The sequence below is a fragment of the Erinaceus europaeus genome, chromosome 14 (genome assembly GCF_950295315.1).
Source record: "Erinaceus europaeus chromosome 14, mEriEur2.1, whole genome shotgun sequence".
Lineage (NCBI taxonomy): Eukaryota > Metazoa > Chordata > Mammalia > Eulipotyphla > Erinaceidae > Erinaceus > Erinaceus europaeus.
Genome location: NC_080175.1, coordinates 29,855,337 through 29,964,786, shown reverse-complemented (window position 1 = coordinate 29,964,786; position 109,450 = coordinate 29,855,337). Strand labels below are relative to the sequence as shown.

The 109,450-nt window shown below is 48.3% G+C and overlaps 3 protein-coding genes, 1 long non-coding RNA gene and 1 pseudogene across 4 annotated transcripts; 3 read left to right on the top strand and 2 right to left on the bottom strand.

Annotated features, from left to right (window-relative positions):
- Nucleotides 1–21,849: 21,849 nt before the first annotated feature.
- LOC132532654 (palmitoleoyl-protein carboxylesterase NOTUM-like) lies at nucleotides 21,850–27,557 on the bottom strand. Its single transcript, XM_060170967.1, has 11 exons — nucleotides 27,238–27,557; nucleotides 26,240–26,292; nucleotides 26,031–26,126; nucleotides 25,574–25,634; nucleotides 25,368–25,426; nucleotides 24,955–25,057; nucleotides 24,249–24,440; nucleotides 23,968–24,068; nucleotides 23,486–23,633; nucleotides 22,634–22,681; nucleotides 21,850–22,436 (listed from the first exon to the last, which is right to left on the bottom strand). The coding sequence occupies exons 1-11, from the start codon at nucleotides 27,555–27,557 to the stop codon at nucleotides 22,181–22,183; spliced, it is 1,437 nt and encodes a 478-aa protein (XP_060026950.1). The 3' UTR covers nucleotides 21,850–22,180.
- A 9,580-nt stretch (nucleotides 27,558–37,137) lies between these two features.
- Nucleotides 37,138–39,768, top strand: LOC132532653 (palmitoleoyl-protein carboxylesterase NOTUM-like; annotated as a pseudogene).
- Nucleotides 39,769–54,419: 14,651 nt separating this feature from the next.
- LOC132532652 (uncharacterized) lies at nucleotides 54,420–55,540 on the top strand. Its single transcript, XR_009544563.1, has 3 exons — nucleotides 54,420–54,470; nucleotides 54,694–54,831; nucleotides 55,353–55,540. It is a non-coding gene; the product is annotated as an uncharacterized LOC132532652 (long non-coding RNA).
- A 1,661-nt stretch (nucleotides 55,541–57,201) lies between these two features.
- On the bottom strand, nucleotides 57,202–62,787 carry LOC132532651 (palmitoleoyl-protein carboxylesterase NOTUM-like). The gene is made up of 11 exons (XM_060170966.1): nucleotides 62,468–62,787; nucleotides 61,466–61,518; nucleotides 61,257–61,352; nucleotides 60,800–60,860; nucleotides 60,594–60,652; nucleotides 60,181–60,283; nucleotides 59,472–59,663; nucleotides 59,191–59,291; nucleotides 58,694–58,841; nucleotides 57,837–57,884; nucleotides 57,202–57,637 (listed from the first exon to the last, which is right to left on the bottom strand). Exons 1-11 carry the CDS (start codon nucleotides 62,785–62,787, stop codon nucleotides 57,382–57,384), a joined length of 1,437 nt encoding a protein of 478 aa, XP_060026949.1. The 3' UTR covers nucleotides 57,202–57,381.
- Nucleotides 62,788–69,677: 6,890 nt separating this feature from the next.
- On the top strand, nucleotides 69,678–75,074 carry LOC132532650 (palmitoleoyl-protein carboxylesterase NOTUM-like). The gene is made up of 11 exons (XM_060170965.1): nucleotides 69,678–69,997; nucleotides 70,938–70,990; nucleotides 71,104–71,199; nucleotides 71,596–71,656; nucleotides 71,804–71,862; nucleotides 72,173–72,275; nucleotides 72,793–72,984; nucleotides 73,165–73,265; nucleotides 73,615–73,762; nucleotides 74,572–74,619; nucleotides 74,819–75,074. Exons 1-11 carry the CDS (start codon nucleotides 69,678–69,680, stop codon nucleotides 75,072–75,074), a joined length of 1,437 nt encoding a protein of 478 aa, XP_060026948.1.
- Nucleotides 75,075–109,450: the final 34,376 nt, after the last annotated feature.

Sequence of the window (109,450 nt, the reverse complement as noted above, 5' to 3'; positions counted from 1 at the left end):
TTGGAATGTAAGTTCTAGTCTTAGAAGCACTTATACTGATGTCGTCCTCTGCATACTCCATCCACATAGTCCATGTTCTCACTGTAAATGTAGCTAATCAAGTCCACAGTGACCCAAAACAGAAGAATAGCTGTTAGCTTGTTATCAAATCAATTTATTTTTTGGCTGATTACTTCAGTATTTTCCACTACTTTTTCAAGATATCAACTTTTTAAGTATATATGCAAGATCTAATGAGAGAAACAGTATGCAAAGATATTTCTGGAAAATGGACAGATCCCAGAAAAAGAAAAAAATCTATGTTGTTGGGTCTCTGAGACCAGGGCTGCAGATCCCGTCCTCACAGCTTTCCTGCCTGGAGTCCAGGCCAGAATGTCACTGGGCTGTAGGGCTGGCAGGTGCATTTGCTTTGAGAACCACCCCATGGAGAAACCTGCCCTTAAGTCAGTGCAGTTTAACTCATGGTCCAGGGTGAGGTTAGCTCCCATCACAGCGTGGAGAGAAGGGGGACAAGAGGGAGGGGCATAGACTGCTAGGACTCTGCATTCTGAGAAGTTGAAGATTTGAAATACCATGGTCTGGGAGGTGTCACAATGGATAAAGCACTGGACTCTCAAGCATGAGGTCCTGACTTCAGTCCCCAGAAGCATATGTACCAGAATGATGTCTGGTTCTTTCTCTCCTCCTTTCTCATGAATAAAATAAACAAAATATGTTTTAAGAAATGATTTGAAGTATGTGAACTAATGACATACCTACAAAACTCCTTATACCATTGCTTCATCCTTTCAGCTGATCTGAAATCCAAGAGAATAGGAGAAAGAAAGTAAAATGCACAAAATTCACATAAACATATTGTGAGTGCCGGCCAGTGTAAGCATCATCATCGATTGTTATTGGTGGGACTGTGTGAGTCAGGAGGCCTGTCCTGCTCACTGCGTGTTGAGGGGCCCTGCTCTTTGACAGACAGTTTGCTAGGTTGGCAAGGAAATCTTCTAGAAGGATGAGAAATAGGGTTGGAGGTCGGTCATTGGTGCTGGTGCTTAACTGCACTTGTTACCGTGCACAAGGGTCCGGGTTCAAGCGCCTGGTTTCCACTTGCAGTGGGCTTAGAAGCTCCCTTTGTTTGCCTAAGTCAGAGCCTTTTGTGGACAGCTGAGAGCACACAGCTGTCCTTGTGGGAGTCAGAGCACATGTGGCCAATAGACCCCCAGATGGAGCTGTGCTCCCCCTGACAGTCATGAGGAGTCAGGGCCAGGCTGCAGTCTTACTAAAAAGAGACCATGAAGCTGCAGTCAGCCCAGCCCAAGACCAGCGATGTGCAGGCTCTCAAGACTTTCTTGGCTTTCCTTATGTTGAGTGTCACCCACATGTCCAGCAGAGACACTGAATACTTGATTCTGAAGTCACCCTTGAACCTGGAGATGGAACAGAGCACAGCACTGTTAGGTTGCATCTCCAGCATTCTGGGAGCAGTTGGGTTTCTCCTGGGGAGATGGTGGGTGTGTTTCAGTGGCTCCTTCCCCTCTGAGCTGAGCCCTGAGAGTACAGCAGAGGGAGGGCTGCGGCCTGAGTGCTGTGTGCTGAATGGACCCAACCCAGGATGTCCCTGAACAATCCTTACCAGTGGGAGAAAAGCAGCCACTTTCTTGAACATTGTAGAACAATTATATGCTACCCCCTTTCACTCATTTAGCATCTTTACTGTTGCTTAATTGTTAGTCATAATGATCCATGATCATATTTCACTTATTGGAATTTTCAATTAACTTTTTAGGTAATTACTGTCACCCTGAAAGTGCTTGAGGATTCTAATGAGTCATGGATTATAAGGTTAGTTTAAGGGGGTTGGGCATTAGTGCAGTGGGTTAGGCCCCCGTGGTGCAATGCACAAGGAACAGCATAGGGATCCTGGTTTGAGTTCAGGGCTCCCCACCTGCAGGGCAGTTGCTTCACAGGCAGTGAAGCTGGTATTCAGGTGTCTCTCTTTCACTCCTCTCCTCTGTCCTCCCCTCCTCTCTTGATTTCTCTCTGTCCTATCCAACAACGAATGACATCAACAATAATAACCACAACAAGGGCAAAAAAAAAAAAAGAGGGAGGAAATGGCCTCCAGGAGCAGTGGATTCATGGTGCAGGCACTGAGCCCCAGCAATAACCCTGGAGGCAAAAAAAATAATTATAAGGTTAGTTCAATATATTTTCCATGAGTCCCAAAGAATTAAGTTGTATTTTCCATATCACTTTGTTTTAATTGCCACTGGGGTTATCACTGTGGATTAGTGGCTGCATGATGAATCCACTGTTCTTACTGATCATTCACCTGTTTCTGTGTGTTTGTTTTTGATAGGACCAAGAGAAATTGAGAGGGTGGGAGACTGCGTTGAAGAGAGGAATGAAATCTGCAGCCCTGCTAACTGCTTATGAAGCTTCCCCCTGCAGATGGGGAGTGGGGTTGAGCCTGGAACCTTGGGCATGGTAATATGTATGCTCACTGAACCAGGTGTGCCACCAGCCAGCCACCCAGTCTCAGTTTCTAAGGGCTTTTCATACCTTTCCATAAGTTAAAGGGAAAATATATACCTCAAAGAAAAAGTGCACAAGTTTACAATGAGTCAATAAGTGCAACAAGCAAGTAGAAATAAAAAAAAGACACCCTAAAGTATTTAATCAAATAGTTTATACTTAGACCTAGATACCTCATTACCCACCTCCTATTTCACTTCCCTCAGTCATACTAAGGCTAATCTTATCAGACAAAGTAAGGACTACAAAAGATGGATGTGGGCAAGAGACCAGCATACTTCAATGATGGCTCTCTTGGTCACCACAGGCCACCCCATCATCTGGGGCCCAAGTCAGGGAATCCTGGGATTCCCACATAGATATGATGAGGCTAGATCTCTGACAGATCCCTCTCTGCACCATTGCTGGTCATCTCCATCAGGAACAACATCATAAACCCTCTTGTGGGCCTCTCAAGGACCTTGCCCTCAATGTGGAACAACAATGGTAGGGACTGCCCCACTCTCCGAAGGGAGGTTGGGTCAACATACACTGCCACTGGAGGAAGGCTGGTCCTGAAATGAGTGCAGCCTAGACACTTAAAAGAATCATGTGAGATAAGCCAAAAGGGGAAAGATGAGTAGAAATGATCTCACTTGTAGGCAGAACATATGATTCAACAACCGGAAGGGGAAACACATAGCAAGAAGTGGATTGGTTTGGTGTATTGAACCAAAGGAAAGGACTCTAGGGAAGGAGGACAGGGAGAGAGCTAGGTTGGGGAGGGTGTGTGGAGGGTGATTGTGGAGTCCAGGAGCATGATGGGAAAGGACCTAAGTTGGTGAAGAGTGTTTTGCAGACACCTATCAAGGTGCAATGAGAAATTACCTTTGTGTCAAGAACTATAAAAAGCACAAACCCTAATAAAATTATTTTCAAAGATAAAAAAAGGTAAGATTATTTAAAACTTGCTTTCCTAGAGTTTTATTCATAAAATTTCACTTAGAGTCTGGAAAAGAGAAATTTCCCACGAGTGGTCATCCCACTTCCGGTTATCTTGTCCATCTCCAAAACTCTCTCCCTTTACACTGTCTGAACTGGAAGATGCTTTGAAGAGTGTTAAACCGGAAACAGCTGCTGGCTATGATAACATCACCCAAGAACTCATTCTTAACCTGGGTCCCATGGCAAAGAAGTGGCTTGCTTCATTCCTGTCCCACATCTTGGAATCTGAATCTGAGCCCAAAGTTTGGCATCGTGCGAAGATAATAGCGGTTTTGAAACCAAAGAAAGACCCAAAACTGGCCGCCAGCTATAGACCAATTTCTCTCCTCTCCATGTGTTACCAACTCCTTGAGAGGCTGCTTCTGTCACGTATTTCTCCTCTTACAGAGAAATTCCTATCACCCGCCCAAGCTGGTTTCCACCCAGGAAGATCTACCTGCGAACAAGCCCTGGCCCTCTCAACTTACATTGAAAATGGATTCTAGAAGAATTTAAAGACGGGTGCTGTCTTTGGTGATCTCACAGCAGCCTATGACATGGTCTGGCACCGTGGTCTCCTAGTCAAGATCTCAAGATGCCTGCCTCCATGGGTGGCCAACACTATATCGTTTCTTCTCCAAAACAGAAGATTCCAGGTGCATCTGGGTGACAAGTCTAGCAGATGGAGACTTGTCTCAAGTGGCCGCCCCCAGGCTCTGTTCTGGCTCCTATGCTATTTAATATTTACATCAATGACCTCCCAGAAACTTCTTCAAGGAAGTTCATCTACGCCGATGACATCTGCTGTGCAACTCAGGCATCAAAGTTCGACATCCTTGAGGAAACACGAAAGACATGTCTCTGATATCTGATTACTGTAAAAATTGGCAACTAATCCATAGCACTAAAAAAAGGTATCATAAGTTTTCCATCTACACCATGCCTCGGCCTCGCATGAGCTTAATGTGCAGGTTGGCGATACGAGAATCCGGCATGAAGCCCAGCCAGTCTATCTTGGCGTTACTCTCGATCGCACTCTGTCATTTCACAAACATCTCATAAAAACTGCAGCAAAGGTGGGCGTGAGGAACAACATCATTGCAAGTCTGGCCAGCTCCTCATGGGGCGCGAGCGCTTCCACACTACGATCATCATCTCTGGCATTATGCTATTCCACTGCAGAATACTGTCCCCCAGTATGGTTCCGTAGCCCCCATGTCCACTTGGTCGATTCCAAATTATATTCCTCTATGAGGATAATTTCTGGAACCATCCATTCCACCCCGGTTCCATGGCTGCCAGTTCTTAGCAACATCGCCCCGCCACATATTCGTCGGGATGCGGCATCATCTAAGTTCATTTCCCACGTCTACGCTAGACCAGACCTGCCAATATACGCGGATATCTTCGCCCCCCCGTCCAACGCTTGACGTCTCGTCACCCAATCTGGTCCCCTACCCCTACAGTAAACTTTTCTGTTCCAGTCTCTTGGAAACAGAGTTGGCAGTCAGCTGAGGTAAAGAACAAACACCTCATCACAGACCCCTGCAAGTGTCAACCCGGCTTTGACCTAGCATGTTATGAATGGGCCCTCCTCAATCGCTATCGAACAGGCCATGGCCAGTGCGCCGCTATGTTCCATCGCTGGGGAGCCAGAGACGACCCGAACTGCCCCTGCGGCTACAGACAGACTATGATCCACATAGTCAACGACTGCCACCTCTCCAGATTCAAAGGAGGTCTCGAAACTTTACATCACGCTCTACCTGACGCTGTTGACTGACTATGGAAGAAGGGCAAACGCTAGAAGAAGAACTTAGAGTCTGGTAAAATGTAAAAAGCTACTTAAAAACTGTGCCCACCATAAAACCAGGCAGAGTTTCACAAGTACCATGAGAAGGACCATGGACACTAGCAAAGGGAACTGCATGGTGGGAGCTGTCACTGGGTGTCTATCCTCTCTGTTCCCTTCCCCATCTCCTTCTCTTGTCTCTCAGGTACTTTAAAAGAAATTTGAGGAGGACTTTGCTCAAAAGTGTTATCCACTCACTGAATTCATTGCTTCATGTCACACAGAATAAATTCACTTAATGAATCACTCATTCCCTCAGTCCCAGGTACCTGTCACCATGTGCAGGCTGTGAATGTAAACACTTTGCAGAAATTCAGTGTGAGTGTCTGTGAGTCCTGGGAAGCAGGGACTGGCTATGGCTTGTCCTGCCTCCCTCGGGCTGAGCTAGAAGGGGAGACACGTGATGGAAGAGCAGGCCATGAGAGGATCCTCCAGGGTGGGGACCTGCTGGCCTCTGTCTCTGCATCTGTCCTTCAGCCTCTCCACCCTGGCTGCCCTTCCCCAGGACTCAGGCAATCTCCATGCTTCCCCTCTGCTGCCCACCCAGGGCTGGAAAAAAAAACCTTGCAGAAAAGCCACCTCTTCTGTCCTCAGGGCAGCAGAGAAGAGGCAGCAGTGGGGGCAAGAGCAGGGGGAGCAGGTACATACTTTGTGTTGGAGATGAGCAGCACATTGAAATATAAGAACATTTGCCTTTTCTGCCACTTCTGCCCCTTCTGGAATTTGCCAGGGCCAAAGAGCAGGATGCAGCCAAAAGGCACCACAGGAATGTTCTCCTCTTCCAGGCTGCCCTCCTTCACAGAAGAGCTGGAACACAGCAGACCCACAGGGCAGCTTGTCACCAGGCAGGTGGACACAGGGACTCATGCTGATGCCAGCACTTACAAGCATTACAGAGGATCTCAGTCCCCCAGAAGGACTCAGCACCCTGATTCAGTAATCCTGAACTAGACAGAGCTCCTGTGAGACTTGAGGTCACTCAGGGCCAGAGGAGATGAAGAGCAGTTTGAAGGACAGGGCACAGGGGCTGTCACTTTAGTGCCAAGGGACAAGGAAACAGCAGAGTCTCAGGACATCTTAGAAAAGAGACACTAAGAGGGAGTGAGGGGGAGTGAGGGTATTGGGGTCCTGGTGCTTGGTGCTGGGAAAGGAGTTGAGTGGGGGGTGAAAGTGTTCTGTAGACACCTCTCACTGGGAGATCAGAAATCTTACCCTGTGTCAACCAACTGCACAGTAGTGAGTTAATACTGGCCCTCAATATAAGAATAAAAAATATATAAGGTGCTTTTAAGAGGTCAAAGGAGAGAGGATGAGAAGTGTTTCAGAGAACCAGCTCAGGGCCAACACCGAAAGGCACACAGTGTCTGGAGTGTTGTCAGAAAATCATCAACCCCAGGTATCATCTTCATTTTTTGCCTCCATGACTCTGTTGTCTCCCTGCCCATTCCTCTCCCCCTTTTCTTTCCTCTTCCATTCTTTTCTCTTTTATTTCTCTCTCTCTCTCTCTCTCTCTCTCTATATATATATATATATATATATATATATATATATATATATATCTTCCTCTCATAAAAATAATTTTAAACAGATCCATGTGTGAACTAGAGAGGTCAGATTGCATGGCATCCAAGAGTGTGAAGAGGTCATTCCATTGTGGTTTCAGGTTAACATACACCCTTAGATAACAGGATTCTGGAAAACTCAATCTAATCTTAAATCAGTCATCACTTTGGGGCTTGGGGGGGGCAGGAATCCCAAGATCAGTAGATAATAAATCAAACATCCAAATGTTTCTCAACTCAAGGAGGTACTAAGCTATTCCTTGGCTGTGCCCTGAGTTAAGTCCACAGGACCCTGATCCTAACAGGTCAAGCCTGCTCTCTGGCATCAGCAGAAGGGAATCTCATGAGCACACATAACTGTTCATGAGACCAGGGCTGAAGCTGAGGATTTCATCAGTGGGCATCACACACAGCACCTCCTGGAACTGCCCTCCTCCTCCGCCAGTTACACAGGGCATGTAAACAGACTGTACCTTTAGCAGGGGAGCCAGCCCAGACACCCTGAAAGTCTCGAAGACTTTCTGGTAGACGCAGACATCCCCTACTCTTCACTCCTTGACACTAAAGAAAGAGCTGGACACAGCACTGTTCACACTGTCATCTCAGTCTCAAGACTGGAGATTCCACTGTAGCCAAGGCCCCTGTGCTGTGATGTCAGAGGTCAAAGGTCAGCTTCCTAAGTGACCAGCTGACAGAGTGACTGACTTCGGGAAGCATGTTGCACCACCAGCTCTTGGTAATTAAATCGTTTTCTTTTGAGATGACTATAGACTTCCAGGCTTTTTCTAGAAATAATGGAAATGTCGACAAAGCGGGAGGTGGAGGCTATGGAGCAGCAGCAGCTGCGTTTCTCTCTTCCCCTCTCCAGGGACAACTAGGAATACCAAAGGACACCAACTGGGACCGCAAAAGGACAGGCCTGGAACAACTTCAGGAACCCAGGAAATCACCAGTGAGTGTGAACTCGTGTGGCTCCTGGACAGAGAGGAGCCTAGGGAGAGATTAAGTGGCTGGTAACAGTCTGGCAGTTTACCAGTAGAGACACCACCTGCAGTCTGTTTCACCAACAAAAAGATGGCTGAAGGGAGGAGAGGACTCCCCTGAGACTCACCAAATGCAGCTGTACTGAGTCTCCGCTGCTACTGCCCTCAGAATCTGGAGCAGCTGCAGGAAGGCCCTGTGCTGACACCAGGGGACAAAGAAATAATTAACGGGGAAACTCAGGAGAAGATCTATACCTCTGTGGCCTAGCTGTGGGGCTGTGAAAGTCTCTTTGCATAACCACTGGATTATCTCTGCCCCACTCTGCTTTATCTCTGGGTCAGGAGACAGTGATTAAGCTAAGAAGCCTACTTAGAGTATAAAAGCCCTCAAGCTCACATAGCCTAAAGGGAAGAAAAAGAACAAAAGAGGCTTTTAAGCCACTGAGCTCCAACTCAAGGATTAAAACAATATGGAAACAACTGTCAACTTCCACAACTGTGAACCCTTTAATTACCTTACTTAGACACAAGTCAATCCAGGCAAGAGTGATCAGTAATTTGAAAACTAGTGGGAGAGGGACCTAATAATATAACGTATAAAATGGTTAAACCAACAAGACTTATTGGAGAAATAAGCCAGGACAAGAGTCCAGCTAAAAGCCCCCCAAAGGGTGAGGCACAAAATAATGAGGTCAACATTCAAACATTAGTTAAAAAAAATAATCACAGGAGCGAGTAAAGAGTTTGAAAGAATTGTCATCAGAAATGCAGAAACAACAAATGAGACTCTGGAAGAAAATACTAATTATCTAAGGTTATTAGAGAGCTGAAAGTTGAAATAGCTGAGCTAAGAACACAACTAGCTGAACAAACTAAAACAGCATCAGAACAGGGTAACAAAATAGATGAACTGCAGAAAACATTAGAGGGGAGAGATTATAGAACAAATGAGGCTTAAGACAGAATTAGAAAGATTGAAGACAAATTAGAGACAACTAAAGGAAGAGATCTCAAAAAGAAATGAAGAGATACTGAAAACAACAACAGAGACCTATGGGATGACTTCGAAAGAAATAATATACACATTATTGGCTTACCAAAGGAAGAAAGGGGTGGGGGGAAGAAAACATTCTTCAGGCCATAATAGCTGAACATTTCTCTAGTCTAGACAACATCAAAGACATAAAGGTTCAAGAAGCCCAGAGGGTCACAAACAGAATTAACCCAGACTTAAAGACACCAAGACGCATCCTATTAGAATGGAAAGGAATAAGGATAAAGAAAGGATCCTGAAGGCTGCAAGAGAAAGAGTTACCTACAGAGGAAACCCCATAAGATTAGCAGCATACTTCTCCACACAAAGACTACAGGCCAGAAGAGAATGGCAAGATATCTATCAAGTGCTCAATGAGAAAGGCTTTCAACTAAGACTACTGTATCCTGCAAGACTGTCATTCAGACTAGATGGAGGCATAAAAAAACCTTCTCAGACAAGCAACAGTTGAATGAATCAACTATCACCAGGCCTTCCCCGAAAGAAGTTCTAAAAGTTCTCCTATAAACAGACCACCAGAAATAGGCCATATATCAGAACACTCTAAAACTCTACAAGAATAGCATTAAAATATCTTCAATCTTTGATATCAATAAATATCAGTGGCCTGAATTCACCTATTAAAAGGCATAAAGTAGGAAGATGGATCAGAAAACACAACCCCGGGGGTAGATAGCCTAATGGTTATGCAAAAGACTCTCATGCCTGAGGCTCCAAAGTCCCAAGTTCAATTCCCCTGCACTAACATAAGCCAAAGCTGGGGGAGTGCTCCGGTGTTCCCCCCCCCCTCCTTTCATCTCTCTCAAAAATAAAATAAACAAAAAGAAACCACAACCCAACAACATGCTGTCTACAGGAAACCCACCTAACTCAATAAGACAAACACAGACTCAAAGTGAAAGGATGGAAAACTATCATACAGGCTAATGGCCCACAGAAAAGGGCAGGAACAGCTAGTCTCATATCTGACATGATAGACTTTAAAATAAATAATATTTTAACATCTAGGGATGGAAACTACTTAATGCTCAGTGGATCAAGAGGACTTAACAATTATTAACATCTATGCACCCAATGAGAAGCCATCTAAATACATCAAACATCTACTGAAAGAGCTATAGCAATATACTAACAGCAATGCAGTCATAGTAGGGGACTTCAACACCCTACTCTCTCAACTCGACACATCTTCTAGGCAGAAAATCAATAAAGACACGAGGGAGCTAGATGAGGAGATAGATAAAGTAGAACTATTGGACATTTTCAGAGTCATTCATCCCAAGAAACTGGAATACACATTCTACTCAAGTTCACAGGGGTCATTCTCAAGGATAGACCATATGTTAGGCCACAAAGACAGCATCAGCAAATTCAAGAGCATTGAAATCATCCCAAGCATCTTCTCAGAGCACAGTGGAGTTAAACTAACACTTAACAATCAACAAAAGATTAGTAATAGTCCCAAAATGTGGGAGATCAACAGTACACTCCTTAACCACTACTGGGTCAAAGAGGACATAAAGGAAGAAATCAAAATGTTTTTAGAGTTCAATGAAAATGAAGACACAAGCCATCAAAATATTTGAGACACAGCTAAGGCCGTACTGAGAGGGAGGTTCATAGCCATACAAGCACACATTAGGAAACAAAAGAAAGCACTAATAAACAGCCTGATTGTACATCTTAAAGACCTAGAAGAAGAACAACAAAGGAACCCTAAAGCAACCAGAAGGACAGAAATCACTAAAGTTAGGGCAGAAACTCGTTATTCAGTCAAGTCATCTGATGATGGGCATCTAGGTGGCTTCCACTCTTTTTCGTTTTCTTTGTTTTTTTTAATATTTTATTTATTTATTTATTTATTCCCTTTTGTTGCCCTTTTGTTTTTTATTGTTGTTATTATTGTTATCACTATCATTGTATAGAATAGAGAGAAATGGAGAGAGAAGGGGAAGACAGAGAAGGGAAGAGAAATCTAGACACCCGCAGATCTGCTTCACCACCTGTGGAGCAATTACCCTGCAGGTGGGGGAGCCAGGGACTCGAACTGGGATCCTTACTCTGGTTCTTGCACTTCACACCACGTGCGCTTAAACCACTGTGTTGCTGCCCAACTCCCTTAGTGTTCTTTTTTAATGATCATTTTATTATAGTTCTCTGGACAGGGACAGAGATGTGAGAGTGAATGAGGAGATGGAAAGAGAGAAGGAGAGACACCTGCAGCACTGCTTCCCTGCTCATAAAGCTCTTCCTCTTCAGGCAGGATAGGTGGTAGTCCATCAGCTTAAACCCAGCAGCTTATAGCTAGTGCTCTCAACCGGGTGCCCCACCCTTCCTTTCCACCACTTCTTGTCTTAATCAGCTCTGGTAAGATGCACTCCATCTGATCACAGACAAGAAACATACAGATTAACATCAGTGAGAGACTCACTGGTTTGAAACATCAAGGTGTTGAGCACCAGACAGATGTGTTTGTGTCTGTGTCTGCTTGAGTGGGAGAGAGGTGGGGAGAAGCCTGTTCTCACTGTCCTGCTGCATCTTCTGAGTGCTTGACCAGGCTGAGGGGTTCCTCAGATTTCTCTTTCTTTCTTACCTTCCTTTAGTATCTTATAAACTATTTGAAAGAAAATACGACATTATTACTAATGACGTGATGCTTGAACAATGCTTTTCCTCATTCAGTCCAGGAAAAACAAGACAGATGTTTGTGTTGTGCCATAAAGAATGATTAAAAGATTAAGGAGGCAATGGATCACATATCCTATATTTCCCTCATGCTGCTGGCACACGGGTAAAGCACAGTCAGGTGCCCATGATTTCATTCAGTTCCCTGGGCTGTCAGACTCATAGGAACTTCACCTCTAAAAGGTTCAGGCAGATTTGCTTTAGCTACGGTTTTGGGATTCAGTCGCATGAAAGCACTCATCCCCTACACACGGCAGCAAAATGAACAAAAATCACCCAATTTTCTTCAAGTACTTAGAAACGAGATTCTTCTAATAGATTCATTCACATATTTTCATTGTGAATTATCATCTTATAACAAGTACATAATGTTGAATAAGAATCAGAAGTTGAATGTATATGTAGATTGATATTAACTGTTAGCTGGAGGCATTCAGCAATTTTTATTTTATTTACTTTTTATTGGACAGAGACAGAGAGAAATTGAGAGAAGAGGAGGAGATAAGAGGAGAGAGACAGAGAGACACCTGCAGTTCTACTTCACCACTTGTTAAGCTTTCCCCCTGTAGGTGGGGACCAGGGCCTTGAACCCTGGTCCTTGCACACTATAGTGTGTGTGCTTCACCAGGGGCACCACCACCTGGCCCCCCAGCAATATTCTGTAAAATGATTCTTCCCATGGTTTATGTTTTAAAAGAATTTAGAAATTGTCTCATACTTTAGAGATGTATTTGGATCTATTTCAGCACCAGAATCAGCCAGAGCTGATCAGGGAGTAAGCAGCTGAGAAAAAAAATCAAAGGACCCTGTAACCTCCAAGGTCATGCCACCTGGTGTCTTCTTGGCCCTTGACTTGGGCCAGTGCTGGTTCTCTCCTGCCCTGTCACCTTCTCTCACTCTACTTCTGTCTGTCTCTATCATAATGAAAAAAATAATAATGAAAGGGAAACTGGCCATTGGATGCAATAAACTCATCACACAGGCACCGACCCATAGAGAGAACCCCTGTGGTAAAAATAAATAAAAAAATGTTTTTAAAATTTTATAAAATCAAACTTCAAATGACAATTAAATATTTTCTATAGATGTGCTGTCAATACAGTGGGATAGTAGGGTTAACTCTATGTAGGAAATTATTTCTTCCACCAACTAGGTTGTTGAGCCTATGGATCAAAGACCTTGAGGCTGTTTCATTTTCTTCTTTTCTTTTCTTTTCTTTTCTTCTTCTTCTTTTTTTTTTTTTTTTTTTTTTTGCTCCTGTTCTTTTTGGTATCACTGGGGCTTCACTGTCTATGCCAATTTCTTCCACCCACACAAGGACAGAGAGAGGGGAAAGCTCTCAGCACTGCCATCTTCTACAGTGTGGTGAGGCCCAGGCCTGAGCCCAGTTGGTGCACAAAGCAAAGTGGGCAGCTCTCTGTCTCGGCCATCTTGTTGGTCCTGAAGGGTCTTTACTACCTCTATTCTAGCTTTTACCTCATTTTACAACATTTCAACATACAATCCATTCAGTATAAGACAGTTTTCAGATCTTTAAATATCTTTTATTTATTAATGAGAAAGATAGGAGGAGAGAGAGAGAAAGAACCACACATCACTCTGGTACATGTACTGCCAGGGACTGATCTCAGGACCTCATGCCTGAGAGTCCAATGCTTTATCCACTGCACCATCTCCTGGACCACTAGATTTTTTTTAAATGTATCATTCACTTAACTTTCACCACTACGAAAATCTTGTTACTTTATATCCACTTATTTAAAAATTATAGATGAGCATGTTTCCTGGTGCAGAACAGTATATGACAAGACCAGGACAAATGAAACAAAGTCTTTACATTTTTGGAATAAGATATTATTACTATTTATTATTATTATTACTATTATTATTATCTTTATTTACTGGATAGAGACAGCCAGAAATTGAGAGGGTTAGGGTTAACAGAGAGGGAGAGAGATGGAGAGACACCTGCAGCCCTGCTTCACTTGCAAAACTTTCTTCCTGCAGGTGAGGACTGGAGGCTCAAACCCTGGTCCATCAGAGCCATCACAGCCACCCATCCTGTAGCCCAGCCCCTCCCTGGACCATGTCCCCCATGACAGCAGGGCTGCGCTGCAGGTCTGTGGACTGAATGAAAAAGAGGATGCTGACGAACTCTGTTAATAATCAAGACAACTGAAGCCAAGGCAGGTGGAGGACTAAAGGAGCCTTTTATTCAAGCTTGGGCCAGGGGCTCAGATCTTTCTGATAAGTTTGGCACAGGTCCGGGCACAGGCTGGAGAGCAAAACGTGTCTACCTGGGATGTCAGGTGGTAGTACAGTGGGTTAAGCGCAGGTGGCACGAAGCTTAAGTGCCAGTGTAAGGATTCCAGTTCCAGTCCCCGGCTCCCCACCTGGAGGGGAGTCGCTTCACAAGTGATGAAGCAGGTCTGCAGGTGTCTCTCTTTCTCTCCTTTTGTTTTACCTTCCTCTTTCCATTTCTTTCTATACTATCCAACAACGACAACATCAATAACTACAACAATAAAACAACAAGGGCAACGAAAGGGAATAAGTAAATTTTTTTTTTTAAGGATCATCCCAGAAGAAGAGGCTGCAGGTTAAGGGGTGGGACTTGGACCCATTGCTCAGGGTCTGGTTGCTTTGGTTACTGTTATCTTTCCTTCAGAGGTGTGCCTGGGAAAACTTAGCCTCCACATAAGAGACCCAAGTGGGGGGACCCCTCTAGGAGGCAAGAGCTATCAGTGTTACTGAAGTGCTTTCTCAGTAAAGGTTCAGCTCGGCCTTCACCGTCTCCACCTGTCGTCCCTTGCTCACCCCATGAAGGCCAGCCTGCACTACACATCTGCACTGCCTCAGACCTTCCATACTTCTCAACCCTTTATTACAGTTTCAGTTTTTTAGTTTTTTTTTTCTTTTGCCTCGAAGGTTATCACTGGGGCTCGAATCCACTGTTGTTATCACTGTCGTTGAATAGGACAGAGAGAAATGGAGAGAGGAGGGGAAGACAGAGAGGGGAAGAGAAAGATAGACACCTTCAGATATGCTTCACTGCTGTGAAATGACTCCCCTGCAAGTGGGGAGCCCGGGGCTCAAACTGGGATCCTTACGCGGGTCCTTGCACTTTGCACCACCTGTGCTTAACCCGCTGTGCGACTGCCTGACTCCCTGTGTCTCTTCCTCTTGATCTGCTCCCTCCCTTCTTGATTTCTTTCTGTCTCTGTCCAATAAATAAAGATAATAAATTTGTTTAATAATCTTTTTTTGCCTCGAGGGTATTGCTGGGCTTGGGTGCCTGCCCTACAAATCCACTGTTCTGAGATGCTATTTTTTCCCTTTTGTTGTTGGGAAATTGTGAGGATGTGGTAGAGCTTGCCAGGGCTTGACTTGAGGGGACATATACTTAATCATTGTTTTGCCTGAAAGATCCCCACCCATTCCACTCCTTTGGTCTATCTTCTTTCTGCCCTCAAGACCCTCCATGCCCCGAGGGTATTATCATTAATCCTACCAATTAAAACCCTTGCAACAGTTGCTAAGGAAGTTCCTAGCTTTCCAGCCCCCTTTTTCCTTTCTCTGCCTCTTTCATAGCCATTTCCATTCCCGACTTGTCATTTAAGGGTCTACCTTTTAAAAGCCTTGGCTTTCTGATCAATAAAGATTTTGCATTGTCTCACCACCACGTGTCTGTTTTGAGTCATCTCCCTCGAATTGCTGAGTGAGTTGCAGCCCAGGCTGGCTCTGTTTGAGTTTTCTCTCCTCCTCTCTGTCTCCCGACCTCTCTCGATTTCTCTCTGTGTTATCCAACAACACTGACAACAATAACTACAATAATAAAACAATGGCAACAAAAGAGAATAAAATAAATATTTTTTAAAAGAAAAAGAAATAACTTATGTGGGGCAAGGTAGTGGTGCACCTAGTTGAGTGTATTGGTTACACCGAGCAAGGACCTGGGTTTGAGCCTCCAGTCCCCACCAGTGGGGGGAAGGCTTTGGTGAAGGAAGTGGTGAAGCAGTGTTGCAGGTGTCTGTCTGTCTGTATGTCTCTCTCCCTCTCCCTCTACCTCTCTATCACCTCCTTCCCTCCTGATTTCTGGCTGTCTCTATCCAATAAATAAATAAATAAAGATAATGAAAAAGAAATTAAAAAGAAATAATTTATGTGATACGTAATAGTGCTGATATGACTTTGAAATTAGGAGTGAAGTAGTATAAAGGTAATTGTTGTATAGCTTGCTACAACAATGACCTCTTTTTTTTTTTTTAGTAGGAAGCCCGGGGCTCAAACCAGGAACCTTATGCCAGTCTTGAGCTTTGTGCCACGTGGACTTAACCCACTATGCTACCGCCAACTCCCTACATAAGAATTATTTTTAAAAATTTTTAAATATTTACTTATTCCCTTTTGTTGTTCTTGTTGTATTATTGTTGTTGTTATTGATGTCTTTGTTGTCAGATAGGACAGAGAGAAATGGAGAGAGGAGGGGAAGACAGAGAGAGGGAGAGAAAGATAGACACCTGCAGACCTGCTTCACCACTCGTGAAGCGATTCCCTACAGGTGGGGAGCTGGGGACTCAAACTGGGATACTTCCACTGGTCCTTTTGCTTTGTCCCACATGCGCTTAACCCGCTGTGCTACCGCCCAACTCCCAACAGTGACCTCTTAAAGAACTATTGTTAAATTATTACTCACATTGTTACTATTTATTAACTAGAATATTTGATTGGTCAGAATCTCATTCACTCATGTTGATCAAATAGAATGAATAAAGTATTCAAAATGACTGCTATATTCCAAGTAATTAATCTTGATATAGTATATTATTCCTTATCCTTAATATCTGTAATGATAAGTAATATTATTTTATCCTTTATATCATGTCTGGTTACTAAGTAAGAAAACAATAACAAAACCTATTTGGAGAATGGGACATCTTGGTTCCAAGGCATATTTATAGGAATTCTACATCACAGTTTTATATCAAGGAATGACAAGATATTTGTTCTTGCGGATCTCAATTCAGTGGACAACAGCCAGTAGTCAAGATATAATTTGAGAGTTTCTCCACTCTCATATTGATTTTGAGAACTCTGCCAAGGTCATCTCTCTGTTAGGGCAATATCATGTGAATGGAAAGAATCATAGGCTCTCCTCCTTCTCAGGACCACATCACTGTGCAGAGGATGAGGTTTAAACCCAGTTTCCTGTCCTTGCTAACCCAAAGAACCATCAAGTGGCTATCTCAGTTCTACTGGCAGGTGCTGATTGTCTTCCTAGTGCTTTCTGACAGATGAGAGAAAGCTGTGAAGGTTGTGCTCCATCACTCCCCTCAGCCAATCTTTGACACAGCTGGGTCTCATTCCCTGCAAGTCAACGTTGTAATTACTACATTCTCTCTCTCTCTCTCTCTCTCTCTCTCTCTCTCTCTTTCTCTCTCTCCTCTCTCATAAGCTTTGTAACTTGTGCACACACACAGGTGCCCTAGGAGCATATTTCCACTTGAGCTCAGGAGTATTTTCATTTTTTCTGGGAAAGTATCACTTCAACTTGACTCTAGAAAGTGTTTGAGTGTAAAACACTGTATGTGTGGATGCCTGCTGTGGATTTGCCTCAAAATATGCAAGGATTATTGTGAAATTACTTTTCAATGTTCACTGTACAAGTTATACATGTGCTTAAAACTTATAGTGAGGAGCTGTGCAGTAGTGCAGCACATGGCACAAAGCACAAGGACCAGTGTAAGGATCCAGATTCAAGCCCCCAGCTCCCCACCTGCAGAGCGGTCACCTCGCAAGTAGAGAAGCAGGTCTGCAGGTGTCTATCTTTCTCATAACCCCTCTGACTTCCACTCCTCTCTCAATTTCTCTCAGTCCTATCCAACAACAACAACAGCTAGGACAATAATAACAACTACAACAAGCACAACAACAAGGGCAACACAATGGGAAAAATGGCCTCCAGTAGTGCAGGCACCGAGCTCCAGCAATAACCCTGGAGGCAAATATATATATATATTTATATAGTGTGTGTGTGTGTGTGTGTGTGTGTGTGTGTGTGTAAGTTGCTCTACTCTCCTGGGGATTTGAACCTCTTGCCTCTAGCTTGTCAGGAAACACCTCTCCCACCAGGCCACTCTGCTAGCACTGCAGGCAGCTGCTAACTCTCTATCAATTGCTCTCTAACAGATGAGAGAGAGAGCTGGGAAGCAGTGCCACCCTTAATCAAATACTGACTGAGAGGCTAGTCTATGTCTCCATTATGATTCTGTGTCAGGAGCTCCTGCTCTCATCACACAACATCCATCACAGTGACTACAAGCTGAGGCTACTCCGTGCTGTGTGCTTTGATTCCTTGAAAAATGCCATTTAGAGCTTCTGAAACAGACTTTTGATTATATTAAGAAGACATCTACCTTCAAAATGTAAAAAAAAAAAAGCACTGTGCATATACATATTTGACTAAGCCATTTTGAATTATTTATAAAGAATAGATCCTTTAAATTCTTCAATATTGGGGGTTCAGTTGGTGGTACACCTGGTTAAGTGCACACATTACAGTGTGTAGGGACCTGGGTTCGAGCCCCCATTCCCAACCTGCAGGGGGAAATCTTCATGAGTGGTGAAGCAGAGCTACAGGTGTCTCTCTGTCTCTTTCAAATTTTGTCTCCCGTTCTCTCTCGATTGCTCTATGTTCTATCACATGAAAATAAAGTTAAAAATAATAACTGTAAAATAATAATCATAAATACCTATGGAGCTGGGAAGATAGCATAATGGTTATGCAAACAACCTTCATGCCTGTAGCCCAAGGTCCCAGGTTCAATTCCCCACATCACTGTAAGCTGAGGAGTGCTCTGGTAAAATAGGTTTTTAAAATCCTTTCACAAGAAAAGGGGGAGGGGAGTTAACACAGCATAATGGTTTAACAAAGAGGCTCTCATGCCTGAGGCTCGAAAGTCCCAGGTTTAATCCAATCCACCACTGGTATTGAGGGTGGGGGAATGGAGATGGGGGAGGGAGCAAGAGAGAATGGAAAAGAGTGTGTGGGGATAAGATAGCATAATGGCTATGCAAACAGACAATCATTCCTGAGACTAACAAGGCCCTAGGTTCAATTCCCTGCATCACCATAAGCCAGAAGTGAGCAAGGTTCTGGAAGAAGATGAAAAAGAAGCTAGGGGGAAGAAAAGTTAAATACCTGTGGAAAGAAGCTAATGAACACTTGATCTGGACTATCTGGGGACACAGCCTTTTACTATGTCTGTGTGTAGGAATTCACTTCATGTGGAGGCTGGAATAGTGGTGGGCGTGCTTGAGGTTATTATATGAAGGGACTGACTCTTTGGAAAAGCAAATGAGTTCATCTCTTGGGGGACAGGGGCTGAGGTGGGTAAGATTGTTGGCATGTCTTGACCAAAGATGCTGAGCAGTCTCCTGAATCATTGACTGCATTCTGGCTCCATCATGTGGTTAAATAGTGAATAGCACCCTTTAAAGTTATTCGGGATTTTTTGTTTGTTTGTATTTAGGTGTTTTTTTTTTTCTTTGTTGTCGTTGTTTGTTTATTTTTTCCACTTGATTTTCTAGGACATTGGGAAATTAGGAGGGTAAGACAACAACAACAAGACAACAAATAACCCCATCCAAAAATGGGGGGAGGACTTGGACAGAATATTCACCACAGAAGAGATCCAAAAGGCTAAGAAACACATGAAAAAATGCTCCAAGTCTCTGATTGTCAGAGAAATGCAAATAAAGACAACAATGAGATGCCACTTCACTCCTGTGAGAATGGCATACATCAGAAAAGGTAACAGCAGCAAATGCTGGAGAGGGTGTAAGGTCAAAGGAACCCTCCTACACTGCTGGTGGGAATGTAAATTGGCCCAGCCTCTGTGGTGAATAGTCTGGAGAACTCTCATAAGGCTAGAAATGGACCTACCCTATGATCCTGCAATTCTTCTCCTGGGGATACATCCTAAGGAACCCAACATACCCATGCAAAAAGATCTGTGTACACATATGTTCTTGGCAGCTCAATTTGCAATAGCCAAAACCTGGAAGCAACCCAGGTGTCCAACAACAGATGAGTGGCTGAGCAAGTTGTGCTATATATATTACCCAGCTATAAAAAATGCTGACCTCACCATTTTCAGCCAATCTTGGATGGAGCATGAAAAATTCATGTTAAGTGAAATAAGTCAGAAAGAGTAGGATGAATATGGGATGATATCACTGTCACGCAGAAGTTGAAAAACAAGATCAGAAAAGAAAACACAAGTAGAACCTGAACCGGAATTGGCGTATTGCACCAAAGTAAAAGACTCTGGGTGGGTGGGGGGGAGAATACACATGCAAGAAGGATGACAGAGGACCTAGTGGGGGTTGTATTGTTATATGGAAAACTGGAAAATGTCATGCATGTACAAACTATAGTATTTACTAATGAATGTAAAACATTAATTCCCCAATAAGGAAATTTTAAAAAATAATAAAACGAGAAAGAAATAGATGTGAAAAAACAAAGAACAGAAGCCCTGGAAGCAAAAGAAAATAAGAGAAAGAAAAGAGGGAGTCGGGTGGTAGCACAGTGGGTGAAGCGCGGGTGTCTGTCTTTCTGTCCCTCCCCCGTCTTCCCCTCCTCTCTCCATTTCTCTCTGTCCTATCCAACAATGAGAACACCAATAACAACAACAATAACTACAACAATAAAACAAGGGCAACAATAGGGAAGAAATAAACATTAAGAAAAAAGAAAAAAGTAAAAAAGAAAAATTCTGCAGGAGCAGTGGAATCACTCAGGTATGAAACCCTACAGGCAATAAATAAATAAAGTAGTTCTTATATTAATAAAAATGGGTGGGTTCGAGGCCCCAAGCTCCCCACCTACAGGGGGGTCGCTTCACAAGTGGTCTGCAGGTGTCTACCTTTCTCTTCCCCCCTTTTTCTTCCCCTCCTCTCTCCATTTCTCTCTGTCCTATCTAACAACAATCGCATCAATTAACTACAACAATAAAACAGCAAGGGCAACAAAAGGGAATAAATAAATAAATATTTTAGAAAATGTGTGGGTCCTTCCACACTGTACCATGTGTGTTCTACTGGGTGTACCACCACCCTGTGTCCTTTGCCCTCTTTTCAGTATCAGACACAGAGAGAAAGTGAGACGCCAAGCACTGCTTTATCACTCATAGCCTGTGCGTGGTGCTCCTATGGGAGTCCTGGCACATGGTCAGGTGCAGGCTGAACCAGATGAGCTGTCTCCCAGCCCCTTGTGTCTCTTGAGGCTTCCTGGATCATTTCTCTGTTGTGTTGGATGTCACCTGGTTGTTTAGCTGGACTGCAATTTGTTTTGTTCAGTGACCCTGCCGAGCTCAGCAGGAACTTTATCCAGGTGCTCTGGCTTCCCTGGTGCCCACAGCACAGCACAGCACAGCACAGCACAGCACAGCACAGCACAGGAAAGGACAGCACAGCACAGCACAACACAGCACAACACAGCACAGCACCACACAGCATGCCAGCCAGGCCAGGTGAGTCATGCCCCTATCATCCCTTGTCACCAACACTGGGAGAAAGAGTTGATTTCATTCAGGGGATCCCACAGGGCCTAACCCGCAAATGTGATGCTCACTGGGCCTGGCAGGCAGGAGACACACAAAGCCACTCTCTGAAGAGCCTCTCTGAAGAGCAAGATATCAGTGTCACTGTGCTGATGTCACTGTCTGTGCCCTGCCCCCCAAGCCTGATTTGATTATATGGCGGCCCCTCCCTCTTAGCCAAGTCATCAGGAGTGGGGGTGGGCACATGTCACTAGGTCCTCTAGACTCCCTACCCCACAGGGGGCCCCATTGGAGAGGACTCTGCTCTGGTGGAGACACTGAGTGAGTGCTGTGACTGGATTTGCATGTTACACGGGACTCTAGTGATGAGCCCTAGTGATGTGTTGCATCCAGGTTCCTGCCTGCTTGACCACTGGCTCTTGTGGAAGGGTCTGGAATGGAGTGAGCAACAGTGAGTGTGAAAGGGGGGAGAGAGGGAGCATTCAGGAGAAATGACAAACTACCCATCAGATAAACACACCTGTAGAGGAGCCTCTTGTGTTGTCCTTTATTTTTCATTATTGAAAAAGCAAATATGTTACAAAACATTATCATTTGTTATGGAATTCATCATATATATGTTGTTTATTTTTTTAATTAATGTAATAAAAATTCACTTTATAAAATAATACAAAAGGGAAGGTGGGCGTAGGAATCCAGTGCTTCTGGCTCCCCAGGGAGGGTTGGCTGGCACCCCCCCCCCATCGTACTGGGGTCTCAGGGTCTCAGAATCTTGGGTTCTGCCTGAGGCCACAGTCTGGCTGGGCCTCTCTTAGGCAGTGAGTGAGCTGCAGCAAAGGCTGCTGGGAGAAGGAGTCTGGCTGCAGTGCTGGAGCGCTGGGCCTGGTGTCCTGGTATGGTCAGGGGCAGCTGGACTGGTGTCTTTCTCAGGGAGGCCCCTAGTTCCCACTGCTCAGCATCCCCAGTAGCTTGCTGGGCTCCAGGCCCTATTACTGGGCCACACTCGGCACATCAAAGCCCATGCGCCTCAGGAACTGGGCCATGTTCACCTCCTGCCCTGTGAACTGGTTGCGGATGGTGGGGCAGGTAGGGTTGCAGTGAGGCCAGGGGCAGCTATCCACCAGGTGGATGGGGCAGCCTTTCAGGGGGGCTTTGCTGGCATTATGGCTCCTATGCAGGCTCCTGTCCCAGCAGTGCAGCGCCTGGGGTAGGGACGTACCGTTCACCTGGACTTCTGTCCACTGGCTGCAGACAGAAAACCAGCAGGGGTCAAAGTTCAGGCAGGGTGCAGCCAGAGATGGCCTGAACTAAATGAGTAAATGGCTTCAGCAGCTTTAGAAAGGTCAAGTAGCTGGGCAGCCTGAGGTCTGGGGGAGGGGTGTTTGGGCATCTCATGTGAGGAATGATGAGGGATGATGCCCTAGAGACCCGGGAACACTGACCTTCGGATGATGACCTCATGTGAGAAGCAGGCAGGGGCAAAGCTGGCCCTGGAAGGAAGGAGAGGGATACCCATGAGTCAGTCCCAGTCCCACAGTCCACCTCGGCCTGCCCCCACTCCTCCCTTGGGGGCAAGGCCTCCACCTGACTCTCAGTCCCTTCCTGTCACCGGGTTTCATCCCTAGCAGCACACGTCTCTGCCACCCTCCTCCCTTCTGCCTCGAGACCTCATTTATTTATTTATTTAGAGAATCAGAACACCACTCAACCCTGGCATAAGGTGGTGCTGGGGATTGAACCAGTAGCTTTGGGGGCCTCAGACACACAAGGTCTGTGCTCTAAGAGGCTGAGCAGTCTCCTCAGTCCTGTAGTTTGCTTTATAGGGAAGTTTCAGGTTCTTAGAAAAATTGAAGTATAACCCCTGTCCCCACAGATGGGACACTGGTCACAGGGTGACCTGCACATGACACATGTTGTCCAGAGTGCACCAGGAACATGAGAGTCTCACTGTTTCCCCTTCTATCAGTTTGGACAAATAGCAATCAGAACAGTCCCGCGCCCCTAGGATCCCTGTTCATCCCTCCTCCCCAAATCCCTGGAATCCCCAGATCTGTTTCCACAGCTCTGTCTTTTGCAGAATGTCCTGTCGTTGGGACCATGCAGTGTGTGGCCTTCCCAGATGGGAATCCTCTTTATTCTGGCTGCTTTTCAGTGCTGCACAGTTTCCCTTGATGTGGGGGAGATCAGTGTACTCCCACCCATGGCAGGCTCCTGGCTGCTCCCCTTTCTAAGTCCCCTTTAGGCGAAGTGCTCCCCACCATGTTGAGAAGGGTGCGAGGTTCCCCACAACTCACGACACATTCTGGAGTGTGTGTCTCAGCTCTCCGGCTAGGTTCTGGACGTAGAGCCTCTGGTCCTCCTGCATTGGCTGGCCAGTGAGGTACGCGTTATCCACTATCAACTGGGCCTGGTCGAACAGCCACTGCACCACGAACAGCGGGCCTGGGGAGAGCAGGGGCTTGGTCCCTGAGGTGTCCACCCTTTCTGAGAGGTACTCTGCCCTCCACACCCCCCGAGCTGGCCTGGTCCCCACAAGCCACACTCTGGCCTAGATCACAGGGACCTGAAAGCTCCCTAGAGTTTGGGGCTTGGAGGGGTGGTGGTGGGCCCTAGGGTGCAGCTCCAGGGGGTGCAGTGCTCTCTAGCACCCCAGTGAGGCAAACAGAGCTAGTCACCCTGCTCTGGTGGACACGGACCTAAGCCGACCTCTGAGGTGCTGTCTTGGGTAATAGATGTTGGAGGGGTGGTAAAAGGCGGACCCCACAGCCCCACTCACTGCTCACTGTTGGGTAGACTTTGTAGCCAAAGAAACAGTTCCATTCCTCGCCTTCCTTGAACTGACGCTGGCAGGGCTCTGGGACCAGCCCTTTCCAGTACCTGGGTCACATGCTGCAGGTCAGGCGGCGCCCCAGGCCACACAGCAGAGCGGGCACGCCCACCCAACTCAGGTCCCGCCCACTCGGCGCAGATGCCAGCGCAGACCACGCCCAGTCCGCTTAAGCCCCGCCCAACCAACAACAAGTAGGGCTCAGTCCACAATGGGTCCCGCCCACGCACTTGATTCCCCGCTGGATGACCTCCTTGGGTGCGCAGGTGCGAGTGTTGAAGCAGTCGGTGTGGCGATACTGCTTGTTATCCAGGAACCAGCCCGAGTCGACCAAACCCCGCACCTGGATGGCCGGGTAGCCCAGCTCCTCCAGCTGCTTGGCCACCCGGTCCACATTCAGCAGCACACCAGTGCCTCCCGCGCTGTGGGGAGACAGGGTGTGAGGCTGGGGTGGGGACGCGAGGCGGGGTGACTGGGAGAGGAGAGCTCCCCACATCCACAGTCCTGTACAACGCAGAGAGGGGGCTGCAGAGCAGAGGCCCAGGACAACTGGTCTTTCCCTCCATACCTCCTTCTCTTCCTCTCTCTGGCTTTCTGCCTCAGTTTCCCTATAGACAGTTGATTTGAATGGGTGGCCCAGGTCTCTTGAGCTCCCCACTTGTTGGGTTCCCAGGCCTTGGAGAAGGAACCCTGGTCCCCATGCAACCCACAACCAACTTCCTGGGTCACAAATCAGGCCTTCCTTCTATCACATTATCTGGGGGGATCCTCTGAAGTGAAATCACCAGCTGCCCAGGAATGCCCATTCTCTTGCACCTACCCCAGCTAGGCAGTGTCACACCCCTGGGGCCTGTAGGGCCCCAGCTCCCCTTCCCTTCTACCCAGTGTCTACCCCCTAGCCTGCTTCTGTGTCCTCCCACCCCCTGCCAAGCTCACCTGCTTCCTGCCAGCAGCAGCACCTTGCCCCCTGCCAACCCCCTGTCCAGGAGCTCCCGAACCACCTCCTGGATGATGAGGGTACCCATGAAGGCATAATCATCTGTGGGGAGAAAGAAGGTGGCTGCCGGTGGACTGGGCAGGGCAGGCCCACAGCCAGCCCTGGAGCAGGGAGCCCTGGAGCCAGCTCTCACTGAGGGCATCTGGAGGTGGGGGGTGGTGGTGGTGGCACTAGCGACAGCCAAGAAGGAGGTGGCTGATGCATACCAGGCCACACTGAGACCCCACCCAGGGAGCTTGGAGGAGTGAGGGGGCCTCCCCCTCCCTCAGGGTCAGCCTGTCAAGGGATGGAGGGGGTGTAGAGACTGGAGGTCTTTATCTTCCCAGGAGCCCTGCCTGGCCCAGGCACTCACTCTTTTTAGTCTTGGGGGAAGCGCCACTCCATACATCACTGGAGCAGTAGGGGATGAAACTGCAGCAGAAGGACAGAGAGACACAGGTACAGTGTGAGCTGCTGCCCCCCTCCCTGGGAGGAAGGAAGCCCTCCCCAAGAACCTTCTCCCAGAAGTGACCCCCAAAAGGAAGAGCCTTTAAGAATATCCCCCCTGCTCATGCTTACACCATGTTGGCATTCCACCAGTGGGGGTTCTCCTCTGGAAGGGAGGACAGAATCCCGGTGCCTGTGGGGGGACACAGGTGATGGGGCTGCTTGCTGGGCGTGTGTGCGTGTGTGTCTGTGTGTGTGTGGGGGGTGGCCACCCGAGAGCACATGTGTCTCTGTGTGCAGGGATTTCTCTACAGCCCGGTGTGGCTCCAGCAATGGAGGCAGCCGAAAGCACGTAGGGATGGACACATGAAGTCACCATGCTCAAGATGCCCAAGCTGTGACAGCTAGGTGAACCCTGGGAGGTTGGGATAAGAGTGCCAGGGCCATGGATGGGTGGCCTCTGGGAAGTTCAAGAACTGGACTGGGGAGAAGGACACTGAGCAGCTTCCAGGATTGGGGATGTAGAGTCCCAAGAGTTGTGCCCCTGGCCCAGGTGGGTCTGTCTCCCCCGCCCACCCAGTCTGTTCACCTATGCGGGTGCGCGGCCAGTCCTTGGAGCTCATGAGGTGCGGCGTTGCGCTGTGTCTCAACTCGCAGGTGTCGCGGTTGAAGCAGTACCAGCCTCCTGTACAGACAGTCCTGTGCTTAGGCCTGGCGGCCTGCAGAGTCCGCCCTCCCGCGGTTCGGCCTGGGGAGGTGGTGGGCAGGGGCGGGGGCGGGGGCGGGGGTGGGACGAACCTTCCAAAAAGATCAGCCAACGTCCACTGCCTTTGGACTCCTTCAGGTAGTAGCTGCAAGGGCGCGAGGCGGCGCGGCGTCAGCGGGGTTCAGGGTCGCCCCCATCCCACCCAGAGCCTTCACTCGGGTGTGGAGGGGTAGGGGGCCCCCGGCAGAGAGGGGGCATCATTCCACCTGTCACCTCAAGCGTGTGGCCACACGAGGGCGCCAGCGGACAGGCAGCGCGTCTGTCCCAGCGAAAGGGCACAACCCCGGGTGGGGGCGCTGGAAGGGCGGGGAAGGGCGCGAGGGGCTGCGTGGTCCGTGGAAAATCTCCACGGGCCGCAAGGCCCGAACCCCCCATGACCTCCGCGCGGGCAGCCAGTCGGGGGTCCCAGGGTTCCTGGAAGGGGGGTTGGGGGGGGGCTTCGCGCTCAGAGAATAGCAGGACCCCGGTAAAGGTGGGGGCGTGCGGGGACACACAGAGCAGGGTTGGACCTGCCCATCGAGGTCTGAAGAGTGTCCGCAGGCTGTGCAGTCACCTAGGGCCTCAGCTACCCATCCTTCCCAGCCTGCGTCCCCAACAGATGGAGGGCACTGTGCCACCTGAGCCTCCTCTGCGCTCCACCCCTCTCTCCTGGTCAGGCAGCAGGGCAGTAGCGGCTACAGGGGACTGCAGTGTGTGTATATGGGAAGGGGGGTCCCACAAGACTCCACGCCCCCCTCGCCTCACCCCCTCCTGCTGGGGTCAGGGTCACTCACCCAGGGACCGAAGGCCATGAGCAGGCTGTGCATCAGTGACCTTGGGGTCAGTCCCGGGGTCAACTGGGGACCAGCTCTTCTAGCGCCGCCCCGTCTACCTTGGGGCGCCAGTATTCCCCGTCCCCCCCCCCCCCCCCAGACTGACTGGACTCCTTTCTGCTAAGGCGCGAGCCACCCGGGACAGTCAGAGAGGGTGCGGACGCCCCGCAGCCCGAGGGGCCGGCCGGGAGCCTGGAGGGGGCGCGCCAGGGCCTTACCCTGCCGGGCTGCCATCGTTACAGGTGACCGACTTGTTGAGCAGGAGATGCAGGTGCAGATCTTCGCTGGGCTGCTGTGAGGCGCAGGGGTACAGGGCTTGCGCCAGGCTCTGAATCTGCTCCATGAAGCTCTCCGTGTTGCCCTCCAAGGCTGTAAGGTCCAGAGGGAAGCTCTCCACCGCTTGCCTGTCGTCCGCCACCCGCTCTGCCCACGGCCGGTGCGGCTGCTGGCCTAGGCGCTGCCAGGTCATCTGGGCTTCGCAGTCCCCAGCCCAGTACAGCAAGCCCAGCAGCAGCAACGCATTCACTTCAGGACCCATGGCCGCAGTGCTTGCACCCGTGGCCACCTGAGGAGAGTGAGCAGCAGTGAGGTGGTGGCAGGCCCTGGGGAGCCTGAGTTCCGGGGCGGAGGTGGGGGTTGTGGGGGGAGGCGCTTGCCCGCTGTCGCCATGGAGCCTGCTGCGGGATGCGTGGGAGGTGGGACATCGAGGCTCTACCCAGGCGCCTTTGGCCTGCGCTGCTGAGCAGGGCGTGGGGGTAGCCCGGCTGGTGCGCTGCCTCCCGCCCTCGCCAGTGAATCGCGGGGACGAAGCCTCGGGGGTGCTCACGGGGGGCAGGGGCGCATGGGTGCCAGCACTTTACGTGTGCCACCGTCGCCGCTGCTTCCCAGGCTAGCAGAGGGGGAGGGGGCCGCGCTCGCTCTTTTCTTGGCCTAGGCATCGCCTTTTCTTCCCAAACCACATGCCTGACAGAGGGGCCTGGATTATTCCCCGTGGCCACTGGAGGCGCTACCAGCCTGGCTCCGTGGGGGGCAGCACAGCCCGAAGGCCCCCACCAGTTCATTCACAGTGGCCAGCTTGGCGCCGCCAACCCTGTCTCCCGAGCTGCTATCAGGGTCGCGGGGTGATGGGGGGCGTCTGGCCCCCCCTGTGTGTGGCCACCCCAGGGTGCGAGCGCTCACCTGAGCCCCCGGCCCGGTCGCCCAGCACACTGGCTGCCCCTAGCCCAGACCTCACCTTGGTTGGACTGGGATGCTGTCTCCGGAGTCTCTGCTCTGCGCGCTGGTCCACCCGGCTCGGGAGCGCTCCCTCTCTGGTGATGGCCAAGAGACTCTGGGACTTTTATTCAGTGAGGCCCTGGATCAAGAGATGGCGGACACAGGAATCTGTGCCCAGGAGGAGCTAACAGGTGTGGCGCAAGGCCCAGGCTCCCTGGGCGACATGGGGGAGGTACCGGGCGCCCCAGGCTCTAGACGGAGCCTTCCAGGACCGCTACAGGAGGAGGACCTGGGGCGACCAGTGGGCCTGCACCTCTGTGGGGTCTTGGACCCTCCCCAAGGGGGCCTGGAGGCGGTAGCTGGCGTGACCCATGCGGGCACACCCCTCACCCCCTACCCCCTGGGAATTCTCCCTGCCTCTGTGGTGGCTGGGACAGGGCCTGGATTTACCTCTCTGCATCTCCTTACTCTTCCAGGCAGCCTTCCCGGGGACGGAGCAAGACTTTCTGGTAGAAATCCAAGTGAGGAGAACAGGTGTTTGCCTAATTCTCTACCTGGGAGTCAGGGAGGCAAAAAAAGAAAAATGTTTGCTAACCCTCATCCCCAGAGCACAATCCAGACCTCTTCCTGCCAACCCTTCATGTGTGTCCATGGGCAGCGAGACACCCATTCCAAGTCAGAATGCATGCCTGGCCTTTGGGGACCAGTTCAGACCAAGGACAGGACTTCCAACTCCGTTTCCCTAATTCAGGCATCCAGGGAGCAATGTCCCCCAGGAAGCCATCTGCCTGGGCTCCTAAGTCCAGTCCTACCGACCTATGTGCAGGGCTGCAGGTTCCCTGCCTCTCTTTGTCCCCTTTGTCCCACTATCCACAGAAAGCCCACTGTCCTGCACACATAGCAGGTGACACAGTGGGGCACCCAACTGGGGCCATGGAGCACTGTGGTGCCAAGCATTTGAGGGTGCCAGGTGTTGCCAGTGTGTCAGTGGTCGAGATCCTCAGGTCCTCCCATTATCCTGATGAGGACAACTGAGGCATGGAGAAGCCAGAAGTAGAGCCAGGGATGACCTCCCAGCATGTGGAAATCCATACGGCAGCCCCCCACACACCTGTCCCATTGTTGAGTCAATTCAATGGTCATGGTTAGTGTGGGACTAAGGAAGTGTCATAGTGGACAAAGTGCTAGGTTTTCAAGTATGAGATCCTAAGTTTGATCCCTGATATCACATCTGTCAGAGTGATGCTCTGGTTCTTTGTCGCCCCACATTTCATTAATAAGTAAGCCTTGGGCCTGTGAAATAGCTCACTTGGATAGTGCACTGCTTTGTCATGTGCAATGAAGTTCAAACATATCTCTCTCTGTGCTAAAGGATGCTTTGGTGCTGTGGTCTCTCTCTCTCTCTCTCTGTGTCTGCTTCTCTCTCTCATTTTTTCTTTTTTCCTTTAAAAATTTTTATTTTTAAAAATGAAACATTGACAAAACCATAATATAAGAGGGGTACAACTTCGCATAGTTCTCACCACCAGACGTCTGTATCTCATCCCCTCCCCTGATAGCTTTCCTATTCTTTCACCCTCTGAGAGTTTGGGCCCAAGATCATTGTGTGTCTTTTCCTTTTTTGAAAGCACTGCTCAGCTCTGGCTTATGGTGGTGTAGGGGGATTGAAGCTGGGTCTCTGGTGCCTCGGCATGGAAATCTTTCCCATAACCATTATGCTATCTCTACTGGCCTCTGCCTCTACTAACAAACAAAAGAAAACACATTTTGGGGGCGCAGGAGGTGACACAGTGGATGAAGGAATGTTGTATGCTTTACATTGATTTGTTCTAGCCCTCCCCCGCCAAGAGAATTGGATCAGTCCTGGTAATTTCGCGGGCCGCTTGGCCCCGCCCCGATTAACCCCGCCAGGGTGCCAGAGTTTCAGAGTTCGAGAGTAAGAGAGAGTTCCAGAGTTCCAGAGTTCCAGAGTTGGAGAGTGGCAGAGTTAGACAGAGTGCTTGCGCTGCCGCAAAGAGACAGCAGAGTTCTGTTTGGTGATTAGTTTGTTTTAGTTTATGAATCATTGTTCCTGAATAAAGAAATACAGCTTCCCTGCCCAGCCGTATGTCTCTGGTAGTCTCTGTTACCTGCCCGTGAAGCTAGCCTGGCCAGCTAGAGCTTCCGAATTTTAACAACAGAGGAAGATGTCTTGGACTCTCAAATATGAGGTCCAAAGTTCAACCTCCGGTTTCCCATGTGCCTAAAGGATGCTCTAGTTCTCTTTCTTTTTTTTTTTTAAGATCTTTTTTTTTTTTTTTTAACCAGAGCACTGCTCAGCACTGGCTTATGGTGGTGTGGGGGATTGAACCTGGGACTTTGGAGCCTCAGGCATGAGCGTCTGTTTGACCGGTGTAAGGTGTTTGACTGGTTCAAGCCTCCGGCTCCCCACCTGCAGGGGAGTCACTTCTCAGGCAGTAAAGTAGGTCTGCAGGTGTCTTTCTCTCCCCATCTCTGTCTTACCCACTTCTCTCTATTTCTCTCTGTCCTATCCAACAATGACGACATCAATAACAACAACAATAATAACTACAACAATAAAAACAAGGGCAAGAAAAGGGAAAATAAAGATATTTTTAAAAATACATAATTTCTTTTTTTCTATTATCTTTATTTATTTATTGGATAGAGACAGCTAGAAATTGAGAAGGTAGGGGATGATAGAGAGGAAAACAGACAGAGAAACACCTGCAGCACTGCCTTATCACTCACAAAGCTTACCCCCTGCAGCTAGGGACCAGGGCTCATACCTGGGTCCTTGTGCATTGTAACATGTGCATTCAGCCAGGTGTGCCTCAACCCAGTCTCAGTTCTGTGTTTCAATAACAAATAAATAATTTTAAGATAATAATAATGGACACTCATGCCTGAGACTCCAAAGTCCCAGGTTCAGTCCCGCACACCACCATAAGCTAGAGCTGAGCAGTGTTTTGGTAAATATATAAATAAATTAATAATAATGATAATAGTCAGGCTTAGCTTCAAACACAGGTCCCATCTGGGGCTGTCCCCTGCCCTAGTCTGGTGGAAGGCTCTGGGGAAGCTAGCCAGCACTTTTGTTCCTCCTCCTGGAGTCCCTTGTCCAAGTCTAGGCAGGCCATGCTGGCTTACAGCTGGACAGTATGGTGGCCCTGCCTCCAAGTCACTTCCTGGCAGGGAGATCCTGGGAAAGGTCTGTGACCTCTTCCCAGGCCTCCACTTCCTCCCCTTTTAAGCAGGGCAGTGACCGTCCCTCCATCAGAGTGCAGCTGTGGGATTATAGGAGCCTATGCATGAGAGCACAAAAGGTTGTCAGCTAGCCCCCGCCTTTGCAGGGGTGGGGGGCTGTGGGGGGCGAGGGCCGGTTTGTTCTGAAACCTGGCTCTGAGCTTTGCTGGACTGTGATGGGTCCACACACACAACGAAAAAGAGTCTGTGGTTAGGTTTACTCCATGCTAGTGGCTGTGAGGAAGGCGCCTCTGTGGGATGCATAGTGCATGACTTCCATGCTTGAGACCTTGTTGTGGTTTATGGTAGAGCAGTGATCTGGCCTTTTCCCTTACTTCTCCCTCATTAAGTATATAAATAAATATTTATTTCTAATTATTTATTAATTATTATTATTTCATTTAGTTATTTTTATTTTTATTTATTGGGGAATTAATGTTTTACATTCAACAGTAAATACAATAGTTTGTACATGCATAATATTCCCCAGTTTCCCATATAACAATGCAACCCCCACTAGGTCCTTTGTCATCCTTCTTGGACCTGTATTCTCCCCACCCACCCTATTAATTATTATTTAAGATAGAGGCAGAGAATGAAATAGATCCACAGCACTGAAGTTTCCTTCAATGTAGTGGGGGCCTGGCTGGAACCTGGGTTGCCATTATGGCAAAGCTGCTCACTATCAAAGCTAGTGATTTTACTGGCCCTACTTTTATTTTCCATTTTAGATTTATTTACTTATGGGGGCGGGCTGGGGCTCATACCTGGGTCCTTGAGCATTGTAACGTGCATTCAACGAGGTGTGCCACCACCCAGTCTCAGTTCTCTCTTTCACTAACAAATAAATAATTTTAAGATAATAATCATAGACACTAATGCCTGAGACTCCAGAGTCCCAGGTTCAATCCCCCACACCACCATAAGCCAGAGCTGAGCAGTGCTTTGGTTAAAAAAAAAAGTGAAATAAACAATTGTCAGGTTTAGCTTCATCTGGGGCTGTCCCCTGCTCCAGGCTGGTGGAAGGCACTAGGGAAGCTAGAGAGAGGAGAATGATCCATGGCATCCTTCTGGCACATGTGATGCTGGAAATCGAACTTGGGACCTCATGTTTGAATGTCTAATGCTTAATCTACTGAGCCATCTTCTTCTGTATTGCAAAAATAAAAATTAAGAAAAAGTTAGGGCGATGATAGCATAATGGTTATACAAAAACACATTTATGCCTGAAACATGAAAGTTCCCAGGTTCAATCTCCAGCACCACCATAAATCAGAACTGGGCAGTTCTCCGGTCACACAAAAGAAGAAAACAAACACTAGCTGTAGAACTAAAGCAGAGACTCCAACTCATGAACTGATTAATCCTCTGAGTGACTCTCCCAACATCGGCAAAGAACCACTCAGATCAGATTCACCCTTGCACCGCTCACGCCTAGGGGCAGCTTCCCCCTCTCTCCTTAAGCCCTCCAAATCCAGTGTGACTCCCAGGTCTGACTGAAGTACTTGCAGTTGAACCTTTACTTCCTTGTGCAGTGGACAATGTGGCACCCAGGGGTAGGAGGAGCAGGGTTCAGGGGTAATCAGCCATAGCTCAGCTCCCACCTTCCTTCCATCAGAAGGGCTTTGATCAACACACGGGAAATAGCATGTGTAGGCAAAGATGTGGAGCATTTGGAACTGAAATGTTTCTGGCAGTCTTGAGAACAGGAGGACAGCCATTATGGAATAGAATTTGGTGAGTTGACAGCCTGGGACTTAGCACAATGGATAAACTGTTGGACTCTCAAACATGAAATTCTGAGTTCAATTCCCAGTTCCCCATGTGCCAGAATGATGGCTTGGTTCCTCCTTTTCCTCCCTCTCCCCCACTCTCCTCCTCCTCCACCTGTCTCTCAGAAAGAAAGAAAGATAGATAGAAATAAAGGAAGGAAAGGAAAGGAGGAAGAAAAAAAAGAAAAGAGAAAAGAAAAGAGAAGAGAAAAGAAGAGAAAAGAAAAGGAAAGAAAAGAAAAGAAGGGAGCTAATGGTAACGCAGTGGGTTAAGCTCATATGGCAAAAAGCTCAAGGACCAGCATAAGGATCCCGGTAAGAGCCCCCGGCTCCCAACCTGCAGGGTAGTTGCTTCACAGGCAGTGAAACAGGTCTGCAAGTGTCTATCTTTCTCTCCCATCTTTGTCTTTCCCTCCTCTCTGGATTTCTTTGTCCTATCCAACAACAACAGCAACAGCTATGACAACAATAACAACTAGAACAAGTGCAACAACAAGGGCAACAAAATGGGGAAAACAGCCTCCAAGAGCAGTGGATTCATAATTCTGGCATCGAGCCCCAGCAATACTCCTGTAGGCAAAAAAAAAAAAAAAAAAAGGAAAGAAAGAAAGAAAGGAAGGAAGGAAGGAAGGAAGGAAGAAAAGAAGGCTGGGGGGAGACAGCATAATGTTATGTAAAAGACTCTCATGATTAAAACTCCTAGGTCCCAGGTTCAACTCCCAATACCACCATAAGCCAGAGCTGAGTAGTGCTCCGGTCTCTCCTTCTCTGTATCTTTCTCTCATCCATTTAAATAAGTAAGCAAATAAATAAATAAATAATAGAACATTTAAAAATAGTAAAAGTAAATAAAAGTTAAAAAAAAAGTTTAGTGGTCCTCAGTCAGCTAAAAATAGAATTCTGGGGAGTCGGGCAGTAGTGCAGAGGGTTAAGCGCACATGGCGTGAAACGCAAGAATCGTCATAAGAATCCTGGTTCGAGCCCCCCGCTCCCCACCTGCAGGGGAGTCACTTCACAGGTGGTGAAGCAGATCTGCAGGTGTCTACCTTTCTCTCCCCCCCTGTCTTTCCATCCTCTCTCCAGTTCTTTCAGTCATATCCAAAGACAGCAACAACAACAACAATAATATCCACAACAATGATAAAACAACAAGTGTACAGAGTACAGTGCACAAGGACTGGAGTTCAAGTCCCTGGTCCCCACCTGCAGGGGGAAAGCTTCACGAGTGGTGAAGCTGTAGGTGTTTCTCTCTCACTGTCTCCCCCCATCTCTCAATTTCTCTCTGTCTCTATATAATTATAAAAATAACTCTATAAACAAAACTTAAAAAATAAAAATACTTAAAAGAGAGAGAGAGAGAGATAGACAAAGGGCAAGAGAGACACCTGAGCACTGCTCAGCTCTGGCATATGTGGTGCCACTGATCCTACCTGGAACCATATACAAGAAAGTCCTGTGCTCTATTAAGTTTTTTTCTAATTATTTATTGTTGTTGTTATTATTGTTGTTGTTATTGATGTCGGTCATTGTTGGATAGGACAGAGAGAAACAGAGAGAGGAGGGGAAGACAGAGAGAGGGAGAGAAAGATAGACACCTGCAGACCTGCTTCACTGGTGAAGGAGCCAGGGCTCAAACCGGGATCCTTAAGCCAGTCCTTGCACTTTGCGCCATGCGTGCTTAACTCATTGCGCTACTGCCCGACTCCCACAAAATATTTTTATATATTTATTTTATTTAAATGAGAAAGATTAGACAGAGGCAAAGATACTAAAAAGGAGAAAGAGGCCAGAACACTGCTCAGTTCTGGTTTATGGTGGTGCTGGGGGTTGAACCTGGGACCTCAGAGCCTCAGGCTTAAAAGGCTTTTGCAATACCATTATGCTGTCTCCCTAGCCCTGAACAAAATCTTAAAAAGACAAAAAAACAGGGAGTTGTGCGGTTGAGCATCACTCTGGCAGATTTGATATCAGGGATCAAACTCAGGACCTCATACTTGAAAACCTAGCACTTTGTCCACTATGCCACTTCCCTGGTCCCACACTAAGCCTGACCATTGAATTGACTCAACAATGGGACAGGTGTGGGGGGGCTGCCGTATGGATTTCCACATGCTGGGAGGTCATCCCTGGCTCTACTGCTGGCTTCTCCAAGCCTCAGTTGTCCTCATCAGGAAAATGGGAGAACCTGAGGATCTGGACCACTGACACACTGGCAGCACCTGGCACCCCTCAAATGCTTGGCACCACAGTGCTCCATGGCCCCAGTTGGGTGCCCCACTGTGTCACCTGCTATGTGTGCAGGACAGTGGGCTGTCTGTGGATAGTGGGACAAAGGGGACAAAGAGAGGCAGGGAACCTGCAGCCCTGCACATAGGTCGGTAGGACTGGGCTTAGGAGCCCAGGGAGATGGCTTCCTGGGGGACATTGCTCCCTGGCTGCCTGAACTAGGGAAACGGAGTTGGAAGTCCTGTCCTTGGTCTGAACTGGTCCCCAAAGGCCAGGCATGCATTCTGACTTGGAATGGGTGTCTCACTGCCCATGGACACACATGAAGGGTTGGCAGGAAGAGGTCTGGATTGTGCTCTGGGGATGAGGGTTAGCAAACATTTTTCTTTCTTTGCCTCCCTGACTCCCAGGTAGAGAATTAGGCAAACACCTGTTCTCCTCACTTGGATTTCTACCAGAAAGTCTTGCTGCGTCCCGGGGAGGCTGCCTGGGAAGGTAAGGAGATGCAGAGAGGTAAATCCAGGCCGTGTCCCAGCCACCACAGAGGCAGGGAGAATTCCCAGGGGGTAGGGGGTAGGGGGTGAGGGGTGTGCCCAGCATGGGTCACGCCAGCTACCGCCTCCTGGCCCCCTGTGGGGAGGGTCCAAGACCCCACAGAGGTGCAGGCCCACTGGTCGCCCCAGGTCCTCCTCCTGTAGCGGTCCTGGAAGGCTCCGTCTAGAGCCTGGGGCGCCCGGTACCTCCCCCATGTCGCCCAGGGAGCCAGGGCCTTGCGCCACACCTGTTAGCTCCTCCTGGAGGCCCCTGGGCACAGATTCCTGTATCCGCCATCTCTTTGATCTGGGGCCTCACTGAATAAAAGTCCCAGAGTCTCTTGGCCATCACCAGAGAGGGAGCGCTCCCGAGCCTGGTGGACCAGCGTGCAGAGCAGAGACTCCGGAGACAGCATCCCAGACCAACCAAGGTGAGTTCTGGGCTAGGGGCAGCCAGTGTGCTGGGCGACCGGGCCAGGAGCTCAGGTGAGCGCTCGCACCCCTGGGTGGCCACACACAAGGGGAGCCACCCGCCCCTCATCACCCCGCGACCCTGACAGCAGCTCGGGAGACAGGGTTGGCGGCGCCAAGCTGGCCACTGTGAATGAACTGGTGGGGGCCTTCGGGCTGTGCTGCCCCCCACGGAGCCAGGCTGGTAGCGCCTCCAGTGGCCACGGGGAATAATCCAGGCCCCTCTGTCAGGCATGTGGTTTGGGAGGAAAAGGCGATGCCTAGGCCAAGAAAAGAGCGAGCGCGTCCCCCTCCCCCTCTGCCAGCCTGGGCAGCAGTGGCGGCGGTGGCACATCTAAAGTGCTGGCACCCAGTCGCCCCTGGCCCCCGCGAGCACCGCCCAGGCTTCGTCCCCGCGATTCACTGGCGAGGGCGGGAGGCAGCGCACCAGCCGGGCCACCCCCATGCCCTGCTCAGCAGCGCAGGCCAAAGGCGCCCGGGTAAAGTCTCGACGTCCCACCGCCCACGCATCCCCCACCAGGCTTCATGGCCACAGCGGGCAGCGCCTCCCCCCGCAACCCCCACCTCCGCACCGGACCTTAGGATCCCCAGAGCCCGCCACCACCTCATTGCTGCTCACTCTCCACAGGTGGCCACGGGTGTAAGCACTGTGGCCATGGGTCCTGATGTGCATGCATTGCTGCTGCTGGGCTTGCTGTACTGGGCTGGGGACTGCGAAGCACAGATGACATGGAAGCGCCTAGGCCAGCAGAGCTGGTGGGCAGAGCTGGTGGCGGACGACAGGCAAGCGGTGGAGAGCTTCCCTCTGGACCTTACGGCCTTGGAGGGCAACTTGGAGAGCTTCATGGAGCAGATTCAGAGCCTGGCGCAAGCCCTGTACCCCCGCGCCTCACAGCAGCCCAGCGAAGATCTGCACCTGCATCTCCTGCTCAACAAGTCGGTCACCTGTAACGATGGCAGCCCGGCAGGGTAAGGCCCTGGCGCGCCCCCTCCAGGCTCCCGGCAAGCCCCTCGGTGTGCGGCGCGTCTGCACCCTCTCTGGCTGGACCGGGTGGCTCGCGCCCTAGCAGAAAGGAGTCCAGTCGGTCTGGGGGGGGGCGGGAAATACTGGCGCCCCAAGGTAGACGGGGCGGCGCAAGAAGAGCTGGTCCCCAGTTGACCCCGGTACTGACCCCAAGGTCAATGATGCACAGCCTGCTCATGGCCTTCGGTCCCTGGATGAGTGACCCTGACCCCAGCAGGAGGGGGTGAGGCAAGGGGGGCGTGGAGTCTTGTGGGACCCCCCTTCCCATATACACACACTGCAGTTCCCTGTAGCCGCTACTGCCCTGCTGCCTGACCAGGAGAGAGGGGTGGAGCGGAGAGGAGGTTCAGGTGGCACAGTGCCCTCCATCTGTCGGGGACGCAGGCTAGGAAGGATGGGTATCTGAGGCCCTAGATGACTGCACAGCCTGAGGACACTCTTCAGACCTCGATGGGCAGGTCCAACCCTGCTCTGTGTGTCCCGGCCCCCCCCACCATTATTGGGGTCCTGCTATTCTCTGAGCAAGAAGCCTCCCCCTCCCACGCCCCCCGGGAGCCTGGGACCCCCGACTGGCTGCCCGCGCGGAGGTCATGGGGGGTCTCGGGCCGTGCGGCCCGTGGGGATTTTCCACGGACCACGCAGCCCCTCGAGCCCTTCCTGGCCCTTTGAGCGCCCCCTCCCGGGGTTGTGCCCTCTCCCTGGGACAGACGCGCTACCCGTCCGCTGCCGCCCTCGTGTGGCCACATACGTGAGGTGACAGGTGGAATGATGCCCCATCCATGAGGCGGGGGGGGGGGGGGGGGGGGGGGGCTACGCACTCCACACCCGAGTGAAGGCTTTGGGTGGGATGGGGGCGACCCTGAACCCTGCTGACGCCGCTCCGCCCCGTGCCCTTGCAGCTACTACCTGAAGGAGTCCAAAGGCAGTGGACATTGGCTGATCTTTTTGGAAGGTTCGTCCCATCCCCGCCCCCACCCCCGCCCCTGCCCACCACCTCCCCAGGCCCAACCGCGGGAAGGCGGACTCTGCAGGCCACCAGGCCTAAGCACAGGACTGTCTGTACAGGGGGCTGGTACTGCTTCAACCTCGACACCTGCAGTTGAGACACAGTGAACGCCGCACCTCATGAGCTCCAAGGACTGGCCGCGCACCAGCATAGGTGAACAGACAGGGTGGGCAGGGTAGACAGACCCACCTGGGCCAGGGGCACACCTCTTGGGACTCTCCATCCCCAATCCTGGAAGCTGCTCAGCGTCCTTCTCCCCAGCCCAGATCTTGAACTTCCCAGAGGCCACCCATCCATGGCCCTGGCACTCTTATCCCAACCTCCCAGGGTTCACCTAGCTGTCACAGCTTGGGCATCTTGAGCATGGTGACTTCATGTGTCCATCCCTACGTGCTTTTGGCTGCCTCCATTGCTGGAGCCACACCTGGCTGTAGAGAAATCCCTGCACACAGAGATACACGTACTCTCGGGCAGCAACCCCCCCCCCCCGACACACACACACGCACACACGCCCAGCAAGCAGCCCCATCACCTGTGTCCCCCCACAGGCACCGGGATTCTGTCCTCCCTTCCAGAGGAGAACCCCCACTGGTGGAATGCCAATATGGTGTAAGCATGAGCAGGGGGGATATTCTTAAAGGCTCTTCCTTTTGGGGGATCACTTCTGGGAGAAGGTTCTTGGGGAGGGCTTCCTTCCTCCCAGGGAGGGGGGCAGCAGCTCACACTGTACCTGTGTCTCTCTGTCCTTCTGCTGCAGTTTCATCCCCTACTGCTCCAGTGATGTATGGAGTGGCGCTTCCCCCAAGACTAAAAAGAGTGAGTGCCTGGGCCAGGCAGGGCTCCTGGGAAGATAAAGACCTCCAGTCTCTACACCCCCTCCATCCCTTGACAGGCTGACCCTGAGGGAGGGGGAGGCCCCCTCACTCCTCCAAGCTCCCTGGGTGGGGTCTCAGTGTGGCCTGGTATGCATCAGCCACCTCCTTCTTGGCTGTCGCTAGTGCCACCACCACCACCCCCCACCTCCAGATGTCCTCAGTGAGAGCTGGCTCCAGGGCTCCCTGCTCCAGGGCTGGCTGTGGGCCTGCCCTGCCCAGTCCACCAGCATCTGCTTTCTTTCTCCCCACAGATGATTATGCCTTCATGGGTACCCTCATCATCCAGGAGGTGGTTCGGGAGCTCCTGGACAGGGGGTTGGCAGGGGGCAAGGTGCTGCTGCTGGCAGGAAGCAGGTGAGCTTGGCAGGGGGTGGGAGGACACAGAAGCAGGCTAGGGGGTAGACACTGGGTAGAAGGGAAGGGGAGCTGGGGCCCCACAGGCCCCAGGGGTGTGGCACTACCTAGGTGGGGTAGGTGCAAGAAGAATGGGCATTCCTGGGCAGCTGGTGATTTCACGTCAGAGGATCCCCCCAGATAATGTGATAGAAGGAAGGCCTGATTTGTGACCCAGGAAGTTGGTTGTGGGTTGCATGGGGACCAGGGTTCCTTCTCCAAGGCCTGTCTGTTCTTTGTTTTTTCACATCTATTTCTTTCTCTTTTTATTATTTTTTAAAATTTCCTTATTGGGGAATTAATGTTTTACATTCATTAGTAAATACTATAGTTTGTACATGCATGACATTTTCCAGTTTTCCATATAACAATACAACCCCCACTAGGTCCTCTGTCATCCTTCTTGCATGTGTATTCTCCCCCCCACCCACCCAGAGTCTTTTACTTTGGTGCAATACGCCAATTCCGGTTCAGGTTCTACTTGTGTTTTCTTTTCTGATCTTGTTTTTCAACTTCTGCGTGATAGTGAGATCATCTCATATTCATCCTTCTCGTTCTGACTTATTTCACTTAACATGAATTTTTCACGCTCCACCCAAGATCGGCTGAAAATGATGAAGTCAGCATTTTTTATAGCTGGGTAATATATATAGCACAACTTGCTCAGCCACTCATCTGTTGTTGGACACCTGGGTTGCTTCCAGGTTTTGGCTATTGAAAATTGAGCTGCCAAGAACATATGTGTACACAGATCTTTTTGCATGGGTATGTTGGGTTCCTTAGGATATATCCCCAGGAGAGGAATTGCAGGATCATAGGGTAGGTCCATTTCTAGCCTTCTGAGAGTTCTCCAGACTATTCACCACAGAGGCTGGGCCAATTTACATTCCCACCAGCTGTGTAGGAGGGTTCCTTTGACATTACACCCTCTCCAGCATTTGCTGCTGTTACCTTTTCTGATGTATGCCATTCTCACAGGAGTGAAGTGGCATCTCATTGTTGTCTTTATTTGCATTTCTCTGACAATCAGAGACTTGGAGCATTTTTTCATGTGTTTCTCAGCCTTTTGGATCTCTTCTGTGGTGAATATTCTGTCCAAGTCCTCCCCCCATTTTTGGATGAGGTTATTTGTTGTCTTGTTGTTGTTGTCTTCCCCTCCTAATTTCCCAATGTCCTAGAAAATCAAATGGAAAAATAAACAAACAACGACAACAAAGAAAAAAACCACCCAAATACAAACAAACAAAAAATCCCGAATAACTTTAAAGGGTGCTATTCACTATTTAACCACATGAAGGAGCCAGAATGCAGTCAATGATTCAGCAGACTGCTCAGCATCTTTGGTCAAGTCATGCCTACTATCTGACCCCCCTCAGCCCCTGTCCCCCAAGAGATGAATTCATTCGCTTTTCCAAAGAGTCAGTCCCTTCATATAATAACCTCAAGCATGCCCACCACTATTGCAGCCTCCACATGAAGTGAATTCCTACACACAGACATAGTAAAAGGCTGTGTCCCCAGATAGTCCAGATCAAGTGTTCATTAGCTTCTTTCCACAGGTTTTAACTTTTCTTCCCCCTAGCTTCTTTTTCATCTTCTTCCAGAACCTTGCTCACTTCTGGCTTATGGTGATGCAGGGAATTGAACCTAGGGCCTTGTTAGTCTCAGGAATGATTGTCTGTTTGCACAGTCATTATGCTATCTTATCCCCACACACTCTTTTCCATTCTCTCTCGCTCCCTCCACCCCTTCTCCATTCCCCCACCCTCAATACCAGTGGTGGATTGGATTAAACCTGGGACTTTGGAGCCTCAGGCATGAGAGCCTCTTTGTTAAACCATTATGCTGTGTTAACTCCCCTCCCCCTTTTCTTGTTAAAGGATTTTAAAAATCTATTTTACCAGAGCACTCCTCAGCTTATAGTGATGTGGGGAATTGAACCTGGGACCTTGGGCTTTAGGCATGAAAGTTGTTTGCATAACCATTATGCTATCTTACCAGATCCATGGGTATTTATGATTATTATTTTACAGTTATTGTTTTTAACATTATTTTCATTTGATAGAACACAGAGCAATTGAGAGAGAACGGGAGACAAAATTTGAAAGAGACAGAGAGACACCTGTAGCTCTGCTTCACCACTCATGAAGATTTCGCCCTGCAGGTGGGGACTGGGGGCTCGAACCCAGGTCCCTACACACTGTAATGTGTGCACTTAACCAAGTGTACCACCAACTGAACCCCCAATATTGAAGAATTTAAAGGATCTATTCTTTATAAATAATTCAAAATGGCATAGTCAAATATGTATATGCACAGTGCTTATTTTTTTTTTTACATTTCGAAGGTAGATGTCTTCTTAATATAATCAAAAGTCTGTTTCAGAAGCTCTAAATGGCATTTTTCAAGGAATCAAAGCACACAGCACGGAGTAGCCTCAGCTTGTAGTCACTGTGATGGATGTTGTGTGATGAGAGCAGGAGCTCCTGACACAGAATCATAATGGAGACATAGACTGGCCTCTCAGTCAGTATTTGATTAAGGGTGGCACTGCCTTCCCAGCTCTCTCTCTCATCTGTTAGAGAGCAACTGATAGAGAGTTAGCAGCTGCCTGCAGTGCTAGCAGAGTGGCCTGGTGGGAGAGGTGTTTCCTGACAAGCTAGAGGCAAGAGGTTCAAATCCCCAGGAGAGTAGAGCAACTTATACACACACACACACACACACACACACACTATATATATATATATATATATATATATATATATATTTGCCTCCAGGGTTATTGCTGGAGCTCGGTGCCTGCACTACTGGAGGCCATTTTTCCCATTGTGTTGCCCTTGTTGTTGTGCTTGTTGTAGTTGTTATTATTGTCATAGCTGTTGTTGTTGTTGTTGTTGTTGTTGGATAGGACTGAGAGAAATTGAGAGAGGAGTGGAAGTCAGAGGGGTTATGAGAAAGATAGACACCTGCAGACCTGCTTCTCTACTTGCGAGGTGACCGCTCTGCAGGTGGGGAGCTGGGGGCTTGAATCTGGATCCTTACACTGGTCCTTGTGCTTTGTGCCATGTGCTGCACTACTACACAGCTCCTCACTATAAGTTTTAAGCACATGTATAACTTGTACAGTGAACATTTAAAAGTAATTTCACAATAATCCTTGCATATTTTGAGGCAAATCCACAGCAGGCATCCACACATACAGTGTTTTACACTCAAACACTTTCTAGAGTCAAGTTGAAGTGCTACTTTCCCAGAAAAAGTGAAAATACTCCTGAGGTCAAGTGGAAATATGCTCCTAGGGCACCTGTGTGTGTGCACAAGTTACAAAGCTTATGAGAGAGAGAGAGAGAGAGAGAGAGAGAGAGAGAGAGAGAGAGAGAGAGATGGAGGAGGGATATGTAGGAATTACTGACAACGTTGACTTGCAGGGAATGAGACCCAGCTGTGTCAAAGATTGGCTGAGGGGAGTGATGGAGCACAACCTTCACAGCTTTCTCTCATCTGTCAGAAAGCACTAGGAATACAATCAGCACCTGCCAGTAGAACTGAGATAGCCACTTGATGGTTCTTTGGGTTAGCAAGGACAGGAAACTGGGTTTAAACCTCATCCTCTGCACAGTGATGTGGTCCTGAGAAGGAGGAGAGCCTGTGATTCTTTCCATTCACATGATATTGCCCTAACAGAGAGATGACCTTGGCAGAGCTCTCAAAATCAATATGACAGTGGAGAAACTCTCAAATTATATCTTGACTACTAGCTGTTGTCCACTGAATTGAGATCTGCAAGAACAAATGTCTTGTCATTCCTTGATATAAAACTGTGATGTAGAATTCCTATAAATATGCCTTGGAACCAAGATGTCCCATTCTCCAAATAGGTTTTGTTATTGTTTTCTTACTTAGTAACCAGACATGATATAAAGGATAAAATAATATTACTTATCATTACAGATATTAAGGATAAGGAATAATATACTATATCAAGATTAATTACTTGGAATATAGCAGTCATTTTGAATAACTGCTATATTCCATATATATATATATATATATATAGAGAGAGAGAGAGAGAGAGAGAATAAAAGAGAAAAGAATGTAAGACGAAATAAAAGGGGGAGAGGAATGGGCAGGGAGACAAGCAGAGTCAAGGAGGCAAAAACTGAAGATGATACCTGGGGTTGATGATTTTCTGACAACACTCCAGACACTGTGTGCCTTTCGGTGTTGGCCCTGAGCTGGTTCTCTGAAACACTTCTCATCCTCTCTCCTTTGACCTCTTAGCAGCACCTTATATATTTTTTATTCTTATATTGGGGGCCAGTTTTAACTCACTACAGTGCAGTTGGTTGACACAGGGTAAGATTTCTGATCTCCCAGTGAGAGGTGTCTACAGAACACTTTCACCCCCCACTCAACTCCTTTCCCAGCACCAAGCACCAGGACCCCAATACCCTCACTACCACTCACTCCCTCTTAGTGTCTCTTTTCTAAGAGGTCCTGAGACTCTGCTGTTTCCTTGTCCCTTGGCACTAAAGTGACAGCCCCTGTGCCCTGTCCTTCAAGATGCTCTTCATCTCCTCTGGCCCTGAGTGACCTCAACTCTCACAGGAGCTCTGTCTAGTTCAGGATTACTGAATCAGGGTGCTGAGTCCTTCTGGGGGACTGAGATCCTCTGTAATGCTTTTGAGTGTTGGCATCAGCATGAGTCCCTGTGTCCACCTGCCTTGTGACAAGCTTCCCTGTGGGTCTGCTGTGTTCCAGCTCTTCTGTGAAGGAGGGCAGCCTGGAAGAGGAGAACATTCCTGTGGTGCCTTTTGGCTGCATCCTGCTCTTTGGCCCTGGCAAATTCCAGAAGGGGCAGAAGTGGCAGAAAAGGCAAATGTTCTTATATTCCAATGTGCTGCTCATCTCCAACACAAAGTATGTACCTGCTCCACCTGCTCTTGCCCCCACTGCTGCCTCTTCTCTGCTGCCCTGAGGACAGAAGAGGTGGCTTTTCTGCAAGGATTTTTTTCCAGCCCTGTGTGGGCGGCAGAGGGGAAGCATGGAGACTGCCCGAGTCCTGGGGAAGGGCAGCCAGGGTGGAGAGGCTGAAGGACAGATGCAGAGACAGAGGCCAGCAGGTCCCCACCCTGGAGGACCCTCTCATGGCCTGCTCTTCCTTCACGTGTCTCCCCTTCTAGCTCAGCCCGAGGGAGGCAGGACAAGCCACAGCCAGTCCCTGCTTCCCAGGACACACAGACACTCACACTGAATTTCTGCAAAGTGTTTACATTCACAGCCTGCACATGGTGACAGGGACCTGGGACTGAAGGAATGGTGATTCATTAACTGAATTTATTCTGTGTGACATGAGGCAATGAATTCAGTGAGTGGATAACACTGTTGAGCAAAGTCCTCCTCAAATTTCTTTTAAAGTACCTGAGAGACAAGAGAAGGAAATGGGGAAGGGAACAGAGAGGAGAGAGAGACACCCAGTGACAGCTCCCACCATGCAGTTCCCTTTGCTAGTGCCCATGGTCCTTCTCATGGTACCTGTGAAACTCTGCCTGGTTTTATGGTGGGCACACTTTTTAAGTAGCTTTTTACATTTTACCAGACTCTAAGTTCTTCTTCTAGCATTTGCCCTTCTTCCATAGCCAGTCAACAGCGTCAGGTTGAGCCTGATGTAAAGTTTCGAGACCTCCTTTGAATCTGGAGAGGTGGCAGTCATTGACTATATCGGTCATAGTCTGTCTGTAGCCGCAGGGGCAGTTTGGGTCGTCTCTGGCTCCCCAGCGATGGAACATAGCGGCGCACCGTCCATAGCCGATTCGATAGCGATTGAGGAGGGGCTAATCATAACGTGCTAGGTCAAAGCCGGGTTGACGCTTGCAGGGGTCTGTGATGAGGAGTTTGTTCTTTACCTCAGCTGACTGCCAACTCTGTTTCCAAGAGTCTGGAACAGAGAAGTTCAGTGTAGGCATAGGGGACCAGATTGGGTGACGAGACGTCAAGCATTGGACAGGGTGGGTGAAGATATCCACGTATATTGGCAGGTCTGGTCATGCGTAGACGTGGGAAATGAACTTAGATGATGCTGCATCCCGACGAATATCTGGCGGGGCGATGTTGCTAAGAACTGGCAGCCATGGAACCGGGGTGGAACCAATGGTTCCAGAAATTATCCTCATGGAGGAATATAATTTGGAATCAACCAAGTGGACATGGGGGCTACGGAACCATACTGGGGCACAGTATTCTGCAGTGGAATAGCATAATGCCAGAGATGATGATCGTAGTGTGGAAGCGCTCACGCTCCATGAGGAGCTGGCCAGTCTTGCAATGATGTTGTTCCTCGCGCCCACCTTGGCTGCAGTTTTTATGAGATGTTTGTGAAATGACAGAGTGCGATCGAGAGTAACGCCAAGATAGACTGGCTGGGCTTCATGCCGGATTCTTGTATCGCCAAGCTGCACATTAAGCTCACGCGAGGCCGAGGCATGGTGTAGATGGAAAACTGATCATACCTTTTTTTAGTGCTAGGGATTAGTCGCCATTTTTTTTACAGTAATCAGATATCAGAGACAGGTCTTTTGTGAGTGTTTCCTCAAGGATGTCGAACTTTGATGCCTGAGTTGCACAGCAGATGTCATCGGCGTAGATGAACTTCCTTGAAGAAGTTTCTGGGAGGTCATTGATGTAAATATTAAATAGCATAGGAGCCAGAACAGAGCCCTAGGCGAGGCCACTTGAGACAAGTCTCCATCTGCTAGACTTGTCACCCAGATGCACCTGGAATCTTCTGTTTTGGAGAAGAAACGATATAGTGTTGGCCACCCATGGAGGCAGGCATCTTGAGATCTTGACTAGGAGACCACGGTGCCAGACTGTGTCATAGGCTGCTGTGAGATCAACAAAGACAGCACCCGTCTTTAAATTCTTCTAGAATCCATTTTCAATGTAAGTTGAGAGGGCCAGGGCTTGTTCGCAGGTAGATCTTCCTGGGTGGAAACCAGCTTGGGTGGGTGATAGGAATTTCTCTGTAAGAGGAGAAATACATGACAGAAGCAGCCTCTCAAGGAGTTGGTAACACATGGAGAGGAGAGAAATTGGTCTATAGCTGGCGGCCAGTGTTGGGTCTTTCTTTGGTTACAAAACCACCATTATCTTCACACGACGCCAAACTTTGGGCACAGATTCAGATTCCAAGATGTGGGACAGGAATGAAGCGAGCCACTTCTTTACCACGGGACCCAGGTTAAGAATGAGTTCTGGGGTGATGTGATCATAGCCAGCAGCTGTTTCCGGTTTAACACACTTCAAAGCATCTTCCAGTTCAGACTGTGTAAAGGGAGAGAGTTTTGGAGATGGACAAGATAACCAGAAGTGGGATGACCACTCGTGGGAAATTTCTCTTTTCCAGACTCTAAGTGAAATTTTATGAATAAAACTCTAGGAAAGCAAGTTTTAAATAATCTTACCTTTTTTTATCTTTGAAAATAATTTTATTAGGGTTTGTGCTTTTTATAGTTCTTGACACAAAGTTAATTTCTCATTGCACCTTGATAGGTGTCTGCAAAACACTCTCTTCACCAACTTAGGTCCTTTCCCATCATGCTCCTGGACTCCACAATCACCCTCCACACACCCTCCCCAACCTAGCCCTCTCCCTGCCCTCCTTCCCTAGAGTCCTTTCCTTTGGTTCAATACACCAAACCAATCCATGTCTTGCTATGTGTTTCCCCTTCCGGTTGTTGAATCATATGTTCTGCTTACAAGTGAGATCATTTCTACTCATCTTTCCCCTTTTGGCTTATCTCACATGATTCTTTTAAGTGTCTAGGCTGCACTCATTTCAGGACCAGCCTTCCTCCAGTGGCAGTGTATGTTGACCCAACCTCCCTTTGGAGAGTGGGGCAGTCCCTACCATTGTTGTTCCACATTGAGGGCAAGGTCCTGGAGAGGCCCACAAGAGGGTTTATGATGTTGTTCCTGATGGAGATGACCAGCATTGGTGCAGAGAGGGATCTGTCAGAGATATAGCCTCATCATATCTATGTGGGAATCCCAGGATTCCCTGACTTGGGCCCCAGAGGATGGGGTGGCCTGTGGTGACCAAGAGAGCCATCATTGAAGTATGCTGGTCTCTTGCCCACATCCATCTTTTGTAGTCCTTACTTTGTCTGATAAGATTAGCCTTAGTATGACTGAGGGAAGTGAAATAGGAGGTGGGTAATGAGGTATCTAGGTCTAAGTATAAACTATTTGATTAAATACTTTATGGTGTCTTTTTTTTTTCTTTCTACTTGCTTGTTGCACTTATTGACTCATTGTAAACTTGTGCACTTTTTCTTTGAGGTATATATTTTCCCTTTAACTTATGGAAAGGTATGAAAAGCCCTTAGAAACTGAGACTGGGTGGCTGGCTGGTGGCACACCTGGTTCAGTGAGCATACATATTACCATGCCCAAGGTTCCAGGCTCAACCCCCACTCCCCATCTGCAGGGGGAAGCTTCATAAGCAGTTAGCAGGGCTGCAGATTTCATTCCTCTCTTCAACGCAGTCTCCCACCCTCTCAATTTCTCTTGGTCCTATCAAAAACAAACACACAGAAACAGGTGAATGATCAGTAAGAACAGTGGATTCATCATGCAGCCACTAATCCACAGTGATAACCCCAGTGGCAATTAAAACAAAGTGATATGGAAAATACAACTTAATTCTTTGGGACTCATGGAAAATATATTGAACTAACCTTATAGTTATTTTTTTGCCTCCAGGGTTATTGCTGGGGCTCAGTGCCTGCACCATGAATCCACTGCTCCTGGAGGCCATTTCCTCCCTCTTTTTTTTTGCCCTTGTTGTGGTTATTATTGTTGATGTCGTTCGTTGTTGGATAGGACAGAGAGAAATCAAGGACAGAGGAGAGGAGTGAAAGAGAGACACCATCTCCAGGTTCAAGGGTGACTTCAGAATCAAGTATTCAGTGTCTCTGCTGGACATGTGGGTGACACTCAACATGAGGAAAGCCAAGAAAGTCTTGAGAGCCTGAACATCACTGGTCTTGGGCTGGGCTGACTGCAGCTTCATGGTCTCTTTTTAGTAAGACTGCAGCCTGGCCCTGACTCCTCATGACTGTCAGGGAGAGCACAGCTCCATCTGGGGGTCTTTTAGCCACATGTGCTCTCACTCCCACAAAGAACAGCTGTGTGCTCTCAGCTGTCCACAAAAGGCTCTGACTTAGGCAAACAAAGGGAGCTGCTAAGCCCACTGCAAGTGGAAACCAGGCGCTTGAACCCGGAGCCTTGTGCACGGTAACAAGTGCAGTTAAGCACCAGCACCAATGACCGACCTCCAACCCTATTTCTCATCCTTCTAGAAGATTTCCTTGCCAACCTAGCAAACTGTCTGTCAAAGAGCAGGGCCCCTCAACACGCAGTGAGCAGGACAGGCCTCCTGACTCACACAGTCCCACCAATAACAATTGATGATGATGTTTACACTGGCCGGCACTCACAATATGTTTATGTGAATTTTGTGCATTTTACTTTCTTTCTCCTATTCTCTTGGATTTCAGATCAGTTGAAAGGATGAAGCAATGGTATAAGGAGCGTTGTAGGTATGTCATTAGTTCACATACTTCAAATCATTTCTTAAAACATATTTTGTTTATTTTATTCATGAGAAAGGAGGAGAGAAAGAACCAGACATCATTCTGGTACATATGCTTCTGGGGACTGAAGTCAGGACCTCATGCTTGAGAGTCCAGTGCTTTATCCATTGTGACACCTCCCAGACCATGGTATTTCAAATCTTCAACTTCTCAGAATGCAGAGTCCTAGCAGTCTATGCCCCTCCCTCTTGTCCCCCTTCTCTCCATGCTGTGATGGGAGCTAACCTCACCCTGGACCATGAGTTTAACTGCACTGACTTAAGGGCAGGTTTCTCCATGGGGTGGTTCTCAAAGCAAATGCACCTGCCAGCCCTACAGCCCAGTGACATTCTGGCCTGGACTCCAGGCAGGAAAGCTGTGAGGACGGGATCTGCAGCCCTGGTCTCAGAGACCCAACAACATAGATTTTTTCTTTTTCTGGGATCTGTCCATTTTCCAGAAATATCTTTGCATACTGTTTCTCTCATTAGATCTTGCACATATACTTAAAAAGTTGATATCTTGAAAAAGTAGTGGAAAATACTGAAGTAATCAGCCAAAAAATAAATTGATTAGATAACAAGCTAACAGCTATTCTTCTGTTTTGGGTCACTGTGGACTTGATTAGCTACATTTACAGTGAGAACATGGACTATGTGGATGCCGTCATGGAGTATGCAGAGGACGACATCAGTATAAGTGCTTCTAAGACTAGAACTTACATTCCAAGCTCCTGCCTTGGACAGAAAGAGGTCTAGAGATGAGGGAAGAATCCAGAATATACCAGACAGAAAGGTATATTTTCCTACAGACATACAGGTCTGTGTATACACAGAAAAGGAATCTGGGACTATATGCAACAATAATTAATTTGACTTATCATGGAAAGAACATGGCACCTGAAATGTCACCATTTTTATTTATAGAATGCTTCTTGTGTCAATCCTTAATGCCTCTTGTACTGAACTGTTTTCAAGATACAGCTTTTCTATTAGCATGGATTTCCCCCCACCCACCCACCCAATTAACTCTTTTATATACAGAGTGGTTTACATTGTTTCCTGTAGACTATTTACCCCTGGAGAGGGAGACACTTTTAGTGAAGAGAATATATTGACCCCAGTTTTCTTTATTCTACTATAAAGAAAGCAAGAAGATGTGTGGAAGAGAGACTGTGGTGTACATGGTAGAGTGCACATGTTACCATGCAAGAGGACCTGGGTTCAAGTCCCTGGGTCTTAATTGCAGCAGGGTAGCTTCATGAGTAGTGAAGCAGTACTGCAGGTGTCTCTCTAGTTCTCTGCCCCTTTCTCCCCTTTCTGTTTCTTCTCTATGAAATAAAATGAAAAAAGAAGATGACATTGGCAGCCAGGACCAGTGGAGCCATGATGCAGCTGCCAAGCCCTGGTGGCAAAACAGTTATTTGTGTATCATTTGATTTCTGGAATTCCAGTGCTATAGCTACGATATTTACAATGAGGAACAAGGATTTTTTTTTTACCCTCTAGAGTTATAGCTAGGACTAGGATTATAGCTAGCACTAAAAATCCACTGCTCCTGGAAGCTGTATTTTCTTCCCCCATTTTATTGGATAGGACAGAGAGAAATTGAGAGCAGGGAGGCAAGAGACAACTGCAGACCTTCTTTGTTGCTTGTGAAGCGTTCCTCCTACAACTGGGGAGTTGGTGCCTTGCACTGGGCCTGGTGTTTAATACTACATGTGCTTACCTAGGTGAGACACTGCCTGGCCCTCCAAAGACATTCTCTTCCCCACATTTTCACTAGTGACTGAATAATGGTTAATAAGCATATACAAGTATAGGGGTAGAGTTCCATGCTCACCCCACTCCAAAGCCCTATGTCTCCCATACAAGATAACCCCATAGTTCTCACAAACTTTGAGATAACTTGGCACTTCCATTTGGGGGGAAGGGACTATAGGTGATTATGCTTAATGAAGTGAGGAGGTGAAAGCTATGAGGTGGTTTCACACATCTATGGGATATAGAGAAATGAGTCATGTGAACTTGAGCATAGAAATTTTGAGTATCTTTCTCAAATGTGTAGATTTACTTCTCTCACAAAGTTAGGAACCTTTAGTCATTATGAGCTCAGATAGTTTTTCTTCCCTGTTTTCTGTATTATTCTCATGAGATCTACTTACAGATATATTAGACCCTTTGATAGTGCATGCAGGTTCCTTGGGCACTGTGTGCTCTTTGTTCAATTCTCTATCATCTTTATGGTGGAATAATTTATATTCCTCCTTACACTATTGTCTCCTCTAGCAACTTAGTGTGTCAAGAATATGCCTTCCATGCACCTGTTTGAGTTCACATATTATAATGTGTAAGAATCTGCATTCCAGCCCTCGTCCCCACCTGCAGAGGGAAAGCTTTGTGAGTGGTGAGGCACAGCTGCAATTCTCTCTCTCTCTCTCTCTCTCTCTCTCTCTCTCTCTCTCTTTCTCCCTCTCTTTCACCCCACCCTCTCCATTTCTGCCTGTCTCTATCAAATAAATAAAATGAAATTAAAGAAAATAAGCCTTTCCAGCTGGGCGCTAACACAGCAGGTTGAACACACAAGTCCTCATGCACAGTGACACAGAGGGGAGACATCACAAGCCTGGGAGCAGTCATGCAGCTGTCTCTCTGTCTCTCTTCCTCTCTCAGTCCCCCTCCTCTCTAAATTGCTCTTTGTTCAGTCAAATAAAACACAAAGGAAAAATGGCCACTGGCAGTGGTGCCTGCCCAAAGCTCCTCTAATAATCCTGGTAGTATTACATAAATAAAGAATATATATGCCTTTCAGATATTTTTAAGCTACTAACTGACTAATTTTAAATTCTTTCAACTTCTTTGCTAATCCATTATGAACATATTTCTGTTTATATTGTGTCAATAGTTAGAGTAGAAGTTTTGGGTTTTTTCTTTTTTCTTTTGCATAATTTGAGCATCTGCTTCATGTCTGGGTTGGCCTTCACTCTGCAGCATTGATGACACTTTCCTGCTTCTTCATACTTCGGGCAATGCTTCTCCTCAAGTGGAGGGAAATGTGGTCTTTTTTTTTTTTCTTTCAAACCATTAGATTAGATAGTTGACATTTTAAATTACAAATTACTCATCTGGGAGTTACTTGTGTGTATATCCCATGACTAGAGGAAGAAATCCACATATCCTTGTCAACACACTTCTGAACATGCACTGAAAACCCAAGGATTCACTAAAATCTACAGTGTCAATTCTAAACCATAGTCAACCCCAGGGTCAAGTAGCTTTGATACTGGACATGGGGCTCTCTCTCTGGGGAAACAGAGCTGCTGGGAAATGTGCTCTTCCACTGCTCACTCCAAAGACTTACTGTGACCCTGACTTCTTTCTCTCCCAGGACTCTGAGGAAGCCTCTCAGGGGGCTGTGAGTTCCAGGATAGAAGAAACCACAGAGCCACCTGCAGGTGAGTGTCAGGGCAATCTGAGAAGAGGCTGATTGGAGTGAGACATTAACTGCAAAGCCTCAGAGAAAATGGTTTCCAGCTTAGCTTCAATACCTTCTGACAGGAAAAAGTCATTCAATAGACAGTGACTCACTGCTCTGTAACAGGCTCTAATGACAGTCCTTGTTTGTAAAAGTCTCAACTTCCTTCTCTATTAGAAATATACTAATAACAAGTTTTGTTTCATAGTAACTAAATTGCAGCCAGCTGCCTTTGGGACTCTAGGCCGTTCCCCACCACCATACAAATGTCTGTCGAGAAAGGTACGCCCCCCAGAGGCAAGAAATGTTTTTTTTAAGCTGATAAAGTTTAGCCCACAGAGGCTGATATGGCCCCCTCACGCCTTCCCTTACAGCACACTGGTTCTTGTTACTTGCTTTCATGTTTCTCCATGTCTGTGCCAGTTTTTTTTTTAAAATGCCTGTACGATATAGGTTTCTGTTCACCCCACACCCTTGATACTATAGTCATTTAGTTAAAAATAAAAGGGGGAATTGTTGTATGCTTTACATTGGGTTCTAGTTGTCCCCCACCGAGAGAATTACATCAGTCCAGTTAGTTTCGCGGGCCTGCTTGGCCGCGCCCCGAAGGAACCCCGCGAGAGTTTCTGGGTTCCTGAGTTCCAGAGTAAGAGAGAGTGCTTGCACCGCCGCAAAGAAACAGCAGAGTTCTGTTTGGTGATTAGTTGGTCTTAGTTTATGAATCGTTGTTCTGGAATAAAGAAATACAGCTTCCCTGGCCAGCCGTTGTCTCGGCGTCTCTGTTACCCACCCGTGAAGCTAGCCCGGCCGGCTAGAGCTTACGAATTTTAACAACACTTGCTTCTCTACTTCTTTCTCTGTGGCAGATTGGGCTGCTCTGTAGAGCTCTCCCTCATGAGGAATTCATTGCATTCCAGGCACAGGAATGTATAAGAGCATCTTCCTCTTTTTTTTATATTTAATTTATTTATTCCCTTTGGTTGACCTTGCTGTTTTATTGTTGTTGTTATTATTGTTATTGTTGTTGGATAGGACAGAGAGAAATGGAGAGAGGAGGGGAAGACAGAGAGGGGGAGAGAAAAACAAGACACCTGCAGACCTGCTTCATCGCTTGTGAAGCGACTCCCCTGAGGTGGGGAGCCAGGGCTTGAACCGGCACCCATACGCCAATCCTTGTGCTTTGCACCATGTGTGCTTAACCTGCTGTGCTACCCCCGACTCCCTGCATCTTCCTCCCTGCAACTTCCTCTTTAGTCAATGCTTTTCTTGGGCATATGGTAGGGCAGAGTCTCCTGTCAGATTCAGGCACAGAGACACAGAGACACAACCTTCTTTGCACAGAAGGTCCAGGAGAAGGCCTGTGTGTCATCATCTACAGTGAGATGAGTCTCTTCATGGTCAGCCTGGACCTAGACTGAGGTTTCTCTACATCTAGGTGGCAAACATCTGCATGAACATGAAATAGGCCAAATGGCAGACACTGAGGAGCTTCCACTAGAAGCAGATGACTCCCCCAGCCTCACATGTGGAGACCAACAGGGGAGAGGGGACCCCCTGGGCTCCTGGATATGCCTCAACCAGGTTATATCTTCCTTCCTGAAACAAGCTCATGACACTGAAAACCAATTCCATGGTGGTGGGGGTGTGTGCAGGATTGGCAGGAGCCTAATAGCCCCCAGAAACCATGCATGTCTGCCAAGAAAAACACAGCTCCCTTTCCATGCTGTGGGCACATTCTGTGGTCATGATGGGCTCATCACGGCCACCTCAGCTTGAACCTATGCTTGGATTTCTCTCCACACAGACTATGAATATCACCATTAAAATGGAATGGCTCCACTACCAGTGACTAAGGACCTGTCCCAGGAACAGGATGACTCCAGATCAGTTTCCAGCTGCCAGGAGTCCTTCATTTTGGAGCAGCTACTAGAGGACACCCCAGGTGAGCTCCTCCTCAAGCCTAGGTCCCCAGGTTGGGCCAGCAGGGGAGAGGGGAACTGCACCCTTTGCTGCAAGTGCGACCTCTCTGGCCATCTATCCCCTCCTGTAAACAAACTCAGGACACTGAAAACCAGCCTCACTGGGGAAATGGGACCAGAATATACACCAGAACTAATAGTGATCCAGCATGATAACTTCTAGTTCCAAGTTTATAGAAACCTCTTAAGTTCTCAATTAAAAAGCCAATGCCACTTCCACACCTTCAAATTCAGTAAGTAGTGGGGAGTCCAGGTCTCCTATCTCAACTCCTCATTAAACACTTTCCTGCTGATATGCAGGAATCGTCTTCTAGCTTTAAGACTGGGTTTGCTTTCCCCATTTGTCCCGCTACAGTGGTTTCTGTGGATAGGGTGTGGATGCTCAGCCTCTTGGTTCTCCAAGTCCTTCATCCTCTCACTGCCTCTGCTTTGCTCTCTGGGGCCCCTCCTTTGTCCATTGCTAAACCCACTGCTATGTTCACAGGTCTCTGCGCTGGGGGTGACTCTACCTGGACCCTGAACAACTCTGTTGATAGAGGCCACCAGAAGAGCATCTTGGTAGCTATGTACCAGAGCAGTGACACTCTCACCACCCTCCATGATGTGGAAAGCATCAGGCAGAGCTCCCTGTCCAACTGTCTGCACGGGGCCCTCTCATGGCTTTCAATTTTTGTCTCCCATTCTCTCTCAATTGCTCTCTGTTCTATCAAATAAAAATGAAGTTAAAACTAATAATTATAAAATGATAATAATAAATACCCATGGAGCTGGGAAGATAGCATAATGGTTTTGCAAACAACTTTCATGCCTGAAGCCCAAGGTCCCAGGTTCAATTCCCCACATCACTATAAGCTGAGGAGTGCTCTGGTAAAATAGATTTTTAAAATCCTTTAACAAGAAAAGGGGGAGGGGAGTTAACACAGCATAATGGTTTAACAAAGAGGCTCTCATGCCTGAGGCTCCAAAGTCCCAGGTTTAATCCAATCCACCACTGGTATTGAGGGTGGGGGAATGGAGAAGGGGGGAGGGAGCGAGAGAGAATGGAAAAGAGTGTGTGGGGATAAGATAGCATAATGGCTATGCAAACAGACAATCATTCCTGAGACTAACAAGGCCCTAGGTTCAATTCCCTGCATCACCATAAGCCAGAACTGAGCAAGGCTCTGGAAGAAGATGAAAAAGAAGCTAGGGGGAAGAAAAGTTAAATACCTGTGGAAAGAAGCTAATGAACACTTGATCTGGACTATCTGGGGACACAGTCTTTTACTATGTCTGTGTGTAGGAATTCACTTCATGTGGAGGCTGCAATAGTGGTGGGCATGCCAGAGGTTATTATATGAAGGGACTGACTCTTTGGAAAAGCAAGTGAGTTCATCTCTTGGGGGACAGGGGCTGAGGGGGGTCAGATTGTTGGCATGTCTTGACCAAAGATGCTGAGCAGTCTCCTGAATCATTGACTGCATTCTGGCTCCTTCATGTGGTTAAATAGTGAATAGCACCCTTTAAAGTTATTTGGGATTTTTTGTTTGTTTGTATTTGGGTGGTTTTTTTTATCTTTGTTGTTGTTGTTTGTTTTTTCCATTTGATTTTCTAGGACATTGGGAAATTAGGAGGGGAAGACAACAACAACAAGACAACAAATAACCTCATCCAAAAATGGGGGGAGGACTTGGACAGAATATTCACAACTGAAGAGATCCAAAAGGCTGAGAAACACATGAAAAAATGCTCCAAGTCTCTGATTGTCAGAGAAATGCAAATAAAGACAACAATGAGATGCCACTTCACTCCTGTGAGAATGGCATACATCAGAAAAAGTAACAGCAGCAAATGCTGGAGAGGGTGTAAGGTCAAAGGAACCCTCCTACACAGCTGGTGGGAATGTCAATTGGCCCAGCCTCTGTGGAGAACAGTCTGGAGAACTCTCGGAAGGCTAGAAATGGACCTACCCTATGATCCTGCAATTCCTCTCCTGGGGATATATCCTAAGGAACCCAACACACACATTAAATAAACACACCTGTAGAGGAGCCTCTTGTGTTGTCGTTTTTTCCCCCATTATTTAGAAAGCAAATATGTTACAAAACATTATCATTTGTTATGTAATTCATCATATATTTCTTGTTTATTTTTTTAATTAATGTAATAAAAATTCATTTTATAAAATAATACAAAAGGGAAGGTGGGCATAGGAATCCAGTGCTTCTGGCTCCCCTGGGAGGGTTAGGAGGCACCCCTCCCCCCACCCATCCCCCACCCCACCCCCGTCGTACTGGGGTCTCAGGGTCTCAGAATCTTGGGTTCTGCCTGAGGCTACAGTCTGGCTGGGCCTCTCTTAGGCAGTGAGTGAGCTGCAGCAAAGTCTGCTGGGAGAAGCAGTTTGATTGCAGTGCTGGAGCGCTGGGCCTGGTGTCCTGGTATGGTCAGGGGCAGCTGGACTGGTGTCTTTCTCAGGGAGGCCCCTAGTTCCCACTGCTCAGCATCCCCAGTAGCTTGCTGGGCTCCAGGCCCTATTACTGGGCCACACTCGGCACATCAAAGCCCATGCGCCTCAGGAACTGGGCCACGTTCACCTCCTGCCCTGTGAACTGGTTGCGGATGGTGGGGCAGGTAGGGTTGCAGTGAGGCCAGGGGCAGCTATCCACCAGGTGGATGGGGCAGCCTTTCACGGGGGCTTTGCTGGCATTATGGCTCTCATGCAGGCTCCTGTCCCAGCAGTGCAGCGCCTCGGGTAGGGACGTCCCGTTTACCTGGACTTCCGTCCACTGGCTGCAGACAGAAAACCAGCAGGGGTCAAAGTTCAGGCAGGGTGCAGCCAGAGATGGCCTGAGCTAACTGAGTAAATGGCTTCAGCAGCTTTAGAAAGGTCAAGTGGGTGGGCAGCCTGAGGTCTGGGGGGGGGGGTTGTTAGGGCATCTCGTGTGAGGAATGATGAGGGATGATGCCCTAGAGACCCGGGAACACTGACCTTCGGATGATGACCTCATGTGAGAAGCAGGCAGGGGCAAAGCTGGCCCTGGAAGGAAGGAGAGGGATACCCATGAGTCAGTCCCAGTCCCACAGTCCACCTCGGCCTGCCCCTACCCCTCCCTTGGGGGCCAGGCCTCTACCTGCCTCTCAGTCCCTTCCTGTCACCGGGTTTCATCCCCAGCAGCACACATGTCTCTGCCACCCTCCTCCCTTCTGCCTCTAGACCTCATTTATTTACTTATTTATTTATTTATTTATAGAATCAGAACACCACTCAACCCTGGCATAAGGTGGTGCTGGGGATTGAACCAGTAGCTTTGGGGGCCTCAGACACACAAGGTCTGTGCTCTAAGAGGCTGAGCAGTCTCCTCAGCCCTGTAGTTTGCTTTACAGGGATGTTTCAGGTTCTTAGGAAAATTGAAGTATAACCCCTGTCCCCACAGATGGGACACTGGTCACAGGGTGACCTGCACATGACACATGTTGTCCAGAGTGCACCAGGGACATGAGAGTCTCACTGTTTCCCCTTCTATCAGTTTGGACAAATAGCACTCAGAATAGTCCCGCGCCCCTAGGATCCCTGTTCATCCCTCCTCCCCAAATCCCTGGAATTCCCCAGATCTGTTTCCACAGCTCTGTCTTTTGCAGAATGTCCTGTCGTTGGGACCATGCAGTGTGTGGCCTTCCCAGATGGGAATCCTCTTTATTCTGGCTGCTTTTCAGTGCTGCACAGTTTCCCTTGATGTGGGGGAGATCAGTGTACTCCCACCCATGGCAGGCTCCTGGCTGCTCCCCTTTCTAAGTCCCCTTTAGGCGAAGTGCTCCCCACCATGTTGAGAAGGGGACACAACTCACGACACATTCTGGAGTGTGTGTCTCAGCTCTCCGGCTAGGTTCTGGACGTAGAGCCTCTGGTCCTCCTGCACTGGCTGGCCAGTGAGGTACGCGTTGTCCACTATCAACTGGGCCTGGTCGAACAGCCACTGCACCACGAACAGCGGGCCTGGGGAGAGCAGGGGCTTGGTCCCTGAGGTGTCCACCCTTTCTGAGAGGTACTCTGCCCTCCACAGCCCCCCGCAGCTGGCCTGGCCCCCACAAGCCACACTCTGTTCTAGATCACAGGGACCTGAAAGCTCCCTAGAGTTTGGGGCTTGGAGGGGTGGTGGGGTCCTACAACAGCGGGCCCTAGGGTGCAGCTCCAGGGGGTGCAGTGCTCTCTAGCGCCCCAGTGAGGCAAACAGAGCTAGTCACCCTACTCCGGTGGACACGGACCTAAGCCGACCTCTGAGGGACTGTCTTGGGTAATGGATGTTGGAGGGGTGCAAAACGGCGGACCCCACAGTCCCACTCACTGCTCACTGTTGGGTAGACTTTGTAGCCGAAGAAACAATTCCATTCCTCGCCTTCCTTGAACTGACGCCGGCAGGGCTCTGGGACCAGCCCGTTCCAGTACCTGGGTCACAGGCTGCAGGTCAGGCGGCGCCCCAGGCCACACAGCAGAGCGGGCACGCCCACCCAACTCAGGTCCCGCCCACTCGGCGCAGATGCCGGCGCAGACCACGCCCAGTCCGCTTAAGCCCCGCCCAACCAACAACAAGTAGGGCTCAGTCCACAATAGGTCCCGCCCACGCACTTGATTCCCCGGCGGATGACCTCCGTGGGCGCGCAGGTGAGAGTGTCGACGCAGTCTGTGTGCCGATACTGCTTGTTATCCAGGAACCAGCCCGAGTCGACCAAACCCCGCACCTGGATGGCCGGGTAGCCCAGCTCCTCCAGCTGCTTGGCCACCCGGTCCACATTGAGCAGCACGCCAGTGCCTCCCGCGCTGTGGGGAGACAGGGTGTGAGGCTGGGGTGGGGACGCGAGGCGGGGTGACTGGGATGTGGATGCTCCCCACATCCACAGTCCTGTACAACGCAGAGAGGGGGCTGCAGAGCAGGGGCCCAGGCCAACTGGTCTTTCCCTCCATACCTCCTTCTCTTCCTCTCTCTGGCTCTCTGCCTCAGTTTCCCTATAGACAGTTGAGATGAATGGGTGTCCCAGGTCTCTTGAGCTCCCCACTTGTTGGGTTCCCAGGCCTTGGAGAAGGAACCCTGGTCCCCATGCAACCCACAACCAACTTCCTGGGTCACAAATCAGGCCTTCCTTCTATCACATTATCTGGGGGGATCCTCTGAAGTGAAATCACCAGCTGCCCAGGAATGCCCATTCTTCTTGCACATTCTTCCCAGCTAGGCAGTGCCACACCCCTGAGGCCTGTGGGGCCCCCGCTCCCCTTCCCTTCTACCCAGTGTCTACCCCCTAGCCTGCATCTGTGTCCTCCCACCCCCTGCCAAGCTCACCTGCTTCCTGCCAGCAGCAGCACCTTGCCCCCTGCCAACCCCCTGTCCAGGAGCTCCCGAACCACCTCCTGGATGATGAGGGTACCCATGAAGGCATAATCATCTGTGGGGAGAAAGAAGGCGGCTGCCGGTGGACTGGGCAGGGCAGGCCCACAGCCAGCCCTGGAGCAGGGAGCCCTGGAGCCAGCTCTCACTGAGGGCATCTGGAGGTGGGGGGTGGTGGTGGTGGCACTAGCGACAGCCAAGAAGGAGGTGGCTGATGCATACCAGGCCACACTGAGACCCCACCCAGGGAGCTTGGAGGAGTGAGGGGGCCTCCCCCTCCCTCAGGGTCAGCCTGTCAAGGGATGGAGGGGGTGTAGAGACTGGAGGTCTTTATCTTCCCAGGAGCCCTGCCTGGCCCAGGCACTCACTCTTTTTAGTCTTGGGGGAAGCGCCACTCCATACATCACTGGAGCAGTAGGGGATGAAACTGCAGCAGAAGGACAGAGAGACACAGGTACAGTGTGAGCTGCTGCCCCCCTCCCTGGGAGGAAGGAAGCCCTCCCCAAGAACCTTCTCCCAGAAGTGACCCCCAAAAGGAAGAGCCTTTAAGAATATCCCCCCTGCTCATGCTTACACCATGTTGGCATTCCACCAGTGGGGGTTCTCCTCTGGAAGGGAGGACAGAATCCCGGTGCCTGTGGGGGGACACAGGTGATGGGGCTGCTTGCTGGGCGTGTGTGCGTGTGTGTCTGTGTGTGTGTGGGGGGTGGCCACCCGAGAGCACATGTGTCTCTGTGTGCAGGGATTTCTCTACAGCCCGGTGTGGCTCCAGCAATGGAGGCAGCCGAAAGCACGTAGGGATGGACACATGAAGTCACCATGCTCAAGATGCCCAAGCTGTGACAGCTAGGTGAACCCTGGGAGGTTGGGATAAGAGTGCCAGGGCCATGGATGGGTGGCCTCTGGGAAGTTCAAGAACTGGGCTGGGGAGAAGGACGCTGAGCAGCTTCCAGGATTGGGGATGGAGAGTCCCAAGAGGTGTGCCCCTGGCCCAGGTGGGTCTGTCTCCCCCGCCCACCCCGTCTGTTCACCTATGCGGGTGCGCGGCCAGTCCTTGGAGCTCATGAGGTGCGGCGTTGCGCTGTGTCTCAACTCGCAGGTGTCGCGGTTGAAGCAGTACCAGCCTCCTGTACAGACAGTCCTGTGCTTAGGCCTGGCGGCCTGGAGAGTCCGCCCTCCCGCGGTTCGGCCTGGGGAGGTGGTGGGCAGGGGCGGGGGCGGGGGCGGGGGTGGGACGAACCTTCCAAAAAGATCAGCCAACGTCCACTGCCTTTGGACTCCTTCAGGTAGTAGCTGCAAGGGCGCGAGGCGGCGCGGCGTCAGCGGGGTTCAGGGTCGCCCCCATCCCACCCAGAGCCTTCACTCGGGTGTGGAGGGGTAGGGGGCCCCCGGCAGGGAGGGGGCATCATTCCACCTGTCACCTCACGCGTGTGGCCACACGAGGGCGCCAGCGGACGGGCAGCGCGTCTGTCCCAGCGAGAGGGCACAACCCCAGGAGGGGGCGCTCGAAGGGCGGGGAAGGGCTCGAGGGGCTGCGTGGTCCGTGGAAAATCCCTCGGGCCGCACGGCCCGAGACCACCCATGACCTCCGCGCGGGCAGCCTTTCGGGGGTCCCAGGCTCGGGGGGGGGGGGGGGGGGGGCTTGGCGCTCAGAGAATAGCAGGACCCCGGTAAAAGTGGGGTCGTGCTGGGACGCACAGAGCAGGGTTGGACCTGCCACCGAGGTCTGAAGAGTGTCCTCAGGCTGTGCAGTCACCTAGGGCCTCAGCTACCCATCCTTCCCAGCCTGCGTCCCTGACAGATGGAGGGCACTGTGCCACCTGAACCTCCTCTCCATTCCACCCCTCTCTCCTGGTCAGGCAGCAGGGCAGTAGTGGCTACAGAGAACTGCAGTGTGTGTATATGGGAAGGGGGGGTCCCACAAGACTCCACGCCCCCCTCGCCTCACCCCCTCCTGCTGGGGTCAGGGTCACTCACCCAGGGACCGAAGGCCATGAGCAGGCTGCGCATCAGTGACCAGTGGGGTCATTCCCAGGGCCAACTGGGGACCAGCTCTTCTAGCGCCGCCCCGTTTACCTTGGGGCGCCAGTATTCCCCACCCTCCCGCCCCCCCGACCCACCCAGACCGACGGGACTCCTTTCTGCTAGGGCGTGAGCCACCCGGGCCAGCCAGAGAGGGTGCGGACGCCCCGCAGCCGGAGGGGCCGGCCGGGAGCCTGGAGGGGGCGCACCAGGGCCTTACCCTGCCGGGCTGCCATCGTTACAGGTGACCGACTTGTTGAGCAGGAGATGCAGGTGCAGATCTTCGCTGGGCTGCTGTGAGGCGCAGGGGTACAGGGCTTGCGCCAGGCTCTGAATCTGCTCCATGAAGCTCTCCATGTTGCCTTCCAAGGCCGTAAGGTCCAGAGGGAAGCTCTCCACCACTTGCCTGTCGTCCGCCACCCGCTCTGCCCACGACCGGTGCGGCTGCTGGCCTAGGCGCTGCCAGGTCATCTGAGCTTCGCAGTCCCCAGCCCAGTACAGCAAGCCCAGCAGCAGCAATGCACACACTTCAGGACCCATGGCCACAGCGCTTGCACCCGTGGCCACCTGCGGAGAGTGAGCAGCAGTGAGGTGGTGGCAGGCCCCTGGGAGCCCGAGGTCCAGGGCAGCGGTGGGGGGTGTGGGGGGGAGGCGCTTGCCCGCTGAGACCATGGAGCCTGCTGGGGGATGCGGGGGCGGTTGGACATCGAGGCTGTACCCCGATGCCTTTGGCCTGGGCTGCTGAGCAGGGCGCGGGGGCGGCCCGGATGGTGCGCTACCTCCCCCCCTCACAAGTGAGTCGCTGGGACCGAGCCTGGGCGGTGCTCTCGGGGGACCAGGGGCTCCTGGGTGCCCGCGCTTTAGATGTGCCACCACCGCCCCTGCTGCCCGGGCTGGCAGAGGGCGAGGGGGCCGCGCTTGCTCTTTTCTTGGCCTAGGCATCGCCTTTTCTTCCCAAACCATAGGCCTGACAGAGGGGCCTGGATTATTCTCCATGGCAGCAGGAGGTGCTCCCAGCCTGGCTCCATGGGGGGCAGCACGGCACGAAGGCCCTCACCAATTCATTCACAGTGGCCAGCTTGGCGCCGCCAACCCTCTCTCCCAAGCTGCTTCCAGGGTCATGGGGGGAGGGGGGGCGGGTGGCTCCCCTTGTGTGTGGCCACCCCCGGGTGCGAGCACTAACCAGAGCCCCAGGCCCGGTCGCCCAGCACACTGGCTGCCCCTAGCCCAGACCTCACCTTGGTTGGTCTGGGATGCTCTCTCCGGAGTCTCTGCTCTGCGCTCTGGTCCACCCGGCTCGGGAGCGCTCCCTCTCTGGTGATGGCCAAGAGACTCTGGGACTTTTATTCAGTGAGGCCCCAGATCAAAGAGATGGCGGACACAGGAATCTGTGCCCAGGGGCCTCCAGGAGGAGCTAACAGGTGTGGCGCAAGGCCCTGGTGCCCTGGGTGACATGCGGGAGGTACCGGGCGCCCCAGGCTCCTGAGGGAGCCTTCCAGGACCGCTACAGGAGGAGGACCTGGGGCGACCAGTGGGCCTGCACCTCTGTGGGGTCTTGGACCCTCCCCACAGGGGGCCAGGAGGCGGTAGCTGACGTGACCCATGCTGAGCACACCCCTCACCCCCTAACCCCCGGGAATTCTCCCTGCCTCTGTGGTGGCTGCGACATGGCCTGGATTTACCTCTCTGCATCTCCTTACCTTCCCAGGCAGCCTCCCCAGGATGGAGCAAGACTTTCTGGTAGAAATCCAAGTGAGGAGAACAGGTGTTTGACTAATTCTCTACCTGGGAGTCAGGGAGGCAAAGAAAGAAAAATGTTTGCTAACCCTCATCCCCAGAGCACAATCCAGACCTCTTCCTGCCAACCCTTCATGTGTGTCCATGGGCAGCGAGACACCCATTCCAAGTCAGAATGCATGCCTGGCCTTTGGGGACCAGTTCAGACCAAGGACAGGACTTCCAACTCCGTTTCCCTAATTCAGGCAGCCAGGGAGCAATGTCCCCCAGGAAGCCATCTGCCTGGGCTCCTAAGCCCAGTCCTACCGACCTATGTGCAGGGCTGCAGGTTCCCTGCCTCTCTTTGTCCCCTTTGTCCCACTATCCACAGACAGCCCACTGTCCTGCACACATATCAGGTGACACAGTGGGGCACCCATCTGGGGCCATGGAGCACTGTGGTGCCAAGTATTTGAGGGGTGCCAGGTGCTGCCAGTGTGTGCAGTGGTCCAGATCCTCCCCAATTCCTCCCATTTTCCCTATGAGGACAACTGAGGCTTGGAGGAGCCAGCAGTAGAGCCAGCGATGCGCTCCAAGCATGTGGAAATCCATACTGCAGCCCCCCACACACCTATCCCATTGTTGAGTCAATTCAATGGTCATGCTTAGTGTGGGACCAGGGAAGTGGCATAGTGGACAAAGTGCTAGGTTTTCAAGTATGAGATCCTGAGTTTGATCCCTGATATCACATCTGCCAGAGTGATGCTCTGGTTCTTTCTCTCCCCACATTTCATTAATAAGTAAGCCTTGGGCCTGTGAAATAGGTCACTTGGATAGTGCACTGCATTGTCATGTGGGCAACACATTTCAAACATGGCTCCCACTATGCTAAAGGAAGCTTTGGTGCTGTGGTCTCTCTCTCTCTCTCTGCGTCTCTCTCTCATTTTTCTGACTTTTTTCTTTTTCTTTTCCTTTAAAAATTTATTTTATTTATAAAAAGGAAACATTGACAAAACCATAAGGTAAGAGTGTACAACTTCGCACAGTTCTCACCACCAGACCTCCGTATCCCATCCCCTCCCCTGATAGCTTTCCTATTCTTTCACCCTCTGAGAGTCTGGACCCAAGATCATTGTGTGTCTTTTCCTTTTTTGAAAGCACTGCTCAGCTCTGGCTTATGGTGGTGTAGGGGGATTGAAGCTGGGTCTCTGGTGCCTCGGGCATGGAAATCTTTCCCATAACCACTATGCTATCTCTACTGGCCTCTGCCTCTACTAACAAACAAAAGAAAACACATTTTGGGGGTGCAGGAGGTGACACAGTGGATGAAGGAAGATGTCTTGGACTCTCAAATATGAGGTCCGAAGTTCAACCTCTAGTTTCCCATGTGCCAATATGATGCTCTAGTTCTCTTTCTTTTTTTTTAAGATCTTTTTTTTTTTTTAATTTTTTAACCAGAGCACTGCTCAGCACTGGCTTATGGTGGTGCAGGGGATTAAACCTGGGACTTTGGAGCCTCAGGCATGAGCATCTGTTTGACTGGTGTAAAAATACTGGTTCAAGCCTCCGGCTCCCCACCTGCAGGGGAGTCACTTCTCAGGCAGTAAAGCAGGTCTGCAGGTGTCTTTCTCTCCCCCTCTCTGTCTTACCCTCCTCTCTCTATTTCTCTCTGTCCTATCCAACAATGACATCAACAACAACAACAATAATAACTACAACAACAATAAAAACAAGGGCAAGAAAAGGGAAAATAAGTTAAAGATATTTTTAAAAATACATAATTTCTTTTTTGCTATTATCTTTATTTATTTATTGGATAGAGACAGCTATAAATTGAGAAGGTAGGGGATGATAGAGAGGAAAACAGACAGAGAGACACCTGCAGCACTGCCTTATCACTCACAAAGCTTACCCCCTGCAGCTAGGGACCGGGGCTCATACCTGGGTCCTTGTGCATTGTAACATGTGCATTCAGCCAGGTGCACCACCACCCAGTCTCAGTTCTGTGTTTCAATAACAAATAAATAATTTTAAGATAATAACAATGGACACTCATGCCTGAGACTCCAAAGTCCCAGGTTCAGTCCCGCACACCACCATAAGCTAGAGCTGAGCAGTGCTTTGGTAAATATATAGATAAATTAATAATAATAATAATAATAATAATAATAATAATAGTCAGGCTTAGCTTCAAACACAGGTCCCATCTGGGGCTGTCCCCTGCCCCAGTCTGGTGGAAGGCTCTGGGGAAGCTAGCCAGCACTTTTGTTCCTCCTCCTGGTGTCCCTTGTCCAAGTCTAGGCAGGCCATGCTGGCTTACAGCTGGACAGTATGGTGGCCCTGGCTCCAAGTCACTTCCTGGCAGGGAGATCCTGGGAAAGGTCTGTGACCTCTTCCCAGGCCTCCACTTCCTCCCCTTTTAAGCAGGGCAGTGACCGTCCCTCCATCAGAGTGCAGCTGTGGGATTATAGGAGCCTATGCATGAGAGCGCAAAAGGTTGTCAGCTAGCCCCCGCCTTTGCAGGAGTGGGGGGCTGTGGGGGGCGAGGGCTGGTTTGTTCTGAAACCTGGCCCTGGGCTTTGCTGGACTGTGATGGGTCCACACACACAACGAAAAAGAGTCTGTGGTTAGGTTTACTCCATGCTAGTGGCTGTGAGGAAGGCGCCTCTGTGGGATGCATAGTGCAGGACTTCCATGCTTGAGACCTTGTTGTGGTTTATGGTAGAGCAGTGATCTGGCCTTTTCCCTTACTTCTCCCTCATTAAGTATATAAATAAATATTTATTTCTAATTATTTATTAATTATTATTATTTCATTTAGTTATTTTATTTTTATTTTTAAATTTCCTTATTGGGGAATTAATGTTTTACATTCAACAGTAAATACAATAGTTTGTACATGCATAATATTCCCCAGTTTCCCATATAACAATGCAACCCCCACTATGTCCTTTGTCATCCTTCTTGGACCTGTATTCTCCCCACCCACCCTATTAATTATTATTTAAGATAGAGGCAGAGAATGAAATAGACCCACAGCACTGAAGTTTCCTTCAATGTAGTGGGGGCCTGGCTTGAACCTAGGTTGCAATTATGGCAAAGCTGCTCACTATCAAAGCTAGTGATTTTACTGGCCCTACTTTTATTTTCCATTTTAGATTTATTTACTTATGGGGGGGGGCTGGGGCTCATACCTGGGTCCTTGAGCATTGTAATGTGCATTCAACGAGGTGTGCCACCACCCAGTCTCAGTTCTCTCTTTCACTAACAAATAAATAATTTTAAGATAATAATCATAGACTTTCATGCCTGAGACTACAGAGTCCCAGGTTCAATCCCCCACACCACCATAAGCCAGAGCTGAGCAGTGCTTTGGTAAATAAATAAATAAATAAAATAATAATAATAATAAATGACAGGGGTAGATAACATAATGGTTATGCAAAGAGACTCTCATGCCTGAGGCTCCAAAGTCCCAGGTTCAATCCCCTGCACTACCATAAACCGGAGCTGAGCAGTGCTTTGGTTAAAAAAAAAAAAGGGAAATAAATAATAGGTTTAGCTTCATCTGGGGCTGTCCCCTGCTCCAGGCTGGTGGAAGTCACTAGGGAAGCTAGAGAGAGGAGAAAGATCCATGGCATCTCTCTGGCACATGTGATGCTGGAAATTGAACTTGGGACCTCATGTTTGAGTGTCTAATGCTTAATCCACTGAGCCATCTCCTGGATTGCAAAAATAAAAATTAAGAAAGTTAGGGCGATGATAGCATAATGGTTATACAAAAACACATTTATGCCTGAAACATGAAAGTTCCCAGGTTCAATCTCCAGCACCACCATAAATCAGAACTGGGCAGTTCTCCCGTCACACAAAAGAAGAAAACAAACACTAGCTGTAGAAGTAAAGCAGAGAATCCAGCTCATGAACTGATTAATCCTCTGAGTGACTCTCCCAACATCGGCAAAGAGCCACTCAGACCAGATCTACCCTTGCACCCCTCACGCCTAGGGGCAGCTTCCCCCACTCTCCTTAAGCCACCCAAATCAAGTGTGACTCCCAGGTCAAACTGAAGTCCTTGCTTGGCACCAAAGTGCTCCATGGCCCCAGTTGGGTGCCCCACATTGTCACCTGATATGTGTGCAGGACAGTGGGCTGTCTGTGGATAGTGGGACAAAGAGAGGCAGGGAAGCTGCAGCCCTGCACATAGGTCGGTAGGACTGGGCTTAGGAGCCCAGGCAGATGGCTTCCTGGGGGACATTGCTCCCTGGCTGCCTGAATTAGGGAAACGGAGTTGGAAGTCCTGTCCTTGGTCTGAACTGGTCCCCAAAGGCCAGGCATGCATTCTGACTTGGAATGGGTGTCTCGCTGCCCATGGACACACATGAAGGGTTGGCAGGAAGAGGTCTGGATTGTGCTCTGGGGATGAGGGTTAGCAAACATTTTTCTTTCTTTGCCTCCCTGACTCCCAGGTAGAGAATTAGTCAAACACCTGTTCTCCTCACTTGGATTTCTACCAGAAAGTCTTGCTCAATCCTGGGGAGGCTGCCTGGGAAGGTAAGGAGATGCAGAGAGGTAAATCCAGGCCGTGTGGCAGCCACCACAGAGGCAGGGAGAATTCCCGGGGGTTAGGGGGTGAGGGGTGTGCTCAGCATGGGTCACGTCAGCTACCGCCTCCTGGCCCCCTGTGGGGAGGGTCCAAGACCCCACAGAGGTGCAGGCCCACTGGTCACCCCAGGTCCTCCTCCTGTAGCGGTCCTGGAAGGCTCCCTCAGGAGCCTGGGGCGCCCGGTACCTCCCGCATGTCACCCAGGGCACCAGGGCCTTGCGCCACACCTGTTAGCTCCTCCTGGAGGCCCCTGGGCACAGATTCCTGTGTCCGCCATCTCTTTGATCTGGGGCCTCACTGAATAAAAGTCCCAGAGTCTCTTGGCCATCACCAGAGAGGGAGCGCTCCCGAGCCGGGTGGACCAGAGCGCAGAGCGGAGACTCCGGAGAGAGCATCCCAGACCAACCAATGTGAGGTCTGGGCTAGGGGCAGCCAGTGTGCTGGGCGACCGGGCCTGGGGCTCCGGTTAGTGCTCGCACCCGGGGGTGGCCACACACAAGGGGAGCCACCCGCCCCCCCTCCCCCCATGACCCTGGAAGCAGCTTGGGAGAGAGGGTTGGCGGCGCCAAGCTGGCCACTGTGAATGAATTGGTGAGGGCCTTCGTGCAGTGCTGCCCCCCATGGAGCCAGGCTGGGAGCACCTCCTGCTGCCATGGAGAATAATCCAGGCCCCTCTGTCAGGCCTATGGTTTGGGAAGAAAAGGCGATGCCTAGGCCAAGAAAAGAGCAAGCGCGGCCCCCTCCCCCTCTGCCAGCCCGGGCAGCAGGGGCGGTGGTGGCACATCTAAAGCGCGGGCACCCAGGAGCCCCTGGTCCCCCGAGAGCACCGCCCAGGCTCGGTCCCAGCGACTCACTTGTGAGGGGGGGAGGTAGCGCACCATCCGGGCCGCCCCCGCGCCCTGCTCAGCAGCCCAGGCCAAAGGCATCGGGGTACAGCCTCGATGTCCCACCGCCCCCGCATCCCCCAGCAGGCTCCATGGTCTCAGCGGGCAAGCGCCTCCCCCCCACACCCCCCACCGCTGCCCTGGACCTCGGGCTCCCAGGGGCCTGCCACCACCTCACTGCTGCTCACTCTCCGCAGGTGGCCACGGGTGCAAGCGCTGTGGCCATGGGTCCTGAAGTGTGTGCATTGCTGCTGCTGGGCTTGCTGTACTGGGCTGGGGACTGCGAAGCTCAGATGACCTGGCAGCGCCTAGGCCAGCAGCCGCACCGGTCGTGGGCAGAGCGGGTGGCGGACGACAGGCAAGTGGTGGAGAGCTTCCCTCTGGACCTTACGGCCTTGGAAGGCAACATGGAGAGCTTCATGGAGCAGATTCAGAGCCTGGCGCAAGCCCTGTACCCCTGCGCCTCACAGCAGCCCAGCGAAGATCTGCACCTGCATCTCCTGCTCAACAAGTCGGTCACCTGTAACGATGGCAGCCCGGCAGGGTAAGGCCCTGGTGCGCCCCCTCCAGGCTCCCGGCCGGCCCCTCCGGCTGCGGGGCGTCCGCACCCTCTCTGGCTGGCCCGGGTGGCTCACGCCCTAGCAGAAAGGAGTCCCGTCGGTCTGGGTGGGTCGGGGGGGCGGGAGGGTGGGGAATACTGGCGCCCCAAGGTAAACGGGGCGGCGCTAGAAGAGCTGGTCCCCAGTTGGCCCTGGGAATGACCCCACTGGTCACTGATGCGCAGCCTGCTCATGGCCTTCGGTCCCTGGGTGAGTGACCCTGACCCCAGCAGGAGGGGGTGAGGCGAGGGGGGCGTGGAGTCTTGTGGGACTCCCCCTTCCCATATACACACACTGCAGTTCTCTGTAGCCACTACTGCCCTGCTGCCTGACCAGGAGAGAGGGGTGGAACGGAGAGGAGGTTCAGGTGGCACAGTGCCCTCCATCTGTCAGGGACGCAGGCTGGGAAGGATGGGTAGCTGAGGCCCTAGGTGACTGCACAGCCTGAGGACACTCTTCAGACCTCGGTGGCAGGTCCAACCCTGCTCTGTGCGTCCCAGCACGACCCCACTTTTACCGGGGTCCTGCTATTCTCTGAGCGCCAAGCCCCCCCCCCCGAGCCTGGGACCCCCGAAAGGCTGCCCGCGCGGAGGTCATGGGTGGTCTCGGGCCGTGCGGCCCGAGGGATTTTCCACGGACCACGCAGCCCCTCGAGCCCTTCCCCGCCCTTCGAGCGCCCCCTCCTGGGGTTGTGCCCTCTCGCTGGGACAGACGCGCTGCCCGTCCGCTGGCGCCGTCGTGTGGCCACACGCGTGAGGTGACAGGTGGAATGATGCCCCCTCCCTGCCGGGGGCCCCCTACCCCTCCACACCCGAGTGAAGGCTCTGGGTGGGATGGGGGCAACCCTGAACCCCGCTGACGCCGCGCCGCCTCGCGCCCTTGCAGCTACTACCTGAAGGAGTCCAAAGGCAGTGGACGTTGGCTGATCTTTTTGGAAGGTTCGTCCCACCCCCGCCCCCGCCCCCGCCCCTGCCCACCACCTCCCCAGGCCGAACCGCGGGAGGGCGGACTCTCCAGGCCGCCAGGCCTAAGCACAGGACTGTCTGTACAGGAGGCTGGTACTGCTTCAACCGCGACACCTGCGAGTTGAGACACAGCGCAACGCCGCACCTCATGAGCTCCAAGGACTGGCCGCGCACCCGCATAGGTGAACAGACGGGGTGGGCGGGGGAGACAGACCCACCTGGGCCAGGGGCACACCTCTTGGGACTCTCCATCCCCAATCCTGGAAGCTGCTCAGCGTCCTTCTCCCCAGCCCAGTTCTTGAACTTCCCAGAGGCCACCCATCCATGGCCCTGGCACTCTTATCCCAACCTCCCAGGGTTCACCTAGCTGTCACAGCTTGGGCATCTTGAGCATGGTGACTTCATGTGTCCATCCCTACGTGCTTTCGGCTGCCTCCATTGCTGGAGCCACACCGGGCTGTAGAGAAATCCCTGCACACAGAGACACATGTGCTCTCGGGTGGCCACCCCCCACACACACAAAGACACACACGCACACACGCCCAGCAAGCAGCCCCATCACCTGTGTCCCCCCACAGGCACCGGGATTCTGTCCTCCCTTCCAGAGGAGAACCCCCACTGGTGGAATGCCAACATGGTGTAAGCATGAGCAGGGGGGATATTCTTAAAGGCTCTTCCTTTTGGGGGTCACTTCTGGGAGAAGGTTCTTGGGGAGGGCTTCCTTCCTCCCAGGGAGGGGGGCAGCAGCTCACACTGTACCTGTGTCTCTCTGTCCTTCTGCTGCAGTTTCATCCCCTACTGCTCCAGTGATGTATGGAGTGGCGCTTCCCCCAAGACTAAAAAGAGTGAGTGCCTGGGCCAGGCAGGGCTCCTGGGAAGATAAAGACCTCCAGTCTCTACACCCCCTCCATCCCTTGACAGGCTGACCCTGAGGGAGGGGGAGGCCCCCTCACTCCTCCAAGCTCCCTGGGTGGGGTCTCAGTGTGGCCTGGTATGCATCAGCCACCTCCTTCTTGGCTGTCGCTAGTGCCACCACCACCACCCCCCACCTCCAGATGCCCTCAGTGAGAGCTGGCTCCAGGGCTCCCTGCTCCAGGGCTGGCTGTGGGCCTGCCCTGCCCAGTCCACCGGCAGCCGCCTTCTTTCTCCCCACAGATGATTATGCCTTCATGGGTACCCTCATCATCCAGGAGGTGGTTCGGGAGCTCCTGGACAGGGGGTTGGCAGGGGGCAAGGTGCTGCTGCTGGCAGGAAGCAGGTGAGCTTGGCAGGGGGTGGGAGGACACAGATGCAGGCTAGGGGGTAGACACTGGGTAGAAGGGAAGGGGAGCGGGGGCCCCACAGGCCTCAGGGGTGTGGCACTGCCTAGCTGGGAAGAATGTGCAAGAAGAATGGGCATTCCTGGGCAGCTGGTGATTTCACTTCAGAGGATCCCCCCAGATAATGTGATAGAAGGAAGGCCTGATTTGTGACCCAGGAAGTTGGTTGTGGGTTGCATGGGGACCAGGGTTCCTTCTCCAAGGCCTGGGAACCCAACAAGTGGGGAGCTCAAGAGACCTGGGACACCCATTCATCTCAACTGTCTATAGGGAAACTGAGGCAGAGAGCCAGAGAGAGAAAGAGAAGGAGGTATGGAGGGAAAGACCAGTTGGCCTGGGCCCCTGCTCTGCAGCCCCCTCTCTGCGTTGTACAGGACTGTGGATGTGGGGAGCATCCACATCCCAGTCACCCCGCCTCGCGTCCCCACCCCAGCCTCACACCCTGTCTCCCCACAGCGCGGGAGGCACTGGCGTGCTGCTCAATGTGGACCGGGTGGCCAAGCAGCTGGAGGAGCTGGGCTACCCGGCCATCCAGGTGCGGGGTTTGGTCGACTCGGGCTGGTTCCTGGATAACAAGCAGTATCGGCACACAGACTGCGTCGACACTCTCACCTGCGCGCCCACGGAGGTCATCCGCCGGGGAATCAAGTGCGTGGGCGGGACCTATTGTGGACTGAGCCCTACTTGTTGTTGGTTGGGCGGGGCTTAAGCGGACTGGGCGTGGTCTGCGCCGGAATCTGCGCCGAGTGGGCGGGACCTGAGTTGGGTGGGCGTGCCCGCTCTGCTGTGTGGCCTGGGGCGCCGCCTGACCTGCAGCCTGTGACCCAGGTACTGGAACGGGCTGGTCCCAGAGCCCTGCCGGCGTCAGTTCAAGGAAGGCGAGGAATGGAATTGTTTCTTCGGCTACAAAGTCTACCCAACAGTGAGCAGTGAGTGGGACTGTGGGGTCCGCCGTTTTGCACCCCTCCAACATCCATTACCCAAGACAGTCCCTCAGAGGTCGGCTTAGGTCCGTGTCCACCGGAGTAGGGTGACTAGCTCTGTTTGCCTCACTGGGGCGCTAGAGAGCACTGCACCCTCTGGAGCTGCACCCTAGGGCCCGCTGTTGTAGGACCCCACCACCCCTCCAAGCCCCAAACTCTAGGGAGCTTTCAGGTCCCTGTGATCTAGAACAGAGTGTGGCTTGTGGGGGCCAGGCCAGCTGCGGGGGGCTGTGGAGGGCAGAGTACCTCTCAGAAAGGGTGGACACCTCAGGGACCAAGCCCCTGCTCTCCCCAGGCCCGCTGTTCGTGGTGCAGTGGCTGTTCGACCAGGCCCAGTTGATAGTGGACAACGCGTACCTCACTGGCCAGCCAGTGCAGGAGGACCAGAGGCTCTACGTCCAGAACCTAGCCGGAGAGCTGAGACACACACTCCAGAATGTGTCGTGAGTTGTGTCCCCTTCTCAACATGGTGGGGAGCACTTCGCCTAAAGGGGACTTAGAAAGGGGAGCAGCCAGGAGCCTGCCATGGGTGGGAGTACACTGATCTCCCCCACATCAAGGGAAACTGTGCAGCACTGAAAAGCAGCCAGAATAAAGAGGATTCCCATCTGGGAAGGCCACACACTGCATGGTCCCAACGACAGGACATTCTGCAAAAGACAGAGCTGTGGAAACAGATCTGGGGAATTCCAGGGATTTGGGGAGGAGGGATGAACAGGGATCCTAGGGGCGCGGGACTATTCTGAGTGCTATTTGTCCAAACTGATAGAAGGGGAAACAGTGAGACTCTCATGTCCCTGGTGCACTCTGGACAACATGTGTCATGTGCAGGTCACCCTGTGACCAGTGTCCCATCTGTGGGGACAGGGGTTATACTTCAATTTTCCTAAGAACCTGAAACATCCCTGTAAAGCAAACTACAGGGCTGAGGAGACTGCTCAGCCTCTTAGAGCACAGACCTTGTGTGTCTGAGGCCCCCAAAGCTACTGGTTCAATCCCCAGCACCACCTTATGCCAGGGTTGAGTGGTGTTCTGATTCTATAAATAAATAAATAAATAAGTAAATAAATGAGGTCTAGAGGCAGAAGGGAGGAGGGTGGCAGAGACATGTGTGCTGCTGGGGATGAAACCCGGTGACAGGAAGGGACTGAGAGGCAGGTGGAGGCCTGGCCCCCAAGGGAGGGGTAGGGGCAGGCCGAGGTGGACTGTGGGACTGGGACTGACTCATGGGTATCCCTCTCCTTCCTTCCAGGGCCAGCTTTGCCCCTGCCTGCTTCTCACATGAGGTCATCATCCGAAGGTCAGTGTTCCCGGGTCTCTAGGGCATCATCCCTCATCATTCCTCACACGAGATGCCCTAACAACCCCCCCCCCCAGACCTCAGGCTGCCCACCCACTTGACCTTTCTAAAGCTGCTGAAGCCATTTACTCAGTTAGCTCAGGCCATCTCTGGCTGCACCCTGCCTGAACTTTGACCCCTGCTGGTTTTCTGTCTGCAGCCAGTGGACGGAAGTCCAGGTAAACGGGACGTCCCTACCCGAGGCGCTGCACTGCTGGGACAGGAGCCTGCATAGGAGCCATAATGCCAGCAAAGCCCCCGTGAAAGGCTGCCCCATCCACCTGGTGGATAGCTGCCCCTGGCCTCACTGCAACCCTACCTGCCCCACCATCCGCAACCAGTTCACAGGGCAGGAGGTGAACGTGGCCCCGTTCCTGAGGCGCATGGGCTTTGATGTGCCGAGTGTGGCCCAGTAATAGGGCCTGGAGCCCAGCAAGCTACTGGGGATGCTGAGCAGTGGGAACTAGGGGCCTCCCTGAGAAAGACACCAGTCCAGCTGCCCCTGACCATACCAGGACACCAGGCCCAGCGCTCCAGCACTGCAATCAAACTGCTTCTCCCAGCAGACTTTGCTGCAGCTCACTCACTGCCTAAGAGAGGCCCAGCCAGTCTGTAGCCTCAGGCAGAACCCAAGATTCTGAGACCCTGAGACCCCAGTACGACGGGGGTGGGGTGGGGGATGGGTGGGGGGAGGGGTGCCTCCTAACCCTCCCTGGGGAGCCAGAAGCACTGGATTCCTATGCCCACCTTCCCTTTTGTATTATTTTATAAAATGAATTTTTATTACATTAATTAAAAAAATAAACAAGAAATATATGATGAATTACATAACAAATGATAATGTTTTGTAACATATTTGCTTTCTAAATAATGGGGGAAAAAAACAACAACACAAGAGGCTCCTCTACAGGTGTGTTTATTTGATGTGTGTGTTGCGTTCCTTAGGATATATCCCCAGGAGAGGAATTGCAGGATCATAGGGTAGGTCCATTTCTAGCCTTCTGAGAGTTCTCCAGACTGTTCTCCACAGAGGCTGGGCCAATTGACATTCCCACCAGCTGTGTAGGAGGGTTCCTTTGACCTTACACCCTCTCCAGCATTTGCTGCTGTTACTTTTTCTGATGTATGCCATTCTCACAGGAGTGAAGTGGCATCTCATTGTTGTCTTTATTTGCATTTCTCTGACAATCAGAGACTTGGAGCATTTTTTAATGTGTTTCTCAGCCTTTTGGATCTCTTCTGTGGTGATTATTCTGTCCAAGTCCTCCCCCCATTTTTGGATGAGGTTATTTGTTGTCTTGTTGTTGTTGTCTTCCCCTCCTAATTTCCCAATGTCCTAGAAAATCAAATGGAAAAAACAAACAACAACAACAAAGATAAAAAAACCACCCAAATACAAACAAACAAAAAATCCCAAATAACTTTAAAGGGTGCTGTTCACTATTTAACCACATGAAGGAGCCAGAATGCAGTCAATGATTCAGGAGACTGCTCAGCATCTTTGGTCAAGACATGCCAACAATCTGACCCCCCTCAGCCCCTGTCCCCCAAGAGATGAACTCACGTGCTTTTCCAAAGAGTCAGTCCCTTCATATAATAACCTCTGGCATGCCCACCACTATTGCAGCCTCCACATGAAGTGAATTCCTACACACAGACATAGTAAAAGACTGTGTCCCCAGATAGTCCAGATCAAGTGTTCATTAGCTTCTTTCCACAGGTATTTAACTTTTCTTCCCCCTAGCTTCTTTTTCATCTTCTTCCAGAGCCTTGCTCAGTTCTGGCTTATGGTGATGCAGGGAATTGAACCTAGGGCCTTGTTAGTCTCAGGAATGATTGTCTGTTTGCATAGCCATTATGCTATCTTATCCCCACACACTCTTTTCCATTCTCTCTCGCTCCCTCCCCCCTTCTCCATTCCCCCACCCTCAATACCAGTGGTGGATTGGATTAAACCTGGGACTTTGGAGCCTCAGGCATGAGAGCCTCTTTGTTAAACCATTATGCTGTGTTAACTCCCCTCCCCTTTTCTTGTTAAAGGATTTTAAAAATCTATTTTACCAGAGCACTCCTCAGCTTATAGTGATGTGGGGAATTGAACCTGGGACCTTGGGCTTCAGGCATGAAAGTTGTTTGCAAAACCATTATGCTATCTTCCCAGCTCCATGGGTATTTATTATTATCATTTTATAATTATTAGTTTTAACTTCATTTTTATTTGATAGAACAGAGAGCAATTGAGAGAGAATGGGAGACAAAAATTGAAAGCCATGAGAGGGCCCCGTGCAGACAGTTGGACAGGGAGCTCTGCCTGATACTTTCCACATCATGGAGGGTGGTGAGAGTGTCACTGCTCTGGTACATAGCTACCAAGATGCTCTTCTGGTGGCCTCTATCAACAGAGTTGTTCAGGGTCCAGGTAGAGTCACCCCCAGCGCAGAGACCTGTGAACATAGCAGTGGGTTTAGCAATGGACAAAGGAGGGGCCCCAGAGAGCAAAGCAGAGGCAGTGAGAGGATGAAGGACTTGGAGAACCAAGAGGCTGAGCATCCACACCCTATCCACAGAAACCACTGTAGCGGGACAAATGGGGAAAGCAAACCCAGTCTTAAAGCTAGAAGACGATTCCTGCATATCAGCAGGAAAGTGTTTAATGAGGAGTTGAGATAGGAGACCTGGACTCCCCACTACTTACTGAATTTGAAGGTGTAGAAATGGCGTTGGCTTTTTAATTGAGAACTTAAGAGGTTTCTATAAACTTGGAACTAGAAGTTATCATGCTGGATCACTATTAGTTCTGGTGTATATTCTGGTCCCATTTCCCCAGTGAGGCTGGTTTTCAGTGTCCTGAGTTTGTTTACAGGAGGGGATAGATGGCCAGAGAGGTCGCACTTGCAGCAAAGGGTGCAGTTCCCCTCTCCCCTGCTGGTCCAACCTGGGGACCTAGGCTTGAGGAGGAACTGACCTGGGGTGTCCTCTAGTAGCTGCTCCAAAATGAAGGACTCCTGGCAGCTGGAAACTGATCTGGAGTCATCCTGTTCCTGGAACAGGTCCTTAGTCACTGGTAGTAGAGCCATTCCATTTTTATGGTGATAGTCATAGTCTGTGTGGAGAGAAATCCAAGCATAGGTTCAAGCTGAGGTGGCCGTGATGAGCCCATCATGACCACAGAATGTGCCCACAGCATGGAAAGGGAGCTGTGTTTTTCTTGGCAGACATGCATGGTTTCTGGGGGCTATTAGGCTCCTGCCAATCCTGCACACACCCCCACCACCATGGAATTGGTTTTCAGTGTCATGAGCTTGTTTCAGGAAGGAAGATAACCTGGTTGAGGCATATCCAGGAGCCCAGGGGGTCCCCTCTCCCCTGTTGGTCTCCACATGTGAGGCTGGGGGAGTCATCTGCTTCTAGTGGAAGCTCCTCAGTGTCTGCCATTTGGCCCATTTCATGTTCATGCAGATGTTTGCCACCTAGATGTAGAGAAACCTCAGTCTAGGTCCAGGCTGACCACGAAGAGACTCATCTCACTGTAGATGATGACACACAGGCCTTCTCATGGACCTTCTGTGCAAAGAAGGTTGTGTCTCTGTGTCTCTGTGCCTGAATCTGACAGGAGACTCTGCCCTACCATATGCCCAAGAAAAGAGTTGACTAAAGAGGAAGATGCAGGGAGGAAGATGCACGGAGGAAGATGCACGGAGGAAGATGCAGGGAGTCGGGGGTAGCACAGCAGGTTAAGCACACATGGTGCAAATCGCAAGGATTGGCATAAGGGTGCCTGTTCAAGCCCTGGCTCCCCACCTAACGGGAGTCGCTTCACAAGCGATAAAGCAGGTCTGCAGGGGTCTGTTTTTCTCTCCCCCTCTCTGTCTTCCCCTCCTCTCTCCATTTCTCTCTGTCCTATCCAACAACAATAACAATAATAACAACAACAATAAAACAGCAAGGTCAACAAAAGGGAATAAATAAATTAAATATAAAAAAAGAGGAAGGTGCTCTTATACATTCCTGTGCCTGGAATGCAATGAATTCCTCATGAGGAAGAGCTCTACAGAGCAGCCCAATCTGCCACAGAGAATGAAGTAGAGAAGCAAGGACTGTCATTAGAGCCTGTTACAGAGCAGTGAGTCACTGTCTATTGAATGACTTTTCCCTGTCAGAAGGTATTGAAGCTAAGTTGGAAATCATTTTCTCTCAGGCTTTGCAGTTAATGTCTCACTCCAATCAGCCTCTTCTCAGATTGCCCTGACACTCACCTGCAGGTGGCTCTGTGGTTTCTTCTATCCTGGAACTCACAGCCCCCTGAGAGGCTTCCTCAGAGTCCTGGGAGAGAAAGAAGTCAGGGTCACAGTAAGTCTTTGGAGTGAGCAGTGGAAGAGCACATTTCCCAGCAGCTCTGTTTCCCCAGAGAGAGAGCCCCGTGTCCAGTATCAAAGCTACTTGACCCCTGGGGTTGACTATGGTTTAGAATTGACACTGTAGATTTTAGTGAATCCTTTGGTTTTCAGTGCATGTTCAGAAGTGTGTTGACAAGGATATGTGGATTTCTTCCTACTTGGTCTCTAGTCATGGGATATACACACAAGTAACTCCCAGATGAGTAATTTGTAATTTAAAATGTCAACTATCTAATCTAATGGTTTGAAAGAAAAAAAAAAAAGACCACATTCCCCTCCACTTGAGGAGAAGCATTGCCCGAAGTATGAAGAAGCAGGAAAGTGTCATCAATGCTGCAGAGTGAAGGCCAACCCAGACATGAAGCAGATGCTCAAATTATGCAAAAGAAAAAAGAAAAAACCCAAAACTTCTACTCTACCTATTGACACGATATAAACAGAAATATGTTCATGATGGATTAGCAAAGAAGTTGAAAGAATTTAAAATTAGTCATTTAGTAGCTTAAAAATATCTGCAAGGCATATATATTCTTTATTTATGTAATACTACCAGGATTATTAGAGGAGCTTTGGGCAGGCACCACTGCCAGTGGCCATTTTTCCTTTGTGTTTTATTTGACTGAACAAAGAGCAATTTAGAGAGGAGGGGGACTGAGAGAGGAAGAGAGACAGAGAGACAGCTGCATGACTGCTCCCAGGCTTGTGATGTCTCCCCTCTGTGTCACTGTGCATGAGGATTTGTGTGTTCAACCTGCTATGTTAGCGCCCAGCTGGAAAGGCTTATTTTCTTTAATTTCATTTTATTTATTTGATAGAGACAGGCAGAAATGGAGAGGGTGGGGTGAAAGAGAGGGAGAAAGAGAGAGAGAGAGAGAGAGACAATTGCAGCTGTGCCTCACCACTCACAAAGCTTTCCCTCTGCAGGTGGGGACGAGGGCTGGAATGCAGATTCTTACACATTATAATATGTGAACTCAAACAGGTGCATGGAAGGCATATTCTTGACACACTAAGTTGCTAGAGGAGACAATAGTGTAAGGAGGAATATAAATTATTCCACCATAAAGATGATAGAGAATTGAACAAAGAGCACACAGTGCCCAAGGAACCTGCATGCACTATCAAAGGGTCTAATATATCTGTAAGTAGATCTCATGAGAATAATACAGAAAACAGGGAAGAAAAACTATCTGAGCTCATAATGACTAAAGGTTCCTAACTTTGTGAGAGAAGTAAATCTACACATTTGAGAAAGATACTCAAAATTTCTATGCTCAAGTTCACATGACTCATTTCTCTATATCCCATAGATGTGTGAAACCACCTCGTAGCTTTCACCTCCTCACTTCATTAAGCATAATCACCTATAGTCCCTTCCCCCCAAATGGAAGTGCCAAGTTATCTCAAAGTTTGTGAGAACTATGGGGTTATCTTGTATGGGAGATATAGGGCTTTGGAGTGGGGTGAGCATGGAACTCCACCCCTATACTTGTATATGCTTATTAACCATTATTCAGTCACTAGTGAAAATGTGGGGAAGATAATGTCTTTGGAGGGCCAGGCAGTGTCTCACCTAGGTAAGCACATGTAGTATTAAACACCAGGCCCAGTGCAAGGCACCAACTCCCCAGTTGTAGGAGGAACGCTTCACAAGCAACAAAGAAGGTCTGCAGTTGTCTCTTGCCTCCCTGCTCTCAATTTCTCTCTGTCCTATCCAATAAAATGGGGGAAGAAAATACAGCTTCCAGGAGCAGTGGATTTTTAGTGCTAGCTATAATCCTAGTCCCAGCTATAACTCTAGAGCCTAAAAAAAAAATCTTTGTTCCTCATTGTAAATATCATAGCTATAGCACTGCAATTCCAGAAATCAAATGATACACAAAGAACTGTTTTGCCACCAGGGCTTGGCAGCTGCATCATGGCTCCACTGCTCCTAGCTGCCAATGTCGTCTTCTTTTTTCATTTTATTTCATAGAGAAGAAACAGAAGGGGGAGAAAGAGGCAGTGAACTAGAGAGACACCTGCAGTACTGCTTCACTACTCATGAAGCTACCCTGCTGCAAGTAAGACCCAGGGACTTGAACCCAGGTCCTCTTGCATGGTAACATGTGCACTCTACCATGTACACCACTGTCTCTCCCCCACACATCTTCTTGCTTTTTTTACAGTAGAATAAAGAAAACTGGGGTCAATATTTTCTCTTCACTAAAAGTGTCTCCCTCTCCAGGGGTAAATAGTCTACAGGAAACAATGTAAACCACTCTGTATATAAAAGAGTTAATTGGGTGGGCGGGTGGGGGGAAATCCATGCTAATAGAAAAGCTGTATCTTGAAAACAGTTCAGTACAAGAGGCATTAAGGATTGACACAAGAAGCATTCTGTAAATAAAAATGGTGACATTTCAGGTGCCATGTTCTTTCCATGCTTAAGTCAAATTAATTATTGTTGCATATAGTCCCAGATTCCTTTTCTGTGTATACACAGACCTGTATGTCTGTAGGAAAATATACTTTTCTTTCTTTCTTTCTTTCTTTCTTTCTTTCTTTCTTTCTTTCTTTTTAAATAATTTATTTCTTTATTGGGGAATTAATGCTTTACATTCAAAAGTAAATACAATAGTTTGTACATGCATAACATTCCCCAGATTCCCATTTAACAATACAACCCCCACTATTTCATTCATCATTTTTCATGGACCTGTATTCTCCCCACCCACCCACCCCAGAGTCTTTTACTTTGGTGTAATACTCCAGTTCCATTTCAGGTTCGACTTGTGTTTTCTTTTCTAATCTTGTTTTTCAAATTCGGCCTAAGAGTGAGATCATCCCATATTCATCCTTCTGTTTCTGACTTATTTCACTCAACATGATTTTTTTCAAGGTCCAGCCAAGATCGGCTGAAAACGGTGAAGTCACCATCTTTTACAGCTGAGTAGTATTCCATTGTGGATATATACCACAACTTGCTCAACCACTCATCTGTTGTTGGACACCTGGGTTGCTTCCAGGTTTTGGCTATTACAAATTGTGCTGCCAAGAACATATGTGTACACAGATCTTTTTGGATGGATGTGTTGGGTTCCTTAGGATATATCCCCAGGAGGGGAATTGCAGGGTCATAGGTAGGTCCATTTCTGAGAGTTCTCCAGACTGTTCTCCACAGAGGTTGGACCAATTGACATTCCCACCAGCAGTGCAGGAGGGTTCCTTTCACCCCACACCCTCTCCAGCATTTGCTGCTGTTACCTTTTCTGATGTATGACATTCTCACAGGAGTGAAGTGATATCTCATTGTTGTCTTGATTTGCATTTCTCTGACAATCAGAGACTTGGAGCATTTTTTCATGTGTTTCTCGGCCTTTTGGATGTCTTCTGTGGTGAATATTCTGTCCAAGTCCTACCCCATTTTTGGATGGGGTTATTTGTTGTCTTGTTGATTCTGGCAAGCTCTTTATATATATTGGTTATTAAACTCTTATCTGATGTATGGTATGTAAAGATCTTCTCCCATTCTGTGAGGGGTCTCTTGGTTTGGGTAGTGGTTTCCTTTGCTGTGAAGAAGCTTTTTAATTTGATGTAGTCCCATAGGTTTATACTTGCCTTAGTCTTCCTTGGAATTGGATTCGTTTCATTGAAGATGTCTTTAAAATTTATGCGGAAAAAAGTTCTGCCAATATTTTCCTCTAAGTATCTGATAGTTTCTGGTCTAACATCCAAGTCCTTGATCCACTTGGTATTTACTTTTGTATTTGGTGAAATACAGTGATTCAATTTCATTCTTCTGCATGTTTCAACCCATTGTTTCCAACACCATTTGTTGAAGAGACTCTGCTTTCCCCATGTAATAGTCTGGGCCCCTTTGTCAAAGATTAGATGTCCATAGGTGTGGGGGCTCATTTCTGGACTCTCAATTCTATTCCACTGGTCAGTGTGTCTGTTCATGTTCCAGTACCAAGCATTTTTGATGACAATGGCTCTATAATACAGTTTGAGATCTGGGAGTGTGATGCCTCCGGTTCTGTTCTTTTTTCTCAAGATTGTTTTGGCAATTCTAGGTCTTTTCTGGTTCCAGATAAACATTTGTAGCATTTTTTCTATTCTCCTAAAAAATGTGCTTGGGATCTTGATGGGGATAGCATTAAATCTGTAGATGGCTCTGGGTAATATATTCATTTTGATGATGTTAATTCTTCCAACCCATGAACATGGAATATCTTTCCACTTCTTTGTGTCTTTTTCAATTTCTTTGAGTAGTGACTCATAATTTTCAGTATACAAGTCTTTCACTTCTTTGGTTAGGTTTACTCCTAGATATTTTATTGTTTTTGTTGCTATAGAAAAAGGAACTGATTTCTGGATTTCAATTTCTTCTAACTTAGTGTTTGCATAGAGGAATGCCACTGACTTTTGAATGTTAATTTTATAGCCTGACACCTTACTGTATTGCCTGATGATTTCCAAAAGCTTCTTGCTGGATTCCTTAGGTTTTGCCATGTATACTATCATGTCATCTGCAAATAAGGAGAGTTTGACTTCTTCTCTTCCAATCTGTATGCCTTTAATTCCTTGCTCCTGCCTGATTGCTATGGCAAGAACTTCCAACACTATGTTGAATAGTAATGGTGATAGTGGGCAGCCCTGTCTAGTACCTGATCTGAGGGGAAATGCTTCCAGTTTTTCACCATTGAGTATGGTGTTGGCTGTAGATTTGCTATATATAGACTCCACTATCTTCAGGAATTTTCCATCTATTCCCATTTTTTGTAGTGTTTTGATCATAAAGGGATGTTGTATTTTGTCAAAGGCTTTCTCTGCATCTATTGATATGACCATGTGGTTTTTGGTCTTGCTTTTGTTGATGTGGTAGATCACATTGATTGATTTACATATATTAAACCAACCTTGCATGCCTGGGATAAACCCCACTTGGTCATGATGAACAATCTTTTTGATATACTGCTGTATCCGGTTGGCTAGAATTTTGTTCAATATTTTCGCATCTATGTTCATCAGAGATATTGGTCTGTAGTTTTCTTTTTTGGTTGTGTCCCTGTCTGCTTTTGGTATCAGGGAGATGTTGGCTTCATAGAAGCTGGCAGGGAGTATTCCAGTGTCTTCAATCTTCTGGAAGACTTTTAAAAGTAGAGGTATTAATTCTTCTTTGAAAGTTTTGTAGAATTCATTTGTAAAACCATCTGGTCCAGGACTTTTATTTTTGGGAAGATTTTTGATAACTGTTTCAATTTCATTAGCTGTGATGGGCCTGTTCATGTTATCCACTTCCTCTTTACTTAGTTTTGGAAGTTGGTAGGTATCTAGGAAATCATTCATTTCTTCCAGGTTCTCTAGCTTGGTGGCATATAGTTGTTCATAGTAGCCTCGCATGATATGTTGAATTTCTGCAGTGTCTGTTGTGATATCTCCTCTTTCATTTACTATCCGATTTATTTGGGTCTTCTCCCTTTTTTGTTTTGTGAGTCTGGCTAAAGGCTTGTCGATTTTGTTTACTCTTTCGAAGAACCAACATTTACTTTCGTTGATCTTTTGTATGGTTTTCCTATTCTCAATGTTATTTATTTCTGCCCTAACTTTAGTGATTTCTGTCCTTCTGTTTGCTTTAGGATTCCTTTGTTGTCCTTCTTCTAAGTCTTTAAGATGTGCAATCAGGCTGTTTATTTGTGTCTTTTCTTGTTTCCTAATGTGTGCTTGTATAGCTATGAACTTCCCTCTTAGGACTGCTTTAGCTGTGTCCCAAATATTTTGATAGCTTGTGTCTTCATTTTCATTGAACTCTCGAAACATTTTGATTTCTTCCTTGATTTCCTCTTTGACCCAGAAGTTGTTAAGAAGTGTACTGTTGAGCTTCCACATTTTGGGACTGTTACTAATCTTTTGTTGATTGTTAAGTGTTAGTTTAATTCCACTGTGGTCTGAGAAGATGCTTGGGATGATTTCAGTGCTCTTGAATTGGCTGATGCTGTCTTTGTGGCCTAACATATGGTCTATCCTTGAGAATGATCCATGTGGATTTGAGTAAAATGTGTATTCCAGTTTCTTGGGATGAATGACTCTGAAAATGTCCAATAGTTCTAGTTTATCTATCTCTTCATTTAGCTCCCTTATGTCTTTACTGATTTTCTTCCTGGATGATCTGTCAAGTTGAGATAGTGGGGTGTTGAAGTCCCCTACTATGATTGTGTTACTGTTAATATATTGCTGTAGCTCTTTCAGTAGATGTTTGATGTATTTAGATGGCTTCTCATTGGGTGCATAGATATTAATAATTGTTAAGTCCTTTTGATTGACTGATCCTCTGAGCATTAAGTAGTGTCCATTCCTATCTTTTTTAATCTTATCTATTTTAAAGTCTATCATGTCAGATATGAGAATAGCTGTTCCTGCCCTTTTTTGTGGGCCAGTGGCTTGTATGATAGTTTTCCATCCTTTCACTTTAAGTCTGTGTTTGTCTTGTTGAGTTAGGTGAGTTTCCTGTAGACAACATATTGTTGGGTTGTGTTTTCTGATCCATCTTCCTACTCTGTGTCTTTTAATAGGTGAATTCAGGCCATTGACATTTATTGATATCAAAGATTGAAGATATTTTAACGCCATTCTTGTAGAGTTTTAGAGTTTTAGAGTGTTTTGACATATGTCCTATTTGTGGTGGTCTGGTTGTTTATAGGAGACCTTTCAGAACTTCTTTCAGGGCAGGCTTGGTGATGGTTGCTTCCTTCAACTGTTGCTTGTCTGAGAAGGTTTTGATGCTTCCATCTAGTCTGAATGACAGTCTAGCAGGATATAGTATTCTTGGCTGAAAGCCTTTCTCATTGAGCACTCGATAGATATCTTGCCATTCTCTTCTGGCCTGTAGTGTTTGTACGGAGAAGTCTGCTGCTAATATTATGGGTTTTCCTTTGTAGGTGACTCTTCGTTTTTCTCTTGCAGCCTTGAGGATCCTTTCTTTATCCTTATTCCTTTCCAATCTAAGTATGACATGTATTGCTGTCTTTAGGTCTGGGTTAATTCTGTTTGGGACCCTCTGGGCTTCTTGAATCTTTATGTCTTTGGTGTTGTCTAGACTAGAGAAATTTTCAGCTATTATGGCCTGGAGAATGCTTTCTTCCTCCCCTTCTCTTTCTTCCTCTGGTAAGCCAATAATGAGTATATTGTTTCTTTTGAAGTCATCCGATAGGACTCTGTTGTTGTTTTCAGCATCTCTTAATCTCTTTTTGAGATCTCTTACTTCTTTTTTAGTTGTCTCTAATTCACCCTCAATCTTAGTAATTCTGTTTTCAGCCTCATAGATTCTATTCTCTCTGCCCTCTACTGCTTTCTGGAGTTCATCTATTTTGTTGCCCTGCTCTGATACTGTTTTAGCTTGTTCAGCTAGTTGCCTTCTTAGCTCAGCGATTTCAGCTTTCAGCTCTCTAATAACCATGAGATAATTAGAATTTTCTTCCATTTTCTCATTTGTTGTTCCTGCATTTCTGATTACAATTTTTTCAAATTCTTTACTCACTCCTATTATTATTTCCTTAGCTAATGTTTGGATGTTGAACGTGTTGTTTTGTGCTTCACCCTCTGGAGGACTTTTAGCTGGACTCTTGTCCTGGTTCGAGTCTCCAATATTTTTTCTTGTTGTTTTAACCATTTTATATATGTTAACAGTTTTTTCAATCCCTGAGTTGGAGCTCAGTGGTGTAAAAGCCTCTTTTTTTTTTCTTCCCTGTAGGCTATGGGAGCCTGGGGGCTTTTAAACTATCAATAGGCTTCTTAGCTTAATCACTGACTCCTGACCAAGAGATAAAGCAGAGTGTGGCAGAGATAATCTAGTCGTTATGCAAAGAGACTTTCACAGCCCCTCAGCTATGCCACCGAGGTATAGGTCTTCTCCTGAGTTTCCCAGTTAGATCTCTGTCCCCTGGTGTCCCTCCCTGTTGCTGCTCCAGATTCTGAGGGTAGTAGCAATGGAGACTCATAGATGCACAGTGAGTCTCTGGGGAGTCCTTTCCTCCCTTCAGCTGTCCCCTTGTTGTGGAGCAGACTGGAGGTGGTGTCTCCACTGATAAACTGTTGAACTGTTAGCAGCCACTTAATCTCTCCTTAGGCCCCTCTCTCCTCTCTGTCACCAGCCACGCGTGTTTGTACTCACGGGTGATTTACTGGGTTCCTGTGGTCATTCTAGTCCTGTCTTGTTTCGGTCCAGGTGGTCTCCTTTGGTATTCCTAGTTGATCCGGGAGAGGAGAGGAGAGGAGAGGAGAGGAAGAGATGTGTTGCTCATAGCTCCGCCTCCCACTTTTTGTCTTTCTTTGACTCACTGCAAAACAAGATTCCTGCATCTCTTTAAGCAGTCTCTTCATTAAACGCTTATTATTATACAAGGTATACCTTGTATGTGGTTGTTTCCTGTTGGGACAATCGGAAAATATACTTTTCTGTCTGGTATATTCTGGATTCTTCCCTCATCTCTAGACCTCTGTCTGTCCAAGGCAGGAGCTTGGAATGTAAGTTCTAGTCTTAGAAGCACTTATACTGATGTCGTCCTCTGCATACTCCATCCACATAGTCCATGTTCTCACTGTAAATGTAGCTAATCAAGTCCACAGTGACCCAAAACAGAAGAATAGCTGTTAGCTTGTTATCAAATCAATTTATTTTTTGGCTGATTACTTCAGTATTTTCCACTACTTTTTCAAGATATCAACTTTTTAAGTATATATGCAAGATCTAATGAGAGAAACAGTATGCAAAGATATTTCTGGAAAATGGACAGATCCCAGAAAAAGAAAAAAATCTATGTTGTTGGGTCTCTGAGACCAGGGCTGCAGATCCCGTCCTCACAGCTTTCCTGCCTGGAGTCCAGGCCAGAATGTCACTGGGCTGTAGGGCTGGCAGGTGCATTTGCTTTGAGAACCACCCCATGGAGAAACCTGCCCTTAAGTCAGTGCAGTTTAACTCATGGTCCAGGGTGAGGTTAGCTCCCATCACAGCGTGGAGAGAAGGGGGACAAGAGGGAGGGGCATAGACTGCTAGGACTCTGCATTCTGAGAAGTTGAAGATTTGAAATACCATGGTCTGGGAGGTGTCACAATGGATAAAGCACTGGACTCTCAAGCATGAGGTCCTGACTTCAGTCCCCAGAAGCATATGTACCAGAATGATGTCTGGTTCTTTCTCTCCTCCTTTCTCATGAATAAAATAAACAAAATATGTTTTAAGAAATGATTTGAAGTATGTGAACTAATGACATACCTACAAAACTCCTTATACCATTGCTTCATCCTTTCAGCTGATCTGAAATCCAAGAGAATAGGAGAAAGAAAGTAAAATGCACAAAATTCACATAAACATATTGTGAGTGCCGGCCAGTGTAAGCATCATCATCGATTGTTATTGGTGGGACTGTGTGAGTCAGGAGGCCTGTCCTGCTCACTGCGTGTTGAGGGGCCCTGCTCTTTGACAGACAGTTTGCTAGGTTGGCAAGGAAATCTTCTAGAAGGATGAGAAATAGGGTTGGAGGTCGGTCATTGGTGCTGGTGCTTAACTGCACTTGTTACCGTGCACAAGGGTCCGGGTTCAAGCGCCTGGTTTCCACTTGCAGTGGGCTTAGAAGCTCCCTTTGTTTGCCTAAGTCAGAGCCTTTTGTGGACAGCTGAGAGCACACAGCTGTCCTTGTGGGAGTCAGAGCACATGTGGCCAATAGACCCCCAGATGGAGCTGTGCTCCCCCTGACAGTCATGAGGAGTCAGGGCCAGGCTGCAGTCTTACTAAAAAGAGACCATGAAGCTGCAGTCAGCCCAGCCCAAGACCAGCGATGTGCAGGCTCTCAAGACTTTCTTGGCTTTCCTTATGTTGAGTGTCACCCACATGTCCAGCAGAGACACTGAATACTTGATTCTGAAGTCACCCTTGAACCTGGAGATGGAACAGAGCACAGCACTGTTAGGTTGCATCTCCAGCATTCTGGGAGCAGTTGGGTTTCTCCTGGGGAGATGGTGGGTGTGTTTCAGTGGCTCCTTCCCCTCTGAGCTGAGCCCTGAGAGTACAGCAGAGGGAGGGCTGCGGCCTGAGTGCTGTGTGCTGAATGGACCCAACCCAGGATGTCCCTGAACAATCCTTACCAGTGGGAGAAAAGCAGCCACTTTCTTGAACATTGTAGAACAATTATATGCTACCCCCTTTCACTCATTTAGCATCTTTACTGTTGCTTAATTGTTAGTCATAATGATCCATGATCATATTTCACTTATTGGAATTTTCAATTAACTTTTTAGGTAATTACTGTCACCCTGAAAGTGCTTGAGGATTCTAATGAGTCATGGATTATAAGGTTAGTTTAAGGGGGTTGGGCATTAGTGCAGTGGGTTAGGCCCCCGTGGTGCAATGCACAAGGAACAGCATAGGGATCCTGGTTTGAGTTCAGGGCTCCCCACCTGCAGGGCAGTTGCTTCACAGGCAGTGAAGCTGGTATTCAGGTGTCTCTCTTTCACTCCTCTCCTCTGTCCTCCCCTCCTCTCTTGATTTCTCTCTGTCCTATCCAACAACGAATGACATCAACAATAATAACCACAACAAGGGCAAAAAAAAAAAAAAGAGGGAGGAAATGGCCTCCAGGAGCAGTGGATTCATGGTGCAGGCACTGAGCCCCAGCAATAACCCTGGAGGCAAAAAAAATAATTATAAGGTTAGTTCAATATATTTTCCATGAGTCCCAAAGAATTAAGTTGTATTTTCCATATCACTTTGTTTTAATTGCCACTGGGGTTATCACTGTGGATTAGTGGCTGCATGATGAATCCACTGTTCTTACTGATCATTCACCTGTTTCTGTGTGTTTGTTTTTGATAGGACCAAGAGAAATTGAGAGGGTGGGAGACTGCGTTGAAGAGAGGAATGAAATCTGCAGCCCTGCTAACTGCTTATGAAGCTTCCCCCTGCAGATGGGGAGTGGGGTTGAGCCTGGAACCTTGGGCATGGTAATATGTATGCTCACTGAACCAGGTGTGCCACCAGCCAGCCACCCAGTCTCAGTTTCTAAGGGCTTTTCATACCTTTCCATAAGTTAAAGGGAAAATATATACCTCAAAGAAAAAGTGCACAAGTTTACAATGAGTCAATAAGTGCAACAAGCAAGTAGAAATAAAAAAAAGACACCCTAAAGTATTTAATCAAATAGTTTATACTTAGACCTAGATACCTCATTACCCACCTCCTATTTCACTTCCCTCAGTCATACTAAGGCTAATCTTATCAGACAAAGTAAGGACTACAAAAGATGGATGTGGGCAAGAGACCAGCATACTTCAATGATGGCTCTCTTGGTCACCACAGGCCACCCCATCATCTGGGGCCCAAGTCAGGGAATCCTGGGATTCCCACATAGATATGATGAGGCTAGATCTCTGACAGATCCCTCTCTGCACCATTGCTGGTCATCTCCATCAGGAACAACATCATAAACCCTCTTGTGGGCCTCTCAAGGACCTTGCCCTCAATGTGGAACAACAATGGTAGGGACTGCCCCACTCTCCGAAGGGAGGTTGGGTCAACATACACTGCCACTGGAGGAAGGCTGGTCCTGAAATGAGTGCAGCCTAGACACTTAAAAGAATCATGTGAGATAAGCCAAAAGGGGAAAGATGAGTAGAAATGATCTCACTTGTAGGCAGAACATATGATTCAACAACCGGAAGGGGAAACACATAGCAAGAAGTGGATTGGTTTGGTGTATTGAACCAAAGGAAAGGACTCTAGGGAAGGAGGACAGGGAGAGAGCTAGGTTGGGGAGGGTGTGTGGAGGGTGATTGTGGAGTCCAGGAGCATGATGGGAAAGGACCTAAGTTGGTGAAGAGTGTTTTGCAGACACCTATCAAGGTGCAATGAGAAATTACCTTTGTGTCAAGAACTATAAAAAGCACAAACCCTAATAAAATTATTTTCAAAGATAAAAAAAGGTAAGATTATTTAAAACTTGCTTTCCTAGAGTTTTATTCATAAAATTTCACTTAGAGTCTGGAAAAGAGAAATTTCCCACGAGTGGTCATCCCACTTCCGGTTATCTTGTCCATCTCCAAAACTCTCTCCCTTTACACTGTCTGAACTGGAAGATGCTTTGAAGAGTGTTAAACCGGAAACAGCTGCTGGCTATGATAACATCACCCAAGAACTCATTCTTAACCTGGGTCCCATGGCAAAGAAGTGGCTTGCTTCATTCCTGTCCCACATCTTGGAATCTGAATCTGAGCCCAAAGTTTGGCATCGTGCGAAGATAATAGCGGTTTTGAAACCAAAGAAAGACCCAAAACTGGCCGCCAGCTATAGACCAATTTCTCTCCTCTCCATGTGTTACCAACTCCTTGAGAGGCTGCTTCTGTCACGTATTTCTCCTCTTACAGAGAAATTCCTATCACCCGCCCAAGCTGGTTTCCACCCAGGAAGATCTACCTGCGAACAAGCCCTGGCCCTCTCAACTTACATTGAAAATGGATTCTAGAAGAATTTAAAGACGGGTGCTGTCTTTGGTGATCTCACAGCAGCCTATGACATGGTCTGGCACCGTGGTCTCCTAGTCAAGATCTCAAGATGCCTGCCTCCATGGGTGGCCAACACTATATCGTTTCTTCTCCAAAACAGAAGATTCCAGGTGCATCTGGGTGACAAGTCTAGCAGATGGAGACTTGTCTCAAGTGGCCGCCCCCAGGCTCTGTTCTGGCTCCTATGCTATTTAATATTTACATCAATGACCTCCCAGAAACTTCTTCAAGGAAGTTCATCTACGCCGATGACATCTGCTGTGCAACTCAGGCATCAAAGTTCGACATCCTTGAGGAAACACGAAAGACATGTCTCTGATATCTGATTACTGTAAAAATTGGCAACTAATCCATAGCACTAAAAAAAGGTATCATAAGTTTTCCATCTACACCATGCCTCGGCCTCGCATGAGCTTAATGTGCAGGTTGGCGATACGAGAATCCGGCATGAAGCCCAGCCAGTCTATCTTGGCGTTACTCTCGATCGCACTCTGTCATTTCACAAACATCTCATAAAAACTGCAGCAAAGGTGGGCGTGAGGAACAACATCATTGCAAGTCTGGCCAGCTCCTCATGGGGCGCGAGCGCTTCCACACTACGATCATCATCTCTGGCATTATGCTATTCCACTGCAGAATACTGTCCCCCAGTATGGTTCCGTAGCCCCCATGTCCACTTGGTCGATTCCAAATTATATTCCTCTATGAGGATAATTTCTGGAACCATCCATTCCACCCCGGTTCCATGGCTGCCAGTTCTTAGCAACATCGCCCCGCCACATATTCGTCGGGATGCGGCATCATCTAAGTTCATTTCCCACGTCTACGCTCGACCAGACCTGCCAATATACGCGGATATCTTCGCCCCCCCTGTCCAACGCTTGACGTCTCGTCACCCAATCTGGTCCCCTACCCCTACAGTAAACTTTTCTGTTCCAGTCTCTTGGAAACAGAGTTGGCAGTCAGCTGAGGTAAAGAACAAACACCTCATCACAGACCCCTGCAAGTGTCAACCCGGCTTTGACCTAGCATGTTATGAATGGGCCCTCCTCAATCGCTATCGAACAGGCCATGGCCAGTGCGCCGCTATGTTCCATCGCTGGGGAGCCAGAGACGACCCGAACTGCCCCTGCGGCTACAGACAGACTATGATCCACATAGTCAACGACTGCCACCTCTCCAGATTCAAAGGAGGTCTCGAAACTTTACATCACGCTCAACCTGACGCTGTTGACTGACTATGGAAGAAGGGCAAACGCTAGAAGAAGAACTTAGAGTCTGGTAAAATGTAAAAAGCTACTTAAAAACTGTGCCCACCATAAAACCAGGCAGAGTTTCACAAGTACCATGAGAAGGACCATGGACACTAGCAAAGGGAACTGCATGGTGGGAGCTGTCACTGGGTGTCTATCCTCTCTGTTCCCTTCCCCATCTCCTTCTCTTGTCTCTCAGGTACTTTAAAAGAAATTTGAGGAGGACTTTGCTCAAAAGTGTTATCCACTCACTGAATTCATTGCTTCATGTCACACAGAATAAATTCACTTAATGAATCACTCATTCCCTCAGTCCCAGGTACCTGTCACCATGTGCAGGCTGTGAATGTAAACACTTTGCAGAAATTCAGTGTGAGTGTCTGTGAGTCCTGGGAAGCAGGGACTGGCTATGGCTTGTCCTGCCTCCCTCGGGCTGAGCTAGAAGGGGAGACACGTGATGGAAGAGCAGGCCATGAGAGGATCCTCCAGGGTGGGGACCTGCTGGCCTCTGTCTCTGCATCTGTCCTTCAGCCTCTCCACCCTGGCTGCCCTTCCCCAGGACTCAGGCAATCTCCATGCTTCCCCTCTGCTGCCCACCCAGGGCTGGAAAAAAAATCCTTGCAGAAAAGCCACCTCTTCTGTCCTCAGGGCAGCAGAGAAGAGGCAGCAGTGGGGGCAAGAGCAGGGGGAGCAGGTACATACTTTGTGTTGGAGATGAGCAGCACATTGAAATATAAGAACATTTGCCTTTTCTGCCACTTCTGCCCCTTCTGGAATTTGCCAGGGCCAAAGAGCAGGATGCAGCCAAAAGGCACCACAGGAATGTTCTCCTCTTCCAGGCTGCCCTCCTTCACAGAAGAGCTGGAACACAGCAGACCCACAGGGCAGCTTGTCACCAGGCAGGTGGACACAGGGACTCATGCTGATGCCAGCACTTACAAGCATTACAGAGGATCTCAGTCCCCCAGAAGGACTCAGCACCCTGATTCAGTAATCCTGAACTAGACAGAGCTCCTGTGAGAGTTGAGGTCACTCAGGGCCAGAGGAGATGAAGAGCAGTTTGAAGGACAGGGCACAGGGGCTGTCACTTTAGTGCCAAGGGACAAGGAAACAGCAGAGTCTCAGGACATCTTAGAAAAGAGACACTAAGAGGGAGTGAGGGGGAGTGAGGGTATTGGGGTCCTGGTGCTTGGTGCTGGGAAAGGAGTTGAGTGGGGGGTGAAAGTGTTCTGTAGACACCTCTCACTGGGAGATCAGAAATCTTACCCTGTGTCAACCAACTGCACAGTAGTGAGTTAATACTGGCCCTCAATATAAGAATAAAAAATATATAAGGTGCTTTTAAGAGGTCAAAGGAGAGAGGATGAGAAGTGTTTCAGAGAACCAGCTCAGGGCCAACACCGAAAGGCACACAGTGTCTGGAGTGTTGTCAGAAAATCATCAACCCCAGGTATCATCTTCATTTTTTGCCTCCATGACTCTGTTGTCTCCCTGCCCATTCCTCTCCCCCTTTTCTTTCCTCTTCCATTCTTTTCTCTTTTATTTCTCTCTCTCTCTCTCTCTCTCTCTCTCTCTCTCTCTCTATATATATATATATATATATATATATATATCTTCCTCTCATAAAAATAATTTTAAACAGATCCATGTGTGAACTAGAGAGGTCAGATTGCATGGCATCCAAGAGTGTGAAGAGGTCATTCCATTGTGGTTTCAGGTTAACATACACCCTTAGATAACAGGATTCTGGAAAACTCAATCTAATCTTAAATCAGTCATCACTTTGGGGCTTGGGGGGGGGCAGGAATCCCAAGATCAGTAGATAATAAATCAAACATCCAAATGTTTCTCAACTCAAGGAGGTACTAAGCTATTCCTTGGCTGTGCCCTGAGTTAAGTCCACAGGACCCTGATCCTAACAGGTCAAGCCTGCTCTCTGGCATCAGCAGAAGGGAATCTCATGAGCACACATAACTGTTCATGAGACCAGGGCTGAAGCTGAGGATTTCATCAGTGGGCATCACACACAGCACCTCCTGGAACTGCCCTCCTCCTCCGCCAGTTACACAGGGCATGTAAACAGACTGTACCTTTAGCAGGGGAGCCAGCCCAGACACCCTGAAAGTCTCGAAGACTTTCTGGTAGACGCAGACATCCCCTACTCTTCACTCCTTGACACTAAAGAAAGAGCTGGACACAGCACTGTTCACACTGTCATCTCAGTCTCAAGACTGGAGATTCCACTGTAGCCAAGGCCCCTGTGCTGTGATGTCAGAGGTCAAAGGTCAGCTTCCTAAGTGACCAGCTGACAGAGTGACTGACTTCGGGAAGCATGTTGCACCACCAGCTCTTGGTAATTAAATCTTTTTCTTTTGAGATGACTATAGACTTCCAGGCTTTTTCTAGAAATAATGGAAATGTCGACAAAGCGGGAGGTGGAGGCTATGGAGCAGCAGCAGCTGCGTTTCTCTCTTCCCCTCTCCAGGGACAACTAGGAATACCAAAGGACACCACCTGGGACCGCAAAAGGACAGGCCTGGAACAACTTCAGGAACCCAGGAAATCACCAGTGAGTGTGAACTCGTGTGGCTCCTGGACAGAGAGGAGCCTAGGGAGAGATTAAGTGGCTGGTAACAGTCTGGCAGTTTACCAGTAGAGACACCACCTGCAGTCTGTTTCACCAACAAAAAGATGGCTGAAGGGAGGAGAGGACTCCCCTGAGACTCACCAAATGCAGCTGTACTGAGTCTCCGCTGCTACTGCCCTCAGAATCTGGAGCAGCTGCAGGAAGGCCCTGTGCTGACACCAGGGGACAAAGAAATAATTAACGGGGAAACTCAGGAGAAGATCTATACCTCTGTGGCCTAGCTGTGGGGCTGTGAAAGTCTCTTTGCATAACCACTGGATTATCTCTGCCCCACTCTGCTTTATCTCTGGGTCAGGAGACAGTGATTAAGCTAAGAAGCCTACTTAGAGTATAAAAGCCCTCAAGCTCACATAGCCTAAAGGGAAGAAAAAGAACAAAAGAGGCTTTTAAGCCACTGAGCTCCAACTCAAGGATTAAAACAATATGGAAACAACTGTCAACTTCCACAACTGTGAACCCTTTAATTACCTTACTTAGACACAAGTCAATCCAGGCAAGAGTGATCAGTAATTTGAAAACTAGTGGGAGAGGGACCTAATAATATAACGTATAAAATGGTTAAACCAACAAGACTTATTGGAGAAATAAGCCAGGACAAGAGTCCAGCTAAAAGCCCCCCAAAGGGTGAGGCACAAAATAATGAGGTCAACATTCAAACATTAGTTAAAAAAAATAATCACAGGAGCGAGTAAAGAGTTTGAAAGAATTGTCATCAGAAATGCAGAAACAACAAATGAGACTCTGGAAGAAAATACTAATTATCTAAGGTTATTAGAGAGCTGAAAGTTGAAATAGCTGAGCTAAGAACACAACTAGCTGAACAAACTAAAACAGCATCAGAACAGGGTAACAAAATAGATGAACTGCAGAAAACATTAGAGGGGAGAGATTATAGAACAAATGAGGCTTAAGACAGAATTAGAAAGATTGAAGACAAATTAGAGACAACTAAAGGAAGAGATCTCAAAAAGAAATGAAGAGATACTGAAAACAACAACAGAGACCTATGGGATGACTTCGAAAGAAATAATATACACATTATTGGCTTACCAAAGGAAGAAAGGGGTGGGGGGAAGAAAACATTCTTCAGGCCATAATAGCTGAACATTTCTCTAGTCTAGACAACATCAAAGACATAAAGGTTCAAGAAGCCCAGAGGGTCACAAACAGAATTAACCCAGACTTAAAGACACCAAGACGCATCCTATTAGAATGGAAAGGAATAAGGATAAAGAAAGGATCCTGAAGGCTGCAAGAGAAAGAGTTACCTACAGAGGAAACCCCATAAGATTAGCAGCATACTTCTCCACACAAAGACTACAGGCCAGAAGAGAATGGCAAGATATCTATCAAGTGCTCAATGAGAAAGGCTTTCAACTAAGACTACTGTATCCTGCAAGACTGTCATTCAGACTAGATGGAGGCATAAAAAAACCTTCTCAGACAAGCAACAGTTGAATGAATCAACTATCACCAGGCCTTCCCCGAAAGAAGTTCTAAAAGTTCTCCTATAAACAGACCACCAGAAATAGGCCATATATCAGAACACTCTAAAACTCTACAAGAATAGCATTAAAATATCTTCAATCTTTGATATCAATAAATATCAGTGGCCTGAATTCACCTATTAAAAGGCATAAAGTAGGAAGATGGATCAGAAAACACAACCCCGGGGGTAAATAGCCTAATGGTTATGCAAAAGACTCTCATGCCTGAGGCTCCAAAGTCCCAAGTTCAATTCCCCTGCACTAACATAAGCCAAAGCTGGGGGAGTGCTCCGGTGTTCCCCCCCCCCTCCTTTCATCTCTCTCAAAAATAAAATAAACAAAAAGAAACCACAACCCAACAACATGCTGTCTACAGGAAACCCACCTAACTCAATAAGACAAACACAGACTCAAAGTGAAAGGATGGAAAACTATCATACAGGCTAATGGCCCACAGAAAAGGGCAGGAACAGCTAGTCTCATATCTGACATGATAGACTTTAAAATAAATAATATTTTAACATCTAGGGATGGAAACTACTTAATGCTCAGTGGATCAAGAGGACTTAACAATTATTAACATCTATGCACCCAATGAGAAGCCATCTAAATACATCAAACATCTACTGAAAGAGCTATAGCAATATACTAACAGCAATGCAGTCATAGTAGGGGACTTCAACACCCTACTCTCTCAACTCGACACATCTTCTAGGCAGAAAATCAATAAAGACACGAGGGAGCTAGATGAGGAGATAGATAAAGTAGAACTATTGGACATTTTCAGAGTCATTCATCCCAAGAAACTGGAATACACATTCTACTCAAGTTCACAGGGGTCATTCTCAAGGATAGACCATATGTTAGGCCACAAAGACAGCATCAGCAAATTCAAGAGCATTGAAATCATCCCAAGCATCTTCTCAGAGCACAGTGGAGTTAAACTAACACTTAACAATCAACAAAAGATTAGTAATAGTCCCAAAATGTGGGAGATCAACAGTACACTCCTTAACCACTACTGGGTCAAAGAGGACATAAAGGAAGAAATCAAAATGTTTTTAGAGTTCAATGAAAATGAAGACACAAGCCATCAAAATATTTGAGACACAGCTAAGGCCGTACTGAGAGGGAGGTTCATAGCCATACAAGCACACATTAGGAAACAAAAGAAAGCACTAATAAACAGCCTGATTGTACATCTTAAAGACCTAGAAGAAGAACAACAAAGGAACCCTAAAGCAACCAGAAGGACAGAAATCACTAAAGTTAGGGCAGAAACTCGTTATTCAGTCAAGTCATCTGATGATGGGCATCTAGGTGGCTTCCACTCTTTTTCGTTTTCTTTGTTTTTTTTAATATTTTATTTATTTATTTATTTATTCCCTTTTGTTGCCCTTTTGTTTTTTATTGTTGTTATTATTGTTATCACTATCATTGTATAGAATAGAGAGAAATGGAGAGAGAAGGGGAAGACAGAGAAGGGAAGAGAAATCTAGACACCCGCAGATCTGCTTCACCACCTGTGGAGCAATTACCCTGCAGGTGGGGGAGCCAGGGACTCGAACTGGGATCCTTACTCTGGTTCTTGCACTTCACACCACGTGCGCTTAAACCACTGTGTTGCTGCCCAACTCCCTTAGTGTTCTTTTTTAATGATCATTTTATTATAGTTCTCTGGACAGGGACAGAGATGTGAGAGTGAATGAGGAGATGGAAAGAGAGAAGGAGAGACACCTGCAGCACTGCTTCCCTGCTCATAAAGCTCTTCCTCTTCAGGCAGGATAGGTGGTAGTCCATCAGCTTAAACCCAGCAGCTTATAGCTAGTGCTCTCAACCGGGTGCCCCACCCTTCCTTTCCACCACTTCTTGTCTTAATCAGCTCTGGTAAGATGCACTCCATCTGATCACAGACAAGAAACATACAGATTAACATCAGTGAGAGACTCACTGGTTTGAAACATCAAGGTGTTGAGCACCAGACAGATGTGTTTGTGTCTGTGTCTGCTTGAGTGGGAGAGAGGTGGGGAGAAGCCTGTTCTCACTGTCCTGCTGCATCTTCTGAGTGCTTGACCAGGCTGAGGGGTTCCTCAGATTTCTCTTTCTTTCTTACCTTCCTTTAGTATCTTATAAACTATTTGAAAGAAAATACGACATTATTACTAATGACGTGATGCTTGAACAATGCTTTTCCTCATTCAGTCCAGGAAAAACAAGACAGATGTTTGTGTTGTGCCATAAAGAATGATTAAAAGATTAAGGAGGCAATGGATCACATATCCTATATTTCCCTCATGCTGCTGGCACACGGGTAAAGCACAGTCAGGTGCCCATGATTTCATTCAGTTCCCTGGGCTGTCAGACTCATAGGAACTTCACCTCTAAAAGGTTCAGGCAGATTTGCTTTAGCTACGGTTTTGGGATTCAGTCGCATGAAAGCACTCATCCCCTACACACGGCAGCAAAATGAACAAAAATCACCCAATTTTCTTCAAGTACTTAGAAACGAGATTCTTCTAATAGATTCATTCACATATTTTCATTGTGAATTATCATCTTATAACAAGTACATAATGTTGAATAAGAATCAGAAGTTGAATGTATATGTAGATTGATATTAACTGTTAGCTGGAGGCATTCGGCAATTTTTATTTTATTTACTTTTTATTGGACAGAGACAGAGAGAAATTGAGAGAAGAGGAGGAGATAAGAGGAGAGAGACAGAGAGACACCTGCAGTTCTACTTCACCACTTGTGAAGCTTTCCCCCTGTAGGTGGGGACCAGGGCCTTGAACCCTGGTCCTTGCACACTATAGTGTGTGTGCTTCACCAGGGGCACCACCAACTGGCCCCCCAGCAATATTCTGTAAAATGATTCTTCCCATGGTTTATGTTTTAAAAGAATTTAGAAATTGTCTCATACTTTAGAGATGTATTTGGATCTATTTCAGCACCAGAATCAGCCAGAGCTGATCAGGGAGTAAGCAGCTGAGAAAAAAAATCAAAGGACCCTGTAACCTCCAAGGTCATGCCACCTGGTGTCTTCTTGGCCCTTGACTTGGGCCAGTGCTGGTTCTCTCCTGCCCTGTCACCTTCTCTCACTCTACTTCTGTCTGTCTCTATCATAATGAAAAAAATAATAATGAAAGGGAAACTGGCCATTGGATGCAATAAACTCATCACACAGGCACCGACCCATAGAGAGAACCCCTGTGGTAAAAATAAATAAAAAAATGTTTTTAAAATTTTATAAAATCAAACTTCAAATGACAATTAAATATTTTCTATAGATGTGCTGTCAATACAGTGGGATAGTAGGGTTAACTCTATGTAGGAAATTATTTCTTCCACCAACTAGGTTGTTGAGCCTATGGATCAAAGACCTTGAGGCTGTTTCATTTTCTTCTTTTCTTTTCTTCTTCTTCTTTTTTTTTTTTTTTTGCTCCTGTTCTTTTTGGTATCACTGGGGCTTCACTGTCTATGCCAATTTCTTCCACCCACACAAGGACAGAGAGAGGGGAAAGCTCTCAGCACTGCCATCTTCTACAGTGTGGTGAGGCCCAGGCCTGAGCCCAGTTGGTGCACAAAGCAAAGTGGGCAGCTCTCTGTCTCGGCCATCTTGTTGGTCCTGAAGGGTCTTTACTACCTCTATTCTAGCTTTTACCTCATTTTACAACATTTCAACATACAATCCATTCAGTATAAGACAGTTTTCAGATCTTTAAATATCTTTTATTTATTAATGAGAAAGATAGGAGGAGAGAGAGAGAAAGAACCACACATCACTCTGGTACATGTACTGCCAGGGACTGATCTCAGGACCTCATGCCTGAGAGTCCAATGCTTTATCCACTGCACCATCTCCTGGACCACTAGATTTTTTTTAAATGTATCATTCACTTAACTTTCACCACTACGAAAATCTTGTTACTTTATATCCACTTATTTAAAAATTATAGATGAGCATGTTTCCTGGTGCAGAACAGTATATGACAAGACCAGGACAAATGAAACAAAGTCTTTACATTTTTGGAATAAGATATTATTACTATTTATTATTATTATTACTATTATTATTATCTTTATTTACTGGATAGAGACAGCCAGAAATTGAGAGGGTTAGGGTTAACAGAGAGGGAGAGAGATGGAGAGACACCTGCAGCCCTGCTTCACTTGCAAAACTTTCTTCCTGCAGGTGAGGACTGGAGGCTCAAACCCTGGTCCATCAGAGCCATCACAGCCACCCATCCTGTAGCCCAGCCCCTCCCTGGACCATGTCCCCCATGACAGCAGGGCTGCGCTGCAGGTCTGTGGACTGAATGAAAAAGAGGATGCTGACGAACTCTGTTAATAATCAAGACAACTGAAGCCAAGGCAGGTGGAGGACTAAAGGAGCCTTTTATTCAAGCTTGGGCCAGGGGCTCAGATCTTTCTGATAAGTTTGGCACAGGTCCGGGCACAGGCTGGAGAGCAAAAAGTGTCTACCTGGGATGTCAGGTGGTAGTACAGTGGGTTAAGCGCAGGTGGCACGAAGCTTAAGTGCCAGTGTAAGGATTCCAGTTCCAGTCCCCGGCTCCCCACCTGGAGGGGAGTCGCTTCACAAGTGATGAAGCAGGTCTGCAGGTGTCTCTCTTTCTCTCCTTCTGTTTTACCTTCCTCTTTCCATTTCTTTCTATACTATCCAACAACGACAACATCAATAACTACAACAATAAAACAACAAGGGCAACGAAAGGGAATAAGTAAATTTTTTTTTTTAAGGATCATCCCAGAAGAAGAGGCTGCAGGTTAAGGGGTGGGACTTGGACCCATTGCTCAGGGTCTGGTTGCTTTGGTTACTGTTATCTTTCCTTCAGAGGTGTGCCTGGGAAAACTTAGCCTCCACATAAGAGACCCAAGTGGGGGGACCCCTCTAGGAGGCAAGAGCTATCAGTGTTACTGAAGTGCTTTCTCAGTAAAGGTTCAGCTCGGCCTTCACCGTCTCCACCTGTCGTCCCTTGCTCACCCCATGAAGGCCAGCCTGCACTACACATCTGCACTGCCTCAGACCTTCCATACTTCTCAACCCTTTATTACAGTTTCAGTTTTTTAGTTTTTTTTTTCTTTTGCCTCGAAGGTTATCACTGGGGCTCGAATCCACTGTTGTTATCACTGTCGTTGAATAGGACAGAGAGAAATGGAGAGAGGAGGGGAAGACAGAGAGGGGAAGAGAAAGATAGACACCTTCAGATATGCTTCACTGCTGTGAAATGACTCCCCTGCAAGTGGGGAGCCCGGGGCTCAAACTGGGATCCTTACGCGGGTCCTTGCACTTTGCACCACCTGTGCTTAACCCGCTGTGCGACTGCCTGACTCCCTGTGTCTCTTCCTCTTGATCTGCTCCCTCCCTTCTTGATTTCTTTCTGTCTCTGTCCAATAAATAAAGATAATAAATTTGTTTAATAATCTTTTTTTGCCTCGAGGGTATTGCTGGGCTTGGGTGCCTGCCCTACAAATCCACTGTTCTGAGATGCTATTTTTTCCCTTTTGTTGTTGGGAAATTGTGAGGATGTGGTAGAGCTTGCCAGGGCTTGACTTGAGGGGACATATACTTAATCATTGTTTTGCCTGAAAGATCCCCACCCATTCCACTCCTTTGGTCTATCTTCTTTCTGCCCTCAAGACCCTCCATGCCCCGAGGGTATTATCATTAATCCTACCAATTAAAACCCTTGCAACAGTTGCTAAGGAAGTTCCTAGCTTTCCAGCCCCCTTTTTCCTTTCTCTGCCTCTTTCATAGCCATTTCCATTCCCGACTTGTCATTTAAGGGTCTACCTTTTAAAAGCCTTGGCTTTCTGATCAATAAAGATTTTGCATTGTCTCACCACCACGTGTCTGTTTTGAGTCATCTCCCTCGAATTGCTGAGTGAGTTGCAGCCCAGGCTGGCTCTGTTTGAGTTTTCTCTCCTCCTCTCTGTCTCCCGACCTCTCTCGATTTCTCTCTGTGTTATCCAACAACACTGACAACAATAACTACAATAATAAAACAATGGCAACAAAAGAGAATAAAATAAATATTTTTTAAAAGAAAAAGAAATAACTTATGTGGGGCAAGGTAGTGGTGCACCTAGTTGAGTGTATTGGTTACACCGAGCAAGGACCTGGGTTTGAGCCTCCAGTCCCCACCAGTGGGGGGAAGGCTTTGGTGAAGGAAGTGGTGAAGCAGTGTTGCAGGTGTCTGTCTGTCTGTATGTCTCTCTCCCTCTCCCTCTACCTCTCTATCACCTCCTTCCCTCCTGATTTCTGGCTGTCTCTATCCAATAAATAAATAAATAAAGATAATGAAAAAGAAATTAAAAAGAAATAATTTATGTGATACGTAATAGTGCTGATATGACTTTGAAATTAGGAGTGAAGTAGTATAAAGGTAATTGTTGTATAGCTTGCTACAACAATGACCTCTTTTTTTTTTTTTAGTAGGAAGCCCGGGGCTCAAACCAGGAACCTTATGCCAGTCTTGAGCTTTGTGCCACGTGGACTTAACCCACTATGCTACCGCCAACTCCCTACATAAGAATTATTTTTAAAAATTTTTAAATATTTACTTATTCCCTTTTGTTGTTCTTGTTGTATTATTGTTGTTGTTATTGATGTCTTTGTTGTCAGATAGGACAGAGAGAAATGGAGAGAGGAGGGGAAGACAGAGAGAGGGAGAGAAAGATAGACACCTGCAGACCTGCTTCACCACTCGTGAAGCGATTCCCTACAGGTGGGGAGCTGGGGACTCAAACTGGGATACTTCCACTGGTCCTTTTGCTTTGTCCCACATGCGCTTAACCCGCTGTGCTACCGCCCAACTCCCAACAGTGACCTCTTAAAGAACTATTGTTAAATTATTACTCACATTGTTACTATTTATTAACTAGAATATTTGATTGGTCAGAATCTCATTCACTCATGTTGATCAAATAGAATGAATAAAGTATTCAAAATGACTGCTATATTCCAAGTAATTAATCTTGATATAGTATATTATTCCTTATCCTTAATATCTGTAATGATAAGTAATATTATTTTATCCTTTATATCATGTCTGGTTACTAAGTAAGAAAACAATAACAAAACCTATTTGGAGAATGGGACATCTTGGTTCCAAGGCATATTTATAGGAATTCTACATCACAGTTTTATATCAAGGAATGACAAGATATTTGTTCTTGCGGATCTCAATTCAGTGGACAACAGCCAGTAGTCAAGATATAATTTGAGAGTTTCTCCACTCTCATATTGATTTTGAGAACTCTGCCAAGGTCATCTCTCTGTTAGGGCAATATCATGTGAATGGAAAGAATCATAGGCTCTCCTCCTTCTCAGGACCACATCACTGTGCAGAGGATGAGGTTTAAACCCAGTTTCCTGTCCTTGCTAACCCAAAGAACCATCAAGTGGCTATCTCAGTTCTACTGGCAGGTGCTGATTGTCTTCCTAGTGCTTTCTGACAGATGAGAGAAAGCTGTGAAGGTTGTGCTCCATCACTCCCCTCAGCCAATCTTTGACACAGCTGGGTCTCATTCCCTGCAAGTCAACGTTGTAATTACTACATTCTCTCTCTCTCTCTCTCTCTCTCTCTCTCTTTCTCTCTCTCCTCTCTCATAAGCTTTGTAACTTGTGCACACACACAGGTGCCCTAGGAGCATATTTCCACTTGAGCTCAGGAGTATTTTCATTTTTTCTGGGAAAGTATCACTTCAACTTGACTCTAGAAAGTGTTTGAGTGTAAAACACTGTATGTGTGGATGCCTGCTGTGGATTTGCCTCAAAATATGCAAGGATTATTGTGAAATTACTTTTCAATGTTCACTGTACAAGTTATACATGTGCTTAAAACTTATAGTGAGGAGCTGTGCAGTAGTGCAGCACATGGCACAAAGCACAAGGACCAGTGTAAGGATCCAGATTCAAGCCCCCAGCTCCCCACCTGCAGAGCGGTCACCTCGCAAGTAGAGAAGCAGGTCTGCAGGTGTCTATCTTTCTCATAACCCCTCTGACTTCCACTCCTCTCTCAATTTCTCTCAGTCCTATCCAACAACAACAACAGCTAGGACAATAATAACAACTACAACAAGCACAACAACAAGGGCAACACAATGGGAAAAATGGCCTCCAGTAGTGCAGGCACCGAGCTCCAGCAATAACCCTGGAGGCAAATATATATATATATTTATATAGTGTGTGTGTGTGTGTGTGTGTGTGTGTGTGTGTAAGTTGCTCTACTCTCCTGGGGATTTGAACCTCTTGCCTCTAGCTTGTCAGGAAACACCTCTCCCACCAGGCCACTCTGCTAGCACTGCAGGCAGCTGCTAACTCTCTATCAATTGCTCTCTAACAGATGAGAGAGAGAGCTGGGAAGCAGTGCCACCCTTAATCAAATACTGACTGAGAGGCTAGTCTATGTCTCCATTATGATTCTGTGTCAGGAGCTCCTGCTCTCATCACACAACATCCATCACAGTGACTACAAGCTGAGGCTACTCCGTGCTGTGTGCTTTGATTCCTTGAAAAATGCCATTTAGAGCTTCTGAAACAGACTTTTGATTATATTAAGAAGACATCTACCTTCAAAATGTAAAAAAAAAAAAGCACTGTGCATATACATATTTGACTAAGCCATTTTGAATTATTTATAAAGAATAGATCCTTTAAATTCTTCAATATTGGGGGTTCAGTTGGTGGTACACCTGGTTAAGTGCACACATTACAGTGTGTAGGGACCTGGGTTCGAGCCCCCATTCCCAACCTGCAGGGGGAAATCTTCATGAGTGGTGAAGCAGAGCTACAGGTGTCTCTCTGTCTCTTTCAAATTTTGTCTCCCGTTCTCTCTCGATTGCTCTATGTTCTATCACATGAAAATAAAGTTAAAAATAATAACTGTAAAATAATAATCATAAATACCTATGGAGCTGGGAAGATAGCATAATGGTTATGCAAACAACCTTCATGCCTGTAGCCCAAGGTCCCAGGTTCAATTCCCCACATCACTGTAAGCTGAGGAGTGCTCTGGTAAAATAGGTTTTTAAAATCCTTTCACAAGAAAAGGGGGAGGGGAGTTAACACAGCATAATGGTTTAACAAAGAGGCTCTCATGCCTGAGGCTCGAAAGTCCCAGGTTTAATCCAATCCACCACTGGTATTGAGGGTGGGGGAATGGAGATGGGGGAGGGAGCAAGAGAGAATGGAAAAGAGTGTGTGGGGATAAGATAGCATAATGGCTATGCAAACAGACAATCATTCCTGAGACTAACAAGGCCCTAGGTTCAATTCCCTGCATCACCATAAGCCAGAAGTGAGCAAGGTTCTGGAAGAAGATGAAAAAGAAGCTAGGGGGAAGAAAAGTTAAATACCTGTGGAAAGAAGCTAATGAACACTTGATCTGGACTATCTGGGGACACAGCCTTTTACTATGTCTGTGTGTAGGAATTCACTTCATGTGGAGGCTGGAATAGTGGTGGGCGTGCTTGAGGTTATTATATGAAGGGACTGACTCTTTGGAAAAGCAAATGAGTTCATCTCTTGGGGGACAGGGGCTGAGGTGGGTAAGATTGTTGGCATGTCTTGACCAAAGATGCTGAGCAGTCTCCTGAATCATTGACTGCATTCTGGCTCCATCATGTGGTTAAATAGTGAATAGCACCCTTTAAAGTTATTCGGGATTTTTTGTTTGTTTGTATTTAGGTGTTTTTTTTTTTCTTTGTTGTCGTTGTTTGTTTATTTTTTCCACTTGATTTTCTAGGACATTGGGAAATTAGGAGGGTAAGACAACAACAACAAGACAACAAATAACCCCATCCAAAAATGGGGGGAGGACTTGGACAGAATATTCACCACAGAAGAGATCCAAAAGGCTAAGAAACACATGAAAAAATGCTCCAAGTCTCTGATTGTCAGAGAAATGCAAATAAAGACAACAATGAGATGCCACTTCACTCCTGTTAGAATGGCATACATCAGAAAAGGTAACAGCAGCAAATGCTGGAGAGGGTGTAAGGTCAAAGGAACCCTCCTACACTGCTGGTGGGAATGTAAATTGGCCCAGCCTCTGTGGTGAATAGTCTGGAGAACTCTCAGAAGGCTAGAAATGGACCTACCCTATGATCCTGCAATTCTTCTCCTGGGGATACATCCTAAGGAACCCAACATACCCATGCAAAAAGATCTGTGTACACATATGTTCTTGGCAGCTCAATTTGCAATAGCCAAAACCTGGAAGCAACCCAGGTGTCCAACAACAGATGAGTGGCTGAGCAAGTTGTGCTATATATATTACCCAGCTATAAAAAATGCTGACCTCACCATTTTCAGCCAATCTTGGATGGAGCATGAAAAATTCATGTTAAGTGAAATAAGTCAGAAAGAGTAGGATGAATATGGGATGATATCACTGTCACGCAGAAGTTGAAAAACAAGATCAGAAAAGAAAACACAAGTAGAACCTGAACCGGAATTGGCGTATTGCACCAAAGTAAAAGACTCTGGGTGGGTGGGGGGGAGAATACACATGCAAGAAGGATGACAGAGGACCTAGTGGGGGTTGTATTGTTATATGGAAAACTGGAAAATGTCATGCATGTACAAACTATAGTATTTACTAATGAATGTAAAACATTAATTCCCCAATAAGGAAATTTTAAAAAATAATAAAAAGAGAAAGAAATAGATGTGAAAAAACAAAGAACAGAAGCCCTGGAAGCAAAAGAAAATAAGAGAAAGAAAAGAGGGAGTCGGGTGGTAGCACAGTGGGTGAAGCGCGGGTGTCTGTCTTTCTGTCCCTCCCCCGTCTTCCCCTCCTCTCTCCATTTCTCTCTGTCCTATCCAACAATGAGAACACCAATAACAACAACAATAACTACAACAATAAAACAAGGGCAACAATAGGGAAGAAATAAACATTAAGAAAAAAGAAAAAAGTAAAAAAGAAAAATTCTGCAGGAGCAGTGGAATCACTCAGGTATGAAACCCTACAGGCAATAAATAAATAAAGTAGTTCTTATATTAATAAAAATGGGTGGGTTCGAGGCCCCAAGCTCCCCACCTACAGGGGGGTCGCTTCACAAGTGGTCTGCAGGTGTCTACCTTTCTCTTCCCCCCTTTTTCTTCCCCTCCTCTCTCCATTTCTCTCTGTCCTATCTAACAACAATCGCATCAATTAACTACAACAATAAAACAGCAAGGGCAACAAAAGGGAATAAATAAATAAATATTTTAGAAAATGTGTGGGTCCTTCCACACTGTACCATGTGTGTTCTACTGGGTGTACCACCACCCTGTGTCCTTTGCCCTCTTTTCAGTATCAGACACAGAGAGAAAGTGAGACGCCAAGCACTGCTTTATCACTCATAGCCTGTGCGTGGTGCTCCTATGGGAGTCCTGGCACATGGTCAGGTGCAGGCTGAACCAGATGAGCTGTCTCCCAGCCCCTTGTGTCTCTTGAGGCTTCCTGGATCATTTCTCTGTTGTGTTGGATGTCACCTGGTTGTTTAGCTGGACTGCAATTTGTTTTGTTCAGTGACCCTGCCGAGCTCAGCAGGAACTTTATCCAGGTGCTCTGGCTTCCCTGGTGCCCACAGCACAGCACAGCACAGCACAGCACAGCACAGCACAGGAAAGGACAGCACAGCACAGCACAACACAGCACAACACAGCACAGCACCACACAGCATGCCAGCCAGGCCAGGTGAGTCATGCCCCTATCATCCCTTGTCACCAACACTGGGAGAAAGAGTTGATTTCATTCAGGGGATCCCACAGGGCCTAACCCGCAAATGTGATGCTCACTGGGCCTGGCAGGCAGGAGACACACAAAGCCACTCTCTGAAGAGCCTCTCTGAAGAGCAAGATATCAGTGTCACTGTGCTGATGTCACTGTCTGTGCCCTGCCCCCCAAGCCTGATTTGATTATATGGCGGCCCCTCCCTCTTAGCCAAGTCATCAGGAGTGGGGGTGGGCACATGTCACTAGGTCCTCTAGACTCCCTACCCCACAGGGGGCCCCATTGGAGAGGACTCTGCTCTGGTGGAGACACTGAGTGAGTGCTGTGACTGGATTTGCATGTTACACGGGACTCTAGTGATGAGCCCTAGTGATGTGTTGCATCCAGGTTCCTGCCTGCTTGACCACTGGCTCTTGTGGAAGGGTCTGGAATGGAGTGAGCAACAGTGAGTGTGAAAGGGGGGAGAGAGGGAGCATTCAGGAGAAATGACAAACTACCCATCAGATAAACACACCTGTAGAGGAGCCTCTTGTGTTGTCCTTTATTTTTCATTATTGAAAAAGCAAATATGTTACAAAACATTATCATTTGTTATGGAATTCATCATATATATGTTGTTTATTTTTTTAATTAATGTAATAAAAATTCACTTTATAAAATAATACAAAAGGGAAGGTGGGCGTAGGAATCCAGTGCTTCTGGCTCCCCAGGGAGGGTTGGCTGGCAC

What these genes read in the sequence shown, in the direction of transcription:
- LOC132532654 (XM_060170967.1), bottom strand. Translation starts at nt 27,557, where the DNA reads ATGGGTCCTGAAGTGAATGCGTTGCTGCTGCTGGGCTTGCTGTACTGG. An exon ending in AACGATGGCAGCCCGGCAGG is followed by an intron (nt 26,293 to 27,237) that starts GTAAGGCCCTGG and finishes GCGCCCTTGCAG; the next exon opens with CTACTACCTGAAGGAGTCCA. An exon ending in GTCATCCAGCGGGGAATCAA is followed by an intron (nt 24,069 to 24,248) that starts GTGCGTGGGCGG and finishes CATGTGACCCAG; the next exon opens with GTACTGGAAAGGGCTGGTCC.
- LOC132532651 (XM_060170966.1), bottom strand. Translation starts at nt 62,787, where the DNA reads ATGGGTCCTGAAGTGTGTGCATTGCTGCTGCTGGGCTTGCTGTACTGG. An exon ending in AACGATGGCAGCCCGGCAGG is followed by an intron (nt 61,519 to 62,467) that starts GTAAGGCCCTGG and finishes GCGCCCTTGCAG; the next exon opens with CTACTACCTGAAGGAGTCCA. An exon ending in TGGTGGAATGCCAACATGGT is followed by an intron (nt 60,653 to 60,799) that starts GTAAGCATGAGC and finishes CTTCTGCTGCAG; the next exon opens with TTTCATCCCCTACTGCTCCA.
- LOC132532650 (XM_060170965.1), top strand. Translation starts at nt 69,678, where the DNA reads ATGGGTCCTGAAGTGTGTGCATTGCTGCTGCTGGGCTTGCTGTACTGG. An exon ending in GTCATCCGCCGGGGAATCAA is followed by an intron (nt 72,985 to 73,164) that starts GTGCGTGGGCGG and finishes CCTGTGACCCAG; the next exon opens with GTACTGGAACGGGCTGGTCC. An exon ending in CATGAGGTCATCATCCGAAG is followed by an intron (nt 74,620 to 74,818) that starts GTCAGTGTTCCC and finishes TTCTGTCTGCAG; the next exon opens with CCAGTGGACGGAAGTCCAGG.